We start from the raw sequence: 144,179 nt of genomic DNA, 5'->3' as shown, positions 1-144,179 counted from the left end.
GGGACTGTTGCCTGATGTGCTGAAATTATCTCTGAGCCCATTTTCCCTTCCAGCTTGGGACCCTGGAATCCTGCCTTGTTGAGCCAGACATGCTAGCCTGCTGCAACACAGACCCAGGGTCTGAACCACATGCCCCAAAGCTGCAGACTTAATTGAAAACAGCTTAAGAAGTTCTCCTATGTCTAGCACCCAGACATCCAGCTCCCCATGGGATCCAAACCCCAAATAAATCTGTTTTACTCTGTATAAAGCTTATACAGGGTAAATTCATAAATTGTTCACCCTCTATATCAGTGGTTCTCAAAGCCGGTCTGCCGCTTGTTCAGGGAAAGCCCCTGGCACGCCGGACTGGTTTGTTTACCTGCCACATCTGCAGGTTCAGCCAATCGCGGCTCCCACTGGCCACGGTTTGCTGCTCCAGGCCAATGGGGGCTGTGGGAAGCGGCGCGGGCCACGGCATATGCTGGCCGCCTTTCCCGCAGCCCACATTGGCCTGAGCGGCGAACCGCGGCCAGTGGGAGCCGCAATCGGCCGAACCTGCGGACGCACCTGGTAAACAAACCGGTCAGGCGCACCCAGGGCTTTCCCTGACCAAGCGGCGGACCGGCTTTGAGAACCACTGCTCTATATCACTTATAGAAAGAGATGCAAAGCTGTTTGCTCTCCCAATATTAATCACTTACTCTGGGTTCATTAATAAACAAAAGTGATTTTATTAAGTATAAAAAGTAGGATTTAAGTGGTTTCAAGTAACAATAGACAGAACAAAGTAAGTCATAAAGCAAAATAAAAAAAACATGCAAGTCTAAGTCTAATACATTAAGATACTGATTGCAGGTAATATCTCACCCTCAAAGATTTCCAATAAGCTTCTTTCACAGACGAGACTCCTTCCTAGTCTGGGCCCAATCCTTTTCCCTGGTACAGTCGTTGTTAGATCCAGCAGACATCTCAGGTGGTAAGCAGTTGTGTTCTCATGACTGGCAGCCCCTTTTGTCCTGCTCCACCCCCTTTTATAGATTTGGCAAAAGGCGGGGATCTTTTGTCTGTGCTTGGCCCCACCCCCACCTCATCAATGGAAAAGTACAAGGATTAAGATGGATTCCAGTATCATGTGACATGGTCACATGTCACTGTAAGACCCCTAGTCTCCATTCTTTCTGGGTTGGCCGACATGTACACAGGAAGGCTTGCAGGTAAATAGACCATTTACAACCAATTGTCCTAGTCAATGGGAGACATCAAGATTCTAAACCACCATTAATGGCCCACACTTTGCATAATTATAATAGGACCTCAGAGTTATACTTCATATTTCTAGCTTCAGGTACAAGAATGATACATGCATACAAATAGGAGGAATATATTCAGTAGTTTATAACCTTTGTTATGATACCATACAAGAGACCTTTTGCATAAAGCATATTCCAGTTACATCATATTCACACGTATAAGCATATTTCCATAAATCATATGGAGTGCAACGTCACAGGCTCCATACACAACTTAGGCAGAAGAGTGCTTATCTTCCCCTGGTTTGTGAATTCCCCTTTCAACTCCAACTTCTTTTTCTTCTGCATTTCTGTCCAAACATAGCCGTTCCTTCTGCAAACCCAACAACAAAATATGTAAGTAAAAAATGGTGCCAACTTATTACTGTATTACTGTATTCATTTGCTTATGTCAGATTCTCTATCCTAACCCTTCATCTATGTGAGGTGATATTGGTTTTGTGGATAGCTCAGATCAAAAATAAATTGCTACAAAACTTCCCAACCATACTTTTACTCTTTTCCTCAAATTTCTCCAAGATTTTTTGCATGGTTGGGAAGTTCTATAACCATTTATTATTTTTATCTGAGCTATCCACAAACCCAATATTGCTCTTGATTGAGTTTATTAGGTGGGAGATGAGGCTCCTTGCATCCTATCCTATGCATGTGTAGCAGCCAGCCCCAGTCTGGCCTGTTACTCACATGTGTAGCCCATAGAGCTAGCTTAAGGTATTTTATGTAGCAGCAACACTAGAAACTTAGAGGCCTACATCCTGTAAGATATTTAGCTTAAGGAGCTGGCATAAGGCTGTGAGGCCTATGAGCCTTAGAATAAGTGAGTTACCCAACAGTGACTCTGAGTTATTGGGGAACTGGGAATATTATGTTTAGGGGTGTGACGAGGCGCCTCCCCTGCACTGGCCCTGAGAGGGTTAAAACCATCCTAGGGAGGCTGAGCAGCAGGCAGGCAGCCAAAGGAGTGGCTGCAAGTGAAACAGCCAATTAGGGCAGCAGCTAGATCAGCCAATCAGAGCCCCACCGGCCCATATAAAAAGAAGCTGCAGACCAGCATGAGGAAGTCTGCTGCAGGGAGCCATAGGGAGAAGATTGGTTTCCTAGAGGGCTCCTGGCGGGCTGCCAGGATTTGCAGATTCAAGGGCCTGGGAAGAGGGCAAAGGAGCTGGAGCCAGAGGCAGGAGTAGAAGGAACTGAGGCTGCGGGGAAGTGGCCCAGGGAATAGAGACAAGTCAGCTGGAACGAAGAGGCAGCAGGGAGCTATTTGCAGGGTCCCTGGGCCGGGACCTGGAATAGTGGGGAGGGTCTGGACCCGCCCCACTAGCCACTGAAGGAGAAGCCCGGCTGTGGACAGCCTTGAGATCTTTGTTAGGATATAGATATTCAGGCCTGTCTGTAAAGGCCTATACTCTAAGAATTTAGGTGTATTCTTATCACTTGGCTAGTTATAGAGCTATAAAAGAAAGAATCAAAATCACTGTCTGCCGGTGTAAGATCCTTCTCTTACTGTGACAGTCTGAGGCCCTGTTCTTAGGCTAAGGCCTTTGGCTAAGCAACAGAGGCAGCCATAAGCTGGGAAGCGACCGGTCACATCCTCACATTCCAAACTAGTCACATTGAAAGAAGGTGCTATTGGGCTGTTAGGAATACAGTCCTGTCCTGATAATGCCTATCGCCTCCAGAGAAAGGGAAGTGCCTAGAAAATTTAAAAGGAAACTTAGTTTGATAGCATCCTGTCTGGCAAGAACTCACTTATCAATAGCTGGGATGTGAAATCCTCACTTCTGTATTGTTTTCTCATTATAGTTCCCACTTTGCTATTGTTTGTCTGTATAATCTCTGTTTGGTTCTGTGATTGTTCCTGTCTGCTGTATAATTAATTTTGCTGGGTGTAAACTAATTAAGGTGGTGGGATATAATTGGTTACATAATCATGTTACAATATGTTAGGATTGGTTCGTTAAATTTCAGGAAAATGATTGGTTAAGGTATAGCTAAGCAGAACTCAAGTTTTACTATATAGTCTGCAGTCAATCAGGAAGTGAGTGGATGGGTGAAATGGGAACAGGGCATGGGGGTGGGGAAATAGGAATCATGTTTGGCTAAGGGCAGGAATGGGAACAGGGACGCAGGTGTAAGGCTCTGTGGTGTCAGAGCTGGGAAGGGGGAACACTAAGGAAGGAAACTGGAATCATGCTTGCTGGAAATTCACCTCAATAAACATCGAATTGTTTGCACCTTTGGACTTCGGGTATTATTGCTCTCTGTTCATGCGAGAAGGACCAGGGAAGTAAGTGAGTGAAGAAATAAGCTCCCTAACAATCTTGACCATCAGACTCGCTTGGCATGCTGCAAGCAGGGTAGGACCCTTGTGGAACACCGCCAGTCTCTCACCAGTAGGTCTCCATGAGAAGGCTGTGAGTGTGTGTGTGGGGTGGTGCTGCCCAGTAGCTATATCTTCATCTGGAATCGAACATTTTGTGGTTTTACTAATAATGCTAAGAAAAATACTTAAAGCTTTGTTTTGGCCTCAGTGTCATTGTCTCTTTGCATGCTGGGGCTCCCCAACCAGATATTGAACTTGATTCTGTTGTGCCTGATTCTGAGACTAGAACCTTTTAAAACCCTCACATTTTAATCAGTCATTGGTTAAACTGATTTTGAGAATTTTCAATTAATCACCGCTCAGCGATATCAGGCAACACACGTGCCTTCTTTTTCTTCTAAGCTAATTAGTCTCTGCTTGCCTTCTACATTTCTGAGGAACTCTCTACAGCCTTGTGCATTTATTTATTTAATCAAGTCAATTTGGCACCATCTCAGTGGCAACTGCTGAGCCTCTGGGTACTACTATGATTTTGTGAATAGCAAAACTACTTTTAGCACCTGATTTTTCCATTGCCCTGCACCTTGTGTGGTCATTTAGGCTTACCTTGCTCTGATGTAAAGTAGGTACAAATGCTACCATTGTGACTCGGTAACACTTTACACTCACCTGGCACTCATTTTGTGCTAATGTAAATGACCACAGATAGTTCAGGACAATGCAGAATTGGGGCCTTTGTATCAAATGTCCTATTAGCCTTCCATGCGACCACAGTTTCTGGTGCTGGTTTCCAATTAAGCATGCCTCCAGCCTCCTGTGCCTCAAGTTGTATATGTGTACCAGTAGGGAGACCAATCTCATCGACACTGCACTGGAAACTGTGGTGTGTTGAAAACTGTGTTAAAATTCCAAGTTATCAACTTAAATTTGTAAAGATGTTTCCTGGTCCTGCATCTGAAGAAGTGTTTTTTTACCCGCGAAAACGTATGCCCAAATAAATCTGTTAGTCTTTAAGGTGCTACCGGACTCCTCATTGTTTTTGTGGATACAGACTAACACGGCTACACCTCTGATACTCTTCCTGGTCCTGCTCGCAAGTTAGCGGGCTCTATTGGGAAGTGTGAAATCCAGTCCTTGAGCAGTCAGTCTGAAGAAAGCCAGGTAAAGTAAGGTGGGCTGAGTTGTGCCTCTCTGTTTTAAGGAGCAGTCTGCTTTGTCTTTCTCTGTCTTGTGATTCTGAATTCTAAGAAATAAAGCAGTGTTACTTGCAACCTTCTAGCAAAAGTGTTAGATAAGAACAAATGTCTCTGTGCATATGCTGGGAGAGAAATTTGCTCTGCTAGGGAAATTAGTATCTTGAGGCCAGAATCAAATCTGTTATACCACTGAAAATCTAGAGACACTCCACTGAATCAATGGGGTTACTCTGGATTTACATGAGAGTAAGTGAGATCAGAATCTGTCTCTTAACCAGAGCATGTTTTTTATCCTCTTTGTCTCTCGTTTTTAGTGGGTTTTTTTTTTCTTTTTAAAGCTTTTTTTACTGAATGCAATGCAAGACATAACTCTTCTGCTCCATTTTATACTTTAATCAACATCTTTTCCATGCTCCAGGCCATTGTTCTGATTTTCATGGCAACAACACTTTTTCCTTCCAACCGGGGTTGCCAACCACCCATCTGTTCAGTCAAATAAACACTAGGTGAAGGAACAGCATGTGTTACTGGACTTTCCTCATCAACCATTATGGAAAAACTGTCCTCATATACAAAGAAACACAATTGAAGATGCACACGCAGATCTAAATGAGAATTAAAAATATGATGTCCTATATCATTATCTTAAATCATAGTTTCTCTCTCGCTCACAGTAGCATTGTGTCACAGAATATGCCTTCCTAAAAGAACTTCAGTAACTAGTCCCTTTTATATTGATGAGTGAACAACTGCAGTGTTTTAGTGCCTTCTTGTGTTGATGCCTGGAAGTGCAGATAATACACTAAAGATGTATAGTTCACTCTGTTCCATACATAATAAACAAAATATTCCTGCAGTTCTTCTCCCTTGTTATTTTGAAAATAATTTCAGATGTGAATCTGAAATTGCACACACAATAAAAAAGGGAGAATTGCTTTTGCAGTACCAGAAAAGCAGTTGAACTTAATCAGTGGGCTCTTAAATGTCTGTAGTTTTGAGTAATTCTTATCTTATTTCAGAACCTCCATGGTTGAGGGGAGGCCAAGGCTGGGTTGGGTTCGAGTGTGGGATGCATACTGATCACCCCCTCTAGCCCCACAGAGATTCTCCCAGACAAAGTTATGCATTCTGGGGCTGGTTGACCTGGCCTCGTGTGTATCTGCCAGAATCTTTATGTATCCCTGCTGAGCTGCCAGGTATGGAGGTAGGTTCTGGCAACCTATTTCATTGAAGGGGAGGGCAGGGATATGCAAATTGTCATCCCCAACACACACACACCCAAAAGAATGTTACAGGTTTTACTGCAGGATGAGATGATCCAGGTGTGGGCAGGAAATAACATGAGAATCTATCTGGAAAAGAAATCTATGCAGTATTAGTTGTGGGAGGGAGGGAAATTCTCTGAAATCCAGACATTTGGAGGGGAGCTATTTGAAAAGGACTAGCAAGAGATAAAGTAAGGGGGAACAGGGTTCTCAATCCTCTGCTAAAAGCAGAAGGAAGCTCCCTCTTCTCTCCCTGGCATAGTGATCAGTACTTTGCCCCAGCTCCCCCTCTTCCTGGAGTGGAGCCATGACAGCTCCCCGTCCTGTTCTAATTATTCTAACCATGAATACTAATGGTGAAAAAGGACCAAAAGGGGATTTTGTTATAATATACAGCATTTTATCAACAAAGAAGAAGGTCCCAACCCCAGTATGCTTACAATCTAATTCAGACACATCATCATTTTAACATATGTCAGCTGGGATGTTAAGGAGAGTTTAAACCAGGGGAAAGGGGTGTCTAACACTCAGGAATTTATCACAAGTCTTTCTGTGTTTTTCTTAAAGCTCCAGCTTCTAGGGGCAGGTGACGAGGTAAGAATGTCAGCTGTCATTTTTTGGGGGGGAGGAGTAAGTTTCCAGCCCTCCTGGTTGCAGAGAGAAGCTTGAAAATATGACTCAGCCGCACGCAACAAGCTCAGAAACCAAAAAGCATATAAAAAGATCCCCACATTTATTTATTTTTTAATCTCATGATTTGTGAACACTTGGGGTTGGCAAGGCTGAAGTTAAAACTGCTATTAATGGAGGATCATTTAAAATTACAGGAGTGCAAATTTACTTTTCTCTTTTCTGTTGTAGGTTTATCTATTTTCTGTGTTTTCTTAAAATATGTTCTGGGAAGACTAGATAGCGCTGGTGCTGAGCTTATGGAACACTAATGGGATATGATCTTAAAATGAAATTATATAAAAGAAAACTTAGGTTGGATATCTGGAAACATTTATGAACAGTACAGTCTACGGGGCTATCAAACAGAGTCACAAGGGAAGTCTTGGTCATCCCATTACATGAGTCATTTAGAGTGTGATTGTACTCTGAAAAGTGAGTCTCTATAAGTGGCATGATAAGGCTCTATGTTCATGTGGCAATTATTTCCTTACTGAATGGTCTAAGATTACAAGTAAAAAGTTGTTTCTAACTGCCAGTCCTGAAAACTAAAAGCTGAGAGTCATGCTAGATTCTTTTTATTATTCACATTGTGATAATGGTTCCCCAGTCCAAATTATACTCCCAGTGACACCCATTCCCTCCATTGTGCCTTCAGTGGGTTTGCACGGGTGTAACTGGTTGGAGCTTAATAAATAATTGTGTTGATTCACAAGACTAAATGGACTCTGCATTTCAATCTTCTGAAAGTTTGGCTCTGCAGGACTGACAGGAGTAAAGGGCAGTCAACATGTATTTTGTCACTAATGTTAGCAGAGATGATTGATTACAGACAGGAAGCAGATCTGTTGGGTCAGACTGTGCCATTTTTATGCAGTCATATTAACATTACTTTGAATGAAATGCTCTAGAATATATAGTAGGAAACAAACCTCTAATGGCAAGAAGATAGAAAAGATGACCTAACAGGTAGTTCTGTTTCGAATTTCTGTTACCATATGATGATCTAGATCAGTTCAGTATGTATTTCCTATGGTGTTGCTGAAGAAACTATTTCTAAAGACAGCTGATATTTTATTAAGGGTATCACTTGTCACCAATCTTCCATTGAGCCTCCAGCAAAGTAATCAATCCAGCTCTGCTGTGCAAAAAACTAATCTCAGAGGGGCAGTATCTGAAATAAGAATATCATTACTGTAAGAATGCCTTTGTCAAAAATCATAAATACGCTTCAGCCTGGAACTGACTTTCTGTAGGTCAGAAAATCAGTTGGCTTTAATTTGGATCAAGGTTCTTTTTCTTTTTCAGTAGCTACGATCAGATGAAAAATCCTTTCTCTTAATGTAGTACATCAGCCTGTCTCAACAAGTACAGACTTATTGGTGGCACACTGCATAACAATAAATAGCAAGAGCCTGATAACAATTTCTGCATTATTGATCCATGTAATATCTCACCTAGATTCCTGATTTGTACCAGGAAGAAACTTGACAAATGGGGTGAAATCCTGGCCCCGTTGAAGTGAATGGGAGATTTGTCATTGACTTCACTGGTGAAGAGAGAGAGATCGGAGGTGAAATAACTTTTCCCCTCAGTGTTTTCAAACTGGGTAAGCCGCTAGCAGTTTAACAGCAGCCAGAGAAATTAAACCTTTATGGTTTCAGATATAATCTCTGAACAAAAACATAGCTTAATTCAAAAGAGAAATAAACTCTGTCAGGCAGGCAGTTGTTCAGGACTCTCTCTGTTGCACTCCCTGAAAGGGTAGTGGGGCAGCTCCTTGCTCTTTATGCTACCCAGGTTTCCTTGAGGCAATACCTGCCTCAGGCACAATGCTTCCCAGAATGCCCAGAGAAGCCATGCTCCTCCTCATCACCCTGCAACTTTACAAAGAGAATCTCAAATAAGGCTTCAGCTCTTCTCAACTCCATTGTGTAAAAAGACCTTTCAGAGAGCCTCTTCCTGCAGGATTGGGAGAGGGATACTGCTCCTTAGACATGTGAGACAAGGTGGGGGAGGTAATATCTTTTATTGGACCAACTTCTCTTGGTGAGAGAGACAAGTGTATGTGTGTAACATTCAGCACCTCTCTCCAGAGAGGTGAAGTATGGCACCTTCCCATACATTACATAGAGCAGTAAAGGTTTGATTGGCTGCAGGCCCATTGTGGGCTCAAATTCTTCAGCAAGACTTGTGCTCATCTGCTTGTGGCAGCCCAGTGATATGTTTTAGTGGAAAGGTGCTGAACTATTTGGCTACAACTACATTTGAGCTGGGAAGTGTAATTCCCAGTTCACATAGATGTACCTCAGCTTGTGCTAGTGCCTAAAAATAGCAGTGTGGCCATGGTAGCATGAGTCGCAGCTTGAGCTAGGCACCCAAGTATATACCAACCCGGCCCCCTTGTCTGTACACTTGGCAGCTAGCACAAACTTCCACTCATGCTACCAACATGGCTATTTTTAGTATGCCAACTCAAACAGCACTAGTGCAGGTACCCACTTATGCCATCTGGGAAGCATTGGCCCAGCTCAAATGTAGATACAGTGTAACAAGCTCCTTTCTTTGGATGAGGTATTACAATGAATTCCTTTTAGCCTCTTTCTTGGGCCCAATCCTTTCTTGGACATAAGATGGTGTTTTCCTCTGGTTGGTAGAGTTTAAAAAGAGGAGGGAGAAAAACTCTTTCAAATTTCTTCTATCAGTAAACCTGTTTTGAGTGTAGTATCCAAAGCTATGTGTGGGCTATTGTTGATCTCTTAAAGGCTGCTGGGTTGTCTTATATAATCCTTGTGCTGTCAAAGCTTAGAATAAGTCTTTATTTTGTAGAGCACTTCGAAGTATGTTACATATGAAAATGATATTCACTTTCCAATATACAGAAGTATGATTTTTTCTTCCTAGTGTCCCAAATTCTTTCAGATCTGTTTTTTGCAAAAATATTTGGTGAGAAATGAGGAACTTAAAGGTAAAGAATTAGACCTTTCACTGTGTCCCTGATAGCAATATTAGCCAGAAGATATGCCTCACATAACTACTTGAAATTACATAATATTTAGAAGCTTAGTAATCTTAGTCCTCAAACACCGAAGGCTGAGACCCAGTAAAATGTTACAGTAATCTGAGGAGACAAACTGTGCATGTCAGACCTTTGTTGTAATGTGAGTCTATTCAGATATAATAAAACAGAATAACTAGGAATAGAAAACCATATTTGACAGTAAATTCTATTTCTTTGTAAGCTGCACTGAATCTATTTTTTTGCTAATAGAGTGTTCACAATGATAGCACTCACATACAAACACAGCTGCAAAGAGGAGGAGAATTGGGGATGGGAGAGAGAGAAAGGTGGTAGAACACAAGGGAAGGAAGGCTAGGAAGGGAGAGAGAAGGAGGGTCTAGCAGGGTGGCTGGGTTCTTCTGCAGACACACTATGTTATGAGATGTTTGAACCCTGTAGATGGATGCCAAATGGGCCTGCTAACCCACTGTGGCAGGTTCCACATATTCATCCACCAGTGAAGAGAAAGTAGAATCATATAATATCAGAGTTGGAAGAGACTTCAGGAGATCAGCTAGTCCAACCCCCTGCACAAAGCAGGAACAACACCAGCTAAATCATCCCAGCCAGGGCTTTGTCAAGCCAGGCCTTAAAAACCACTAAGGATGGAAATTCCACTACCTCCCTAGATAACCCATTCCAGTGCTTCACTACCCGCCTAGTGAAATAATGTTTCCTAATACCCAACCTAGACCTCCCACACTGCAACTTGAGACCATTGCTACTTTTTCTGTCATATTCCACCACTGAGAACAGCTGAGCTCCATCCTCTTTGGAACCCCCCTTCAGGTAGTTGAAGGCTGCTATCAAATCCCCCCTCACTCTTCTCTTCTGCAGACTAAATAACCCCAGTTCCCTCAGCCTCTCCTTGTAAGTCATGTTCCCCAGTCCCCTAATCATTTTCATTGCCCTCCGCTGAAGAGAGAGGAGAAAAGGAAAGTATTTTTTAAAAATTATGAAAACATCTCTAAGTTTAACATTGTAAAGGACTGGGGCATAGGGTGGTCTGGCCTAGCAGTCACATGTCTGCCCACCAGGGACAGTAGCCATCCAGAAGGGGTTGGAGGAATTGCAAGAGCCAGGTCCTGTAAGCAAGAACCAGGGTCAGGCTGGGGTTGGAAATGGGAGATCAGAGATATTACAAGGCTTGAATCAGGAGGCAGAAATCAGGGTCAGAGTCAGGCTGGAGTCAGAGATCAGGAGATCAAACAAAGTCTGGCATTGCAGCAGACCAAAGTCTGTGTGGTTACCCAGACAACTTCCTGGGGCAACCCCTGAGATTAAACAGGTGCTGGCCAATAAGAGAGGGCTGCAAGGTACCATCACTCTGGGTCTTCTGTGGTGCCAACTCTCCACAGTGCTCCCTGGCTGTACCTCTGCATGGCCTCCCAGTGGCACTGTGGGAACATCATCTGTCCCAGGCTCTGCAGACCCCTTGGTCTAGTCCCTGGATTCTTACATCTATTATAGCAAATAGCTTACTTTTTAAAGTGGGATCAGGCATTCATGAATAAGAACAGCCTTTGTAGTTTGGTCTTGTGAAAATAGCATGACAAAGGCTATTTGTATCTATCTTCACGCTTCAGGATATAAGATAATCATTAACTGGGTTCTGAAAGAAGTTTTCCTCCATTATATAGCGTTACACAATTAGATCCAGTATGGCTGCGTAACACGTTCCTGTGAAGCATCCAGTACTGGCCACCACTGGGAGACGAAACTGAACAAGAGGGGTCTTTTTCTTAGATTTTTTTTTGTGGGGGGGCGGGAGTTCTGTGTATTCAGGGCTTGATCCTGAACTGTCCTGCACCCTCTGGACCAACACAGGAAAGCACTTACAGCCAGCTTTTCTTTTTACTTTGTTAACAGAGTCATTCTTTTATAACAGAAGTCTTATAAAACTTGTTTTACAACTGGAATAGAGCCACTCTTAGTACCTACACAATTACAAATTGACCTCTGGAAGTCCCTGCCACTGTATTGATGAGACTTGCTACCAGTCAATTTCTTCAACTTTGTAGTATTGTTCACATATTGTGGTTGATGCCTTTTTACTCTGTCTTCCTCTTTGGTCTTGTCAATTGGTATCATTGGTTTAAAGTCTTTCATTATCTCTGTTTAGGTCCAAACTTCTGTTTTCCTTACCTTGAGATGTATAACCTGTTTATTTGTTGTCCTATCAAATGCTACACACTATTAAGCTTTTTTCCTTTTTTCCTCCTATCTTCCTTATTTTAATATCTTAATTTTTATTTTTATTTTGACTAGAGTTGAAGAGGTTTCTAAATTGTCCTGGAAATTCTGCGTCTTATAAAAGCCATGAAGAACTGATCTCTCATGTCCTAGTCACTGTTAGCATGACCATTGCATGATGGTGGGAAAGGAATGATTCCCTTAAAATAATTGATTGGTATCAAAAAGTGTAGGAAATTCTAGTACAAAAAAAAATAACTCATCCAGTCAGAGTTCTACAGATTAGAATGGAAAAAAAACCAACTACTTAGAAATTTAGTAGAACTTTTTGAAGTTTGCTGGAAGAGGGTAATCTCCCACCACTGATAATTTTAGGGCTAGATTTTCAAAGATATTTAAGTGCCTAAAAAAGGAAGTAGATATCTAGTGGGATTTTCTAGAAAGGAATATGGATGATGTACATAATTCCTCAGTCACCATATGGAAAATTTATCTTTCCCTCAGAAATCTGCTGAATTATTTGTAATTTAGTTAATGTGGGAATATTGGGATCATATGATTATTTACATTACAGTAGTGCAATGGGGTCCCAGCTGAGATTAGGACCCATTATACGAGGACCCATTGTTTAAGAAACAGTCCTCACTGTGATGTTGCACACTATATGATTTTAGGAAAATATGCTAATGAGTGTGAATATAATGTAACTGGAATATGCTTTATTCAAAAGGTCTCTATAAGCTTTGTAATGATACTTTACAAATCTACTGAGTGTGGTCATCCTATTTGTATAAATGTATCACTCTTGTATCTGAAACTAGAAATATGAAATACAACTCTGAGGTCCTATTGTAATTATGCAAAGTGAGGGCCATTAATGGTGGTTTAGAATCTTGATGGCTCCCATCAACTAAGACAATTGGTTCTAAATGTCTCTGTTTACTTGCAAGCCTTCCTGTGAGTCAGGCCAGGAAGAATGAAGGCTTGGGGTGTCTCAGGACATGTGACCCTGTCACTTGGTACTGGGATCCATCTTAAACCTGGTGCTTTTTCATTTAGAAGGAGCGGTGGGGACCCAGAGAGACAAAAGATTCCCACCTTGTGCCAAAACTATATAAGGGGGTGGAACAGAACAAAGGAGGTTCCAGTCATGAGAAATCCCCAAGTTACCACCTGAGCTGGAACTAACAAGGACTGTACCAGGGGAAAGGATTGGGCCCAGACTAGGAAGGAATCCAGTCTGTGAAATAAATTTATTGGAACATCTCTGAGGGTGAGATTTCATCTGTAATCAGTTTCTTAATGTATTAGGCTTAGACTTGTGTGTTTTTGTTTTCTTTTGCTTGGTAACTTACTTTGTTCTCTCATTACTTGGAACCACTTAAATCCTACTTTTTATACTTAATAAAATCACTTTTGCTTATTAATTGACCCAGAGTAAGTAAGTAATACTTGGGGGAGCAAACAACTGTGCATATCTCTCTCTCAGTTTTATAGAGAGTGGACAATTCATGAGTTTACCCTGTATAAGCTTTATACAGAGTAAAACAGATTTATTTGGGGTTTGGATACCATTGGGAGCTGGGTGTCTGGCTGCTAGAGACAGGGGCACTTCTTAAGCTGTTTTCAGTTAAGTCTGCAACTTTGGGACGTGTGGTTGAGACCCTGGGTCTGTGTTGGAGCAGACTGGCATGTCTGGCTTGACAAGACAGGGTTCTGGAGGCCCAAACTGGCAGAGAAAACAGGCTCAGAGGTAGTCTCAGCACATTAGGTGACAGTCCCAAGGGGGTCTCTGATTGAACCCAACACACTCACCCCAGAGAGTTTAGAATCAAAATAGACAAGGCAGACAAAGGGTGAGGTGGGAAACAGAGAGGTACTCAAGATCATCTGGCAGCAGAGCCAGGAATAGCACCCAGGTCTTCTGAGGCACGGCACAATTCTTTATGGACTAGGCCAGGGGTCTCAAACACGCAGGCTGCATGCGGCCCACGGAGTTATTTCCTGCAGCCCGCCATAGGCACCAACTCCACCGGCAGCCAAGCTTCAAACATTACTGAGGTGGTTATATTTTATTAAAATCCCTCTTCACATTACAGTTTAAAAAAAGTTAATACATTGACTTTTAATAGCATACTATATTACTCTTCATTTTTTACAATACTTTTGTATCATTGTATGAAAAGGTTTCAGTGATGCGGCCCTCGGGCCAATGTACTAGTCCCCATGTGACACTCATGGTGATTTGAGTTTGAGATCCCTGCGCTAGGCCATGCCATCTCTAAGGCATAGTTGGTTGTTATTTCAGTTACTTAATCCTATTCTGTTTGTTTTTAATGTTGTTGAATACTGTTTCTTTAAGAGATTAGAAATATAAAAACAGGAAGAAATATTTTACTCCTGGGGGAATTCTGCACCTCTGCACATGTGCATAATTCATGTCCCCCACAGGTTATTTTTTCTCCGCGTAATATAGATTCTGCTGGAGAGGCACTGCAGTTATAGCTTTCACCCAGCAGGGGCTGCTGTGGCACCAGAAGAGAGGGTAGCCAGTCGGAGAGGCTGCCACAGTGGGGCCAGGTGAGGAGGCACTGGACAGACAGAGAGAGGGGCATAAGGGGCTTCGGGGGAAGGGGGGGTTACAGACTGTGGTTCAGAAGGGCTAGTAGGGGGACAGATTTGGAGTGGGCTCAGGAGCTAGTGGGGTGATAGCATTGAGCCAGGGACTGAATGGGAGGTGGGCTGCAGGGCTATGTGGGGACTGGGGGTAAGGAGGTACAGGTACACACTGGGACGAGAGTAGGCGGTGCAGGGACACTGGGATTGGGGGGTGCAGAGACATATGGAGACAGGGGCAGATGTGCCTGACTGGGAGAGGCTAGGGATCAGCCAAGGTCTGCTCAACTTCCTAACAATCCCTTCCTCCCAACCCGCAAAAAACCAGTTCCATACTTCTCCCACCCACACCCTGTAATCCTCCAGGTTTATTCACAAGCTCCTTCCCTCTCCCTCAACTCCTCTGTTAGCCCTGACTCCCCCAAGCATTTGCGCTGCTTCTGAGGGGTTCAGGGGAAATGATTCTGTATTGTAGTTTAAATGAATTATTCCAATGCTGTAATCTAGCCTTTCAAGCAAGAAATTTCTTTTTAAAATATCCTCAAATATCTCACACAACTTTACCTAACATCATACGTATTTTAATTTTGCCCTTCACTTTACAAAAGGATTAAACAGAATAGGACCTGAACAGAGCCTGACTAACAACTTTGGGTGAATTCCTGGCTCCATTAAAGACAATGGCAAAACTTCCATTGTGTTCCGTGGGGCCAGGATTTCATCACTTATTGTATTTATTGCATCAAAATGCATCATCTGGAAGATTAGAGGAAAAACAATATCTACAACGCTGGAGTTTAGTGTGTTTTGGAGGAAGGGGTGGAATAAGTAGAGGAAGGAATTTCACTATGGATGTTTAATTTTGAAAGAAACTAAAAAACTGATCTATCTACAATGACTGTGGGTTGAGTTTACTTCCAGAAATATTGCAATCAATGAACTAGTTGAGTTTTCATTTATCTCACGTTATGCAATAGTAATTAAAAAGTACAGTTGGAAGGTGGAAGTCAAAAAAAAATCCACTTCGAAAACTGAATCCCAGATTAAAAAATAAAATCTTAAAACTCCACTTTGGTCCCCGGTTATTACTTCCACATGATATAGAACTAATTACTGCTACAAAGTACCCTTGACCCTGATTGTCTGCACTGCTTCCAGCACAGAGAAAAAAAAGTTATTGAAATTATAGACCTTAGCTGAAGTTACATTATTCAAAAGATGTAATATAGCTTTATATCATCAGTTAACATTGTTTTATTTTGGACTGTACTTTAATTGGGTTACCCTGCTGGAGGTAAAGAGTGAGCATTTTTAATATATTTTCACCATACCATCATGAGCTCTATGTACAAAATGTTATACTTCAGATCTGTTTCCCATTTTCTCATCTCAAAAGCTCATTTGTAACATATACTCTATATTGACTAAACCTGTGTCTATGAGATGGAGTGCTAGCAGTTTAGCTCAAGTGAATACAGTTTACTTGGGCACATCTCACCAGTTATCTGACTCTGTAGGTACTTAAAATTGTGCATCATCCCTGCAAATCTCTCCAGTGATTAAAGGTCAGATTTTGAAATAGTAAAGCTTGTCTGCTATGCTCTGAACCTTTAGTTTGAATCAACAATCTGCTACAGCCAGATCTTCAAAGGTCAAGACTCTGAGAAAAGTACAGAGTATAGTGACAGGTTTCAGCGTAGCAGCCGTGTTAGTCTGTATCCGCAAAAAGAAAAGGAGTACTTGTGGCACCTTAGAGACTAACAAATTTATTTGAGCATAAACTTTCGTGAGCTACAGCTCACTTCATCGGATGCATTCTGATGAAGTGAGCTGTAGCTCACGAAAGCTTATGCTCAAATAAATTTGTTAGTCTCTAAGGTGCCACAAGTCCTTTTTTAAAGTATAGTGAGTTTTTCAGGTAATATTGTTCCAAATTATTATTGAGTAATGAAAAACAAAGGGATAGCTTGTCAGTGCTCCCTATCAATGTGTAAACTGGGCATTCAATAAATTGGGTACTTTGAGAAGCTGGTCCTCCATTTCTCTCTAATCCAATGTGCTTGAATGGTGCCGGAGTACTAATGTGCTATTTCAGTTGACACTGAATTCCAAGGATAAAGTTAGAATTAAGGAGACCAAATCCAAGATGTCGCACCAATGAAGTCCAATTTTTTCAGAACACTGATGCTTTGGGAGCACATACAGTTCTTCAGAGGAAGTTAGCTATTTTCCCTTTTCCATACAAAATGGGTTGCATTTTTGCAAATGAAAAAAAATATATATAAAATTAATAGGCCACACATACAATGTGGGAAGTAGAAATATCTAAGTAACAGAGCTGGTCAGAAAATTTCTAAAATTAAAAAACAAAACTGGGTAAAAAGTTACAATTCACTTCTCCCCTATTTTTTGACTAGCCTTGCTGGGGAGTAGAGCCATTTTAACTGTTTGTCCTTCCTACCTAATTATGTATGTCTCACATGGCTTGGGTGAAACTTCAGGTTTTTTACATTTTAACAAAGTCAAGAGTGTGGTTTTGATCAAGATATTTCAATTCATCCACAGCATGCTTGGACAAGAGTCTCTGCTTTGTTGCTATGTAGCCAGGGCAATGGAGATAATTAAGGCCTAGGACTTTGACAAATGTATTTAGAAAGTTTTTATATGGATTTCTGGATTTCTGGATTTTATATGGATTTCTATGAAAGACAACAAAACCAGGTGGGCCTAATAGGATCTGAATAAATCCTAAAATGGTATCTGCATACACTGAGATGAGACCCCTACAATATAATTGCATTAGTTTCTTTTTGCAAATATTGTAGCTATGAGTCAGACCGTGACAAGAAAAATATGGGTGCATAAATCCCTTGGAGCCAGTGAGCTGGGAAGGGGTTAATGCATGCACAGAAAAAGGCATGCAACCAGCTGGATTTAATTTGAATTCCCTTGTAAAGAGACCTGGCTTTCAGAGCTCTCTGGAAAGGATTTAGGTCCAGATTTTTAAAGATATTTAAAGGTGCTACTTTGCTCAGTATTGTGAGGCCTAAGAGAAAGTCAGTGGGACTTAGGCTCCTAAGTATCCAAGTCACTTTTGAAAATGCGATTTAGCCAAGTCACATTCTTCCAGATTTCTGAAGAGATGTAGGTGCCTAAAGATGCAGAATGGAAATTAGGCACTTTTGAAAATCTCACTATCTGCATCTTTACGCACCTAAATACCTTTAAAAATCTGGGCCTTAAGACTATTAAGCTGAAGGTTCTTGCTAGTGTTTGCATCAGGATCAGCAGGTGCTTAGCATGAATAGCCTAAGTTACAGCTCATTTGTTTGGACGGAGTGTTTTATCCCTTTTTCTTTTTGTATTGGACCATTGTAGTGAGGTGGAGTGGATTCTCTGAATTGGAGAGCGAGGGACCACGACAGTCTCCCTTGTGGGCGGAGCCGAATCCACCCCACTCCTGGCACAAGAAGTCCCAGGACGGGACAGAAAGTATAAAAGAAGAGGCCTGGAGCTCAGTTGGTAGTGGACTGCCACGGAGAGCAGACGTCTCTTCCAGGGAGCCAAGATCACCTTACCTGATCACTCTTGTTACAGTGTGCATGGTAACACCCATTGTTTCATGTTCTCTGTGTATATAAATATCCCCACTGTATTTTCCACTGAATGCATCCGATGAAGTGAGCTGTAGCTCACGAAAGCTTACGCTCAAATAAATTTGTTAGTCTCTAAGGTGCCACAAGTACTCCTTTTCTTTTTGAAGATCTCTACAGGATCCTGGACTAGCCCCTGAGTGGAGCTGTGCCCTGCGGTCAGAGGACAGACTAGTAGCCCAAGGAGCTGCCATGACCACCATCAGACGAATGCCCCGAGGAGCTGTGGGGACTGCCAGCAGCCAAGTACCCTGAGGAGACCAAGGACCTTTGAACTATGGAGCCCTACACCCAGACTGTGGTAGGAAGTAGCCCCGGGGAACCAGACTTTAGTTTGGTTTTGGAGCCAGAGACTGAGACCGCATGTTTCGAGTGGATCCCTGCTGACCCACTATTAGGGCCCTGGGCTGGCACCTGCTGGAGTAGGGTGGGCCCCCCGACCCCTGCAGCCAATCCCACCCCTGTGGTGACAGCCAACTCCCCCATAGACGGTTTATTGCTGTGTGCCTCAGATAGGCGGCTGCTGCCTAAAGACTGTTTGTGGCTCTGTCCCCCCCCGCCCACCGCCCGGAGAGGGCCAGAGTTTCCTCTATAGACTGTTACTTGCTGTCTGCCTGTAGTGAAGTGAAGTTGTCTGCCTCCCCACCTGAAAGCAAGGGACCATTACAGATGTAAAAAATCCCCAATGGAGTTTTGCTCATCTGTACAAAAGAGGGACAATGCACCACTTGCAAACAGTAAGGGGAGACGATAAAGATTCAACTTTGAGCTCCAAGTAGAGAATCATTCTTAAATGTGCATGTTAATTATGTAGATATAAGTAAGCACTCCTTATGATTTCCTCTCTTCAGGTAGAAAGGATCCATGCAGCATCAGTTACCTATAAGTGCTGATGTAGGAGCTATGTAAGTGGCTTGTATTTATTGGATGAAGCTTTTTTACAGGCAATTCTGCTCCTTTCTTCTGAAAGGTACTTTGCTTGACCAAGAAAAAGGCTTCCTAGCATCTAAGGGTCACAAAATCAGGCCTAATTAGAGAACATTAACCAATCTCCACGCTTTATCAGCACTAGAGCAACCCAATATTAAGTTAGTTCCATTTAATGAGTTTCTGTATAACATTTTTATTTCTGTGGCTAAATGGTTTTCTCAGCTCTTCAGAGCATTCAAAGCATTAGGCAGTCTAATCAATAAGCTTAATTAGTGCTGTCCACTGGTGGCCTAGACTTCCTCAGGCAGGAGGTGATGTGAGCATGATGTATGGTTTCTTCAGTTTCCCTGGTTCTGCTGAATATTTTTGTCATATAAAGATTCTTACTTGCCAGTGATCTTATAAAAGAGATCACAGAGCACATCAGATTCTGTAGTTTCCTATTTACCCAGAAATATGTTAGCTCCTTCAGTGTTGTATGTTGTAATTTCAGCTTTCAATATTTTGGATGCAGCTAGTGCCAAATTGGAACATCGGCTAAGATTATCATCAATTTCTGGTATTTGTGTTGTGCTATTCAGCTTCAGATAAGTGCAAGAACTCCAGTCAGATATGAATTCATGTCCTAGTTTTTATTTTAATTTGAATCATATCCTAGTTATAATTTCCAAGTAAAGCCTTGCATTCCATGCTTTTGTAGCTATCACTCAGGAAGCTTCTCCAATATTATTGCTGATCATAGCTAAATGTCTACAATCAAGGAAGTGTTTGTTCATTCATAGGCATTTCAGAGGTATTAATTTCACTTCTTGTAAGAATAATTTCATGAAGCAACTTCTATTTTTACTGGTTTCCTAGTAAGACTGTTTCATTTCTACGGTTCTCTTTTTTTTTATCTGACTTTTTTTTTTTTTAAATTTTTCCACCAGGAGGCGAAAAGTTTATTCTTAATAACGATTTTAGTGACATCCCACAGTAGGCCCACCTCTGTTGCAGGAGTATCATTTTGAGGAAGGTACTTGTCTATCAAGTGAGACGCATGTGCTAACTCCAGAGCATCCTGCAATCACAGTCTGTTGGCAAAGCAACTGTTGAAACATGATTCACATGGGGAAAAAATTACTGACTGTGTCACATGCCTGGTAAAGACCCCTCTGCTGGCTTGACATTCACCAGACTTGTGTTTGGGGCTCACTTCACTAGGTCTTGTGTGCTTTAAGCCTCCTTTAAGTCTGAACAGAGTCCGGTACTGCCATGACTGGGGTCTCTAAGCACTGTCTCTGAGGGCAGATCATCTGTTTAGCACCCCCTTCTAAGACCTGGGACCCAACAGTCTAACTGCCTAGACCCTGGGACTAATGCTAACCCCTCAGACCCTCCTGTAGTTCAAGTACACCCCATCCCTCGCCCAGAACTCCAGCCAATTTGGTGCTCTGTGTTTACAGTTCATTTCTTCAGGGTCACATGATAACGAAGCAAACAGACAAACTTTGCACAGGATTCTAAACATAATTTCTATTTACTTAGCATGAGACATGCACAGATCTAGATAAAATAATAAATACAGTCATATGTATTCTCTCTCTGGTTTGGTTTCCTCATCACTCTCAAGAGTTCTTTGGGCATGGGCCAGAGTTGTCTAGGGAGTCCAGAATCCTTCCTCTTCTCCCTGCCCTCCTGCACATGGCTTCTCATCCAGACCATGGAATCTCTTGTCTCTTCTCCCTCTCTTTAAGTGGCTGCTGAGAGAGCCTTTCTTTTACAGCCTCCAGCCCATGGATCAGACTCATCATGTGATGAAAGTCCCTCACCGGGTGATCCGTTGCTTAATTACCTCTTTCCCCAGAATTTGCACTCAGAAAACTAGTGCGCCCTGAGCAGCAGCTATTTCTCTGTCCAAGGTGCTCTATATAAATGGGCAATCATTTAGGTTAATAACTTCCCATTGTCAGCCCTATGTCACTACCCCCTTTGAATTTCAGTCCAACATGAAAGTAAAAATACAAGAGAAGGAAAACAAGCTGCATGTTCAAAATCCAGTTTGCAGCTCGACAAAGGCGCAAACAGACAGTTCACAATCTCACACAGAATTCCTAAATTGTACATAGACAGATACCCCAAACTGTCACATTAATCTAACAGAGTCATGGTCTGAAATTGTGATAATATCTTTTTCTCAGTCAGCACCAAGATTTTGCAGCATATCTAACCCAAAATAGAATGGTGTCCCTTTGGAAAAAATACTGTTCCACAGCATGAATGATGGACCTAAATAACCACAGGTTGTTCGTCATTTATAAACTTTTGCAGTGCCTAGAATCCAATTTGTGAGGCCTAGCACTTGAACAGCACTTCACAGTCAAAGCAATATAATTCTCATTTACGAATGCTCGTCTACCCTGTGTATTTGCCACTAAAAGGGAAACATAGTTTTTAACAAACATGTCTGTCCATGCTCCAGAGGTACAGGTTCAGTCAGTGGGACCAGCCTTACCTGCAACGTCAGAAGGGACCACTGAGATCATCTAGCCTGACCTCCTGTATAATACAGACCACAGAACTTCCACCAAATAATTCTTAGATTATATCTTTTTTTAATAAAACATCCAACCTTGATTTTAAAAATTCAGTGATGGAGAATCCACCGTGACCCTTGGTAAATTGTTCCAATGGTTACTTATTCTCACCATTAAGAAGTACCCCTTATTTCCAGTCTGAATTTGTCTAGCTTCAACGTCCAGCCGTTGGATGACGTTATACCTGTCTCTGCTAGACTGAAGAGTCCATTATTAAATAATATGTGTTCTCCATGTAGATACTTAATCAAGTCACCACTTAATCTTCTCTTTGTTAAAATAAACAGATTGAGCTCCTTAAGACTGTCACTGTAAGGCATGTTTTCTAATCCTTTAGCCTCTGAACCCTTTCCAATTTATCAACATCCCTCTTTAATTGTGAGCACCAGAACTGGACACAGTATTCCAACAGTGGTCGCACCAGTACCAAATAGAGAGGTAAAATAACCTCTCTACTCATACTCGAGATTCCCCTGTTTATGCGTTCAAGGTTTGCATGATCCCTTTTGGCCACAGTGTCACACTGAAAGCTCATGTTCAGTTGATTATCCACCACAACCCCTAAATCTTTTTCAGAGTCACTGTTTCCTAGGGTAGAGTCCCCCATTGTATAAGTATGACCTACATTATTTATTCCTAGGTGGATACATTTACATTTAGCCATATTAAAATGCATATTTTTGCTTGCACACAGTTTACCAAGCAATCCACATCACTCTGAATCTGTGACCTGTCCTCTTAATTATTTACCAGTCCCCAACTTTAGTCTAACTTTAGTTGCTTCTGTTTAACATCCTCCAGAGATACTAGTGGAACGGAAAGATTATCTTCACCATATGATGAGACTATATCATCTATTTTTCCCCTCCAAACATTACAAATATTATTGTTGAGAGTCAGTGGGCTAAATTCTGCACTGATTTATACCCCATCTAACCCCATTAGCCATTCATATGAGACTAATGTAAACTGCTGTGCTTCTAGAAGGCATCTATTGAATGCCCCATTTAGCATAATAGATTGATGTAAACAGCACTGATAAACCATCCATTTGCTTGATAGTCACCATTACTCTGTAGTACTACAAACCAACTGGGTGAGTAAGCCCAGAGTTTTAAAGTTATTGAGGAGTTGCTACACCCAACATTCAAATGCCTTAGTGACTTAGAAGTCTAAGTCCCATTTTTAGAAGTGATGTAAGCACTTAGAGACAAATTTTAGAGATATTTAGATGCCTAAAGAAACAGATAGGCATGTAGTAGGATTTTCAAAAGTACTAGGCATCTAATTTCCATTGATTTCATTAGAACCTGAGATTCTATTCTGCTGCAATTTATACTCCTGTGAGATTGTGCAAACTGTAAGTCAATACAGAATTTGATTGTGATTTCATCTGTCATTACAGTTAGATTGATGTTTCTTCTGTTGGGCAACACCTCTTCTTTCCAGTCTGCTAGGAAAATGGTGACATTCCCTGATCCATTTCTTCTTTATCTTCTCATGTGCACTTGCAATTAAGTAAATCTCATGTTGGATGGTTAATTTTACCCACTATATATGTACAAAAGTGATTATGCAAGTTCTTTTGGCCTGGAAACTAATTATTTTGGGTAATCTCTTAGAGCCCCTTGTAACATGGTGTGCTAAGTCAGGAGCTAATTCAGCACACTGTCACTCTGCAGCCCACCAGTATATATTAATTGGGACCTAACTGGAAAACAGATCGCTCATCAGCTGTAGCTCTACTCAGTTAAAGCTAATTGAAGTGGAAGCAACTCCAGTAGGTGAGATTATATAAATTGACAGGAAGGAAGTGCTCAGGGGAAGGAAACCTGGAGTAGGCAGCACTATGCCACAAATACTATACCCTTCCCTAGAAGCAAGTGGGGAAGCTGGCCATGAACTGTAAATATGTGTAAATGACACTACAGGCTGTGGCCTGCTGGAATGCAATAAAACATGGTGGTGAAGGAGACCAGGAGTGGTTGTGGTCTGTGGTTAATGCCCAAAAGGACTCTGAGGGGATCACCCTGTGACATCCCTACTGAGACTAACTTAAATTGGAATTTAATGAGAGATTTGCCCAGGCATGGAATTCAAGATTGGGTTATCTAGCATTAATAATTAATATTTTAGGTCTGATCAAAATACACACTGTACATTGCTGCAAGTATTTGTTGCGCTTAGAAGAGGATAAATGTTTTATCTACCCACCATCCCACTGTAATATCTATCAAAACCATCTAAAGGAACTGTGTTCCCAAAGCACAAAATCATGTGAAAGTACACTAACATCCTATTCGCGAGATTTAATTAATCCCCAAAATATAAAACACCAAATAAAGGACAATTATTTCTTTCATAATTAACAGGGGAAAATGTCTAATCTTGCAGTATTAGCTCTGCTGCCATTCCTGCCCATTCATGCAAAGAGTGATCTATGATGATATATAATGGAAAAAGAAAAAACACAACTTACTAATAATTCTGAACAAGAAGATTAATAAAATGGAATCCAATTTTAGATAATAAAATGCGGAATTTTGGTGGATTTTATCTAAATCAGAATTTGCAACCTAATAAACATATAAAAGACCTCATCTCAAAAAAGATATACTGGCTTAACAACCATGTAAAAGAAGCAGTGAGAGATAAAAAGGCATCTTTTAAAAAGTGGAAGTCAAATCCTAGTAGGGTAAATAGAAAGGAGCATAAACACTGGCAAATTAAGTGTAAAAATGTAATAAGAAAAGCCAAAAAGGATTTTGAAGAACAGATACCTTTTGAGTTTTTGGCTAATAACAAAATGTTTTTTAAGTACGTCAGAAGCAGGAAGCCTGCTAAACAACCAGTGTGGCCCCTGTTCGATAGAGATAAAAGGAGCACTTAAAGACGATAAAGTCATCGCAGAGAAAGTAATGAATTGTTTTCTTCAGTCTTCACGGCTGAGGATGTTAGGGAGATTCCCAAACCTGAAGCATCTTTTGTAGGTGACAGATCTGAGGAATTGTCACAGATTGAAGTGTCACTAGAGGAGGTTTTGGAATTAATTGATAAACTCAACAGTAACAAGTCACCGGGACCAGATGGCATTCACCCAAGAGTTCTGAAAGAACTCAGTTGTAAAATTGGGGAACTATTAACTATGGTTTGTAACCTGTCCTTTAAATCAGCTTCTGTGCCCAATGATTGGAAAATAGCTAATGTAACGCTAATATTTAAATTGGGCTCTAGAGGTGATCCCGGCAATTACAGACCAGTAAGTCTAACGTTAGTACTGGGCAAATTAGTTGAAACAATAGTAAAGAATAAAATTGTCAGACACATAGAAGAACATAAATTGTTGGGCAAAAGTCAACATGGTTTCTGTAAAGGGAAATCATGTCTTACTAACCTATTAGAGTTCTTTAAAGGGGTCAACAAACATGTGGACAAGAGGGATCTAGTGGACATAGTGTACTTAGATTTCCAGAAAGCCTTTGACAAAGTCCCTCACCAAAGGCTTTTAGGTAAATTAAGTTGTCATGGGATAAGCAGGAAGATTCTTTCATGAGAACTGAGACAGGGAACAAAGCATAGGAATAAATGGTAGATTTTCAGAATGGAGAAGGGTAACTAGTGGTGTTCCCCAAGGGTCAGTCCTAGGACCAATTCTATTCAATTTATTCATAAATGATCTGGAGAAAGGGGTAAACAGTGAGGTGGCAAAGTTTGCAGACGATACTAAACTGCTCAAGATAGTTAAGACCAAAGCAGACTGTGAAGAACTTCAAAAAGATCTCACCAAACTAAGTGATTGGGCAACAAAATGACAAATGAAATTTAATGTGGATAAATGTAAAGTAATTCACATTGGAAAAAATAACCCCAACTATACATACAATATGATGGGGGCTAATTTAGCTACAACTAATCAGGAGAAAGATCTTGGCGTCATCGTGGATATTTCTCTAAAGATGTCCACGCAGTGTGCAATGGGAGTCAAAAAAACAAACGGGATGTTAGGAATCATTAAAAATAGAGGATAGAGAATAAGACGGAGAATATCTTATTGCCCTTATATAAATCCATGCTACGCCCACATCTTGAATACTGCATACAGATGTAGTCTCCTCATCTCAAAAAAGATATACTGGCATCAGAAAAGACAACTAAAATGATTAGGGGTTTGGAACGGGTCCCATATGAGGAGAGATTAAAGAGGCTAGGACTTTTCAGCTTGGAAAAGAGGAGACTAAGGGGAGATATGATAGAGGTCTATAAAATCATGAATGGTGTGGAGAAAGTGAATAAGGAAAAGTTATTTACTTGTTCCCATAATATAAGAACTAGGGGCCACCAAATGAAATTAATGGGCAGCAGGTTTAAAACAAATAAAAGGAAGTGCTTCACACAGTGCACAGTCAACCTGTGGAACTCCTTGCCTGAGGAGGTTGTGAAGGCTAGGACTATAACAGGGTTTAAAAGAGAACTGGATAAATTCATGGAGGTTAAGTCCATTTATGGCTATTAGCCAGGATAGGTAAGGAATGGTGTCCCTAGCCTCTGTTTGTCAGAGGGTGGAGGTGGATGGCAGGAGAGAGATCACTTGATCATTGCCTGTTAGGTTCACTCCCTCTGGGGCACCTGGCATTGGCCACTGTTGGAAGACAGGATACTGGGCTGGATGGACCTTTGGTTTGACCCAATATGGCCATTCTTATGTTCTTATGTTCTAATTTGAGTCTGTGTCCCCTTTCCTTGAGGAGTTCCAAGTCAATAGAATTGATTGAGACAAGTCTTTTTTTTTAAATGAGCTCTAGTTCACAAACTACTGTTTAAAGAAAATAGTTGCTTGACTAAGAGAATAAAAGTGAGTTTCTCCAGAATCCTTACCATAGTCCAGAGGTTCCCAAACTTTTCTTATCATGTACCCCCTTCCAGCTCTACCAGCTGCCTGCATACCCCCTTCCAGATCTGCGAGCTGCCCATGTACCCCATCCTTATCGTCACTGATACCTTATATGTTCGTCTTAATGCTACCTGTCTTTAGTCATCTGTCTGTATTTCACTGTTGCATACAGATATAGTTATAGTGTGACTATAAAAAACAACTGTTTTTTGTTGTTAACAAAACAACTGGTTTTTGTTTTTAACAGTTGTTAAAAAACAACTGAACCCCCTAAGTTCTGAACTCAATTTGGCTAGAAAGTTGCTGGACAACTGAGCCCATGCTGTACGGTGATTGGAGGTGAGGGCTCTGTACATCAGCGTCTCTGGGTATCTGTGTTTTTAATTCATACATCTTGAAGTAAATTAACTACCATATTTTATATAGCGAATTCCCACAGAGTTTTAAAGCTTTGTCTGTGTAGCCTATTATGAAAATGCAACAAATAAAATAATAAATAAAATCCACCATTATACAATTTCAGCTGTATACACCCCAGTGGTATGTGTACCACGGTTTGGGAATCCCTGCCATAGTCTATTGTATACCTTGTTTTTTAATATATGTGAGTAGGAGCTCTAATGCTAACCAGCAGTTCTTCGCACTCTCTCTCTCTCACTCACATATATGCAGATATCAGAGATAGGGGTGCTGGAACAATTTGTATAGTGGAGGTGCTGAGAGCCATTGAACCAAACTGTAAACCCTTTAAATGATGGAAACCACTTCACCACCCTAACCCTAAGGGCACCAGCACCCCTAGTTCCAGCACCTCTGAGATCCATGTCGAGTTTTGTAACCAGAATATGGCCTCTGTATCAAGGGAGGGCAGGCATTGTAGACCACTCTCCACATATTGGGTTGGGCACTCTTCTACCACACGAGTTATTGTCTGAGATGCTGCCCCATAATCACGTCATGGAGAGGAAAACAGGCCAAGCCAGTACATGGTTGTGGCAACTCTGGTCGAGCCAGGGAGTAGCCGCTGAGCCTGGTCCAGGATCTATGATCAAGTGGACAAGGAAGAAGTGCTGCAATGCCGCCCTGAATTTACTTAGTGTGTTAGATTCTCTTTCCCACAAATGCTTCAACACTTGTAAAGACATAATTTTCAGCTCTCTGGCAGCACTAATCATCCATGCCTGGTAAATGGCCATTGTGTTCTTGTCCCAGAGAGTGTGAGCTGCTGTAGCAAAGTGGTGGCAAGAGATCAGCCATAGTGTCAAATCATGAACCAAAGAAGCGGGATTGTGCACTGAAATCCAGTTAGATGAAAATCTACTGAGTGTCTTGTTTCTAATGGCTCCCCCATCTCAGTGACTTACATTTTCTGACTGTGATTCTGATTTTTTAATCCTCTTTAAATTTTTCATCATAAATTCAGCAGCAAAGAGATTTTTTCTAAGAATAACGGGGTGGTGTTTTTACATATGTATTAGATATTTCTTCAGCAGCAGCATCTTGCTAATCTTTTTGGCAAATCAAAGTGAAGCTCAAATTTCTTTGAAGCTTGTAAACTTTAAATTCCAGTGTTCTAGTTCAAGCCAACTCAACTTGAGAAAATTGATTCTCTGGTATGATACTGTAATTCATTTGCACACTTATCTGTAAGAAACCAACATTCACAGTTTTAAGTGGAGTCCTATCTTCTGATGGATAAAAATATTATGCCATGCTCCCATTTCTTAGATCCAGAAACTAAAGAAAATCCAGCAATCATTTCCTGTTTAGGAGCTGACAGTCATAGAATCATAGAATATCAGGGTTGGAAGGGACCTAAGGAGGTCATCTAATCTAGTCCAATCCCCTGCTCAAAGCAGGACCAATCCCCAACTAAATCATCCCAGCCAGGGCGTTGTCAAGCTTGACCTTAAAAACCTCTAAGGAACGAGATTCCACCTCCTCCCTAGGTAACCCATTCCAGTGCTTCACCACCCTCCTAGTGAAATTTTTTTCTCTAATATCCAACATAAACCTCCCCCTAAACTTGAAACCATTACTCCTCGTTCTGTCATCTGGTACCACTGAGAACAGTCTAGATCCATCCTCTTTGGAACCCCCTTTCAGATAGTTGAAAGCACCTATCAAATCCCCCCTCATTCTTCTCTTCCGCAGACTAAACAATCCCAGTTCCCTCAGCCTCTCCTCATAAGTCATGTGCTCCAGCCCCCTAATCATGTTTGTTGCCCTCCTCTGGACTCTTTCCAGTTTTTCCACATCCTTCTTGTAGTGTGGGGCCCAAAACTGGACACAGTACTCCAGATGAGGCCTCACCAATGCTGAATAGAGGAGAAGGATCACATCCCTCGATCTGCTGGCAAGGCTCCTACTTATACAGCCCAAAATGCCGTTAGCCTTCTTGGCAACAAGGGCACACTGTTGACTCATATCCAGCTTCTCGTCCACTGTAACCCCTACATCCTTCTCTGCAGAACTGCTGCCTAGCCGCTCGGTCCCTAGTCTGTAGTAGTGCATGGGATTCTTCTGTCCTCAGTGCAGGACTCTGCACTTGTCCTTGTTGAACCTCATCAGATTTCTTTTGGCCCAATCCTCTAATTTGTCTAGGTCCCTCTTTATCCTATCCCTACCTTCCAGCGTATCTACCACTCCTCCCAGTTTAGTGTCATCTGCAAACTTGCTGAGAGTGCAATCCACGCCATCTTCCAGATCATTAATGAAGATATTGAACAAAACCAGCCCCAGGACTGACCCTTGGGGCACTCCGCTTAATACCGGCTGCCAACTAGACATGGAGCCATTGATCACTATCCGTTGAGCCCGATGATCTATCCAGCTTTCTATCCACCTTATCGTCCATTCATCCAGCCCATACTTCTTTAACTTGCTGGCAAGAATACTGTGGGAGACCGTATCAAAAGCTTTGCTAAAGTCCAGGAATAGCACGTCCACTGCTTTCCCCTCATCCACAGAGCCAGTTATCTTGTCATAGAAGGCAATTAGGTTAGTCAGGCATGACTTCCCTTGGTGAATCGATGCTGATGGTTCCTGATCACTTTCCTCTCCTTTTAAGTGCTTCAGAATTGATTCCTTGAGGATCTGCTCCACGATTTTTCCAGGGACTGAGGTGAGGCTGACTGGCCTGTAGTTCCCTGGATCCTCCTCCTTCCCTTTTTTAAAGATGGGCACGACAGTAGCCTTTTTCCAGTCATCCGGGACCTCCCCCGATCGCCATGAGTTTTCAAGGATAATGGCCAATGGCTCTACAATCACATCAGCCAACTCCTTTAGCACCCTTGGATGCAGTGCATCCGGCCCCAGGGGCTTGTGCTCGTCCAGCTATTCTAAATAGTCCCGAACCACTTCTTTCTCCACAGAGGGCTGGTCACCTCCTCCCCATACTGTGCTGCTCAGTACAGTTGTCTGGGAGCTGACATTAGCTTTTTCCACATCCTCTGTCACTAGGTTGGCTCCCTCATTCAGTAAGGGGCCCACACTTTCCTTGACCACCTTCTTGTTGCTAACATGCCTGAAGAAGCCCTTCTTGTTACTTTTAACATCCCTTGCTAGCTGCAACTCCAAGTCCTTCAGTGTTTATGGAGAAAACAGTCAGCCCTGGTTCCAAAAAGGGTTCAGTTGTGGCAAACCAGTAGAGAACATCCCTGTAGCCTGGGTGCTCTGGCTTCCACAAGTCAAGCACCTACGACGTGCTGCAGAGTAGCCTTGGGCTGTATGGCATTGCCTTAATTGACTGTGCACTGGAGTTGGCCAGTCTAGAGATGCAATGATCAAGTTGTGCTACATTACTGGCCCCAACACCTGTGACTGTGGCAGAGAGCCTCAAAATATGAAGCATCTTCTGCGATGCCAGCTACTTCAGTGAAAATACTCTTCCAGTGACCTGGCGGAGTGCAATGATCGGGCAATGGCATGTGGACAGTGTCATATGCTGTCTGGAGTGGCTCACAACTGTGAGTGCCTACATCACAGCAGACTGTCAAAAAACAGGGCAGACACCCCACGCTGTTGGTGTGTTCTAGAAATTAGATTCCACCAAGACAGTGACAAACGTGAACTCCTGGATCACTATAACAGTCTTACCATAGAGTCACAGACAGTCCCCTTAGACTCTCCAGTCTCTCCTACCACCCAGACAAACTGGATTTTATGATAAAAGGTCACTAAAACCAAAAATCACACCACATCAGGCTGCTCCCAGTCCCAAGAGACCAGTCACTTACCCAGATCAATTGGTACTCCAGATCTTATACCAAAGAAAGACAATGCTGGTAGTCAATTCTATAGTAAACTAACTAAAGGTTTATTGGCTAAGAAAAGGAAGTGAGAGTTATTGAGAGGTTAAAGCAGGTAAAATATATTAACAGATAAAACACAGCTTGTAATTCCAAATGGTGGCAGTGATGTAATAAACTGCCAGTTTCCCAAAAATCTTTTCAGAGTACTCAGATTGTCTCTGGGGATCTCCACTTTGCACCTGGTACACTTCCCTGTAAGAGTCCAAACAATCCAGAGATGAAGGATCTTTCCTTGAATCTGTATGTATAACTTCTTCTGACATAAAGCATGCTGACAGTATATCTATCCACGTGGGCTTTTTTTTTTTATGACAGTGAGTAAGGAATGCGTTTTGAATTTTTGACCTCGGTTCATCACACACAATGGCCACTTGCTTTGAAATTAGCTCTTTTCTGTTGAAGTCCTTCATCAGCATTCCACAAGGCTTCTTTGGTGGGTTATTTAGGTACAGGGGTATAAACAATGTAAATGTTTGCTGCTGCATGAAAACATGATACAGACAAGTGAAAACAATGCAAGTAACGTCCGATTAGTTTTATGAAATGCACTCTTCTACCTTTAACAATCACTTTGATCTAAACTAATAGACAAGTGAATTGGCCTGAATACACTCTGGCGTGACCTGGTCTGCCAGCATCACACACAGTTGTGCCGGGAAGCAGAATGAGAACACGACAAGACGATTTAAGAAAGTGTAGCTAATTAATCTCTTGAGCCTCATCTCTGCGAAACAAAACATTGAAGACCAAGCCATGAAGGTCTAACTTAGTCTTAACTTTGCAGCTTGACCCTGTCTATCTCTATCTAACAGATCTGTAAAAAATAAAAACAAAAAAATATCTGGAGAAACAGTAGATATAGCATGGCCCTTGCCTCTGAGTGGCACTTGCTCTTTATGTTGTCAGTGATACATTATAGATTCAGCGTTAATGGAAGTCTTTAGCAGGGAAAAAGAGAAGAGGGATGAGTAGCAAACTGGTCTTTGATAGCAAAAAATGAGGCATAATATTTTAATACTGTCAGCTAATAGATATTTATTGTGGTATGGACACACACTACAAGGTTTTAAAGTCTTGAGTTGACACTTTGCGTTGAGCTCCCAAGAGTCTGCAGAAATACTAAGTGGGAGATTGGTGAGTAATATCCACATTTAAAGAGCATAAATTTCACTAATTATCAAATTTTGTTGGTTTATGTTTAGACATTTTGTCTTGCCACTCGAAGGCTGGCATTTTGGTCTTAATTCACCAAGTAATTAAAGTGCTTTTGTAAAGCCAATCTATTAATATGCAAAAAGAAAAGGAGTACTTGTGGCACCTTAAAAAGAAAAGGAGTACTTGTGACACCTTAGAGACTAACAAATTTATTTGAGCATAAGCTTTCGTGAGCTACAGCTCACAAATTTATTTGAGCATAAGCTTGGTAACTGTTCAGACCCTAGGCAAAGTAAGGAAATAATTACTCAGATGTAACCTTTCATATAGCTCCTTCCCTTCCATCTACAGATTTGCTACGCTTGAATAACCTGACAACTATTCTGTCCTTGACTCTGTCATCTTCCCTACAGGTTTTCAGAATCAGACTGTGAAGGTAGATTCTCTGGTTTCAATGAAATGATTTGGGAATCTACTACATGACTCATAAATAGAGTCTGCCAGAGGCTGACCATTCCATTTCCCAAAGACTTTTGAGGTTCCTAAATTTGTTTTTTTTCTACATCAGCACATAACCCCAAACTCTTTGAAAGCTTTTGTGAGATGGAATTTTAACAACATGTCCATTTTCAGAGTGAAAAGGTCAGGTTTGGATTCAGGTCTCTACCTCTTTGGAATTGATCAGAGTCTATGCTGGATCTCAGGAACATTTTCATCAAAATTGATACATCTCCATAACATATTTTAGTTTTGATGAAACAGCATTTTCCAACACAAACAAGTTGCATAAAAAATGTTCAGCTTTATTAATGGATTAATTAATGTCTGTACCGTGCTTTAAAGAAGTAAAACTCTATGTGGCATTATTATAGTTAATTATTAGAGACAAGTAAACTTTTTTTAATGTTGAAACTGGAAAGCAACTTTTTAAAATAAGATTTTTATTAGGCATGTAATACTAAATTAATGCTTCAAACAACACCATACTAAATATATACCCAAGAAAAACTCTCTCTCAAAATTTCACACACTCTCATAACTACATATCCCTCATGCTGGACCAAAGGACCTGTTCCGATGGTCTGTTCATGAAGGACAAATACTTCTTATGCTGACTATACAGTTTCTCCTAACCAGAATAACATTGGTCCTTTTGATTAAAGGTTGGTGTCTATCATTTGTGATTTAAACTTTCAGTCGGGGGACCAGCCTCAACCTCCCACTGCTATTAGAAGAACAGGTATCTGCTACAACCAGGTCAGCATTTTTTCATCTCTTAATGGTCAGGAGATTATGCCCATTTCTTTTGGATGTGGCCCTTGCAACCATTATCCTTTGTGACCTCCAAATCAGGCTTTTCTAAATCACCCTCCATGGGGCTACACCTTAAATTAATCTGGGATTGAAGCTGATGCAGAATTTAGCTTCCCACTTAAGCAGTGTGCCATTTTGTGAGCCCATTAAATCAGTGCTCTACGATTTGCACTTGCTGCCTGTTGGTTTCTGGGCAGATTTTTAAAAAAAAAATTTCCCACTAGTAAAGCCTAAGATCTACCTCTCTTTTCATAAGATGCAGCCACAGTAATGGTCAGTGGAGGCACCTGAGCTACCATTCCACTGGAAAAAAAGGAAGGGGCTACTGGCAGGGCATTCTCTAGGCTGGTCTCTACTACGGGAAGATGGACGTATCACTTATGCAGGTCTAGTGAAAACCCACTAAATCAATGGCAGAGCGCTCTCCGGTCAACCCTGATACTCCAGCTCTCCAAGAAGAATAAGGCAAGTTGACTGTAGAGGGTCTCCTGTTGACTCAGTGCAGTGAATTGTTGAATTTATTATGTCTTAACTGTACTTTTAAGAGTTTGTCATGGATGGCCAGATCCTGGGATGGACATGCTTTTATGTCACTAGTACAAACCTCAGATAAGTAAATAAATAAATACATTGTATAGCTAGATTTCATTTAGCAGGTTTTATATATTTGGGTGGTTACATATATCATCTCAAAGACCAAACCAAAACATCTGGAGTCAAATCCAGAAATATTAGTCAGCGTTTTTGTTCAGTCGGCTTTTTATTTTAGTCAGGCAAACTTCTATTGACTTCAGTAGGAGTTTGCATGAATAAAGCTGAATGAACATTGAATAGAACCTGAATAAAGACCTTAGGACTTGACCTTAGCAGCAGCAGCGGCGGCGGCGGTGGTGGCGGCAGCACGGGCTGGCCATGCTGAATACAAACCTGTCTGAACCCCCTGAGGACATACTTGGCATGTCTAGCCTGTGCTTCCACTGCCACTGTCCGGGCTACCTCAGATACGCTATCGCTTTTAACACACTAGCTTAGATGAGAGCTAGCACAAGTATATCTATGCAGGCTAGATGTAGAATGAGTTCTGGTGTTTTTAGAATGAGAAAATATTACATAAATTAAAGTCTTAACAGTTGTAAAAATTACAGTCAGGCCTGGATAATCTGCGCTAGGTTTATCCATGTGTCTAAGCATCTAAAAAAGACTTAGGTGGTAACCAATCCCACAGCATTTGTATATATTTGAAAATAATTTGGTAAGCTGGTACTTTTCAATTTGAATGCAAGACATTTGCAAATTGATTGAGATTGATTATTCCTGAGGCATACAGTCTCTACGGAGTTGCAACAAATGAAAAGAAGATCTCAGGCGTGAAATCACACAAGATTTTACGTGCTTTTATAGAAATTATTTTTACAATTTATGCTTGTCAAATCACATTTCTGAAATTATATGTAACCATCAAGTTAGTATAATCTATATGTTCCTTGCCTGGCCTGAATGTTATCTGTGTGTCATGTTATCTGCACAATATTTTCTGTTGTATTATCACAGTTGTAACAATAAAATGATTCTTTTATCCATGCTATTTTTAACAACTGTGAAAGATTGTGTGATCAACCTTTGTTTTTAATTGGTCAGAGATTCATAATGTAAGTAATTGGATTTTTAATTGGTTCCTTCGACTTTCTATTTTTGGAGTTCCTTGCAAATAACCAGTAGCTATACTGACATTGTGATGGAATCCAATTGTAATTAACATTAAAATTTCTGGCCCCATGCACTGGAACTATGGTTCATGTCCTGGCATTTATGGTGACCCTTGGAAATAATGTGATAAAGCGCTCAGGAGTGTTCAGCCAATTAGAGTGCATGGATGACTGAACATTCCATGCCATCTAATTTTAGAAAGCGGGTACCTCATGCTGTGGAATGTTGTCTCTCCAATGTCTCCTAGAAGACCCTTGCTCCACTAGATTTTGGGACCAAGGCAGAAAATTGCAATACAAATATACTCTACTGAAATGAAAGTGTGTTCGTCAGTTCAAGAAAAAGGATGTTATAGATGAAGAAGCATGAGTGTATTGTCTGTTCCAGTAGTATTCTGATTGTGGGTGTCTGATTTGCATAATTCTGACACTCTTATAGTATATGTGCACTCTGATTAACTGACCAATCAGAGTATAAAGGTTTGCGCAATCACTCTATGGTTATTTCTCAGTTATTGCACTGGGGACGTTCACCTCTGTGCAGAGGGACCAGCACAAAGTTTACTCACCATTTACCTTGTCTAGCCTGAGCTTTAGAGCTGGTCAAAATTTTCTGAATTTCACGTTTTTAAAAATTGTACTTTTTATGGAAAAATTTTTCAGCAAAAACTTTTGCAGAAATTCTGATGAGCTATAAACCTAGTTGGAAATCGTGGGTGATTTGGGAAGAAAAGTCAACATTTTTCCAAAGTTCAAGAAACAGTGAAAATGTTTGACAAAAATCAGTGAAATTTGTTTACTGATTTTTCCACCCAGCTCTACTATTTTGAGGACTTAAACAGGACATAACATAGGCCTTGTGCTGGGCCTCTGTTCAGCGGTGAATTTCACCCACTGTAAATATGTAAGTATCACTACTGGATTCTATATCAATTAAGTACTGACCATGTATTAGTAGAGGATACCGGTATTAAGGCACTTCACTGCCCCGAAGAGTTTTAAAATCTAGAAGTCTCATGCAAAAGGCAAGACTCACTGGGAGATCCAGGAGAAGATACTTTAGATAATCTTTTTTTAATTAATAAAAAACCACATCCTGGGCTTCATCAGAGTTACACCAGGGATGAATTTGGACCAATAATACACATTAGAGCTGGTTGAAATGCTGTGATCAAAATGATGAAAAAAGTTCCTTTTTTGTTTTTTTTATGAAAAACATTTTAGTTGTTCTAAGTTTTCAGCAACTGAAATATTTCTTGATATTTTTTTAGCATAAAAAAACCTGTAAAACATTTTTTGGGGGGGAAATAGTTTATTTTGAGTATTTTAAAGAAAATACCATTTGCTGACCAGCTGTAATAACTTACTGATCTTGCAGAAGTTTTCTGAACTTAATTCATTAATGTTTTTAAATGGTGTTGAGATCCTGGGATAGAAAGTGCTAGAGATGTTCAAAATACTGTTATGCTTACATATGCATACTGTGTCACCCTGTTTGTATTTTAGGTAACAAAATTGCTCAACTCTGCTTTCTATAGTGGACATATGCATTGGTCCTGCTCTGCTCAGGTATATCCCAGCTACAAAGTGATTGATTGGAGTCACTGAATTTCTAGATCTCTGTTTGTCCATGCATGGAGAGGACAGGTATCATTTTCATGTGCTAAGAAGAAAAATAACACTGGAGAAGAGGAATGAAATGAATTGTCTCAGCATGTGCTGAGTGGAAGGAACTTTTCATTGGCTCCATAATAATAGTGTGGTTGGAAAGTCCCAGTCTGCTCAATTTCCAATCATATAACTTTCTTACTTTCCAACTACAACATATATGTTAACTTTTCTGAACCAGCTGAACTCTTTAGCCTCTCTATTTCTTATAGTGTCTGAAATATAGACACGCTCTGTAGGTTGCACAAAGCAGTGTCTATTAATGTCTGTTTGCTCACATCTGAAGGGAATAAGACACAAGATCGGGCATGATTCCTTGAAGTGTCAAGATTAAAGTTAATAAGTCATAAAGTAGGAGGTGCAACCAGAATTTTCATGTTAAAGAGATATAAATGTTAAACTTGTAGAGTGCATTTACAAAAGGCTGACAAACTTTTGTTTTGTTCCCCCAAGAGAATAAATTGTGGGTACAAATCTGAGTACTGGTGCCTCTTATTAACTCACTTGCACCCACAATTAAATTGAAGGTGTAAACTGAAGAGAGACATTTTTCAGGGGTAAATGGTGCTTGTCAGGAAAAAAAGAAGAGGCTACTCTTTTGAAAGCCAGACCCACAGTGTTCATTGTTTAATGTGCCTTTAACTTAAGCATGCATTCACATTCTCCTTTAAAAAGAAAGCCAGGGGAAAAGGTCAACTCATAAGAAATAATTGTGTGGGCCTGTGATGTGATTTACCAACATGTTCCACAGCACAATGGATTTTTTTAAATAGTTCTTTGTCCCTTAGCTTGGGTAACAGTATCCCTAGCAGGGGGCAAATTCAGTGATCATCTTCTTCTTCAACAGTTAGCTGAACGCTCGGCCATAGTGATCTTTCACCATTTGATCCATTCCTGTGTGGCCGCAAGGGCTTGACAGGCCGAAAAAGCAACATCAGAACAGACTTCATGCACACAGGTAATAGGGGGTGTGCCTTTGGGCTGCCTCCACCCCTCAGTTGGTGGAATTTTATCCCAGATGTTACAAGCCATCTGGAGAACTTGCGGCATTCTGGCAACATGTCCAAAAAGCATAAGACGCCAGCTGCGGATAATGGCCCCTGTAGTCTGTAGATCGGAGCAACCGTAAATGTCTACATTACAAATGAAGTCATTCCACTTTATGCCCAATATCCGATGTTGGCATTTTGTGTGGAAAGCCTCCAGCTTTGCCCAGTCTGAGCAGCATAGTGTCTGTTTCGCAACCATACAGGAGTATGGAGAATATTGAGCTCAAATAGATCCTGAACTTGGTTACCGTGCCAAGATGATATTGATTCCATATTTTTGGCAAATGACCCATGGCAGATGCCAATCCAGTGAAGAACCTCCAAATGAGAGTTGGAGGAACTGGTGAGTATTGAGCCCAAATAGCAAAAGCTGGAGACTGCTTCAACTGTTTCATTATTCAAAGAGACTGGAGTCATGAGTAGACTTTATCCTAGGTTTTCCAACTTTGTCTTTGACCACAAGCTCCTCCTCCATTTGCTGGAGTACCTCGCAAAACCTGTCAGGGCTTTGTACTAGAAGAACAACAACATCCGCATAGTCATGGTCTGATGGAATACTACATTATGAAATCCATTGCCTGACAAAAGAGTGCAAGGGCCAAGACACAGCCCTGCCTGATACCACATACTTCTTTAAAAGGTCCCGACATCGGATTCCCGAGACACACCCTGGCAGTTGTTCCATTATGCAACTTGCTAATCAAGTCTGGCAGAGTGGTTGGGACACCTACATACTTGAAGGCTTTCCATAGTGCTACTCTGTCAACTGAATCAAACCCAGCCTTAAGATTGACATATGCTATGTACAGAAGCTTCTTGAACTCACTGTGTATCTCGGACAGCAAACGGGGCCAAAATGGTATCTGATGTGGACCTGTTCCTCATAGAGCCTGACTGTTGGGGACAATGCTTCTGATGTAGCATGGGCTCCAAATGCACCAGCAGAACATATGCAAACACCTTCCCTGACACGGACAACAAGGTGATAGACCTGTAGCTCTTACATTTGCTGTGCGGTCCCTTGCCCTTATAAAGTGACATCACAATATTGTCCTTCCAACTCTCCACACCAGGCAAAAGATGACCAAAAGTGATTCTGCACACATTAGCAGTTCTAGGGGGATGGCATCAGCATCAGCTGCATGTCCGTTTTCCAGTTTGCAAGTGGCGCGTTTCGCTTCATCCAGCATTGGTGCATCAGTACAAGTGTCTGGGTCCGAAACCACCATGGCTGCCAAATCTTCAAGCTCAGAGCAAAGTGGTTCAATGATGGGGAAAGTCATTTCCAATTCTAATTTTGCTTTCTATAGTCTCCCCTCACTGCTGCAATTTTCAGTTGGGCATAAACTACGAAGGAAGCTGGGGTGAGGCAATGCAGAGGGCCAAGGCAATTGTGCAGCATCTTTCTTCTTCCATGTAATCACCCCTCTGCAAAAGATATTGTACGGGAAAAGGGGGCCTGGCCATGGGAAGAGACAGACTTAAAAGTATTTTCTCCTCCACAATAAGAGGGACATAATGCTAATGTTGCTTCAAACAATGTTACCTGCCTTGTGCACTCTGTCACCCCCATTAGTGGAGTCTTAGATTGCCATCATGGGTCAACAGCCAATGGCAGAATGCTACTGGCCCAGTTTTGTTGACACAGTTGGGGGACAGGTGGCAAGGAGAATGCAGTCGTAGATTCAGTGTAAATGGCTAACTAGAGATCCACAGCTTTGGGGCCACTGATATCCAGAGGGTTCCAGCCTTTGGTTCCTTTGCTGATCCTGACGCTACTCATTCCACACTCCCTGCCAGCCCTGCAGACCAAACTCAATAAATGTGCAGAATGTTTGTATTAATATGTATTTGTGCAAAGGAGGAACATATGGGTGTGTAATCCTGCTTTAATCCTCCTTATCAATTCTGGGAAGGTCTCCTCTTTGATCAACACTGAAGTTGTCTATTGCATATGCTACACTGAGTAAGTGCGGAATATGCCACTGATACATACCCATATTGCAAAGAAAAGATCTGGAGCACAGATCAAAGAGGAGAATTTTGCTTTTGGCTGATCAATGTTTATGTTCTATTTGTTCTATTTCTTCAAAAAAGTCTTTGGCTAACTAGAGCCTTAGAAACAGTCTGGCATAGCAAGCTCCCTCTGGAAAGTTCACTTTTTTCCACTCATGCAGCTTTAGTTTCACAATACTAGACATTCAGAAACTCAGCTTGCAGCCTTTTTAACTTTCTACCTTTCCTAATCCAGTCACAATACAATACTAAAAGAGCAGCATAAAAAACCTTATCCACACAGGGAACATCTCATAGCATTATGTTCAACTTGCTTTGAGCCATGGGATTCTCATTCCTAAGTACCTACCTTAGGTATTTACATGGCCCCCATAAACTTATTGTCAGATCACCTCATAGTCTTTACTGTATTTATCCTCACAGTACCCCTATAAGGGAGGGGAAGTACAATTATGGGGAATCAAGGTTAGTAAAGGAATTTCATATGCCCCCTTATTGCGCTCTACGGCCGCACAGCGATCATAGCTGAGTCCTTTCTTATTTAATATTGTGCACAATGTAGGTATCTAAGCCCTTGACCCTGCAAATTGTTATGCACATGCTTAATGTTACATGCATGTTGTTTCACATGCATAACTTTAAGCAGATGGGTGGTCCCACTGAAGTCAAGCATGTGTGTAAGTTAAGCACAGGCAGAACTGCAGGATCATGGGCTAAGATGGTGCATGAATTTTATGATAAAAGAGACCCAGGAATCTGGGGAAGAAAAGCAAAGGAGCACCAAAAATCCATTGGAAAAGAATGTAAAAAGGAGGTCAAAACATCAGGAAGGAATTGAGCTGAGTAGAAGGGTCTTGCACTGAATTTTCAAAGTAGCGATGGAAGGACTGACTGACACAGTTGGGGACAGAGTACCAGAAATGAGGCCCCTGAAATGCAAGAAAGGATTGGCCAGTGGTTAGGGTACTAACCTAGCACTCCAGAGACATGAGCTTCCCACATCCTGGGGAGAACAGGAACCAGCAGGCTGCTACTCTCTGACAGGGTTGTTGGACGGGAGTTGGCCCAGAGGAGGAAGTAATCTACACTTGAAAAATAGCTGGTACAGATTGCTTTCCCCTTACTTCAGGGTTAAAGTATAAATTAAACTCTGACTCAGAATTATGCACTACCCCATACTTGGTCTGACTTGTAGGGTTAGCTCAGCCCACAATAAATAGCCCAATAGGAAACGTACCTTTGTTGATGTTTGTGTGGTCAGAAATGACTATTCTTAGATATGTTTTTTCTGCAATTAAGGGGAATTAAACTGAGACAAAGGGGCATAGAACAAAATATGTATCTTTTCAATTCTATTATGCAATTCTGAAATAGGATCTTATAGCATGCCTATCACCATGTCTGAACACCTTTGGCTGTTTAAAATTATTTCTGCAAAGCACCCTGTTGAAATAGCTTCTTGCTTAGATCACCAGTGGTAAGTGGCAAGAGGCTAACTGGATTCCAGTGGTTTTTTACTTCTATTGGGAATAACTGGTCAGCATTTGTAAGGAGGGGCTCTATGCATAATCACCACCTTTGGCTAAGCATATTTCATTTTTCTCCAAGCACTTTGTAACTGTTTGATACAGAAACAATTCAGTATATTGGAGGTACTGCTTCCCCAAGCTTCTGGGTCTTTGCCCAGTTGCAATCTCAGCAATGTTATTGCAGTTCCTTCCTGTCCCTTTGATGTAGCATTTGCTTTTTAAATTCCTTTTGGTTTCACTCATTTTTCTCACTCTGCTTTTTGGCTTGATTTCTGAAGGTAGTGGGGCTCTTTCAGGGAGCAGGCTTTATCAGAGAGGGTATGCCTCTCCCCTCTGTTTCATGAACTCATAGTGTTACAGTCGGATAGATTTATTAAGCATTAACTGTCCCCAGGAATACTGGGAAGGACTACATCAAACAGACCATACATCGCATTGTGCTTGGAAAAATCCGCTGCAATAACAAATGAGAAAGTGAACACTGTTTATTTCCAAATTGATCTCCTTTCTGCTCACAGGGCCCCAAACTTCCCTGTGAGTAGGAGTCCAGCACCTCCAAGGATGTATTCAGTGCCTTGCTGGATAAGTCTTCTAAGTGCCTAGCTCCCAGCAGCACTGAGAGTCTGGAAATGTAAGACTATATAAACTATACTAAGGGGGACTTCATTTCTTCTTTCTCATGGTGGCAGCAGAAAGAGACCCAAAAAGCAAACAGAAAATAAATACTGGAACGTAAATTGGATATTTAAAATTCTTTCAGTTTTAATCACCCAAGGTGCTATTAGTTACATAGGTAAGAACATTTGTTTCTTACAATATTTGTTTTTAAGTTCACAGTGTGCTTTCAACTCAGCACAGTTACTAAGGACATTAATATATCAGGGGGGAATAGACATTTTGTGCTCTGTACAGGTGGGGAAAAAAGAGGTAAAAATCTTGTCATTTCCAAAAAGAACATGCCAACTATACTATTTTCCCACTAAAATTAAGTGTCTAAAATATAGTTAATTATCCCTCTGGGCAAACTAAGAGGTGCCCCGGTCTATATTCAGCATTTTTAATGCCTACAGAATTTACCATACTTGTGGTTCATTTAAAAAAGATGGACCTACCATTTTGTCATATATAAAATGCAGGTTTGAGTAGCTCAGGATTTTATCATCAGTTAGAAATCCAATTGATAATGGGCTCCAGGGAAATATTTCTCACTCAAATAGGCATTGTGGTTTAATGGACTGAGCAAAGAACTAGCAGTGAGGAACTCCTGAGTTCTATTACCTGTCTAGCCTTTGGGCAAGTCACTTAACTTCTACATGTCTCAGAATCTATCTGCAAAATGGGGATGATAAATATTTGCTTTCCTGCTTCACATTCTTCTTCACATAAGGGCTTGATCCAGCTCCACTGAAGTCAATGGGAGTTTCACCATTTCCCTTCAGTGGGAGCAGGATCAGGCCTTAATTATACACTACTTTTGAAGTGTTGAGCCAAATTCTACCCTCAGTTACAGCTTATTGACTTTAATGGGATTGTTCGGGTGCCACTGCAGGCAGAATTATTCTATCACCATAGCATCTCAGTGCCTACCAGGATTAAGAATAAACAAGATTAGTGTCTGTCATGAAGTTTTCTCTCCATTCCTCCCCGAGAGGGAAAAGTTAAGTGGATGTAGTGTGGGAGGATGTTGTTTTTAAAAATGTTATATGTGTGTATAGTGAAAGAGAGAGACAGAGAGATTCATATATGCTATGTGCTGCTTATTGGGAAAGTAAATTGAAGGTGATAACTTCGCATTTGGACTGGAAAGTAATGAGGCTTGTTACCATTCTAAGATCCTGTTCTATGAGCTAGATTTTCAAACACCAGTCTGTTTTTGCTCACATAATCTTGCAAGAACAAAAATTGAAGTCTGGTTAAGGCAGGACTGAAAATGTGGCCTCTAAACTGTATACATTTAGAAAGGAGAAGAAATGAACACTCAAAGCCTTGAAATATGAAAACATTTTAAGCATCCACATTTTTTCTGAAGAGTTACAGCCAACCTTTTTTTTTTTTTTTTTTGATAAAAGGAAAAATGATAACCTTGAAGACATTTTCATGTTCTCCAGCACGGGCCATCATCTCATTCTTTGCACCCACAGCTGAACTGCAGGTACAAATCTAAGTATGAGCATTTCTAACCATACATCTAGGTAGGTAGAATTGCAAGTACTCAGGGCAAATCCTTAGCTGGTGTTAGCTGTCATGACTTCATTGAAGTCAACAGCAGTTCACACCAGCTGAGGGCTCTGCCCCTCAGCTTTTTGTATGCAGTTAATTCTGCAGGCCAGGGAAGATTCTGTGGGTAAGCAAAAGCAGCCTAATGTCACAGAAGGAGAAGGAGATCTTCGCACTGAGATAGTCCTGGTGGGACACTGTGAACATTCCCACCCCCGGGCACACCAGCACAGATAATGTCGTATCTCGGAGTTATGCTCTCCAAACAGGTCTTCTTGTGTAAGAGAAATGCAGTAATTTTTTAACAGGGCACACGACATCACCTACTTATGTTGAGATGTCATTTTCTCAGTCAGTCAGAGGGCAGGGATGCTGAACAGTTACTGAAGCAAAATCATACAGTTTTATTGCAAGTTATGCAACCTGAACTAGGGTTGGTTTGGAATTTCAATAACCATACCAAATGCCAAACTTTTGAGTGTGTTGATGCCCACTTTTAGCCAGTCATAGGAAGAGACTGGCACAGTTATTGCTCAATAACCATCCTGTAAATATGTAGAGCTATCTATTTGGATGGCCTCTTTTAACCACTCTGCTTTGGCTGGTTCCTGCACTCGGACTTTTCAAGCTTTCTGTCTGCAATGATGATGACACCTCTGCTTCAAAATCCCTTGGGCTAGAGAACAAAACCCTCCAAAATGAACTAGAACAAGAGTTTAAAACAAAAAAATGGATTGTGGAACCGCTGCAATGGGAATAGTTTTAGACGGGGTTACAAACCTTTTCACTCATTTACCTCCTGTGCCTCCCTTCCCTCCTCACACGGCAGCCAGGCTGTCATTCCCACAAGCACTGTTAGATAATTGTGGTGTTGTCATTGCCTGTGAACACTAGACGACCCCCAGCCCTTCCCTCCTAATTTTGAAACAAAATTCTGCTGCCAGTTAGAGCCATGTAAATCCAGAGCAATCCTATTGGAGTCAGGGGGAGTTTTGCTTGAGTAAGGAATGCCAGGAGTGCTGGAACAATTTTTCTAGTGGGGATGCTGAAAGGCATTAAACAAAACGGTAAGCCCTGTTTCGGATGGAGGCCATGCATTCAGTTATTATTGTTATTGCACCCCGCAGTACACCTAGTGCCAGTGGCCCTAAGGAATGCTGAATAAGACCTGGAGTGAAATCTTTGGATCCATCTGAAGTCAATGGCAAAATTCCCATTGAGTTCACTGGAGGCAGGATTTTACCCTTTGTATTTTATGCTAGAAAAATGGATCCAACATCACTTTATGCTTTTTTCACTATTATTTTCCACCTTGCCCCCATTAGAGGAATTTGTCCTGCATTTGGCCCTCAACATATTGAAAGGTCTGGCCATGGCTAAGGGGCTGTGGTAGGTAAAACTTTCCTGTCAGCTCCTGCACACACATGCAGAGTATCCAGTGCTGCACAAACTCTTACAAACAACATTCTAACAGCCTTTGTCACCAGAAAACTCAGACATATTACCCCATATTGCGTTCCACAATAGCACACAGTCTAACAAACAACCTCTAAAAGATTCCATCCCAGATGCCTGTTGATGACAAGGTCAAGCTTGGTTATAAGGAAGCTGAGGATACTGAGCCTGTCCATATATGAAAAAGGTTTGAAATGCAGGATGACTTCTAAATGACTAGATCTCATTCTAGTTACTTTCAGGTGTAAAAAGTCATTGATAAAGGAGCTAGTCCACCCTCAAGGGACCAAATCCTGTTCTCAGTTGCCCTTGTTTAAAACTGAAATGTCTCCACTGAAGTCAACAGGGTTACTTTAAAATGACACTGGTGAAATTGAAAGTTCAGTTGGTTCAATACACAGCAATCCATTAAAGCAATGGCTTGGCCACTTGCTTTAGTTATTTTATGAGCATATTTTCTCCTGAAGCTTGCAGCAGTGAAGGTACTGCTGCATATGTATCTGGATCAGTGTGTGCATGCACAATATGATTTGGTTTATTTTTTCCTGTAGCCAGTGACTACATATACCTTGTAGATGCTGTTTCTTTCTGTAGCACTGTATGACAGTGTGGCAAAGAGAGCAGAAGTTATTTTAAAAATGCAGGTGATGCTTATGTTTGCCTTTTCTTCCTATCAGCGATGTTACCAAGCTGGTGCCAAGGGAGAAAGGATTTTATTGTTTTGTTTTAAAAACATGTTGCCCTTCTGAGCACCCCTCCTTCGGCAATATCCCTCCACGCTGGGGCTTTGTGAGAAAATTAACTGGTTGTACACTTCTGCCCACAAGCTCTAAAACTGGTTCTGTGAACCATGTCTGGAACTGAGTTACCATGGTGTAATCCTGTGTTAACTCTGTGAAACTCGAGGGAGTTTCTTTAGATTTACACCAGAAATCAAACTGGGGCCAAGATTTTCTAAGGTAGCAAGTGATTTTGGGTGCCTCCGCTTCAGGGCAATCAACTTGAGATGCCTTAAAGGAACTTGATTGTCAGAAAGTACAAAGCAGACCCCCTCTCTAAAAATCAGGCCCTTTATGGTATCTCAAGCTGGGCAGCCAGAAACCTAAGGCACTCTAAATCACTGGTCACTTTGGAAAATTTTAGCTTATATCTCAGCACGTCGACTTTGCCTTCCTCTGACAACACATGAGTCATGAGTAACTGCCTAGACCTTTAAATAACAGTTGGTCAATGGAATAGATGCATTGCAATCTAAGATGCTCTGTTATTATTTTATCGTGCACTTTGATTTAATTCATAAAATAGTACATACAAATTCCTTGTAGTGCTCTTTAGCAGCTATGGGGCTTTTTTGGCTAGAGGGTGACATTTTAAAATAGTCAATTTTCAGAGTAAATTTGCTCTTTAAGTTCTGGTCTCTTGTCTTCTGGATGTGGCAGGTACTGAAATGCTCCTAACAGATAAACAACAATAATAATTCTTTTCTAAAGGAACATCCCATTATTTCTTTATTTTCTCTGCAGTCTTTTGCAGGACAACTTGGGCTACATCTCATTTACTGAAACATTAATCTTCAGACAGGGCTGGCAAACAAGCCATTGATCTGAAGAGCCAGGATTTTATGCTATGCAAAAACTGGATTCACTACCTCCTCCATATATAAGGTTATATTGCTATCTTCATTTGCTTCTAGACTAATTAAAGTTGTTAACCCGTTGTGTTTCATTGATGAAAAAAAAACTTTAGACCAGATTTTGCTCTCATATAGTCATGAAACTCCCTCTGAAGTTAGTAGTTGTGTATTAATATCTAAAACACAGTTTGGCCTTTGTGTAGTATGTCATTCTGTGTAATATTATTGTTAGCACTTCTGTGAATTATAGATAAGTCCATCAGATGGCATAATGTTAAATAACTGAGCTCACTGTGAACTTTTATAGCTATAATTTACACAGTGCAGTAGATGAGCATGGTCCTTTACAAAACAAAGAAGGAGTCTCTGCCCCAAGGAGCTGACCATTTTAAAAAAATGCCAGAAGGAGAGAACAAATACAGGGAAAGTTTGTGAGAAGAGGAGGAAGGTGAAAACAGTAAGTGTATATGGCTGCTTAGATGCGTGTGGCATGCATCGTTGGGGTTCTTGTTTTGTTTAAATTACTATGTAAGGACTGTAGTTTACAAACCTCTTTGGAGAAATGGGTTTTGAGAAGGATGGAAGGAGGAAGTGGAGGCGTGGTGAGCTGAGCCCTCATGTCCAGGCACAGAAGGCTTATTAAAAGGAGATATACAGGTGAATGTGGAAGGACAACATGAAGGACACAATCAAACCATATGTTGATGTTTAGTCTGATACCAGTGTCGTTGTCATCTGGAAAGTGATATTTTCTTCCCTGACAAGAAATAATATGTGTAGAGTGAACAGGTTGACATGTCTAAAGAACCCTAAACATGCCACCAACTAACCCCATGACACCCTATTGCCTTTGCAGGGAACAAGGAATGATACCCCCCTGCCTCTGCCTCTCTCCCACTTTGTTGTATCTGTTCAGTGTGGGGAAAGCACTGGGTTTTTCACTATCTGCATCACGCTAATAAAAACAAGAAAGAATGAGCACATGCTAAATCTGCCCAAAAGAGACAATTCCAACTAATGGGATAAGCAGCTCATTAACCCACAAATTAGGTACCCTACCAGCTTCTTGAACATATGTGTCTTTACTGCCAGGGGGTCTGTTCAGAATGCTTCAGATACAGCCCACTGTAAACTGTACGTTTCCCAGATTTTTGGAGTTTAGTTCTCCTTAATATGAGCTGTTCTTTGAGAGTCTGGTAGTGATTCAAAGTATTTCTTGTCCTCAGAGATCAAGCACGTTGCCTCCACGCTGGTCCTCTCCTAGAAAGCAAGACAAGTTTGGGAGTAAAATTCAGAAGTCTTGTCCAGTAGCCAAGTGTGAAGCTGCAAAACTACTCATTTAAATTGTCACTGGTTGGCAGTGTTAAGTGTACATGGCTGCAGTCTCCGTGCTGGGTTCTGGGTTTAGTTCATTTTGCTGAAGCGGAAGGCCGCTCTTACTCTGTTTGTTAAATAGTGAAGAGGGAAGTACCAGCATTTCACAAGGACTTGCTGGGATAGTGGCCAATATGATGAAGATTCAGAAGGGTTGGCCAAAAGATAGCAGCACAAAGAAAAGGTATCAAATAAATTAGAAAATAAGCAAGGGCCACAACAAACTTGTTGAAAACATAATGAGAATACGAGGAGTCGCAGAGACTCCATAATGAACAGGAAAGGGTGCACTTTCAAAGCAACTTGTTACTGAATTATGCCTATTTCCCTATCCTCTGCTCTGCCACTCTGCGAGAAGCACAGGTAGCACTCCTGGACTGAACTCAGCACAGCCAAACCACAGTGGCTAGCTACTCCTTGGACTGAGGAGAGGTAGCGTAGTATATGTGATACTATTCAGGCATTGCTAGCCACATACACCACATACAGATAAGCCTCCATCTGCCCCATTCCACTCTCCAATGGGAGTGATGGGATCCTCATCCAGAAGTGGCCCGGGGTGGATTTAGGAGGCAGTCTAGCTCCTTGCAGCAGACAGATTGAGCGGCATGTTTGCAAGCTCCCAGGGGCTGCACTGAGCTCAGAGGTAGAGCTGGCTGGGAAACTGACGTATTTGCCTTTAGAAATTTCAAATAGAAAACTGAGGGGGGGGGGGGGGTCAAAAAATTCAGTTTTCCAGCAGGAAATTTCAAACCAAAACAAAAATTTTCTGTTTTGAATAGACATTTTGAAACAAAATGATAACTTTTATTTAGTTTACATAAAAGGTTGATTTGTTTTGGTTTCTTTACACCAAAAAGGCAAAACAAAACTTTTCACAAAAACATCTGTTTTGACAGTTCCCTTGGGAAAATAGACATTTTTAATCAGTATTGATTTCCATTTAAACAAATTTTTGGTTACATACAACACAGGCAAATTGTTCAGTGGAAAAACTTCTTACATGAAAAATTTCAAGCAGCTCTACTCAGAAGCCCCTGGGAAATGTTTACAGTCTGTCCCGGGGGAGCAACCTACTGCTTTAGAGTCATTGTCCTGTCATAATGTATATAAACAAGAAGAAAGAGTTAGTCACTGCAGGAAAACTAACTTTGTGTGTCCTGATCTTTTGCAATACAAGTTTGAACCTTAATATACATCGAATGCCATTTGTAGAAGATAGAGCATGACAATTTTTGCATAGTAACTTCCTGGGTTCAGAACAATGATTACGATAAACGTACTTGAAGGTACATTGTCAAAAATGATAATCGTCAACACTTCAACTTTAAAAATGACATGTTTTGTTTTAAAATGTGTCTCTGGTAGGTTTAAATAGCAGCATTTTCCCAAAAAAGGGCATAATGAAAAATCCCATCTCCTATGCTGAGTTGGTTGGGATGGTGGCACTGTGCTTGAATATCATGCAACCATGTATGTCATGACATATCTGTCCCCTTTTCCTCTCAGCTCTATTTCTATGAGATGCCATGGGACTGAAATTGACAAGAATCCTGTCTCAAGTGCGCAGAGAATGAAAATTACTTCCATTTGTAAGCCTCTCACAAGCGTAAATCTGGCACAGACAGCAGCAGGAGAGCACCGCATTCACATCTGCAAAATTTGTTGTCTATTGCCCACTTTAGGAGCTCTGTTTTAAGTCTGCTGAGTTCTTGCTTTGGAAGGACTGATGGGTTTCATTGTAATGTCTTTTATTAGAATAATATTTTAAAATAGAAAATACCATGTTTTGGAAATGCAAATGTTGAGCTTGTCAACCTGAACAGTGTCCATAATCAATTGTTCTTACATCATAAAAACATAATCTATTGATCTGACATCAGGACAACTGATTGTCTTTTTCCAGACAGACAAGTCATCATAAAAAGCTGATAATTGCCAACTAAATAACTGACTCCAATAGTGGTTGAAAACCCCTCAACATTTTTTAAAGTTCCAGCTGTTATTATCACACTTGTATTGACAAACATTTAAAATATCATAATTTCTTTAAAAATATTGTATTTCTAGTAAAGGTAGACAGGTTATTGGTGTCAGATAAAATAGCCAAAGAATGTACCTTCTTTTCCCGTTTGTTAATTATTTGGCCAGGCACCCTGCAGATGTATTGGTTACTCACAAATATCTGATGAATTGTTTAAGAGGACAAATGTTAGCCTAGTGGGGTGTCCATTCACACAGAGTTCTCTTTTTATTTGGGCTCAGTGATTAGTTAGCAAAGTCATGTGATTTTGTTTCTACTCTGATTAGATAAACTTTTTTAAGAAGAGGCATTCACTAGTAACAAACAGCAAATATTGAATAGTGAGTATCAAACAGAGAATACGCTTGTTTGCTATGAATAACCTTGCTCACATGCAAATAGAATTTTTTGCAGACAGAACAACTGTTCTCCAAACACTTGCGCAGAGAAAACCCATTGGCACAAATGTTCTTGGATAGTGAATGATGAACATGGGCAGACCAAACAGTTAAGCTATTTTTCTTCTATTGTCCGGTTCTAATTCATATAGGTAAGCCCTGTGGCCTGAAGCTCTAGAGAAGGTAGGGAGCTCTCTGCTCCCATCTATTGGTGAACAGGGAGAAGTATAGCTACAGTCAGAGCTTCAAAGTATAAGCTTTCAACCCAGCATCCTTCCACTGGCTCATTTGGGAGTCACCATAAGAGTATGCAGATTCAGAATTGGTCAGGTAATGGAACTGAAAAAGAGAAAGGGGAAGAAGACTTCTACTTTACAGCAAGGGGATTCATCTTCAGTGTCAAGGAGTCTGCTCAAGTGTTCTATGTGACTCTGGTTCCCATCCATTAAGGATCCTGTGCTATGGGAATACACAGGCAACGATACAGAAGCAGCTCCTCAAAAAGGTATAGTTGAAGAGGACTCTTTACTGAAACCCAGCAGAAAGAGGTGACTCTGGTGAGTAAGCCCCACCCCCTACACACACGTTCTCTAACCTCTACATAAAGCTGAAATCACTGAATCTGAGTTGGGTAGTGGAGCCTCAAGACAGGACAAGGCAGCACTTACCAAGGGACTGGAGACAGGCCTGCTGCCCATGTACACCTCGGGACTCTGGGACCACACTACCACTGACCCCAAACTGTGAGTAGGGTTTAGCAGATGGGGAGGTGACATGGTAAAGGGACACTTGCCAATTGAATGATCATGCCAATAGGTGAGTAACAGAGTTAATGAACAATTGCCAAAGGTACTCTGGGGGAGTATTTATTTATCATTCATACAGATACTGTTGCTACTTTTTCCTCAAAGTAATGCTATGTTGCCTTTTCCCCTAGTAAAGTTCTCCTTGTTCCATACGCAGACTCAGTGATTATAGACAGGGAAATATTGTCCTTTGGGGATATTCAGGGAAGATATTTAATGATCCCAGAAATTCAAGGTGAGGGCTCAAGCCAGTAGCACTTATTTAAGAACCTGGCTCTTGTTGCTGTTGACAACACCTGGCAAAACGGTAACATATATTGTGGGAAATAATTGGGTGGTGGGTTGGGGCGGAGGAATGGGCTGAAGTTAGTTACTGGATATGAAGTTAGATTTGTCTCATCATCGTAGGCTTTTCATTTCCATTCAAGTTCTGTTCTCATGGTTGATATATCACCCTTAGGTGAAATAAAATAACTTGCTTTACTCCACCTACAAGACTTCAAATGAAATTTATGCTTGTTTTTAGAGATGGTCCAATCACTTTTTTTCTTTTGTATTCTCTATCTTCAAATATTTGGGTTTCTTTTAAGTTTAATCTTTGAATTTTCTGAGTTTCCTCAGGTTGTCTTGTTTTGTTTTGTTTGTCACTGCCATGTTCTTCTGAGGTTCCTCCCCAGTGAATTACCAGTTTGTACTCTCAACTATAACTCCAGTTTAATAAAGTCCATTGGGAGCATGAACACATAATATTAAGTAGAAATAAAACTGTGTATAAAGCAGGAGTGGCCAAACTTACTGACCCTCTGAGCTGCACGCAATAATCTTCAGAAGTTTGAGAGTTGCAAGACACTCACAACTTGCCCCTTGGGGTAGTGCCTGCCAGGATTCAGGGCTTCTGCCCTGATGCCCCCTCCCACTGGACTAAAGCCCTTAGACCCCACCCCCTGCAGGGCAGAAGCCGGTAGTCCCACCACCCCCACAGGGCAGAAGCCCTGAGCTGCCCCCTGCCCAGTCTTGTAGGCGGAGAATGGGAGGATCTCTGGGGGGCTCCGGGAGCCGCACTTGAACTGTAAAAGAGCTGCATGCAGCTCACGAGCCACAGTTTGGCCTCACCTGGTGTAAAGGTTTACTGCAAGTACATCCCTCCCTCAGTTTCCCCTAGTGGACTTTCAATAAGTCTAATGAGGCTTACTTATACTGAACAGTGCCCCTTCAGGGGTATAGTTTATTAAACCCAAAGGTGGAATGTTACACAAACAGGTTTCCACTCCAGTGCCCTAGCTGCAGGGGAATGGGGCTGAGTTAACCGCAGTCCATCAACCTGACTTATGTCCAGGTCCCTTATCAGTGAGGCCCTCTTGAGCCAATATCCTCTTCTGGAGCCAGGGCTTCTTATCACCTGGGAAAGGGTCTCTCCTCTTGGAACCAGGTCCCCCACAGAGGTCAAACTGCAACAACCCTTCCTATGATCTGGGGCTTCTGCTGCTACCTGGTGAAGCCCTTCCATGGGGCTTGGCATTCATAGCTCCTTCCTTTCAGAGCCTCTCCCACCTCGGAACTTTCTTCCTTCGTTTCCTTTTCTGGTGAACCCCCTTCACCAGGCTCCCCCTGAGAAGCCCTTCCCTTGGGAACTTCCTCTTTCTAGGGACAGTTCCTCTCCCCAGGAGCCTCAGTTCTCTAGGGAGACCCCACTGGGAGCAGCTTCCTAGCCAGCTCCCCTGAGGAGTTATTTCCTCAGGCTCTTCTTCTCTTGTGTTTTCTCTTGCCTGAGCCCACATAACCCTTTATAAGGCCCAGGTGTTCCTTAACTAATTAAGTAGTTAGGCCCAGATCCTTAGATAATCATTTATCCTCAGAAGGATCTGGGCTGACTCATTCCCTTTGGCAGAGCCTGTCATAGGAAGGCTGAGAGTCTGACCATCCTCAGGGGCCAGCTCTCCTGTGACAGACCCGCATTAATAAAAAATTCAAAGCATGTGCTTAGGTCTACCCCATTCAGAAAAAATCCTTTAAGCATGTGCTTAAATCCCATTGACTTCAACAGGAGTTAAGCACACTCATATATTATAAGGTCAGAAGGCCATTGTGAACATCTTAGTCTGATATTCTATATAACACAAGCCATAGAACGTTCCTCAATTAATTCCTGTTTGAACTAGTGTGCATCTTGTAGAAAAACATCTAATCTTGATATTAAAATTGCCAGTGATGGAGAATTCACCACAAACCTTGATAAACTTGTTCCAATGGATAATTACCCTAACTGTGAAAAAACTTGTGCCTTATTTCCATTCTGAATTTGTCTAGTATCAACTTCCAGCCATTGGATTTTTTTATACTTTTGCCTGCTAGACTGAAGAGCTCATCATCAAATATTTGTTCCCCATGTAGTTAATGCACTTATAAACTGTGATCAAATGACACCCCTCCCCCGTCCCCCAGACTTCTCTTTGTTAATCTATATAGATTGAGCTCCTTCCTCTATCACAGTAAGGCATGTTTTCTAATCCTTTAATCATTCTCATGGGTCTGCTCTGAACCCTCTCCAATGTATTAACATCCATCTTGTATTCTGGACACCAGAACCGGACACAGTATTCCCACAGAGGTCGCACATGCCCCAAATACAGAGGCAATATAACCTTTCTACCCCTACTCGGTATTCTCCTGTTTATACATCCAAGATCTCATGACACCATTTGGCCACAGCATCACACTGGAAGCTCATGTTCAGCTGATTATCCACCATGACCCCCAACTCTCCATGACCCCCAACTCTTTTTCAGAGTCACTGCTTCCCAGGATAAAAAGAAAAGGAGTACTTGTGGCACCTTAGAGACTAACCAGTTTATTTGAGCATGAGCTTTCGTGAGCTACAGCTCACTTCATCGGATGCATAGCATATCGTGGAAACTGCAGAAGACATTATATACACACAGAGACCATGAAACAAAACTTCCTCCCACCTCACTCCCCCGCTGGCAACAGCTTATCTAAAGTGATCCTCAAGTAGAGCCATTTCCAGCACAAATCCAGGTTTTCTCACCCTTCCCCCCCACACACACACATACAAACTCACTCTCCTGCTGGCAACAGTCCATCCCCCTTTGAAACCCCTCTTTATAATGAGGGGTTTGAAACCCCTCATTATAAAGAGGGGTTTCAAAGGGGGATGGGCTGTTGCCAGCAGGAGAGTGAGTTTGTATGTGTCCCCTCATTATAAAGAGGGGTTTCAAAGGGGGATGGGCTGTTGCCAGCAGGAGAGTGAGTTTGTATGTGTGTGGGGGGGGGGTGGGTGGGGGGGAAGGGTGAGAAAACCTGGATTTGTGCTGGAAATGGCTCTACTTGAGGATCACTTTAGATAAGCTGTTGCCAGCGGGGGAGTGAGGTGGGAGGAAGTTTTGTTTCATGGTCTCTGTGTGTATATAATGTCTTCTGCAGTTTCTACGATATGCTATGCATCCGATGAAGTGAGCTGTAGCTCACGAAAGCTCATGCTCAAATAAACTGGTTAGTCTCTAAGGTGCCACAAGTACTCCTTTTCTTTTTACGAATACAGACTAACACGGCTGTTACTCTGAAACCTTCCCAGGATAGAGTCCCCAGTCCTGCATTCTTTGTTGTTTACATTTGGCCATATTGAAATGCATATTATTTTCTTATGTCCAGTTTACCAAGCGATCCAGATCGCTCTGTATCAGTGACCTGTCCTCTTTTTATTATTTGCCACTTCCCTGATCTTTGTGTCATATGCATACTTTATCAGTGATGATTTTGTTTTCTTCCAGGCACTGATAAAAATGTTAAACAGAGTAGGCCCAAGAACTGATCCCTGCAGGACCCCACTAGAAACACACCCACTCAGTGATGATTCCCTGTTACAGTTATATTTTGAGACCTGTCAGTTAGCCACTTTTAATGTAAGCCATGTTAGCTGTATATTGCTCTAGTTTTTTAATCAACATGTCATGCGTACCAAGTCAAATGCCTTGCAGAAGTCTAAGTACATTCCATCAGCACTATTACCTTAAAGGTAGGCATGTGCTTTAGGTATTTCTTGAGTATACTTGGGCCAAATTCTGAAATCCTTATTCATTTTTTTACTCGGTTCTTACTCAGACAAAACCTTAATGAGTTTTGAATCATGACATTAGTATTTGTCCAGTTATCTTTAAAAGTAATTAGGGATGAAACAATAATGGATTCTCACACTGGTGACAGAGCATGTAAATTATTTAGACCTCAGTGGGGAAAGCCATATGACCCAGAAACAATCTGCCCAGACTTCCAGAGGAAATTAAGTGAATCCAGAGTGTGACGTTCTTTAGAAAATGGCCAAGAATGATGTTCACCCCACTGACAGCGCTTTCTATCCTAAAAATTCCACCCAACAAAGAAAAAAGCCTGAAACAAACCAGCAGATTAATACATATTTTTAAAAAATCTAATTCCTATCCCAAGCAGAGTTTTTATGCCATAAAGGGAGAATTGCCAGAAACCCCATGAAGTCCGCTAGAAACACCACGATTGCTACTGATTTTACAAGAAAGGTGCTCACATATTCTGGTTATGGGAAGCAGTATAAAATTGACAGACAGAAAAAATACCCATAATCCTTGAAAACAGTGTCAGGATGTAAACAGGTCACGGGCAACATCCTGAGATGCCAGCTACCAATGTTTTACATGAAGTTTACAATAAGGCTATACTGGTACTTTTGGAATTATCACAGCTCTTTTTTAATCCTTTGGCTAGTAGATGGTATCTACAACATTAGCATCTTTCAGCTGTTGCGATGCTGTGTCTTACTCCCAAACATTAAAGAGAAGTAAGGTTATATAATTGGTCCATGCTTCAATTATTTCTTTCAGTTATTGATTTTATACTACACTGAAAGCAGTGTTGTGGGCATTAACAAAAGTCACAGCTTTCTGATCCAGGTCAAGATTTTATCTTTTCAGGTGTCTTTCTAGCATAATCATCATTGATCTTTGCCATTTTTGGGGTACTGAAGATGGTTATATTTATTTTGCTTCCTAAGAGGGCTAGTAGACAAAACAATAACTTGGGTGTTCTCATCATTTGCCATCATTCACTGACTAAAATGTTTCTAATTCTAAAATGTAAAAGAAAATCAAATACACTGTATGAATACTTCAGAGTGCCACAGAAGTTCAAAAACCAAAACCCCTGATTATGGGGGGGGGGGGTTAGAGAAAATAATCCCATAGATGTTTCATAAACATGGAAAGGGAGTCATGGAAGGGGCTTTAGGGTACTGAGGTATGTGGGACTGGATAGGATATGAAAGGAGGAAGGAAGAGGGGACATAGAAATGAGGACAGGTGAGATGAGGGCCTGAAAGAGAAGTCATGGAATGGAGTGCAGGGGACTGCAAGAGTCATGAAAATAAGTAGTCAGTGATCTAAAGTAAGATAAAGAGAGTGAATGGACAAGACTGGGATGTATGGAGGGAAGATCAGGAGACCACAGGAGGTGAGGGTATGTGTACATGGAACCAGGGTAGATACAGATGGATGGGTTTGCTAGAGACTGGGAGGCATAAAAGGAGACATAGAAAGGTGAAGTATTTCAGTCACACCAAAACTGTCAACACTTCAGATTTTCCAGATATAAAACTTGAAGCCATGGAAGTTTTCTCTGCAGATATGTGGATAAAAGCTCCCCCTCCATTTCCCTCCACTGTCCATTACCCCAGAGACAACCTGTGCAAATTGGGGTGGGCGGGCGGGAAATGACCCCACAACCCCCGCCCTCCATGTGTTGCCTCTGCATGACCACCACCTCCACCAAGGCATAACTTCTGTCATCACACATACCTACTATGAGCCTGCCAAGTCTGCAGCTGGGGAACCTTGCTTTGATAGCTTCAAAATACCTGTCAGAGCAGGGATCCCCTCCTGAGAAACTTATAAGCAAACCTGATTTAGGCTCCAGTTCAGGAAATCACATGCATTTAAGTCTCGTTGATTTCTGTGGACGTAAGAATGAACTCGTAGCTTCCCAGGCCAGAAGGGATTACTTAATCTGACCTCTTGTAATACAAATCATAGAACTTCCCCAAAATAATTCCTAGATCATATATTGTAGACAAGCATCCAATCTTAAGTTAAAAATAGTCTGTGATTGTGGTCAGTCTTGGCAAAGATCGACAGTAGTTAAAGCATAAACCTTTTTAGGCAGTGGTCCTGCGTTATTGATGAGCGGACAATCTGCTGTGCGGACTCCCTTTAGCCCTTACAAAGTACAGCTATCCTATCTCTGTCATCTTAATCAATTTAAATACAGCCATGTGAGGACAGGCAGGAATGTAGAGGATTGCAGAGCTATGTGCATGGTCTAATTGCACTGAATCCCAGGGCCTGCTCCTGGCAGGTGCTGAGCACTCTTTTCCCACTGAAAGTGGAGTTAAGGGTGCTCAGCACCTAACAGGAGCAGCTTTGAGTAGGGGAAATGTGGACGAGTGTAGAGCCACCACTCTGGCCTCTGCACTGGCTATTACTTCTGTTCCTGCCCTGACGTTGGAGAAGGATGTCGCTTTTCCTTGGCCATGTGCAGCAAGCTGATGATTCTGGGCCATTGGAAGAGGCCCTGGGAGTGACTGGGATTGGGTGGCAGCCCTTGCTAAATTATTCCAATGGTTAATTACTTTCACTGTTAAAAATTTACACCTTAGTTCCAGTCTGAATTTGTCTAGCTTCAACTTCCTGCCATTGGATCATGTTATATCTTTCTCTGCTCAACTGCAGAACCCGTTATTAAGTATTTGTTCCCTATGTAAGTACTTCTAGACTGTAATCAAGCCATCCCTTAACCTTCTCTTTTTGTTAAGCTAAATAGATCGAGCTCATTGAGACTATCACTATAAGGTAAATTTTCTGATCTGTTAATTATTCTTGTGCCTCTTTCTGAACCCTCTCCAATTTATCAACATGCATCTCGATATGCTTAACTTCAAAGTTAGGCATATGCTTAAGAGTTTCTCCTAAACAGGATGCTTTCCTCAAATGAAGCCTTAAAATTGTGTTGCTCATTAAAAAATATAGGACGATCTTAAAAAAAAAAAAAGCTTTTATTTAAAAATAACATTACAGTTGAACATATGCTTCAATGGAATCCAGCGAACACCCCCAAAACAATATTACTTTCTTTATGAAAATTATTCAGATTCACATACTCTCACATTAAGAATCCTGAATATGAACAAATATGGAATGCAGACAGTTCCCACTGTCCCATCATTCTTTGCCGCTCACTAGTACTATCAATCCTATTGACTCCCAAAACGTAATGAAACCTACATTTCCCTCCCAAAACAGCAAATAAGAAAATCCCCATTCTCTATTCAAGGGACTTCATGGTGGAGGAGAAAGAATCCACAATTGGCAAATCCTGTTGGTACTGGTGTTCTGAAGAATATACTCAGCTAAAGTTCCCTAAACATGGGATTAGTGAGAAATGAGTAGGTGTTGTCATAGGAAAATACATATTCTAATCAACCTCCTCTTCACTCTCCCATCACTTGCACACGTGTGTCCGTGCACACAAACACACACTTATTTTGAGTAGTAAAGCTATCTTCTCCTTCCTGAGTTTTCCATATGGATCCCTACTCTTAAGAATAAGCAAATCCCAATGCACAAACTCATCATCTTCGCAAAAGCAGTGACTCTTGTTCCATCCCCTCAGTCATGGATCTTAAGGTATAAAAAGGGTGTAGCTTCACCTGCCCCTTTCTTCCTTCTGACCATTGCAGTTCAACCTGGAGCACATGCAGTACCCAGGACACTTCAAATATCAGCTTTTCTGCTTGTTTGGGTACTTTGTTTGTTTGTTTTGTTTTAATGTAGGCCAAAATTGTCAAACTTAAATACATAAAGTTAGGTGCCTGCATCCTTATTTAGGCATCTAAGTGGCCTGATTTTAGAGGTGCTGAGCATTGACTCTGATTAACTTCAGCCCTCATCATTAGGAGCTTGAAGTGCCTCTTCCCAGAATTCAGGAACAGAGGCATATGATTACTATAGTTGTAGATTTAATCTGTAATTTGACTATAGTTAGTCAGTTTTTTATTGTAAAAGGAAACAAAGTGTTTGATGCTTATGCTGTTGTGAGGCTAGTCCTCCTGGGCTGCTTACCTTTCCTTTATTTCAGCTGTGTTAAGACCTCGCCAGTATTTTTAACACTGTTCCACCACAAGACTTTGGGATCTAGATTATCTGGTGGACTCAGAAAAGCTGCATAGACATTAAAACTGGGAAGCGGGGGGAGGGGTGTGTGTGAGAGAGATATGCAACCAAAAATTATCTGGATCCAGCAGGGTAGAGGTGCCAAATTAAAGGTTTTACACTTCCTTACACCATGATGTGTTGGGGAACAGTTTGTTTTGGTTGGCTAGTAGAAAGAACACTTGTTTTCAATTTTGATGTTAGAATTTCTGGATTTGTGACAAGATTCAGTAGGATCTAGTTGTCAGATCTGAGCTATTGTGGGGCTATTGCACTGGAACACATCAGGGGCCGGATTTTGTAAGGTGCAGCAAAAATGACTAAATGTGTCCTCTGTTTAGGCAGTGGAATTTGAAAGTTTGGCAAAAAGTTGGCAGGATCCAGATTTTTGTATCACTGTTCCACAGGGTGAATCATGGTCTTGGTTTTGTCTTTGCACACTGGTTGTCTATTGAGGCATTAGCACTTGGGTGCATGGAATTCAAAAGTTATCCAGATGTTTTTTGTGTCACTTGTATTGGGCTGCATCAGGGTCTGGGTGGTCTTTTCTGTGTGTGCAGTCGGAGCAGCTCAACCTTTTGTCGCTGTGGCTAGTCCAGTTTGGAAGTTAAGGTACAAAAACAAGCAGGATCCAGATGGAGCTAGCTGTTACCTTTCTCCCCTCTGGCTGTATTTATCCATGGGACACAAGGTGGCTGAGGTAATATTTTTTTATAGTGGGACTATTAACTTCGGTATTTATCCATGACATTTATTTCCATTTCAGAACCAGAAAAGGAGGCGCCTGTCCCAAGCTGCCCCTGCTCTCCACACAAAGCACAGCTGGAATGAGTGAGGTGGCCAGCGCCCCACTGGCGCACAGCCCCAGCTCACTCCTCCCCAGAGCCAGGTGATTTAAAAACCCATCGCCAGAGATCGAGTCTCCCTCCCCAAAGCAGCCATGTTTGGCTGGAGACTCATTCCTAGAGCCCTAGGACCACGAGCACCGCTTCTCCCAGTGCATGCCCTGGGGACCACTCCCTCCTCGGGGCTCTTTGCCTGGCCCCTTGCTCTCCGCCAGCCCGCTGCGGCCAAGCTCCCCGGGGAGGAAGCGGAGGCAGGGGACTGGGAGTGAGTCACGCCGGGGAGAAGCGGGGAAACTCCAGCTGCTCGGCCGGGTCCAGCGCGAGTGGCAGGGCGCATGTGCGCTCGCTCCCTGCCTCCCTTCTCCTCCCTCCCCGCTCTCTCTCCCTGCAGGCTGGGTGCTGAAGTTGGGCGGATGGCAGCAAACCAGCTCCGCTAGGGACCAGCCGCACGAGCCCTTCCCCGGGATCGCTCAGTGCCAAGCACACGCAGCCAGGCGGGGGTGGGTAAGCCAGACCGCTGTGGTGTTTTTTATCATTATTTTGAACCTGAACCTTGTTAAATGGCACCAACATGTCTGCTGTATCCTGGTGCCTGGCTTAGAGAGACGGGGTGGGGTGGGGGTGGGGGGCGGCGGGGGGGAGAGGGAGTACAACTGCAAATGCATTCACACGGGGGGTGGGGGAGGAAGGTGTGTGTGTGTGTGTGTGTGTAGCGGGGCGGGGGGGGGGGGGGACAGGCGCGGTGACCCGGGGGCTAAGCTGCAAGGTGGGGTCCGAGCGAGTGTCGCTCCTCTCCAGTGATGCACAAAGGGGTGGGGAAAGGGAGCGCGGTGGCTCCACTGGGCTCCCCAGATATTGGCTCCTGGGCTGTGGCTCTGTGGAGCGATGCTGCTGCTGCTGGGCATCGGCTGCATCAAGGAATCCTGATCCGTCCGGGCCGGGGGTTCCTACCATGTTGGGGGAAAGGAGGGGGAATATCGTTTGCAGATATGTTTGGGGGGTTGTTGGGGAAGGCGGGGGGGGGGGGGTCGTACCTTTCCTCCTGACCTTCTCCTCTGGCTCCCTTAAGGCAGCTTCTCTTCTGGGCAGGGGAGTGGGGACGATGCACCCTTGCGTTTTGCACTGATTTGAAACCATCGGAGACCGTGGCCTTGTAGAAACCACACGCACCGTTTGTCTGGGTTCCTTGGAAATGGAAGTGATTCCCTGTAAGAGCTGAACAGAGGCATGTAATACAGTGCAGACTGCTGGCTGAGGGAAAGGGGGGAGGACGATAATAAAATAATAATAAATAATAAAAGGACGAGGCCCCCACTAAGTCTGTAGAAGCTGTTTCGGTGCAGGGCAAACGGAGAGGTGGCTCACAGGCACCATCCTTGCTGTTCATTATTCTGATGAGTTATGGATTTTCTTTCCACTCTCTCCATAGTCTTTCATGTCACCCACCCATCCTCCCCCCTCATTATTCTGCGGCATCAGCAGGGAGCTGGGGTTTGGCCGGGTTCTGCTCCCCCTGCCTTTCTCTCTGTGTGTGTGTGTGTGTTTGTGTGTGTGTGTGTGTGTGTGTGTGAAAATGTCGGAGGCTGGAGGAAGGACGGAGCCTATGGGGAAAAGCAGGCGGCTACAGATGGTTTAGAATGAGGCTCAGGAAGCAGGAGGCTGGTTAGTGGCGGCTAGCAATAGCGGATCCTTCCCGGCTGGCACCAAGTTATGAACAGCGCAGCGCGCTCAGCAGAGGGGCGCTCACAAGCCAACTCTCTGGCAAAGGAGATCAAGCCCACCGCCCTGAGCCCCTGGCGAGGACTTTCTCTGACACAGGACAGACACTGTACAGGTGCCCAGCTTCCTAAGGAAGAGAGCGCAAGAAAGACCCTGTCTGGAATGGTTCCTTTCCATTCGACATTGTTTTTGAGGGATTTGATTGTATTTAGCTCCTAAAATCCGGGATTAAAAACCATGAGGTCTTAACTTTATCACCAATAAAATCGCTAGAATATGAAGAAAACCAACAAGCTCTAGTTTATCTAGTTTATTTCCAGAGCGCTCATCACCATACTATCTGAGTACTGCATTATAATGAGCTTAGAACTGGCATCCCTATGTGTTAGGGTTTCCAGTATTGAGAGGGGATCCTTATCTTCCGCATTGCTAAGGATTTGGGCTAACCTGTCATCAGCTTTGCAGCTGGGATGCATATTATTATATTTACCAATACATACATACATAAACCTTGTTTTTTGTTTAGTTTATCAAGTGTTGGGCAAATGGATGAAATCCCAAATGCAATAATAGATTGCATTATTTTTAAAAAGCTGGAAAATATAAGTAGGTAAATTTATTAGCTGTTGATAGGTTTTATAGAGAAATAATAAATAACTCTGCAAAATGAATGCATACTACTGTCTATTTTTACAAGTTTTTAAAAGGAAGTTAATTCCTTATTCACATCAATGGAAGCTAGTGTCATCAGCCACATTATAAGATACATAATTAGTGTCATCATGAAAAATTGGCATCTATGTAAGTAAATGAATGGGAATAATCCATTGTTTGAGGTTTGTAAGAAACATTGTTACCTAAGATATTATTATTGCTAATAATTATTTATTTGAATTTCATCAGCACCCAAATGCGCAAGGCACCATCTATATATACAGGAAGACACAGTCCCAGCCCTGAGAAGTAAGATGCTTCTGAGCAGCAGAAATGGAAAATGTGTACTTAAAATATACATTAAGTGATTGTTGTGTTTATAAAAGGTGCTGGGTTGACAGCACTAGAGCCTAGCAGTGTCCTCTCCTTATAGATGCAAAGGCAATTCAGTCTCCCACTCTGCCAGTCCTTGGTCTTGCTGCTGAGACTACAAATAAGAATTGCAGTGATGAGGGCTTGATTGTGTGTGTGTGTGTGAGAGAGAGAGAGAGAGAGAGAGAGATGGACACAGAGAACTCACCTGAAATCATCAACTCCGTTCATAAAGTCTACTGAGCAGTCATTCAGTGGTAATAACTTTCCTTCTCTAATGATTAGACCAAATTTAGACCTGGCATCCTGGTAAAAAATCCCTATCCTATTCCTGTTATCTGAACCACCTGGTTCCTGGGAGCCTTGGGGAGGAGGGGGAGCGCATTGTTCTCCAACTATTGTTTTTGGTTTGGTTTGGTTTGGTTTTTCTCAAAAACTAATTTAAATGCAACATACAAGCTATATGGACATGGCTTTGTTGCTGATTGCCTTAAGTTATGGTTCATTGTGTGTAATGTGCATTGTTTGAAAAGTACGATAGAACTCTCTTACCAAAAGCAAGACAGCAGTGAAAGCCCTCTGACCTAATTGCTTCTACCAGAGAGTAGGACTTGAGTGAGGATCATGCATAAAGAGCAGTAGAATTGATCAGGCTTGCTTAGGAAAATGCTTGCCAATCTTGCGATAGGATCACAAGTAGGGGTGCTTCAATTTATCTCTCAGGAACTGTAGAGGAACAGGGACATCATGACCTACTGCCACATTATTGGAAAAGCGCTGTCAGCAGCAGTGTCCACATGACACTGGAACATGACTGTCGGCAGAAACAACATGGATGAGGCGCAAGGTAGTATAGCAGAAACTCATCTGAATGGAGGGTCCCTCCATAACAAATAAAACATTGATGCAGGATGCTGGAATACTCCTCTCCCAAGAGCTGAAGAGGAGATTAAAGCAAACTGCACACTAAGACATAGGAGAGAAGATACCACCTGATCTGAAAGTAAAGCCAGCTAGACACCAGTGTGGCCTGCCACTTCAGCAATAGCATCTGCATGTAAACTTTTCTTCAAGGTAAATATGGTGGCTTGAAAAAAATTCAGTGCTCCCTCTACAATCATCTAACATTAGCCTCTCCCCACTTCTATAACAAGCAAATAGGGCCTTGTCATTTATCTACTTTGCAGAGATCTTTGAATGTGAAAAATGTGGAAATACTTGTGTTATAAAAGTGTACCCAGTGAAACAATGTTAGTTAGTATGGAAGTGCAGTTATTACACCGTAGTTAAGGCAGAGGTATATTTAGTACTTAAAGCAAGGACTCAACTTCTTTTTCATATGAACAATACAACATATCCTCCCCATATTTACAGTGTTTTCTCTTTGAGTGTAGAATGAATTTTCTGAGAATTTACAAATCAATCTGTTAATTAGGTTGAGTTAAAATTCATTAAAAACTAGGTCCTTTAAGAAATTTCACATCTCATGTCGATCTTTTCTTTCTGCTGAATTATCTTAATAATGAAATAACACAGGCACTTCAAACTTTCCATATTGTTAGAATTAATCGGAAGCTTTTGCATAGGCTATATCTGAGGAAATTAAATTGCAATTAAGATAACAATTAGATGCAACTGTTAATAACTTATGAATATATAGGCTGCAGACAGGTGCAGGTCAACAGCTCAGGTAACTCTTAAGGGGGGCCATCGTGACTCTAGAGGTAACTCAACCAATCATCACCCTCCCTCTGCTGCAAATTTGCATGGAACAATTCTATTGGTTGTAGTGAGTCATCAGTATGAGGGAGACTGGATGCATGTGTCAGGAGTCCTCACTGGTAGCTTACTTGATTCAGCTGTCACTGTTCTTTAAAGATTTAATGTCTGCATGCTAGTTTGGGCATCAGAACTTGAACAGCTTCCTATCTGCAGTACTGCAATCTCAGCTCCTCTGTGCACAGAGGCAGCACTGATGGGGTGGTAACTGGGGCAGGAGTCCAGGGTAAGATGATAAACTGCACCAACATTGAGTCTCAGGGCATGGGTTCTCTTTGAGCATTCTTTTTGGGTTTCCTGTTTAGTTTTCATATATGAAATTTTTAATAATTTCTTAAAAATAAGAAAATGACCATACAAAAAAAATCAGTGTTAAGATAGAGTTAAAGTTGAGAGTATGTATCAGAAACCAACAGGTAAAAAACATTACGGGCCTATTGTAATCATCCCCAGATCAAGCATTACAAATCCAGGAACATACATAATTAAGGTTACACTTAAAAGAAATCTAAACATGTTAAGGTAAGAAATGCACAGTTATAGTACTTAAACAACCTTAACTATGCCTTGTTGTGATAACAGGAAGGGGAAAACATATGAAAACCTCTAATATGTCTAAAAATCAGTTGGAACTAATATGAGACCACAAATACTACAATAGCTTAATCATAACTGTATGGTTATTGCATGACATCAGTACAGGGCAGAGTTAAGTTTGTTTGGGTACCTTAATTGTGCATTTCTCACCTTACTATGTCTGGATTTCTTTTAAGTGTAACCTTAATTATGCAGTTCTTGGGTTTGTAATGCTTGGCTTCGGGGTGATGACAACATCCCTGTAATGTTTTTTTTTTACCCTTAAGTTACCAAGACATGCTCTCAACTGTAACTCTATAGAAATGCATATTTTTTGGTCTGGGAATTAGTAGTAGTTGGCAGTCACTAAGAGGGGAATCAGGAGAGAAATGTCTTCATGCTACCTCGTTTATTATAACAATTATATATTGGACAGTCCAGGGACCTCTAATGCCCATACACCTGGGCATTTTTTCTCAATTTCTGTAAAACGTTGAAAAATGAAGGTGAAACGTTCACTGGGCCTGATTCTTTGCTGTGCTGTTTCTGGTGATCGCAGCAGAGTGGGGGGACAATATCTCAGCCCTAATGCTGGCACAGATGAGAGCAGCCTGGGGGCCATTCTAACTTGTGCTGGCTGGAATTGGTCCCCAAAGGATTATCCACAAGCTGGGGTTAGCAGAAACACTGTGTGCTCTGGCCACTCCTCATCACTGATACACCTCTTCCCACCCTGGACTTCCCCCCTATGCTAGGGCGCAACTGTGGGGAGGGAAGGACAAGTGTCAACTATACCAGCTCTGTTCCCACTGAGCCTCCATCATGCCGGGGTATGTCCAGCTGGGGATTTATGTGCAGTCTCACTCCTTTGGCATCACCTGGTCAGAGCAAAAAGTGTGGAGCGGACCAGAAAAACCGGCCCACTCTGTTTAAAGAAAAACTATGGATCCGTTACGAAACAGTTGATACTGCTGTGAAACTTACTGAATATTCCCCCTCCTTCCGGATCGTTATTTGAATATGATTCTATGCAGGCCTTCACTTTCATTTGACTTTAGGAAAATAGAATATGGCTGGATCTCTGATAGAGACAGATTTGTTATTTTGTGTGAGACTCATTTTTAATTTTAAAAAAAGAAAACATGATAAAACTGGCATAGTCAGTGCCACACTGTATAAATAGGTCTAGCCTAGGGTATAGCAAAAGCTGTTTATCACTGAATAGTGTCAGTAAAATAACATTAAAGAGTCTGAGACAGAGTAGCTAAACTACATAAATTATGGCTGAAGGCTGCACGGTATCCTTAACTCAGCACCTACATGCCTAGGTATTGCAGTTCAGAGGGCTCCTATCAGGGGATCTCAAAGCACAGGACGTTCTGATATATAACCTGTTCTGCCATTCTGTGACAGAGTGCTGGGCAAAGACAGCTGTACCAGCACTCTGATCACTGGATCATCAATTAAATCGCCCTGGACTAAATCTGGGGGGCCAAACTGTGCCTAACTTATAGATTGGTATAGGCTGAGGAGAGCCCCAAAGGCTAATTAGCCCAGAAAGTAGAAAAGACACAGGAAGGAAGTGGTCAAAGGAAAGAGAGAGAGACAGGCAAGCTTTTGAGAGTCAGAGCCAGGAGAGAGCTCTCAGGGGGAATCCTAGGATCACAGGGTTAGAAAAGACTGCAAGGGTCATCTAGTATAATGTCCCTGCCATGATGCAGGATTTGTTGTGTCTAAACCATCCAAGCCAGATGGCGATCCAGCCTCCTTTTGAGAACCTCCAGCGAAGCAGCTTCCACCACCTCCTGAGGCATCTGTTCCATTGTCCTACTGTTCTTACAGTTAGGAAGTTTTTCCTGAAGATCACTGTCTCCCCCACTCCTTGGCTGAATGAGTTAAGGTTTGCATGTTTATAAATACAGAGCTGCACAAGTTTGTAAAGGTGGTGGGGAGAGCACTGTGAATACATTGCACAAGGCATTTGACCAGAAGGTCTCCGAGCAGTTTGTGTCTAGAAAAGAGACAGGAGTAGGATGATGCCTTGTCACACATTCCTTGGCACACAGCAGGCTTGAGGCAAGAAGGCTTACCAAGAAGTCCCTGTATTTCTTGCTTTGTTTCTGACCAATAAAAACGTTACCTAAATATTGATCTGAGCACTTCCATGAGAGAAAAGGTATAATGAATGACAAATTTCATGGTCATTGCCTAGTGGTTGTATTACTCTGTTGACATCACTTTCTGAAATGATGAACTCCTCATCCAGTGTAAAGTTCACATTATTGCAAAATCATTATAGGCTAGATTCTGCCATCTTTACTCACATTGGGCCAGATATTCAGCTACTGTAAATGGTTGTCAAATCAATGTTCTATGCCAACTGTCTCAGCTGGGGATCTAGCCCACTGCATAATATCTTACACCATGAGTAGCCCCATTAAATTGAACATAAGTAAGGTGGTAAATGTAGTCCTACTTACTCAGCACCTGCTAGTTACTTTTGTAAGTCTGTTGTTTTAGTTTATTCAGAAATGGCAAAACATTAATAACAATCAGCAACTTGCAAAAGTTATCATTGCGTGGGAACAGACATGTAAGGTATTTTTTGCCACTCAGTCACACACTGGTTTAAAAATGGGTACAAAAATATTTGTGCACCTAGATTCAAACCAATAGGATTTAATGTGTCTGTAATATAGCAGCCTGAACATCTGGTAATAATACTTCGTATTTATGTAGTGTGTTAAATGTGTTCAGAACATTTTACAAATCTAACTAATCTTCCTAATATAAGAAACTGGGGCTAAGAAATTCTGACAGATCTTTAACTGTAAAAGTAAGCAGCATACAAGAACAGAGCAGAGGATAATGACTATCAAACATTAGATTGGATTATTTTACACTTAAGGCCAAATCCTGGAATTTTCCACCACATCCAAATAAATGTGTTTTATGGAGGTTAACCCTCCACACACTGGCTAGAGCAATGGTGCAGCCATTTCACAAATGTGAATGCTGTCGTAGTGGCAACTGTGCTCAGTAACTTCATGCAGGAGTGGGAGTTGGGTTGGTCCGTGGATTAATGTATTTGAAAACTCATTGGCCGTGCCCACTGATGAGCTGCCAAAATCTTAACAACCGGTTCCCTATAAAAAGTTCTGATTTAAGGGATGTGCCCCAGTATGTATTTTTTGTACCAACAGGGTTACCATACCGCTGTATTTTCCCGGGAGGAATTTTTAAAATTCAAAAATTCCTCCCAGACAGCAATTTAAGAACCAAAACGCCTGACCTGTCCGGGAAAATACGGATGTATGTTAACCCTGCCTAAAGTTCTTTTTTTAAAAAGATGGGCCTGAACTAGAAATGAGCTCCGTTTCACATGTGTGGGTCCCCGCCACTCCCTGGGGGTGTGCTAGGGTGACCAGATGTCCCGATTTTATAGGGACAGTCCCGATTTTGGGGTCTTTTTCTTATATAGGCTCCTATTACCCCCCACCACCTCTCCTGATTTTTCACACTTGCTGTCTGGTCACCCTAGGGTGTGCACGTGTGGGTCCTAGCTGCTCCCTGCCCCCCTCATTGAAGCAGGTGTGCAGGGTTACTGCCTTGGGAACTGCAGGGCACCAGTGGATGTGGGGCCAGCTGCAGACAGGGGCATGGGGCAGGGCTAGCTGGAGGCAGGGGGTGCGGGGCTGGCTGCGGGCAGGGCAGGGGATGCGGAGCTGGCTGGAGACAGGAGGGTGCGGTGTTGGCTGCGGGCAGGGCAGGGGGTGCGGCAGAGGCTGGCTGCAGGCAGGGAGTGCGGGGGTGGCTGGAGGCAGGGCAGGGGGTGCAGGGGCTGGCTGCAGGCAGGGGGTGCAGGGGTGGCTGGAGGCAGGGCAGGGGGTGCAGGGGCTGGCTGCGGGCAAGGCTTGCAGGGGCTGGCTGCAGGCAGGGGCTGGCTGCAGGCAGGGGGTTCGGGGGTGGCTGGAGGCAGGGGCTGGCTGCGGGCAGGGTGGTGGGTGCTCACGGGGAGAGCAGCAGGACGCAGCCCAGGCCCAGCAGAGCAGCCGGGGACCCACCAGGCAGCAGTGGGAGCCCCAGGGCCAGGGGAGCAGCAGCAGCAACAGGGCTGGTGCCCAGGGCCAGGCGGCAGCCCACATGGCTTCCGCAGTGCAGCGCCCCAGGCGGCTGGAGGAGGAATTACATCACTTCCCGGCCAGAGCCCATCAAAGCCTCAGCGCCCCCTGCAGGGAAGCAGGTTAACAACCGGTTCTAAAACTGCTTCAAAATTTAACAACCGGTTCGCGCGAACTGGTGTGAACCGCCTCCAGCTCACCACTGGCCATGCCCATATCACTCCCTTGCTCCAAGCCCCATCTGCATAGTTGTAGAGAGAACCACTGAGATGCTCATATGCCATGATGAGGAGCACAGAGTAGATCTGCTCTGTTGCAACACGGGTAGAGCAAGTCCCTCTACTCAGCCTCTCCCCAGTTTACCCTCTGTGGAGTGGAAACACAGCAGTTCTTCTTCCTTTAGATCATCTACATGCCCATTAAAAGTGGGCAGTATTTGTCCCTTTTTGTCCTTTTGTATTTTAGGTCTTAATATTCTTGACTTCCAAATGACAACAGATTTGGTTTCTCAGCTGATTATGACAGATGTTTGTAATGCTAATCCCTTTTTGTAGCCACAACAATTTTTAAGAAATGGTTATGCTTTTATGTTCTGTCTTCTCCGTCCTTCATATAATACAGCAGAGAGAATTGTTTAAGCATATTCACCAGGACAGCATTATAGTTTAGGATTAGGGAGTGACATATTATATGTGTGTGATGCAATGTGAAAATCAAGCTAGTATACTTTATGTGCCCTTACTTCCACTGGTGGTTTTCTGGGTCAGGCATTTCATTCCACGACAAAACACAGTGACCTGTTTTCAGTCTGATTAACAAACAAAAGGAATCCTAATGATATTGTATGAGATATATTATATATAAAACTTAGTAGTATTTCATGAGGGCTTGAGAAAAGCTACAGAGAACCCAAAAAAATGGAGACCAAAACAGCAATAGGAAAATATCAGTGACAGAACAAAAGGAAAAAATATTTATCCCCAGAGGAAAGGAGCTTTGTTCTAGAGAGTGCAGTAATCTTGAACATATAGACAATTTAGTAAATACTGAGAACAATTACAAAATAAATAATCCAATTGGCCATTATTATTAGTAGTAGTAGTAGCAGTAGTATTTATTATTTATTATCTTTATAGGTATTGGTTTGTTGTTTCAGAATTAACATAATGTATTAGTATAATAATACCAGAAGACTTTGCCCATAAGTATCACCTTTTCATCAAAGAATCCCAAAGCACTTTTCAAACATTAATTACTCCTCACAGCACTCTGGGACACAGTAAACAGCTTTGTGTTTATTTGACAGATGGGTAAAATCAGTCCCAGAACAGTTAAGCGATTGTCCAGGATCACAGAGCAAAGCAATGGCAGAGTGAGGAATAAAATCCTGGGGTGAAATCCTGGCCCCAGTGAAGTCAGTGACAAAGCTCTCATTGATTTAGCTGGAGACAGGATTTCACCTCAAGAGTCTTGACTGCCAGTCTCACTAGACAGCACTCCCTGTGGAGAAATACCACCAAACACTCCCTGTATAAAAACACTGTCGATAGCTGAAGATACGTAAAAGGTCCAGTTAAAAACAAAGCAAGACGATTTCCAGCGAAGTAAACACGGTTGGTCTCTCCATTCACTCCATTGTTTCAATAATTTTGAAAATAACTAGAACAAAACACCAACCATTTTCATTCAGTATATTTATTCCTTTTTTCATCTGATCATGTAACCTGAATATCAACTTGAAAAAATGATTATAAATTTGCAATTGAAAAACTATATTAACATCAAAATCCATAGTGAGTAGGTGACTTACAAAATTTGGAGGCTCGGGATCACTTATAACAATGTCTCTCTAAATTTTGTTATGTAGGAATTAAGCTATAAATACTGAAAATTTTACAGTAGACAGCCTGATACTTGCTGTGTTTGTGTCAAAATATTCAGCTTCTCTTTGATCACTTCTTTAACACAATCTGCCTCTTTGGGGATTCATTAAAACTTAGCCTGTTGATCTCCCTCTTTTTTATGCAGACAACACCAAGACAGTTAAAGTTAGTTAAATAAGATCTGTCCTAGCTTTGGCAAATTTATGTATAAAATAATATGCTGCAAATTTCCTTTGTCTTCATTGTTAGCTTTTGTGATAGAATATCCCATAATATTGCAGTCACTATATATATATATGGCACAGCTAGAAATGTGTGCAATTGATTACAATAGACAGGAGTAACAGATTGATCTATGGCTAAGTTCTAGCAATTAATATATAAAACAACTGCTGTAAGAAGGCTAGATGTATTTTATCTGGATGTGTGACCCATTGAAGACACAACTGTAGCTTGTGTGTAATTATTTTAAAAACTGCACCCATAAGGCTAGCTGGTGTTTTGAAAGTCCATATGGGGCCTGATCCAACTCCCATTAAAGTCTACAGGAGTCTTTCCATTGACATCAGTGGAGTGGGACTAGACCACGATGAAAAAAGTCTCCCTCTACACAGTATAAGTCACCAATTATGTTATACATTTAGCTTTATAATTACAAAAGTATATCTGATCTCCCTGTAGGCAGCAGCCACATTGCTGAAAAGTAACATCATTTGTGACAACAAATGAGTGGGAGCCCAGATGTTACTTAATGCAAACTGTTTTTCTTCCTCTTATAGGGTCCAGTGCTGTAAGGTGCTGAGCACCAGCAACCCCCAGCACAGTTAGTGAAGCTGAGGGTGCACAGCACTTTGCTGGCCAGGGGACTTAATGTGGGTCTAACAAGCAGAAGGCAGAACTTTTATGGTTTTCGTTTAACCAAGACACATAATGTTTAAACAGCTAAAGTTTGGTTTTTCTGTGTTAAACCCAAAGGCAAGCAGGTTAGTGACTGATTTAGAGCATGCTACAGTGTGCCTGTTAGGGTAGGTCTACACAGGGATAAAAGACCTATAGCCTGGACACAGATTGCAGCTTGAGGGGCTCGGGCTGTGGGGCTAAAAATCAGTGTAGACTTTTGGGCTGGGACTGGAGCCCAAGCTCTGGAACCCTGCGACAGTGGAGGGCCCCAGAGCTCGGACTCCAGCCCCAGCCCAAACATCTACACAGCGATTTTTTGGAATGCCGGAGCCCAAGCCCCTCAAGCCTGAGTCAGCTGACCCAGGCCAACTTTGGGATTTTTTGTAGAGGTAGCCATAGACTATGTTAGGACCAAGTCCTGCAAGGTACTGAGTGTATCCAGTGAGGTGCTGAATGATTCAGCTCTTATTGAATTCAGCCTCACAAGGCTGACAGCATCTCAATGGATTAGATCACTTCTGATGTACATGCCCACCTCCAACGGATGGCCTAGAAAGGCACTTTAGATAACATTTGGCCCAGTTGTACTTCTGAGATCCACGGATGGAATGAAACCTCTGTGGTGCAGCCCTCCCCTTCTTACACAGACAGTTGGCTCAGACCCCTCGATAGCAGCATCCCTTCTCCCCACCTAACCATGAAAAAGGCCCTCAGTGGATGAAGTTCCTCAGGTGATTGTGGGGAGAGGGGTTGGGGAAGGGATGTGATGCAAGAGAGAGGCTATATCATTCCCTCACCTGGGCCCAGTGGCACTCACAATGAAAGTTTAATAGGCTGTGTTACATTTCCACAGGTCTCTCCCCACCCCCTTTTACATAGTGAGGATCCATTTTTAAGACGCTTTCTAGGGCAGCTGTCATGTGAGGAAATCTCCCTGGCTAGAACTGTGCTGACACGGGTTGGGGGGTTGGGACGCAGAACTATCATAGGGGTACAGGCTTCCTGCTGATCCCCCAGGGTCACAGAAGCATAGAAGATTAGTGTTGGAAGAGACTACAGGAAGTCATCTAGTCCAACCCCCTGCTCAAAGCAGGACCAATCCGAACTAAATCATCCCAGCCAGGGCTTTGGGGATCCCAGAGGATCCATGAGGTTTGTAGTTGAGCCTGTTGTACCTACCTGCAAAGAAACAATTATGGGGGAAAGTCTCTGCAAGAAGAGATTTCTTCCATGTTAGCTGCCTCCCACAGGTTTTTCCACAGGAGTAGTAATTGGGCCCTTTCTGTTCACTTAAAGCTAGGCTGTGGAACCCTTCCTCAAATTGTGCATTTACTCACATGAATAGTGACACTGAATTAAATGAGACTACTCAGGTAAGAGAGTGCACACCAATGTGAGTGAGGACTGCAGTCTAGCCCTAAATTAGAGCCATATTCTGCCACTCTTACTTGGAGTAGTAACTTATTCCGTGAATAATCCAATTGACTACTATTTATGTGAATGTCATTACTTAACATGAGTAAAGGTGGCAGAATCTGGCACATAATCAATGTAATTACTAATTACATCATATAAAATACAAAGAAACACAACAATAGGACACTTACCATTGCCTGGTAGAAAAGAAATAAATGACAGTATCTTCTGTTTTGTATATGGTTTCCCAGCTATGCAACAATAAAGTTCCAAATAAACAAAAAGAGAAATAAAAAAGAAATGGAACTTTAAACAAACTGGGAGGATATTTCGATATAACACAGACAAACAGGATTTAATCAATCTATGAAATTTACTTATGCAAGCAAACTACTGCTGGCTTCATGAAAGTTGGATAGATCAAATTTCTTAAACAGCCATCAGAGTTGTTTTAAAGATATTGCAAAGCTAATAAAGAGAGCAACAAAACAGGGTCTTACTAAGTTAACAGCTAAAAATCTGTTGTGATGAAATTCTGGATAAGGTTGCCCAAAGAATCCAGAGTTTCTTCTTGATGGCAAGTGGATTTATTACAGTCTAAAGATTCTTTCCCTTGTCACCCCAAAAACAATAGTTAATGCTTTCCAAGATGACACACTTAAGGCAAAAATTAATGATGCTTCAACATCAATATGAAAAATTTATTTTTCAATAAATCTAGTCTTCTTCATAAGCTACTCATAAGAGACTTTTGTCTCTCCTGTGCTCAGCACCACACTATCTATGTGAGAACCTTACAGCACTAGATAAATCAGATAAGTAGACATAACCTAGGTAGAAATTAGGACCATATGCTCTTTGCCAACGGGATCATGATCCCAGCAATAATGACTGTGTGAGACAACTGTGTTGGCTTCACCTACATCAACTGAAGACAAACAAGGATAGACAAGGTGTCACTCTCTTTGATCTGAGGCTATTCAGATCCCCTTCTTAGTAAAAAATCAAATCACATAGATGGTGGACAAATTCAGGCTCCTTGGATGAATCACCAAATCATTCACCTGGGAGCGAGGCCTTCTTTAGAGCTGGGCAGCAAACAATTATTCCATCCCACAAGAGTTGAGCTTTACAAAAAAAAATTGCATCCTGAATCAGGGTGAAAAGTCAAACTTTCTTAATTTTTCTTGAACTGATAATCCAAAAAAAAAAAAAATAGTATCAGGTCAATTGAAACATTTCATTTTGATAATTTCAAAATATTTGGTTTCAATTTCAACTAAAACAAAGTTGTTCTGAATCGAAAACAAAACTCTTTTGTTTTGAAAATGTCAAAATGGACATTTCAACAATTTTTTAAAAATTAAAAAATTGAACTGGGAGATGAGTCAACACAACCTTTCCCACAATCAGTTTAGGTTGTGACAAATAAGCATTTTCTGATTGAAAATGATCATCTGGGAGTCTAACTTGTTAACGAGAACTCTAAATTGCTAACTCAGTTGACAAACAGAGACACAGACCCTTAATCAAAGTGACCTTTCACATATCTTATGGTTGATTCCACTGTCCTACTAACATCAGCTCAGTCTTTTCTGGGATGACTCTCAACCAGGTTGTGGTCATCCATGCCCCAACCACAACTATACAATGAGACAAACTTAACCACACCTCTGAGAAGGATGAAATGGAGAGATAAAGCTTAGCACCATCAGCATATGGAAAGCACTTCACCTTATGCCTCCTTGATACCCCTTCCTATGGCCAACATACAGGGAGGTTGACAAGATGGAACTCTGCATGTGAGAGAGCCCTTGGGACCGAAAAGTAGTTACCCTCTGGGGGTCTCTTGGAGAGACAAGAAGGAAGTGTCCACAAAGCAGCCCTTTGTTAGGTCTTCACACAACTCAGCAACACTTCAGGATCAACAGTTTCTAAAGGTAGCTTATAGATCTAATAATGTCAGCAAGGACATCTGATCTTTATCAGTCACTCTGAAGAGATCATCAGCCAGAGTTACCATGACAGGCTTAATGCCATAATCAGGTGTGAAGTCAGACCAACAAGGCGCTAGGAGATCTGAGGCAACTAGATAGGATGAGACATGTCTCACAACAACTGTCTCCATAGTTTTGCCTGGAAGTGGAAGGTTAGAGATAGGCATGTAGTTGGCTAGATTGTCAGTGTCAAGAGAGAGTTTCTTAAGTGACAGGTTTCAGAGTAACAGCCATGTTAGTCTGTATTTGCAAAAAGAAAAGGAGTACTTGTTGCACCTTAGAGACTAACCAATTTATTTGAGCATAAGCTTTCGTGAGCTACAGCTCCGTTGAAGTGAGCTGTAGCTCATGAAAGCTTATGCTCAAATAAATTGGTTAGTCTCTAGGGTGCCACAAGTACTCCTTTTCTTTTTTCTTAAGTGAAGGGCACATACTTCCTTAAGAATGCTTATCACACTCTGTTCTCCTTAAATGAAGCATTGAGAATCTCCACTGAAAAATGATCCCAAGCCTTCAACAGGGAGGAAGTATATGGGCCCAAAGCAAAAATTACAGAACAAACTTCTTCCAGCATTTCCAGAACCTCCATAAGCAACACAAACCTAAACTGAAGCAGAGGAGCCTCTGTCCCCTCAAGATCCTCCGCTGCTACCATAGTTGAAAACAGTTGATCTGAGCCTGAAATTGACCAATGTTCTCCGAAAAATAACAAGAAATTTCCTGACAGCGGGAAATACTTGAATCAGCTCCCAGGAGAATGCAGCTTGAATTAAGCAGGCTGTTCATTAAATGGGATAAATCTTTTATTCGAGATTTTGCAGATGCTTCCTTCTTTGTCTCCTGCATAGCCATACCATATGAGCTTGGAAAATGTTTATGTCACAATTGGTCACACTCAGACAGGGCCTTCTGCCTCTGTCTCTCCAGCAGTCTTCCAGCTCACATCCTGAGGCAAGAGTTGCTGAACTGGAGGAGCAGAGAGTCTGAATTATTTATAGAGACAACCTACAGGGAGATTGTCTAGTGGGCCCACCTCAGAACTGGCTGCCCCAGTTCTCCAGTTGAGCAAGCAATTCCACGCTTAAGGGGCAGTGTGTAAAAGGGCATATATTTAGGAAAGGTGGACGGAAATGGAAGGAGTATTAAGGCAAGTGGATGTGGCAGAGCATGGGATGTGTGAAGGAAAAGAGTAGAGTCCAGGGTGGAAAGTTGGGCAGGATAATTTGAAGGGTCTAAAAAGTGATCTTTTCTTTGCTATTTTACAATGAATTTCACTGAACCAAAGTATAACCTTTACACAGGTGTGTAGAAATGTCTATGTCTGCTACAGCCCTGGCTGGTTTTGTCCCAGCCCTCCTCCTTATACTTGCCATTACTGAACATGCGGCACTAAGTTATATCTGCAGAAGCCTCACCAGAGCAATAACTCTTCTCTAAGCCATGGGCAGAGCTGGCTGAATAGCAAGTGTGGCTCAGAAATAATAGCACTGGATTCAATTTGATTCATGAGGCTGGGAGAATTTTGGCAACTGCATTTGAAAACTCCTTCTAGAAGCTTGTTGGTGGTTCTCATGTTTAAACTTTCCCACTGAACTGGAGAGCCTAAACAACAAGATGCACCTTGGATTATCGCACATAATAATGCGATTAATACACACTGAGTAGCTGCAGCAAACAATCTGCAGAGACCCAGGGCCTGCAAATGGCTTGTCCAAACTATTAGGCCAATAATAACTAATGAATATCTTTCAAGAAAATCAGGACTGAGTCTCTAGCTAGAATAAAAGCTAAATTCATGATGAATATTATTGGACACAAATAGTTGATGAGCTCTCTCTGTGGGGACTGAAGTTGTTATCTAAGTGGGCTCTCACCCTGGCCAGACAGCCAAAAAGGTATCCTTCCTTACTTGGAAGTTCTGTAGCTATTTGGTCATCTCAGGCTCCCAATAAATAGTAATTCCCCCCTTTTTTTGAATGTGTGTGATCCTCATCAAATACTGGTGCTTCAGTTGGATGTTGTCCATGGCTACAAAATAGGTAAATTGGCCAATGAGGGCAGGCCTCACATCCTGAGAATTTCCCAGGACACAGAGCATGGGGGGATGGCTTCTTTCTGGGCTTGTCATAGATTTGTATCCCATAACAGCAATTCTGAGATTCTTGCTTTCCTCTGAATCTGTCTGCCACTTCTAACCCTCAGCTGTCCTGTGACTCTTCCCATGCCAGAAAAACTGACTTGTTTTCCAATGTTAAGAACCATGTGTTAAGAGAGGTCCATGCTGGCAACTGTAAAGTACCTGGAGGTTTTAGGATCCTTACAGGGAATTCTACAAAATATTTGAAAATTCTCCATCAGCCCCTGCTCCAGAGAGCTATGGTGGTGACGACAGGTGTTTGCTTCAGTTGTCCCAGAACACACTAGAATAACACATGCTGTATTTGGATGCTCCAAACCATTTTTTTTAAGTTCCTATTTGGACAGGCTACAGTGTTGCAGCCAATGACTGACTACAGTCTATATCTCTGCAATGTGCATGCTTAGTGTAGACGTGGCAGCTAGTGTGGTACACAGCAGCTGTAGAGGGGATGTTTTCTGAACTGAGAACAACTTCCTTGTCCCTGTAGCTCAAATCTCCAGCCCAGTAGCCAAGGATGCTGACTTGGCCTTGTTCATTAAATAAAATAGGTAGTCCTCTATGGTTTGCAGAGCACTTAAAGTCATTATTTTTTGTGAAATTTAAACTTTTCATTTAAAAAGTGTGTCTTATCTGACAAACTGGTAAATGTGAATCATAGCAGTATTGCCTTCTGGAGCATGTAGACAAAGTGAAAGAATAGCTCTAAGGGATATGAAGTGCCCTCATTCATATCAATGGGGATATTTCGCAAAGCCTAGTTATTTTAAATGTAAACACTAATTCTTGTGCAGCCCGATTCTCCAGAAAGAAATAGCCACCAAATGAGCTTATACACTGTTGGATTTAAGGGAGTGGAAGGGGAGAGAAGAGGAAATGGGCACTGGAAGACAAACTGGAAAAAGATGCACCATGATCTATAGTAGGAAAGAGAAGGTGGAGTGAATTCAGAAAGGGAACAACAGTAAAACAAAGAAAGAGACTTAATGAGCTACAGCTCTTAAGTAAAATTTTAATTGCCAGTGTCACAATTGGAGCACAGAACTCTTATTCCTTTACATAAAAGGCATGATATGATGGCAGAGGTCTTTCACCCTGGCTAATGGGCTTTGGTAAATTTTTCAAGCTTCCTGTGCAAGTGACACAAACGCACAAAACCAGGAATAAACTAATCAAGTGGGGAAGGAATATCCCCTTCCCATTGCACGCAATATGTTTGGTGAAAAATAGCATGGAAAAGAAAATGGCAATAAATAAATATCTATTTATTTAGTACTATGTTCGTCTTGTGCTTGAAGCTATAAAAGCTAGAAATTCCCGGGATAGGTGTTCTGTGTCCTTTTGAGTGGAGGAGCTTTCAGAAGACAAATTCCTACATTTTGCTATGTGTGTCAAGTGAATAAAATGCTTCTAATGGATTTTAGGGGCTGGTTCTTGAAAGAAGCAGCATAAAGTTGATTATGGTAAAACTAGAAAAACAGAGCATCTGTCTTGAATAGAGCCATGTCAACCCTGTTATACCAGAGATACCATTAGGGGTGAACTTACTTTCACTAAAATGAGGCCTGTTTCACTTTCCAAACTGACCAGGAAAAGTTGCCAGACCTGCCTAAAAATGACTAACTGTCAGAGTGTTTCAGCATATGGTCCTGCATCCGTTGCTGGTCTGACTTCCTGTGATAGTTTTAAATTTTTTGTATCATTTGGAGGCTAATACATAACCCATTAGATTTGACAAAAACAGATTTTTATCTTAGGTATCTTAGAAAGTAGTGCATCTTGTGAGTCAGTATAATTATTTATTGAAGGAAAGTCTTGGATTAGCTAACCTAGACTTCAGGGACTCTGCCTTCCAAGAAGCTGTACTTTATTTTTATTTTTTTTAAAAAAGTCTTTCACTAGTTATCTTTCCTCAGACTGGCATAAAGAAATAACTAGTGTAATTATAAAATCATTAATATTTGTCTGGACAGAATTAACTGCAGAAAACACCTAAAAGAACACTATTGTACAAGCAGAAATGGACTGGAAGACCTTAGATCTCTTCCATCTCAGTTCTATGATAGACTTTATCTGGGTAGTAAGGACCATGGTGTTCTCCATCTAAGTGCAGAGTAGGCTCCATAAATTCACTTGAGCTAATGAACTTGGCAAGAACTCAGCTACTAGAAGGATAAAATGCTGCTGCAGGGAACCACATTGAGGAATAATTTCTTAGATAGCTAACTTAAAAATGACTCAAAACCTGTAGGCTGGACTGTCAAAGAAACTACATTGCTTTAGAATTTCAATTACTCAGTGATTTCTTGACTAGCAGGGTAAACACAGCTCCACTTTCCCTTTACTGACTGGCTGTGAATTATTCACTAGAACCTCAGTGGGTGTGTCTGTGAGTGGAACATGAGCACTGACTGAGATGATGTGGTGGGATTAGATGGAGGTTGTGGGATGGGGGAAGGAAGAAGAAGACAATGTCTTTGAAAATGGAAAACAAATTCCACAAAGGCACACTCCCAGGCCTGGGCATGGGCTGACAGTTTGAGCAAGGGGTGGTGCACACTTCACACTGCTCTGCATCTCCCCAGGAGTGACCCTGAGGGACTTCTGAATCACAGTGCCCCCCAGGCATCTACCTTCCTCTCAGTAGGAGTAGTAGTCGTGCTGCTGGTCTATATAGCAGCATGCCCCATGCTGGTTCATCCACACTGGCAAGGCAGTGAAGAGTGCAGACCCACGGCTCTGTGCACTCCCCTTTTCCACAGGCAAGGAAGCAGGCATGGGTGGTCCATTCTACGGTATAGAGTAACAGCCGTGTTAGTCTGTATTCGCAAAAAGAAAAGGAGGACTTGTGGCACCTTACAGACTAACCAATTTATTTATTTATTTATTTATTTATTTATATTATATACAGCTCACTTCAAGCTGTAGCTCACGAAAGCTTATGCTCAAATAAATTGGTTAGTCTCTAAGGTGCCACAAGTCCTCCTTTTCTTTTTGCGAATACAGACTAACACGGCTGTTACTCTGAAACCTATGGTATAGAGGGGGTTCTTGTTGCCCCTCATTCCTTTGCATCATCAAAACCACAGTCTAGCCCTCGTTTTGTGTATGGAATTCTCTCTCTTTTCAGTAATGAACATCAACTGCGTGGAACCGTCACTTGACAAATTGCTAAAAGGCAATGTGGCCTAGTGATCAGAGAAGAGAACTGGAAGCCAGGATCTTATTCTTGGCTAAGCTATAGGCTCACTGTGTGACCTTGCCTAAAAACAAAAAAACTTTACCTCTTTTCCACAATTTACCCATCTGCATGTGAGAATTGAGGGACGTAAGATTTGCCATCCTTGCAGGGCTCTTGTGAGACTTGATTCATTAATGTTTTTGAAATGCTCTGAGGCTGATGAAAGTGGCTAGGTAAGTGCAAAGTCTTATTATTGCGTAAAAGATACTAGATGGAGTACAGTGTGTAATGCTGTTTTCTTACAGAACAAAGAGCTGTACTACAATAGCTCAAACAGATATAAACCAGGAAACCTACCGAACAGTAAAGAAAGTGAGTTTAAATGATGTATCTCTATACCAGATCACACATGGAACGCTCCTCACTGGTTAGTCGTGTCATTTTTTAAGCCCCTTGTTCTGATAGCCTGTCCAGCATAATACTTACTACAGGGAGGACAAATTGGCTGGTAAAACATTTAGTATTTGTGGTTCAAGGTTTATTTCCAACTTTAAAAAAAGCAGCAATGCTAACAATAGACATGTATCTCTTATTAAATAAAAATGAGAGTTCTTTCTTTCTTCTTTCCCTGAACTATAACTTTCAGGAGACCATCCCTGCAGATCACTCATACTTGCTGTAGAATAGTGTCCTGACAGGAATATTGTTAGACAGCTTAAACAAATTTAAATCCAGAAAAAAACAATCTCATGATATCTTCAGTAAACTGTCATAACCTCTACAGATCCGATAGAAGGAAGTAGCCATATGTCCAGTTACTCTATTTGCATGGGAGAGACATCTACACAGACATGTTAGTCAACTCTTGGTTACACTATGTAAAGTGTGTCTGTAAACTTAAACAGGCCGGTAAGCAGCAACTATCCTGGGGGATAAAAAAAAGCTCTTAATGAATTTCTAGCACTTTGTGCAGTATAGGTACTAGAGCTAGGGGTTCTGCGGGTGCAACCCCCTGGTTTGAAACGATTTCAGTCATACACAGGGTTTACAGTTTGGTTCAATGGCTCTCAGCACCCCCACTATAGAAATCGTTCCAGTGCCCCTGCTAGGCAGGTGCCAGGTTGATGGGGAAATTGAGCCTCTTCACAGTCATGCAATATAAAGCACAGGTAGTAACACTGCAAGCCTTTGTGTGCAGCCCTGTCAATGTCTGCTCTAGAGTGAGCATGTCCAGGAATAAGTGTTTAGTCTCCAGGTCCATTCAATGTCTGGCTTGTCTGCTATATAGACTACTAGAGAGCTTACCATTTGATACCAAATGCAGAGGTGGTGGCAGCCAGTAACAATATGGCTTTATAGCCTCTCTGTAGGTTGGCCACTAGAGACCACGATAATCACAAACTTCTGAGCAAGCCTTATCTCATCCAAGAGAAAGCAGTCGTCTGTTATATATTCAGGATGCATGCAAAATCAACCTGCCACCTCTTTCATTATCACATCAAGGGAAAGAACTAACAAAATTTTACTTGCCCATAACTTGCCTCTTCCAAGTGGGAGTAGAACTCTGCAGGGCTCTACTTGCTAGTACGTTAGAAAGTTGACAATCTTCTCACATTTTAGAAGATTCTTAGAATCTTCTCACATTCTCACTTCTCACCATACTAGTGACCCTTCGGGGTAAAGGAAATGGGTCCTCTTATTTCCTCCAGCTTCTCCATTGACATCTTTATAATCTGGAATGGATGTAAATTCACAGGAGGCAAACTTTGTGTTTAAGACTAAAGCATGTTGCCACATTAAATGCCTAGTTCAGACCATGGTGGATTAAGCTGTCTTGAGGGGAAAGCAAAAGGCATCTGCTAAAGGTTATATTCCATGCCATGCACTCACCTTATATGGAGTGGAGAGGATTAGAAAGACCTATTACCAGGCTCTATGGTATCCTCTTGCTGCTTCCATCCCCCAAAACGGTATCCTGGGGTATTGCTGTTAGTGTGTAGAAGACATCTGACACAAGCAGGGATGTGTATAGCCACACATCCATTTACCTTACACTGACATTCTTTTGAGAAACAAGGTGAGTGAGGTAATATCTTTTATTGGACCAACTTCTGTTAGTGAGAGAGAGACAAGCTTTTGAGTTATACAGAGCTCTTCAGGTCTCTTCTTCAGAGCTGCAGAAGAGCTCTGTGTGGCTAGAAAGGTCTTCTCTCTCACCAACAGATGTTGGTCCAATAAAAGATATTACCTCACCCACCTTGTCTCTCTAATATCCCTAGGACTGACATGGCTAAAACTACACAGCATACCTTCTTTTGAGAACACAGTAACCACCAAACTGGAACAGAGCAATAGCTGATCTACGGTAGTCTGGAATCCTGTTGCCAAGGCTGCTGCTAGATGCCTTTAGCAAAAGAGTTGAAATAATTGTAATGCCCCTAAATATGTAAGTTATGGTGCTATTAATGTACAGAAAAAACTCCTCCTACTTGGAGTTCAAGGACCAGTTTCTAGTTCACCACACTATCAGAGGCTTGTTCACCTGCACATCTACCAATGTGATATATGCCATCATGTGCCAGCAATGTCCCTCTGCCATGGACATTGGTCAAACTGGACAGTCTCTACGTAGAAGAATAAATGGACACAAATCAGACATCAAGAATTATAACATTCGAAAACCAGTCAGAGAACACTTCAATCTCTCTGGTCACTCGATTACAGACCTAAAAGTGGCAATACTTCAACAAAAAAACTTCAAAAACAGACTCCAGCGAGAGACTGCTGAATTGGATTAATTTGCAAACTGGATACAATTAACTCAGGCTTGAATAGAGACTTGGAGTGGATGGGTCATTACACAAAATAAAACTATTTCCCCATGTTTATTTCCCCCCCCACCCCCCCCCACTGTTCCTCAGACGTTCTTGTCAACTGCTGGAAATGGCCCACCTTGATTATCACTACAAAAGGTTCCCCCCGCCCCCCCGCTCTCCTGCTGGTAATAGCTCACTCTGGTTACAGTGTGTATGGTAACACCCATTGTTTCATGTTCTCTATGTATATAAATCTCCCCACTGTATTTTCCACTGAATGCATCCGATGAAGTAAGCTGTAGCTCATGCAAGCTTATGCTCAAATAAATTTGTTAGTCTCTAAGGTGCCACAAGTACTCCTTTTCTTTTTGGTTCACCATTGTAAATCTGAAGTAACTAATTTGCTTCACTAGCTACTACAGATTTGCCTGCAACTGAGAAAAGAGTACAACTTTGTGTGTAGTTCATCATTCAGTAGTAATGATTTTATTAGCTGGAGAAACTTTGATAACATGAGAAGCTGTTATTTGTATTTGACTTAAAATAAATAACTGGCTATTAGGCAATGCTTTGTACCTGGTTATCTATAAATAGCATTTCAAAACAGTAGCAGTCACTTAATTACAACCAGGTTGGCAGTGTTTGTTCATTTCTCAAGAAACCCAGGATATTGACACACTAGGAAGGCACTCAGTTAATAATAATAAATGTATGTATTTGCCTTTTCGCAGCCAAATATTTATGGATACTGCTGCTCAGGATCTGATTTTCCTTTCAGTTGTCTTCTCCTGTTTAATCATGCCACAGCAGTCCTCCTCCCCACTTCCACGTGAACCTTCAAGGTATTTTTATCACAGCTGCATGAAAAAAAGGTAAATTGGGCTGGGAGAAGGGGGAGGAATATGGCTGGAACTAGAGAGTTATAGGCAGATGAGAAACAAATCTTATCTTAAGAGTATTTTATCCTAGTTCTAATCTACCATAGACCCTGACAACTGGTTCATACGCAGTCTGGCTCCATGTCCAGACTGATATAGGATATGGTTGGCAGCTGGACCCTGTGCTAAGGAAACATGATATTTGGGCAGCTGGGAGTTGAAAAGGAAGCTGGAGGCTGAGGGCATAACCGTTAAGGTGATGTAACATAAAGGAGCTTCTTTTCCCACTAAGATTTCATAGGGAACTCAGACCATTACTGATTTCTCTTATATGTGGTGACAGCAAGGGGACCAAATGGGTGGAGTTTGCCTCAGCCCAATAGGTCTGTATTGGGGGCAGAGGGAAAATTGTGCTTCTTAGTATGCTCTATTCTCCCCCATTTTGCCTGAGAGTCAGTCACAATCCAGTATTCATTGTGCTTCATAAAATATCCCCCGTGAATGAGGCAAGGCCCGCTAAACACCTTACATGCTGCATGTTACAACGTTGCAGGAAGGCTGCAGGGGACCATGTAGTCAGACTGCATTGTACAGCTTAATTGTCACAACATAATATTTAATGGAATTACCTAGGCCTTTTTAAAGGGGGGAGAATTCTATACTCTGGAACTCTTGACTAGAAACTACAAAACACCTTGCCCCCCGTGAGTGCACAATGCATGAAGGAAGATACTGCTTATGTAGGGACTTCAGTCTTCAAATCCTTCAGACTGTCCAATCAAAACAAATTTTTTGTCACCAGAATGTAGCAAGGTAACACTGACAACTATTTCCTTCTGAATCCCCAGCCATTTTGGGTAGTAGATAATTAATGTTAATGAGACCACTGTACTTGAGAGTACATGAGAGATACACATTCTCTGAGGAAGAGAGCTTGAGTGAGAGAGCCTAAAGCTCTCTTCCTCAGAAGATATCTGTGAGGGATTTATTCAGCACTACAAATTGCTCAGTTTGAACATGCAAATAGGTACACAGGAAAATATTGAATGAATCTTCATTAAAAAACCCCCTCTAGGAACAAGCTCTTCATGAGAGGGAGTGTACCATATCTAAATTAAGGAGAAAGATCGATAGACTGGACAGAACTCCTTTTGAGACTCAGTCTGCTAGAACAATAGGGGCTGCAGCACAAGATTTGTATGGTGTAAATGAGACAGAAACCAAATCTCTGGTTCTTTAACAAGGTGGCATGAGAACCCCTTCCTTCACCAATGAAACTAGAAATACAGCACTCTCGTTGGCATAGCTCTTCGTGTTGTTATTGAGAGCTATGTGCCCTCATCCAGGGGAGGCTAGATCACATTGTATATGTGTATCACACTTAACTTGCAGAGAGTAAACAAGGGTATACAAACTGCTTTTATTGAGGCCAGAAAGACGTGGAGACTACAGGGTCCACTGGGGCCTCAAGTCAGCCCTGGCTTTATTTACGTTGGATACACTAATGCCTAGAAGATGGACAATCAAAGAAAAGTATACTGTGGTCTTCTCACTACTGAATGAAAGTCTGGAGGGTACATAGTTAAAGGGTCTTCTGCAACTGTACTGCTGTAATAACGTTATAGTGGTCAAATCTGTTGGTCGATACATTACATGGGAGGAAATCCATGCTCGCTTACACCAGTACTAGAGCTGCTCCCAATTTGCAAAGTTAATGAAGTCACTCCAAATTTACCCCAGTGTAAGTGAGATTAGAATCTGGCCCAGTGTCCTTACTACTACAATTCATGAAAGTAAAGTATTCACTTCAATAAAGGCAACTAAAATGATGGAGAGCTATACTGTTCCTATTGTGAGGGTGGAGAACCTACAAAAGCAATAGTTTGCAGACGAGAGTGACTGGGGAAAGACTGCAGAAGTGGAATAGGTGTCAACAGAAACTTTCATCCTCTCCTCTGGATCTGACATAATCAGAAGTGGAGCTAAGCAGAAATCAGAATTTCCATCCCATCCCATGGGAAATTCTGATATATTTCAACATTTGTTTGTTTTGAATTGGGATGAAAACCTGGAAGAGCAATTTTTGCAGAACAAAAAGCGTTTGAACTTTAAGTGTCAATGCTTCTTTTTGACATCCCCAAATTGAAATGTTTCAAATTAGTTCATTGTTAAATGGAATCTTCACTTGGTGCCTCATTCTCCCCTCTGGGACAGGTTCTCTGCCTGGACTACATTTCTCATGATGTACCATGTGGCCTGGTCACAGGGGAGATCACAGTGCATCATGGAAGATATAGTGAAGGAGCCCAGCCCATAGGGGAGAATGAGGTAACAGGCACCATAAGCAGATGCTGCTTAATATTGAAGGTTTATCTACTGTCACATCAATAGTTAAACTTCTCTAGTGATTGTCTAACCTAGATTTATTATGATGGGGAAGACTTTTGTGGAGGCATTTGCGCATATTAATAGACAATCACAACTTCTTCAGAAGTGTGAAAAGTGGACTGGGAATCTGCAAGCACAGGAGAATAGGATAAATATAGAATTCATAAGAGACTGAATAATTAATACAGTCTGAGTAAGTAAAACAGCCACCTACAGTGTCTACATAACTTATCAGAGGCCTTTAATGTTCATTTGTGGTATCTCTTCAGTGATGCAGTATACTATCCTATAAAGACACTACAAGTACTGGCTTGTGTGCGGTAACACTTTGCCTAATTATAGTCAGATTAGGGGTAGAATTAATCAACTTGACTAAATTGTCTGAAAACATGCATTTAATTACTTCCTGTTTGGTGCCTCATTGTAAACATTCCTTTCTTCATATGAAAGAAGGATGGTAGATGTATTTACAGACAAATATCTCCCTTATTTTGTCACTTTCTCTGATTATAAGACCAGTTTGTTCAATTGATATTCCTGTTCTCACAGTCCTGTACTCATGTGAGTCATGCTTACTCAGACAGTCCCACTGACTGTGTGTGAGTAACTTACCCTGAAAAATGGGGTAGTCTCACTGAAGACATGAGTATAGAAGACTCGTGTGAGTAAGGGATTGCAGAATCTGGCCTTCTCTATGGTGTCTGAAAAGGGTAAGATAAATCAAAGGAAATATTAGCGGAGTCCACTGCAGGAAGGATGTGAGGAACAGTTATATAGTGCAACTGCATGAAAGTCAGTGGCCAAGGGGATCCTGGATGAGACCACTAATAAGTAGGAAAGTACCATCATAAGTATTTCAGTATATTTCCCACTGGGGTTTTCCCTCAGCAACACACTGTCCACCTATCTTGACAGACTTCCAGTAAATCACTGTGATATTGCAGTGTAAACTGCTTGCTTCTGCAGATACTGTCCCCTAAGAGCACTCGTAGATTGGCACTTTCTGTAGAATGTTTGTACAATAGGCATCCTTTAACAGCACTTGGAGGCAAACAAAACATGGGTATAGTGTAAAGAAGCAAAAGAATATTTGTCTTCATCAATCGTCTCAGTCTTCTCAGACATACAATCTGTTGTTGTTATCTTAAATGTGCTCTTTCCAAGACTTGTCCTCTTCTTCAGTCCTGTGGGGAGGGAGTGGAGAGGGGAAGAATGGAGATGCTAGAGAGCTTGACAACACAGATTTGGCTAGATAGTGAAAGTGGTGGGTGAAATTCCCTGGCCTGTGTTATGCAGGAAGTCAGACTTGGTTATCATAATGGTCCCTTCTGCCCTCAGTCTGTCCCATGATCATAATACTTGGGATCTTAAATAGTAAATGGACAGCTGTTTATAATAGTGCCTGAGAGATACGGTTTAACCCAACCCCCCACCCACCCACCCCCCCAAAAAAACCCCTCCAAAAACTAAAGTGGAGATAGAGCACAACAGTTATTCCAGTGGGCATGGTTGGTGGGCATTCTCCAAACTCAGATCTACTGCAGTCTGGAAATGTGTTCTTGCCTACAACACCAGGCCTAAAAGGGTTTGAATTACATCAGCTAGATTCTGATCTTGGGTACAGTTGTCATTCCAGACTAAATTCAGAATCTGGTTCCATATTGCAGTTGAATATTGTATTTATAGTTAAACCAAAATTCTTCTTTGCATTGCACTGGCCCTCTTATGTTCAAACCATTCACCTGAATATTATCCTCATCGGGTTAGGCTGTGACGCTAACTATAAACAAACAGTGCAGAATGGATAGCTCATTTGTAAATAACTGCTATAACCAATCTAAAATGATTAGAAGAGTTAAAAAAATGTATGGCATTTTGACAGGCTAATAGCAATTTTCCAATATTAGCAAATAAAAAACAGCTGAGTTATTTTTAACATGCCTATTTCTGGAATTCCTCAGCAATACTAACTTATTCTGCTCCCATGAAATGACCTTCATTCTCATTCACGCACATGTGCAATAGCGGACCATCGTTGAAAATATTCTGACTTAGTCTATTTTCAATTACTTTTGAATGTCTGGTCTTTTTCTGTGCTTGTTAGTAGGTCTGGCTCCACTACCTGGCTCTTGGCTCCTGTGATGTTGCCTAGGCAACTGGGCTCAGAACCTCTACTCCGCCTGTGTGCCTGGGAAGTGGGGAACTTGGAGATGGCCTCAGTTGCTGTGTTGTTCGTCAGGCTGGCCAGTCTATGCTTCTACGTGCCCTAATCTCTGGCTGCATGTTGGGCTCCAGCTCAGGCTCCCAGATTCCCTGCTGCCTAGCTCCATGAAACAGGGCAGTGGTCACGCACTGTAATACAATTAACTTCCCTTTCTGGGGAAATCGAGATCTAGCTGCAAGCAGGTCCTAGCAGGGCAGGGAGATGGGGAAACCATGTCAATACCTGGCTAGAGCCAAATGAAGTTCTGTAGCAAAAAAAAAAAAAAAGCCATGGCATGTTGGAAGAATGCCAGGATGCAGAATTGGAGTCCATAGGGGCCTGTCCATAATACTAATAACTTGATTTAAAGATTTAAATCTACACTTTCTAGTTTACTTTGTTCGGGAGATATTGCTTCTCAAGGGACTATAAACACAAAGGTCCATTCCAGCGCAAAGCAAGTCTGTTCTCCACACCACAGGAAATTCCTCCATCAAGAATTAAAGTTGTTTCTCATAACTTACGCTCCCTCTAGTGGACTCTCCCCTAAGGTACAGGTGGCTTCAAATTAAGATGCAGCATACAACTCTCTGCCACCAGTCTCAGTACATCAGCGAGTAGCTTACATTTTCAGTATTTACCATGTATGTGAGCACTGCTGTGCATCAAGTGGCAGTTGCTTTCAGCAAGTCATCTCATAGCACGTAAGCCACAAACTCTAGTGGTTTCAGAGTGGTAGCCGTGTTAGTCTGTATCAGCAAAAGGAACGAGGAGTACTTGTGGCACCTTAGAGACTAACAAATTTATTTGGGCATAAGCTTTCATGGGCTAAAACCCACTTCATCAGATGCATGCAGTGGAAAATACAGTAGGAAGATATATAGAGAGAGAGAGAGAACATGAAAAAATGGGGGTTGCCATACCAACTCTAATGAGACTAATCGATTAAAGTGGGCTATTATCAGCAGGAGAAAGAAAAACTTTTGTAGTGATAATCAGGATGGCCTATTTCAAACAGTTGACAAGAAGGTATGAGTAACAGTAGGGGAAAAAATTAGCATGGGGAAATAGTTTTACTTTGTGTAATGACCCATCCACTCCCAGTCTTTATTCAAGCCTAATTTAATGGCGTCCAGTTTGCAAATTAATTCCAATTCTGCAGTTTCTCATTGGAGTCTGTTTTTGAAGTTTTTCTGTTGAAGAATTGCGAATTTTAGGTCTGTAATTGAGTGTCCAGGGAGATTGAAGTGTTCTCCCACTGGTTTTTGAATGTTATAATTCTTGACATCTGATTTGTGTCCATTTATTCTTTTGCATAGAGACACAAAGTAAAAACTATTTCCCCATGCTATTTTTTCCCCTACTGTTACTCACACCTTCTTGTCAACTGTTGGAAATGGGCCATCCTGATTATCACTACAACATTTTTTTTTTCTCCTGCCGATAATAGCCCACCTTAATTGATTAGTCTTGTTAGAGTTGGTATGGCAACCCCCATTTTTTCATGTTCTCTCTCTCTCTATGTATATCTTCCTACTGTATTTTCCACTGCATGCATCCGATGAAGTGGGTTTTAGCCCACGAAAGCTTATGCCCAAATAAATTTGTTAGTCTCTAAACTCTAGAGGAACTTCTTTATTAGTACTGTCTTTTCAAATGGCTTCCTTCCACACAGGAGAGCTTTAGTGGAACTCTATTAGCAAAGAATGGCAGATTGGAGTTAGGCAGACTGATTTGTGTCAAACATGTTAGGAAAAAGCACAGAGTTTGGCTTTTCAGTTGTGCATTTACTGAATATGCCAGAACTCTGTAAGAGGAATGAGTCAAATACAGTGGTGCAAGTGGAATCAATTTCTTACTGGTACGGGGGGGAGGGGAGCAGCTAACAAGGGACACGTGACCTCCTCACGTGAGCCTCCATGTGACTCCACCCCACCCTCAGCCTGGGGCCCCCTCGCTCTCCTTGTCCCCTCTCCGTGATCCACCCCCTTTACCTGGTGGGGAGCTCTGTCCTCCTCCTGCTGCACAAAAGACTCAGGAACGGCAGCGGTGAAAGAAACAGAACGTGGAGCCACCAGGTGGCTCCATGCTGCAGCTCCTCTGGCGGGGCTGCTGTACAGACGGAGGAGACCCTGCGTGGAAGGGCAGGGAGCGGTACAGCTGCACTGGAGGAGCTCCCGTTCTGCTCCTCCTGTGTCTTTCCGGTACACCATACCAACTATAAATATCTTGCTGGTATGGCGGACCGGACCGGACAGCCCTACTTGTACTGCTGGTCAAATATAAAACATAATACTAAGTCATCACTTGGCTCAAGTGTTTTGAAGCAAAACAGTGGCCTCTTTTATTGATAAACACAATGTTTATGTCCTTTTATAAAAACCTTTGCCCATATTTAAAGTCTGCACTCTAACAGGGCATAGCCATGGAAAGAGAATTACAGTAGATCCCTGATGCAGCACATGGCTGTGCCATACTTCTGAGTTTCTGCCACATAGGAAAAGGCAAAAGTAATTTCCATTAGCTGTATGAAGGCATAGTGTTATCTATTGCTCAGTGAGTGGTTGTCCAAAATAGCCTTTTACTTTAAATTAGAGCACTAAAGGAGTCATTGATCAGCATTATAGTACTTAAAGGCATATGTTATAATCAGTCATCCCCATAAGTGGGTTTAGTATTGTGTTTTAACACATGTAGGTCTCCAGCTGGTGAAGTGAATCCTATGCAGTTCACTGTGTTTAGATCTCTTATTTTAAAGCTCTCATCCAAAAGTCCCCTTTGTCCTGCACAAACATTAAAGGTGGGATTTTAAAAAGCACTTAACATTGCTCCTATTGGATTTAATGGAAGTAGTTTTTTATCATTTCACTCAGCATAGGCAGAGGTGGCTGAATGGTTCTTAAATACATACATAACTTGTAAAGTGCTTTGGGATGAAAGGTACTAAAGCAGGCCTTTTAGTTTAAAACTGCAGAGTCACTGTTGGTCTCTTGTAAAATATATATGACTACAGAAAATGAGAATCCAGAGATAAATGCAAGTCTACCAACTCTCCCTGTCACTAAATAGACAAATCATCTTTTATAGCCTGATCAAGCTCTCATAGACTTAAATTAAAGTTGTATGGGGCACTAAGCAGAGAGCTTTAGATATGACTTTGGCTAGTAATGGGGGCAAGACCATATCTAAAAGGGCTCTATTTCAAGCCGTCTGTGTTTGTGTCAAAAATGGACTAAAGTAGTACTAAGCCTACTCCTTAGCCCACATAACTGGGCTAGATACTGGGAACCCCACCCCTACCCAATACCACTACACCTAAAGCAACAGAACAGCTGTGTACTCAATAGCTGGACTAAAAACTTGCACAGATCCCACCCTTGTAGGGAATATAACCATGCAGCTGCAGGGTTGATCGGAGCCACATGGGGCTGTGCGTATTCAGCTGGCTTGTGATCTTTCACCGGTGTAAATCAAGAGTGTCACAACTGACTATGGAGTTACTTGGTTATAACTGAGCAGAACTTCGTCCTTATACATGCATCTTCTCCACCAGACTCATTAGCTACATTGCCAGCAGAGACTCCTCCACCAGGGAGGTGTCTGCATCTGGTCCAAATTGTATATCCATTCTGTCATTAAACTTTTCAATGGCAGGGGTTCTTTTGTTTGGGGAGTGGGGGCAGGGCAGGGGAGGGGTTGGTAAGGCACTGCTTGGTGGCTGGCTCACCAAACTGAGTTGTGTTCCTATTTTCGTATTTTTGTAATGCTAATGTTAAAACATTAAATTGTCAGGGTACCTAAAGCTCTTGTATAGGTGTCTCAGTTATGTATATTATATGGTCCTCTTCTTATTCTTTAACTTAATCTTCTAAAATTCAGCACGTAAACATCCATGTTTCATTGGCTCAAGGAAATAGTTCTGTATGCCAGGGGTTCTCAACATTTTTCTTTCTGAGGCCCCCACAACATGCTATAAAAACTCCACGGCCCACCTGTGCCACCACAACTGGTTTTCTGCATATCAAAGCCAGGGCTGGCATTAGGGGGTAGCAAATAGGACAATTGCCTGGGACCCCACGCCACAGCGGACCCCGCACAGGTAAGTTGCTCAGGCTTCAACTTCAGCCCCAGGTGGCAGGGCTTAGGGCCCCAGGCTTCAGCTCTGAACAGTGGGGCTTCAGCTTTCTCCAGTGAGTGTAACTCTGGCCCTGCTTGGTGGACTGCCAAAAACCTGCTCGCGGCCCCCACAGGGGGCCCCAGACCCCTGGTTGAGAACTGCTGCTGTATGCAACTCTTCTTCTACTTTAAAGCAGTTTAGGTAAAGTAGTTTAGATGACAGGGCGCTGATGAACTTCCCTCAGGAAGCTCATAGTCTATGCAGCAGTAAATAAGGATATCAAACAAGCAGCAATTGCCCAGGAACACAATTTATAGGAAGATCTGTGGCAGATATGCATGTCAAGCTTTGTTCAGTAATCTATAAAGACCACGTTCTAAGAGGTTTCATCTGCTGATCACTGGGGACCTGTTTATCAAAATTAAATGTGTTCACAGTATTCCATTGCATAGTTGAATGGAAGAACTACTTAATGGTTTGCTGCATGTTAATACAGCTAAGGGATTAGCACAATTTACAATGCTTAGGATAAGATTAGAGAACTGGGAAACATACAGATCTGACTAAGCAAACATTGTCACACTCAAATTTAAATGTACCCAAAGGATTTTGAAAGACTATGTTTCAAGTTTGAGAGCATGTTCTTCCTTCTTTGCCTCTGAACATTAAACTATTTAATACTGGTACAATATATAGAAATGGATTCTGATATATCAAAACTGGTATCACTGAAAAGTAGCTTCAAGTTCTCTCTGTTAAACTTCATCGAAAGTGAGATGTTACATAAAAATGTCTGTTTATAATTCTCTTATAAATGGTCTTCAAAATATTCCTGCCTTAGATATTTTCACTGTCTAGATATCAAATTTCTCACCTTTTTCAAAAACATCACTACCAAATCCTGCCCTCAATTCTACCTGTGCAACAAACTGTGTGTTGAATATGGTGCCTTAAAAGGAAGTAGGGACAAACGTGGCTCCATGAATATCATTCTCTCATATGGATAATTGTGCTTATTCTGTATTTTTTTAAAAAATGTGTTCCCTAAAAGAAGAGATTTGATTTTCTACCTGAATATGTCTTTTAAAATGCAAACAAAATGCTGTATGAGTAACCCTAAATACTTGGGAAGTTATCAAATATGACCATTTTCAAAGCTTTCCATAGTAAGACATCTATTGCTTTCTCTGGGAAGATATGTTTTGGTCTTAGTTATTGGTGAGAAGCAAAGAAATGAGTAAATACTTGATCTGCCAGCTAAGAATTTTTCATTTAGTTCTGGTTGGAAATCTCAAATTTTTTGCAAAAATGTGATGAAAAATGGTGTGGGGCAGGGTATAATGACAGCTACTATGGGTTTTTTTCTTCTTCTTCTTCTTTCATTTTATGACTAGTTTTAGGCCCTTTTGAAAATTGCTATTCCTAGTCTCCATGTCCCTCTGATTTTTTCCAGTGCCAAAATCTCTCACTAAATCTCAATCTGGCCATGTTAATTTATGAAATCTAGTTTGATTATGCCTGTATCCTTGCATCATCCTTCATGTTAAGGGCAGAGGGAGTGGCACATGGGTGTCTGCCCCTAAACAGGACAGTTAAGGACCATCAACAATTAAATAATCTTGCATTAGCAGGACAATGCCTAGGAATTTACCAGCTCACCAGGAAGAAAGGGATCCAAGCAACAGATTACCTGGCCAGGGACTTGAATTCACCAAGGTGATCTGACAAAGGGAATTGCAACTTCATAAAAAGAACTTACTCAAGCCAGGGGAGCAGGCCAGGACCAGAAGCAAACAAGGCTGAGAAGAAGAGGAATCCAGGACTCCCTGAACAGACACTGACCAAACCCCAAAGGGCATTTGGAGTGGTGAGGAAAGAGGGGCAGGGATTTGCATGCAAGTTTTGTTTTTCCCATAGATCTGTAGATCTCTTGTGCTGCTACATCGCTTTGTGTTTAGAAATTCCTTGTCGAGCCTGTGTTACTTGTTTTCACTGTCATAATCCCTGAAGAGGGAAACAATAAATCCACAGATTTGGTGGAACTCTGGGAATGTGTAGTAGTGACCAGGGAGGCTTGGGAAATCCAGCTCTGGTTTCAGGGCCTACAAAAGTGGACCACAGGGTCCCCAGAACCAAGAGCAGTGTCAGACACAGAATCTGCACCTGGAGTGAGAGTCTAGGTGCCCAGGGCCAAAGAAATAGTACCTAAACTCTGCCTGGCCCCAACAAGCCAATAGTATGTGGGACATGAAGGTTGGATCCAGTAGTGCAACCTGGTAAGTGTTTACCAGGGACCTCACCCAGGGTTTGTAACACTTAAACTCCTAGATTTTCAAAAGTCATCTAAGCACTTTTGAAAAAACTTTACCCTAAGTCTCCAGCAAATTCCTGTAGGAGTAAGCCAAATATTTGCAACCCCTTCCCCAATATTTGACTAATAAATGAAGAGTGTTCTTAAAGCAGCGCCCATATTGAAAGAATTGAAGAGAAATCAGGAGAAGGAGGCAAACTGACTTCTTCCTAATTTATACCCATGTGAAAATTTACCTCTCCAATTCTGCCAGTGTTGGCTTTCCCCTGTATTCATACTTTCTGCTCTTCCTTTTTCTCACCCAGCTGAGCATTTCTGAAGAAGGTCTGGGTATGCTTTAAATACTTAGTGACTTTCCATGGTTTTCAACTCTACCTTTCTAAACAGTATTTATTCATCATCCTTTGCCTCCATAGGCCAGGAGCATGAGGTTTACTTGCTGTGCTTTGACTTGTCATGAAAGCTGGTTGTTTTCTCCAGCCACACTTTTGACCAAAACAAACCTTTTTTTTTTTTTTTTTTTTTTTTTTTTTTTAGAAAGTGTTTATTTGGGAAGGTGGGGCTGGGATTGTAGCATAACAAACCCAGAAACTTCCAAATTATCAACCAGCCCCACTTGCTGTCTGTGCCTTGTCCATTGTTAATTCCCTGACAAAGGTGAGTCATTACCTTCTCTAGCTAGATCTAAGGATATCTTCTTTATCCTCATCCTTTGATGTCTGCTGCCCTTTCATTTTCTTGATGATGTCACTATTTGATTTCTATGCCTTTGCTTTCTTTGAGGCTTGGTGTTTGCTCCTTAACAGGGAAAGTGAGGGGAGAAGAGAACTCACCTCAAGCCTGTGCTGCTGTCATGGTTCTGACTAACTCCGATGTCTGACCTTTCATCAATGTCTCTGATTGTATAACCCTTGTCTGTGCCCATAGTCTGTAGCAACCTGCATGGAGTTTAGGAGGTGTACAGGTTGCAGGAGCGAAGAGTATGAGGGAGGCATTAGTTAGTCGGTCTGCATGCACATGGTTTGAATGCTAGCTACAGTTGCAATGCCACTTTAAATAATTCTCTTAATAAAGAGCCAATTTAGTTTTAGAAGGATGGAGTCCTTCCATGTTATCCATCATGCAGCACATGAAACATGGTGGCAGCGATCAGTGTAGCAAGACCCATGGCCAGGAAGCATAATTAACAGGTAAACAAAGCAGCGACTAGAAGCAGAGCATGGAAGAACTCAGACCACAACGAATACTGGGTTTCCAGACAAATCCCTTCAATAATTATAGAAGCAAGAACTGAGTCTGCATACAAAGCTGACCATTAGGGATAAAGATGAAAAATAAGAGTAAAGCTTGTTTACTACCTCATTTGAGGGGATGAGAAGTGAGTGAGATGCTGTTGCCAGAAATAATGCCGGAAACACTGGAACAGCTGATAAGTGTTTCAATACTGTGACTCCAGATAGAATGAGACCATAGATACTGTTTTTGTTTTGTTTTTTGTTTTGTTTTTTGCCTGAAACCAAGAAACAGAAGAGGAAATAAATACTTACATTAGAGCTGAGAACTCTGATAACTACGATCCATAACTAGAGACAAAATCTTTTTTTTTCATAGATTCATAGATATTAAGGTCAGAAGGGACCATTATGATCATCTAGTCTGACCCCCTGCACAACGCAGGCCACAGAATCTCACCCACCCACTCCTTTGATAAACCTCTCACCTATGTCTGAGCTATTGAAGTCCTCAGATCATGGTTTAAAGACTTCAAGGTGCAGAGAATCCTCCAGCAAGTGACCCGTGCCCTATGCTACAGAGGAAGGCGAAAAGCCCCCAGGGCCTCTTCCAATCTGCCCTGGAGGAAAATTTGTGGGACGCTGTTCATTGAACCGTCTCTAGAAGTGCTTATATTGTGGATTGACATCTTCTAATGTTACTCTGAACAAATCAAATGCCTAGCACCTGAGACTTTAACTCTCATTGTATAAAAAGTATGGCCCCCTCAATTGGTTTGAGAGTTTGTTGTCCCATTGATATTCCTTCCCAAAGCATGCTTTGATTTTGCAGTCTGTTTACTGTTGTATAGTGTACTTAAATCTCTCTAAATGAAAGATGTGTGTAGTTATCTGATTAAAATTCTATATCTACACAAATTTGCTGTTACTTCTGGTAGCTTACCAAAATGGCTCTCTATGCTGCAGAGATTGTGCATCAGTGTTTTTAAAAAAAATTATCTTGAACAAATATCTTGCTTTCCTTACTCTAGTCAAAATTCTTTGACTGACCTACTTATTCTAATTGTAAAATTTCTGATTAAATTGTACAGGATCTATGCAGGTCACAAAGCAGTAAAATAAGTAGAACTGTGAAATGAGATCTGGCTTTTTTAGTGCACTGAGAATCTAATGCTTATGCAGGAGCTACAACAGTGGTGGCTTCAGTAAAGCTACTTGCTTTCTGTGTCATTCAAGGCTCCCATGAGTAAACTCTCAGTGGAGTACATTATACACTTGACCAAAGATGTTTATGTCAGGATCTGCAAGCCCTCTCTGGAGGGAGAATAACTTTTTCACCAGTTGCAACCAACGGCTTCACTTGGCAAAGTCAGCTGCACTCATACTAGCCAGAGAAACAGGATAGATAAGTGAAGCACCAAATGGGAATCTCCGATGCTGTGCCACACATACAAATATAAAATATGCTTCGGAAATATGGAAGGCTTCCAGGTGAGTTTTACATCCTGCACTTATAAAATGCTCCTGAAGGCTGCAGAGTGCTTCTCATAATTTTAGCACGGCTTGTTTAATGTTTTAAGCTTCCTTTTAAACACTGAAGCAAAAAACTGTGCATGTACCCATCTCAAACTTTTAAATAAGTCATTACTGTCAGGCTTAATCTTTAGTAGCTGGGTAATATTGTCTGATTTAGAAGCATTAATCCATAGCTGCACTGTAATGTAGAGACTTAAGTGGGGCGTCGTAAGGATACTCAGTTCACTATAAAATGATAACAAGACATGTCAGTCAGCCTTCTCAACCATGAAGGCTGTCTGGCAGATTCATAAAAAGAGATTGTTGTACACGGAGCAAGGTCTCTGCAGTGTCCAAACAAATTACACAAGCTGGTTTTGGTAGGGCTGAGTTAGCATTCCCAGATAGTCCAATAAAATATTAAATATTTGAACAGCTTCTATGTAATTTCTTAATATCCTAGGAGGCTTTGTCTTCGCTCCTGGACACAAGGGGTCCTGTTCTGAAAAGAGGCTGCATATGCCTACTTCATGTGGCTAGCATTTAGGGAAACAGCTTTGTTTTTGTTTTTTCAAAAGATTGACTTGTTTAGGATGTGACCAAATGATAACTCTCTGAGAGCAATTCTTCCTCTCCCTACAATTCCACTTATTATATTCAGTGATTCACAGATTGAAAAATGCTTGCTCCTATAACAGAGGAAACAGACAAAAATGTATGAAGAGTAGACTTTTAAATGCAAGAGTTTGCAGGGCTTGTGTACCAGAGCAGGCTAGGACCAATTTAAAGTAGGGGCCAAAGATCAGGCATTCTAGACTGATGTAGGAGCCGGCTCTAGAAACGGTATGGCTGCCAGTGAAAACTGATGCAATGTGATGCATGAAAGCAAAACTACTCTGCTTTTGAGAATATCTAACGCTGAAATGAATTACTGCCAGGGAGTTTCTGTGTGACCTCAGATTGTTGTATGACCATGTTCCAACCAGTTTTTAAAAAGCCAGGATGAAGGGCCAAACATATCCAGAATAGAAGGGTCTGACATAAGAAAGATGTTCTATGTGTGGAAAACTCATATGTCTTGGAGTTCATTTGGGCAAGGGTTAGGTGCAGCAAGAGCAGCTGCAGTCAAAACTTATCATCATGGGGAGGCAATAAGACTTATTATGAAGCTACTTGAGAGCTCCACCTTCAGAAGAAAAGTTAGTCGGCGGAGCAGTAGTCTGCTCTCAGAGACAAGCAAGTATTTTACAACATAGAACTGTAAAAGGGATGGACCCAGAGGAGGCTTAGACCTGTCATTCATAATGGAGAAGAGGTAATTTGGGGGAGTACAAGTATTTGAGGCAGGATGAGGTATTTACATGACCCCGCTGAAAACTAAAGAAAAGCATGGCTTCATAATATGATGGCTGTCATCTTTGCAAACACTGAGAGGCCTTCAAAGTATAAAACATTAGTCTCCAGGACTTAGCTAGAAAGCCTGTCTCTCTAGCTCAAGAGCTATCACATACACATCCTCTGGACTGACCTCTCCTGTTCTATGTTAACACGCTGACAGGTACGTTACATTAACACTGTATATTATGTAGTTGCCGCTTGTAACTCCATAGCTCAAGCAGTTAATTTTGCACTTAAAGCAGGGATTCAACCTCTTGGTTTGTGAGTGAGGGGGTTAGTACAAAATAGTGTATCCTCAAATGTACAGAACTTATGGAGTGTGGAATGAATTTCTGGAGAACTTACAAGTAAATGTGTTAATCAGTTTGAGTTGCAATTTAAAGAGGTCCTTTAAGAAACTTGGCATCTGTCAGTCTCTTCTTCCCAAATGATCTTAACTAGGGCATAATGTAAACACTTTCTATATAATTACAATGCATTTAAATCTTATGCATAATTGATATTTTAAGAAACTAAGTGGCAGTTAAGCTAAGTTAATTGCTTCTAACTTCTAGGCTGAGATAACTCAAGTGGGGCCATTGTGACATAGAAGGTAATTCAACCAACAACGCTTCCTCTACAACTAACTTGCAAAGTCTATTGGTTGTAATGAGTTGGTGTGAGGGAGACTGGACACAAGTCTAGAGTTCTCGATGGTAGATTACTTGAGCCAACTGTCACTGCTCTTTAAAAATTCTGTAGCTGCATGCTAGCTTGGGCATCAGTGCTTGAAAGGTTCCCCATGGCATGCGGCCTTGGCTCCACTGTGCATTGAGGCAGCACTGCTAGTGGAAAGGAGGCAGGAGTGCAGGGACAGACACTAGGACTGTATTCTTCCTGCCTGCCTTCACTTAGCACTGGTCTCACTAACACAGCCCCCTAAAAACATGACTACATTGTAAAGGAAGGGCCAGATCTGTTCTGCTTTGCATCACAAGAGCAGCGCAAGCTGCTGTAAACCAGCTTAACAGGCTGGTGCACTCTGGCAGGTTTGCACTGCTCTGATACACCAGTGGGTCCACCTTTAAATAAAACACTATTTTAAGACTGATGCTAGATAGCAAATAAATAGAAATATTGCATGCTGGCGTTCTCTGTTGGGTGTTTTGAGTAGTTAGTCATCATTTGTATGTCTCTTTAAAAAAAAATCCCAGGCAAACCGTTGTAATAGAGTTAAAGTTGAATACATATCAGTAACAAAATACTATTGGAATTTTGTAATTATCTCCAAATGAAGCATTATAAAATAATTCTGCCCTGTGGTGATGTCATGAAGAGGGAAGTGGACATGTGGAAAATATAAATGTTTTTTCTTTAAGGCTTGACTTTATTCTGAGACCACAAACCCTAAAATGCCTCATTCATTGAATGGGTATTGCATGCCGTCACTATAGGGTAGGGCATTAATGTTGGCTGGGTGTCGTAACTATGCACACTTTTTATCTTTATATGCATCTTAATGCTTGGTTTTTGGGAGAACTACAATATCCCTCATGTTATGAAATACACACAGATTAGCAAGAGTGGTATCTAGAGAATATGAAATAGGCCAGAATAATAATCTGAAGTGTGGCTATAAGAAATGTATAGAACCACATCCTTGGCTGGTACTAACTGGCATTGCTCTGAAGTCAGTGGAGCTGTGTTAACTTAATCAGCTGAGGATTTGATCCTTTATTGGTAAAGTTAAAGGAAGCAGAGCAGTGGAGAAGAGCTGGTGTGCCAGGTCATTCAAAGAAAATATTTTTAAGGGCTAAGGATGTGACTCTGCAAAGATCTGAGCACCCTCAACATCCTTTGAACATCCCTAATTTGCTACCTGTCTCATTCTTTTTTTCCCCCTCAGCATCTTGAAAAAGGCATGTTACTTAGACTGACTCTGTGGCAATCCTATCCTGAAAGCTGCAATGTTTTGCTCATAATTTACCACAAAAGAAGGATCATTCACTGCCTATTCCACAGAAAAGTGACTTGGTTGTCAGCTCCTCCACATGTCGTAAGGGCCTCTCCAAAATAGACATTGGAGGGGAGAGTGTCTGCTGCACTTCTGAGAGCTACAGCACAGAATTCTCAGCCCAGGGCAGAATGGGGATAGGTGACTTTAAAATATCTTTGTGCCCTCCTTATCCTGGGCTGCTCCAAGGGCTGAAGAGGCCCCCAATATAGTGTAGATACCCCATGACCACCAGAAATATCTAAGTTATGGCAAACTCCCTGGGACTGCCCAAGGGGCCCACTGCACAGCCCAGAATCTCTGCAGTGTAGTTTGCTGGTGCCCTGCTCCAGAATGACCCTCCTGCCCACTACATGCCTCATGTTCCAGAGTTGTAAGGTGGTCCTTGGGAGGCAGCTGTACAGCTGTTTTCTGCAGTACCTGAGTTAGGGGAAATCCTTCCCAAGCTGGCTCCAGGGCTCTCAGGGCCCCTTTATACTTCTCTAGACCTTTTATGAGGCGTAAAGGGGCTGGAGCAGGGGTTCCATCCGTGATCTATGCCCTTAGGAACTCTGGTAAATTAGACAATAATGAGAGAGAATCAAGACACAATGGGGTAGGGAAGGTTGGGGTAACATCACTAAAATTATAGAATCATAGGACTGGAAGGGACTTCGAGAGGTCATCTAGTCCAGTCCCCTACACTCATGGCAGGACTAAGTATTATCTAGACCATTCCTGACAGGTGTTTGTCCAACCTGCTCTTAAAAACCTCCAATGATAGAGATTCCACAGCATCCCTAGGCAATTTTTTCCAGTGCTTAACCACCATGACAGTTAGGAAGTTTTTCCTCTGTCCAACCTAAACCTCCCTCAAACACTGCCTCAAACAAGGACTATTTCACTGCATGATGGAATAAAGAGGGTGGATTTTATTTGACTAAATGGATGTCTTGGTTAACTTCTTGTAAATGTTGCAGCAGTGGGGTGATGGGGGACAGACTTAAATGAGGTGTGAGGGTTGGGGAAGGGGGGGAAGTTTGCAAATCAGGAAGGACTTTCCAATGTAAGGGGAAGTGTGGAAGAAAGTGCAGGGACACTTATAGGAGTTGCAGGTAAATGGGGTATCAAAACAGTTGATGGGGGACGAGACAATATAAAAAAAAACAGCTCAGATACGAGGAGGGGCTGTTCTGTGTGGCTTTGAAGCACGGACAAGAAGCTTGATCTTGATGTGTCGGAGGAGAGGAGCCAAGAGAGCAACTGAGTTGATGTGGCCTGGGTCTGGTGCAATGTCCAAAAGGCAGGAGAGTGAAGAATGCTGTATCTTGGGGATTTCTGGGGAAGAGATTTAAGAACTTAAGTGAAAGCCCCATGTGAGATGGTGGGGGACAGGAATGTGAAAGGGGTTGTGAAGGATCTTCTCTTCATCCTCTAGGATGAACCATTTGGGGTTTGAACTCCTCAGTCAATATCCATTATGCTTTCTCAGTTGTAAGGTGTGTAATGAAGCAAATGTTATTTAATATATTCCCTTCATTTTGAGGTCTCTTCCCAAGATATTGCTCTGTGTGCTAGAGGATTTCTGTGCTAATTACAGTGAAGTTTTTGGTAATTATGTCTTAAATATGTCCGTAGGAGACTTGGAGTCAGGCTCATTGTCAGTTGTATGGAGTTGACTGCACTAAGTTTTACAGGGTTTGTTCATTTCATCTTAAACGAATATGGGTCTCACTGCACACAAAGGATACATACATTTCTCTTGCTTTGCTGCTTTAAAAATTTATGTACATGTTACTCAGTTACTTAATCTACCCTGTACCACACTTTTGCATCTGTAAGATGGGGATAGTTCTTTCCTGCCTAACAGGGGCACTGTGAGGATAAAATCCATTGATTATTATGAGATGCTCAGATGCTATGGTGATGAGGGCCAGAGTACCTAGATAACCCCTAGAAAGTGAACTGAACCTCTTGTGTAAAATGGAGCCAGATTCTGATCTCACAAATTGGAAGTCATAAAATTGAAGCAAATGGAAATATCCAGATGTAAAACAGTGAGAAGGGAATTGGGCCCACGGTGTGCTGCCTGGTACAGGAGAGTCTATCTAATGTCCTTTGTAGTGCTCAGAAGAGATGCTGCTTCTATTGGGGAGATGGACTTTTGCCCCTTATTTCCACAGTGTTCATGCCCAGCACAGAGCTAATTTCACTCTGGGATCTCAGGAAGAGTGAGACCTTTCAAAAGCTAAAATGCAAACTCAAAATTTGTAATTCCAGCTTTGCATCACTATCACAGAATCTCTGTTCAAAATCAGGTCGCATAATTTTGGATCTCCATTGTCATTCCCTTACATTTGGTTCCAGTCAAACCATCATATCACTAGATTGATCTGAGTTTAGAATTCTAAACTTCATTTTCATAACCTGGATCAGACAAAAGGCATCCCCATCATATGACTAAGTCACTGTTTACATTCCATAGCTCAATCACTGAATATATCCAAAGAATGAGTTTGATAATCCCTCTCCTACAGCCTAAACACTTAATGAATCAATGGGAGTTTTGTCAGAGAAGACAATAGGATCAGGTCTGATATTTGCAAATACAGTAGTTAACAGCCAAAGCAAGCAAAGACGAAAAGCTTGACTCCTGCTCACCCCCGCACCACTGTGCTCAGTAAATGAATGTCTGGCTTGCACCACCACCCTTGGGATTTGCTGACTGCTTGTAGACTTTCCCTTATAGGAACTGAATGTCATGCTCACAGAAGTGTAGGACTGATAGCATTGACTTGAGCCAGGTGCTGTGTAAGCTCTGTAAATGCACCTCAGTCAGTGGGAACAACACCCTCTGCTATTCTAGTCTTGAGCGTCGATAGAGCAGACAGCCAATCACTTCAAATTAAAGCAATGTTTTGTATTTTCAGATAAACATACTGTAAAATGAGGTTGAGGCTCCAAACTTGTATCAACTGTGACCAAAAATGAACTTGATGGGGTTGCAGAGGGCAAATAGTGCCCTAACCCTCTGTGCCACCAAGATCCCTGCACATTATATTGGACTATAAAGACACAAGTGTGGTCAATCTACCATGCTCTCGGCCCCCTGCAAAACACAAGCCTTGTATTAGTCCAAATCACTTGTATTAAATAATAGTGTAGGCCAGGGGTTCTCAACCTTTTTCTTTCTGAGCCCCCCAAACATGCAAGAAAAACTCCACAGCCCACCTGTGCCTCAATAACTGTTTTTCTGCGTATAAAAGCCAGGGCCGGAGTTAGGGGGTAGGAAGCAGGGCAATTGCCTGTGACCCCATGCCATGGGGGCCCCCCGTGAAGCTAAGCGAAACTGCTCAGGCTTCGGCTTCAGCTGCAGTTGGTGGACTTAGAGTCCTGGACTTAAGCCCTGCGCGGAAGGGCTTCGGCTTTCTGCCCTGGGTCCCAGTGAGTCTACTGCCAGTCCTGCTTGGCAGACCCCCTGACATCTGCTTGTAGCCCCCTCAGGGAGCCCCAGACCTCTGGTTTAAACAGCTGGTGTAGACAATTGTGGGGTTGGGGGGGGGGGATTGGGAGAGGGGATGGAGCTTGTGAGTAACTCACTTAAGAAAGGTACAAGAGTCTGTAAGCACATCGATTCTGGCAAAAAACTGAAATGGTTCCAAGTCCCAGTCTCTCAACCTGACTCGATGTAATTAATACCCCTGTCACATGACAGGTGGGAATGTGTGGCTGTATAACTACAGACTCCCTTAGCTACTGTTATGAAATGTAGTGCTGAAAATACTTCAGTGATTTTAGAAAGAAGCCATTTAAGATTTAACTTTCACTGCTGCTGTTTTGGTGTATGCAAACTGAGTCATATTGTGTGCACCAGTGGAAAAAAATCCCTTAATAAAATCTAAAATCCCTTTACTCTTATTCTCCTCATTTGAAAAGTTCAGCTAATACATGGAATATTAATTCCATCTGGAATAAGTACAAACCACTGGAAGGAAAAAATAGCTTGGTTTAAGAAAATCTGGGAAGTACTGGTGATGAGGGAAGGAAAAACTTGCCTAGCCAAAAAGCCTAACACTGGGAAAGATTTTGAAATGTTTACTTTTCCTTGGATGCACAGATAATTCCAGTAGCCAAACCCACGGTAATGCTAATCTGGACTAATTAATGGTAAATAATAGGTATTGGCCCTGACTGACGCAGCGCATTAGTTGTAATGTTCCAGTTCAGACTTCAGGGCAGTTTAATTCTAGCTTACACTGGAATAACAAAGATCAAAGCCAGGCTCATGTTTTAAGTGAATTACCATCTTGCAATAATTTTAGAGAGATGGAAAAAACAAAAAAAAGTTGAATAGTCATATCGTTGTTGATATTTTAAGGGCTAACAAAGTGCTATACAATTGGTGAGGTGTGTGCTAGTGATTGTAAGGCTAACAAGCAGCCTCTTATTTTACTCAAAGTGACAAGAACAGGCGCAACCCTAAAGTACTGTAGCATAAGCATGTCACTGGAATATAGTGTTTTAGCAAAATGTTTGTATTGTAAAATTACTACTTAGGCAGCACAGATGATGGGTTTTTGTCTTCATTGCCAAAAGTTTTTGAGAGACTTAATACAATTAATGTAGAAAATGTGATTGTACTTTATGTTTGTCTGTAGTAATTCTATAAATCTCTTATGTCTGTGTTCTTGTAGCCGCTTGGGTACTGAAGTAGCTGAAATGAGAAAAAGGCAGCAGTCACAAAATGAAGGAACATCTGCCGTGTCTCAAGCACCTGGAAACCAAAGGCCCAACAACACATGTTGCTTTTGTTGGTGCTGTTGTTGCAGCTGCTCATGGTATGTCCCGTAGTGTACTTGGTATCATATCCAACACAGGTAAACAAAGAGAGTGAAAACTGCCAGTTGCTGGGAATGTATGGAATTCTCTGAGAGTCGCACTGCTGAAAGTCAGACTTTATTTTTCGACACAAGAATTTTATTAAATAGTTCTCTGCTCTTTCTGGACCGCTTGTGTTACAGATGAGGGAGTGGGCATTGAAAATACGACTTTAATTTTGCCCCCTCTCCAAAGTTACTATCATAAAATGAGGAAGTAGCAGGTGTAAAACTCAGATGGGCAGATGATCTTGAAAATGTCTTAATTTTACATTTAAGACACTCTTGTTTCAGTTTGCATTTTTTAGTATTTAAATTGTTCCCTCTAAACTATAACAAATGTTTCAGAACACTTTGTCTTTGCATTCATTGGGCGGTAAATGGGCAGAAATGAGAACTATATAGAGCTGCAGCAATTTAGTTGTTCAATTAATAAATTGTTAACTAAATTCTCTAGTCTGAGAACATTAAAAAAATGGATTTCCACTGTGATCTTTCAACTAGCAAAAAGCACTGTTTTAGCAGGGAAAGTCATTGCTACTCAGCTATTCTTAAAGGAAGAGTTGGATTGCGGAGTTTGAAGCTTAAGTCTATGAAGTAACTTCAGTTAATCATTTCGCTGCGCTGTATGTCTAAGGTGTCTGTTGCCGTAATATAGAAGGCTCCAATTTATATACATGCTTAACTTTACGCACATGGCTAGTCCTAATGTAGCATAAAGCTACTCTCAGAATTGTTCAGGGCCTATGCAAAGATATAATCATCTGAGTCTTTTTGGAGTGGCCATTCTGTGTACATCTCTCCTATTTTACACTTAAGTCAGCCATTTGCTCCTTTTCCTGCATCTAAAAATGCACATCAGAGGGTACCAAATATCACAATGGCACAGCCTCTTCTGAACCTCTTCCCTGCCACGTCCTCCTCTTTGCCACAGGAGCAGGAACAGAACGGCACAAACTTCCAGTTCTCACAGAACCAGAGGATCCATGGGAACAAGAAAGAGTGAGTGAGGACATGCTATTAGGAAGCTATCCTGCTTCTTGCTATATGCTCACTCCATACAACACAGAGAGGCTTGAAGGGTCTTAAATGTGAAGACAAGCACTGAGCTGCCTCTGCTCTCCTCTGGCCTGTGTAAAGGGTATGCGGGGCTATAAGTATCAACTTTGCTTATGGATCTTTATAGGCTGCACTGGGATAGATATTTGAATAATCAGTTCTCCTCACACATCCTTAGAGCTTTGTTTCCCTTGGAGAGCCTTCAGGGTAGTATGCAGTTCCCATACATTTGAACAGCTTGTGCATAGTCAATCTAGATATGATCCATCGTTGCATTACAATGTTGGGTGTACTCTCAACTGCTTTTGTAGAAGTGTTTATTGCTGATCATATCCTGACGTTTTTTCTGAATGTGGACTTGATTGTGCATGAAGAGCCCTGTCTGGGTAAGCCTAGTTTCCATCTTAAAAGTAAAGTCTAACAGGCTAGCTTGAGGGATGTAGTGGAAATGCCATTGCTTGTGATTCTTAAAACTAACCTGGACAATATAATGGTGAAAATAAATCCTGCACGGGCAGAATGATGACCTAATGGGTCTCCCATCTCTAACTTCTGAATCTGTGATTGAAGCCCAAAGAAGGTGTGGGAGGGGTTGAGGGGGAGTCATTTCTGAAAGGCAGTTTTGGCCCTTTTAGAACTTGAGTCAAAATGAAATATTTGTTTTGGTGTGGAATTTGTCTTGTGAGCTTGTTTATGGCTACAAGGAGCCAGCATGCTACTTCCTTTCTCTCACTCACTGTCTCTAATAGCTTTTATATATATAAAAGAAACCATGAGAAACCTGACTTGCTGATTATCGTTGCAGGCAAGAAATTCTCTGGAGCCATATTATGCAGGAAGTCATATTAGATTATCATAACAGACTATACTGGCCTTAAACCTACCCAGACTCTCCCCAGTTCCATCAGTTCTTATATCTGGAGTATTATGAATCTCACCAGATGGCTTTATGGAGACATTGTTGGGTTCATTACTGGTGACAATGCTCTAATTGAATCTGCCATACTGATGCTGTTGGCTATTTCCAGCTCTGCCAGCAACACGTGTGACGTTAGACAATTCAGATCGCTTACCCTCTCTGTGCCTCAATCTCCTTGCTGTTAAAAAATAAGTACAATACTTGCCCACCTCGGAGCATGGCTTGCGCAGCTTATAATGAATGCTTTCACTTTTGTCAATAACAAGGCTGTATCTGTTCAAGGTGCTAGTTCATTAGCTGGCAGCTCTGGACAAGTCATTACAGTTCTAAAAATATCCTAGCGAGTCATGTGATATTTCAGTTTTCTTTCATTCCACCCAGTGGTAAAGTCAAATGAGGATTAAGACTCTGTTTACATAGCAACTTAGTCAAATACCCACACCTTTGTTTGTGGAAATAATATCTTTCCTAATAGAGAACTTGTTAGCAGCATTAGGTCTTTATTCAGAAAGCTATTCCGTGTACCTTATGAGAATGATTAGTTATGTTGTGGGTTATATTTTTTAAACTATGTATTTTTTAAATAAGTGGCTCCTGTTAATTTTGGAAGCTATTTCCAATAGCACTGGAAGTCTAGTGGTAGTAAGCATTAGCAATTTAAAAGGTGCTGGTCATAGGGGCAGGAATTAGAGGTGCGGGGAGTGCTGAAGCACCCCCAGGGGCTCTGCTCCTGGCCCTGCCCGGGGCTCCACGCCCAGCTGCTGGCCCCCTGCCCGGGGCTCCACTTCCGGCCGCTGGCCCCATGCTGCCCCCAGCTGTGGCCCCAGCCTCAGCCCCCTTGCCCCTATCTGCATCCTCCCCTCATGGAGCCATGGCCCACTCCTGGCCCCAGCTCTGGGGGACTGGGGCGCAGACAGGGTAAAGGGGGGCATGAGTAAAAAGTTTGGGGACCATTGCTTTACAGTTAGCTGACTCTCTGCACCCCCACTATAAAAAGTTTTCCAGCGCCATTGGTGTGGGTTGTCAATGCTGGCTGTTACAGGGAGAGGTGGGAGAGAAACTGTCCCTTTCCATTAACCATTTCACTCCAAGTAAAAACACATTCCTAGAGTGCAAGGCTGGAATGGACCACTGTGATCATCTCGTTTCGCTTCCTGTGTAATACGGGCCATAGAACTTCCCCAAAATAATTCCTCTTGAACTTGAGCATCTCTTAAAAAAAAAAATCCAATGTTGATTTGAAAATTGCCAGTGATGGAGAATCCAGCACAACCCTTGGTAAATAGTTCCAGTGGTTAATTATTCTCACCGTTAAAAATGTGTGCTTTATTTCCATTCTGAATTTGTCTAGCTTCAGCTTCCAGGCATTGGATCGTATTATACCTGTCTCTGCTAGATTAAAGAGCCTATCATTAAACATCTATACCCCATGTAGGTACTTGTAGACTGTAACCAAGTCACCCCTTACCTCCTTGAATCTACCACTGGAAGGTATCTTTTCTAATCATTTAAGACCCCTGCATTCTCAGGGCTCTTCTCAGAACCTCCTCTAACCTACCAACGTCCTTCAATTGTGGACACCAGAAATGGACACAGTATTCCAGCAGCAGTAGCACCAATGCCCAACAGAGGTAAGGTAACCTCTCTGCTTCTACTTGGAGTTCCCCTGTTTATGCATCCAAGGATTGCATTAGCCCTTTTGGCCACAGTGTCTCACTGGGAGCTCATGTACAGCTGATTTATCCAGCGTGACCCCCAAGTCTCTTTCAGTCACTCTTTCACCTCCATCATGTAAGTACGGTCTATGTTCTTTCACTCTAGATGGATGCATTTACAGTTAGCCATATTCAAATGTGTAGTTTGCTTACATAGAGCTTACCAGGCAATCCAGATCGCTCTGTATCAGTGACCTGTCCTCTGAAATATTTACCACTCTCAATTTTTGTGTCATCTGCAACCTTTAGCAGTGGTGATTTTATGTTTTCTTCCGGGTCACTGATAAAAATTTTAAATAGTGCAGGGCCAAGAACTGATCCCTGGGGGATCCCACTAGAAGTAAACCCACTCGATGATGATTCCCCATTTACAATTGCATTTTGAGAGCTATCAGCTAGCCAATTTTTAAACTATTTAACATGCACCACGTTAATTTGGTGTTTGTTGTAATTTTTTAATAAAAATGTTGCACAGTACCCAGTCAAACGCCTTGCAGAAGTCTGAGTATATTACATCACCACGGTTACTTTTATCAACTGAACTTGTAATATCATTAAAAAAATACCAAGTTCGTTGGACAAGACCCACTTCATATAAAACAATGTTGATTGGCACCAGCTCTATTACCCTCCTTTACTCTATTAATCGAGTCCCGTATCAGCCACTCCATTATCTTGCCCCGGATCGATGTCAGACTGACGAGCCTATAATTACCAGGTATCCCATTTACCCTTCACAATATAGGTGCAACATTCATTTTTTTCCTGTCTTTTGGAATTTCCCCAGTGTTCCAAGACTTAGTGAAAATCAACATTAGTGGTCCAATGAGATCCTCAGCCAACTCTTTTTAAAATTCTTGAATGCAAGTTACCTAGGTGCAATTATTTTAAAATGTCTAACATTAGTAGCTGCTGTTTAATGTCCTCCAGAGTTACTATTGGAATGGAAAGAATCTTATCCTATGATATGACTACATCTTCTGTTTTTTCCCCAAATACACAACATAAATATTTATTGAACAGTTCTGCCTTTTCAGTATTATTATTGATAATTCTACCATTTCCATCTAATAATGGACCAATACAATTGTTAGGATTCTTTCAGTTCACAATATACTTAAAATCTCCTTCTTATTGTCATTAATTCTGCTGACAATCAAATTCTCCTTGTATCTCTTTGATTCCCATATGAATTTTCTACAATTCCTGGCGTCTGATTTACATTCATTACTACCAACTTCCCCTTTCATCCATTTGTTATATACATATATATGTTATTGAGTTGTTTGGTTGGTTGGTTGATCACTGCATTTGCGTCTCCTCTAAACCAGTAAGGTGTTTTTAACCAGTATGACCTTCTTCCTTGATTGTGGAATTATAGCTTTTGGGGCATCTAGTAAAGTGTTCTTGAATAATTCACAATTATCACACACACTTTTTCTGGTTTAAATTCTTCCTCTAAGTTGATTTCTCTCATAATTAATTTCAGCTTTGTGAAATTGGCCATTTTAAAGTCCCAAATGTATATAATTAGTTTGGACTTTATTCTTTTTGCACTTTAGAAATGTGATCAAATTATGATCATTTGTACCTAAACTACCATTAATGTTTGGTTCTGTAATCAATTTCTCTTTCTCTGTCAAGACAAGGTCTAATATAGAAATCACAGATGTTGGCTACAAAGCTTTTTGAGTTAGGAAATAGTCATCTATAACACTCAGAAATTCCAAGGATGTTTTAATACTGGCAGCATGAGATCCCCATATGTCACTCAAATTGAAATCCCACCTCCCCAATCACTCAGCTTTTTTCCCCTACGCTTGATAGTTAGGTGGGCAAGCAGGCGGTCATCCTGTTCCCTAGCGTGATTTGATGGTCTGTAACAGACACCAATTACTACCCTATCTTGTGCTTTATCTGTTAGGATATTGATCCATAAGCATTCAAGAACATTTTCTTCTGAGTTAGCAATGACTTGGAAACAGATGATGCCACTTTTGACATAGTGTCGTTCCTCCTCTTGATCCTTTTACCCACTTGATCCTTCCTAAAGCGGTTAAAATCAATGGCTATAACATTCCAGTCATGTGACTCATCCCTCTAGGTTTTGGTGAAACTACCTAGATCAAACTTATATTCATAAATGAGCAATTCCTCTCGTTTGCTATCCAGGCTCTTCATACTGGTGTGAACATAATTAAAGAATTTATTCTCTTCATATCCTTTGGTTCCTTGATTAATTTTGTTCTCAAATCTCATTTTTGTGCTAATTGAGCGCTCATACCTTTCTGCCTTTTACCGTCCCCTTTTACTGTTAATTTAACACCCTCCTGACTATCTAGCCAGCCTGTCCCCAAGGAGATTGGTCCACCTTCTATGGGGAGATGGGACTGTATAGTTTGGATGGCCTGCACCTCAGCAGGAGGGGAAACCAATGTTCCACAAAACCAAAACTCTCCACCCTACACCACTTACCTAACCAGTGGTTCACTTCCAGAATCTTCTGCCTTCTGTCTTCATTCACTCACAGGACAGGAAGGATCTCCCTGAAGATTGTTTGAATATGATTTTTTTTCAGCACCCTTCCCTGAAGTCATCTGTTGCCTGAAGTCATCCAAGATGTACTGTCATTAGTGCTGATAAGAACCATCACAAATGGATCCTTTCCCATCAACTTCAAAAGCTCATCCAATCTTAGAGTGATATCTCGTGTCTTGGCTCCAGGAAAAGAGCACATCATCCTAGTGCATGCCTGTCTCTTGCAGAATGTTCATTTGATTCTTCTTAGTATAGAATCCCCAGCAAGGATAGTCTGTCTTCTTGGATAGTTAAAGATTCTTTGTGGGCAAACTTGCTGTATTGTCAAATGTACAGTAGCTAGAATGTCTTAATGCTCTATGGAATGGTGGTAGCACAGCAAGAAACCTGGAGAACCAGAAATGAAAGGCTTAGCCAACATAAACCACTTCATTTGTTTGACTGGCCCTAGAGATGCAAAACTTACAACAAGTAAAGACTGAGGATGATTAACTTACCCTGTCAGGAGATTAACTTTTTTGGTGTTGCCTCCACGCTGTGGGAACTGCATGCCTAGCTCTTATACTAACTAATCATTTTTAGCTATAGTTGGCAGTTAGGGTATTGGATCCTTATATGCCAATAAATACACATACTCGTTACATACCTACTTTCTTTAACAGTCCCTTGTTTCCACTTAACACCTAGCAGAGCAGTCACAGAGCCAACTCCTTTCTGTCATGTTAGTATAAATATTTGTAAATTGCATAGTTCAAAACATTATAAATCTGAACACATATACAGAAGTTAGCTGTCTTTCTACTTTTAGTTGGTTTCTGCTGAGGTTTTACCCAAGTTGGCAGGTGCATCTAAAGGATTTTAAAAGGTGTTCCTCGTGAATTTAGCAGGACAACTTGCACCTTTGAAAGATACTCTGCCAAAGTATGATGTCTGCAAATCCCTCTTCCTTCAACACCAAAACCAAAAGATTTGGTCCAAGATCTGCTCCTGCAAGAGAACCTGCTAACATGAGTTTGGGAGACCTTCTAAGATGGCTTCCCCAGGAAAGAGTAAGCTAGCCACAAAGCCTTCCTTGGTCCTGAAGCCTGATACAAATTCCCAGGCTGAAAGGCCTTATCTGTTTTTTAAAGCCTTCATTCAAACAGCTTCTGAAGGTATCTCCCGAGCCCTCCTCTTCTGGAAAATGGAAAGGCACCACTCATGTCAACGTTTCTGACTTTGGAGATTTAGAATGGAAAAGAAATTTGGACACTACTCCATTTTATTACACTATGGGGGTGGGAGGGGAACGGGGAGAAGTCGATTTTTAAAAAAAAATGTTGAATAGAAATTGTTCCATTTCAGACCCTGCTAAACAAACTCAGAATAGTTCACAGTTCTTTTTTTCCATTTTTTGATCAGGTCTAATACCTTGATGGAAACATCACCTCTCTTCCATGGGAATTAATTCATTCTAGGTCACAATGGGCTTAGCTGGTTCAGTTCATGCCTCTTACCTCCATGGGCCAGTCTTGTTAGATCTGTGTCAGAGTAACTATAAGGGAGTGCACCTGAGCTTCCCTTCTCAAGCAAAATTCCCAATGAAACCAGTAAAATCTGAATAAAACTCACAATCTGGGCCTAATTCTCACACTATGCAGAAAATGTTCTTGTGCAGACAATCTTCTAAATTATCTTCTCTTTGGATCCATTAACTCAAAGTTTCTAGGTCGCGAGACAGAGCTGTCTAGCAAACATTCTCTTTTTGCATCACAAGACTTGGGGGACAGGGCAGAGATTTAACTACTTGAAACACCTGAAAACTGGCCCCACTCAAGGTTCTCCAAACTACTTAAAATGGGAAAACTTAACTTTCAGCTTTTGGACAACCAAAAAGAAGACATTCTGACTGTTAGAGTACTCTTTTCATGCCTTAATTGGTTAAATTAATGGTACTTAAACAATACTCCAAACACTTGTCCTAAGAAAGAAAGAAAGAAAGAAAGAAAGAAAGAAAGAAAGCTGGTACCACAACAGGGTACAGGGTACCACAAAGGGAAACAGCAGAGGGGGGAAAAACATGTATAATCCTAGAGTGTAACATTAAAAATAAACATGCTCACTCTTCAATCATCATTCAGCAGGGGCAAGGATTTTTCCTTCTGATTTTACTGGAGCCTTATGAATATTTAGTGCTTGTAACAAGGCTAGAAACAGGTGGCTCTGTGCACACTGTTTACACAACTCTCCCAGGGCATCGCAATCTGCCTTGCAAACCTTTGGACCTGGGCCCTGCCTGATATACTGTGCCAGAATGTGTTCTGGTTTAATGAGAAGGGCAAACTTCCAGCAATTAGTAGCCTGAGATTAACAAACACTTCTCATGTGTGATTTAAGCAAGAGAGAGATCTGGGCTGAAGAACTTCAAAGATAACACCCAAGAAACTGACAGATCATTGCCCAGCACCTTATTGTCACTTACACCAGTGCAATGTGGGTGTAAAATGGTACTATTCTGACTGGTAGTACTTCATACCCACTCTGTGCTTGTGTAAATGATTACACAAGGTAGGGATGGGTGTTCAGTTGGGTACCAAGTGCATTACTTAACTACTTAAGTAACTATTCCACCATAACTTCAGAACAAGAGTGAGTTATTTGATTTCGGGTTTTTGGAGACGGGGGGGTGGGAGGCATTTAAAGCCATTCCAGTTGTGAATTTGAGTTTTGATTCAGATGAATTGGAGAATCCAGAATAGGAATCTAATATATAGGAATATAGAAGAGACACTATAATGCAGTACTCTAGGAAATTGTTGCACTGTTATTGGCCAGTTGTTAGGGTAGTGGGGGGAAGGGGTGTGTTTCTGAAACTGTAACCTAATTTTTTTGACCTCAAAAGTTCACGTTAGTTCTGAGATGCATTGAGGTTTGTGTCTGTATTTACTGTGACTTGTCCATCTGTGGTAACCCAAGAAGGATGGGCTGAGGGGAAAAACCTAAATGTATGGAATTAGCAGGTAGTCCATAACTTAAACTGAAGTGTCATAAAACAAAATGGAAAAACCTTTACGTACACAATAGTGCTAAATTCAGAACCCCCATCATTCTGATAGCAAAGTCCCAGAAAATAAGAGGGAGAGTTGAAATCCCCCACAATGAAAATCTGATGGGCCCCATTTGAAACCAACAATTGGAAATTGCTGGGAAAATTGGGGTGCAAAAAATCAGACCCCCTGATTTGAAGAGTAAATACGTGGGGTCACATGACCCTTAATCTTATTCAGCGACACCTAAGCTGCTGGCAGTAGTTTCTTAGAAGGAGAGCTAAGACTAAACCGAGTTAATTTTAGAAAATGATCTTGATTCCAGCCTGTTGCAGCATCACTTATGCATGTAGGGGTAACTGACCTTGAGGAGAAATGCAACCCTGAGAGGAAGGCAAGGAGTGGAGGTACCCTCTCCATCAGAAGAGGGTAGCTTGAAGACCCTCAGGGAGAGTGCTGATTCAGCACATCTTGCTGGCCTCCTAGCCCTCCCTCTTCACATCCAACCTCACCTACCTTCTGGGCAATGCCATTCAGCTCTAGGACTGGGCAGTACGGGCTGTGGGAGGCTTGAAGTGTTATAGTCCTGCCACGGGTGGACTTTCTGCCACCAGGACAGATGAGCAAAGCTGTGTTGCTGGAAAAGAAACTGGAGAGCTAGGGCACCTGAGTCCTGCTCACATTGCAGTTCGTGTGAATTTCAGGGGGTAGGAGTGTTGGCCCCATGTCAGTCCAGAACATATTGTGAAGAAGCTTTGTCTTCTCCTTTCACATCTGACTTTTATATAGCTACACAAAGGTGCATTGACTTTAGACCCTGGAAAAAACACAAAACTGCTGCAAGGGGAGAGGCTTAACATAGGCCTAAGTTGAAAATAAAATGGGAACTAGGATACTCTGTATGGTACCTTAAAGGAGCAAGGGGAATTTTTGTAAGTTTTCCATTTTATTCAACAGTGGCATATAACAGGACATTAAATATTTAAGTTTTATCAGGAGCAATTCTTATCCAAATAAGACACTGGTTCCTAACTGAAAGGGAAAAGGTACTGGCTCCAGTCAATTCGTTAGCAGCATAGCTTCCAACTGGTAAAGGTTTATCATGTAACTATGTATTATTCCAAATCGGTTTAAAATGTCAGTTGAAACAGGAATAAATGTCTAGGGCTTTTAAATAAAAAATGAGGATAGATCATGGAAATGAATCTTTGCAGGCTAACTCCTAGTAGATAAAACCCAGAAGATGAAGAATCTTCTGTTAAAAGTAGGCCAGTTACTCATCAAGGCAGAAAAAAGGAGATGACAGTCTTATCTAATCATCTTAATATGATTCAAAAATACAAACGCATGGCCAGATGGCAGCATTCGTGGTTATAAACTAGGTACTGGTACTACCACCCTCCATTGGGTGCCCTCAACTCCCTTTGATGTCTCTGTGTTGGGAGCACATGCTGGCTCAAAGATTGGGCCCTTCGCTCTATGGAAAATTTGAAAAATAGCAATTAAAGTTCATTGTGAAACAGTGCAAACTTCTGTCTATATCCATACAGACTTCTGTGATGATCACAACCTAGCAGTGTGTTTAAAAATAAATAAAAAATGAACGGTTGAATGAAAATGAAGGGGTAACATCCCTAATTTGCCTTGAAAAGAGTATAGGCAGGTGTATAAACACTCATACTTAACTCTGCCAATGCACCTCAGTCCTAAATAGCAACACCTCTGCTTTTATCCGGTCTTGAACCTCTCTCTCTTGCTAGAGACTATCTGTACTAAATTGTGTGGTGGCTATTTTATATGCTCCTCTCTGTAGGTGACCTACGGGAGGTTTCAATATGTATCTCTGGAAGTGGAAGACTGAAAGTCTATCTTAACCATTTAATCTGTTATTTCAAAATCATAACAAAATAGAATGCAATGCTGTGCAAAATCAGTTTAATCCTATTTAATTTATTAAGGAAGTATGTTCTTCAATATCATAATAGGAATCTTTATAAAAACGTAGACTCCCTAAGCTAAAAACTTAATAATGCTTTTGAATAAAACTATGAGAGCTTAGCAGGAACATTCCTGTCATATCTCCCCATTGTGAAAGAAGCAACAAGAGTGTAACAAGCTGGTGGCCTTAGCAAAGCTAACTCTCGTCATGCGCTTGGCAACTTGCTAATGGGCTCCAATTCTCCACTGCCTTATACCTTGGATAGTCACTCACCCTGTGCAAAGCAAATGTAAGTGGCTATACAAAGTGTAAGGCAGCAGAGACCTGAGACCCAGTGTGCACTTGTTGGAATAGCGTTGGAATCACTAAAGTCACCTGCCAAAAGACTACTCCAAACCACTCTGATGGTGAAGCTTCTGTTCACCTCGTGTCCCTTTAAATTAGTATCCTTTCTAGTTCTCTGGGACCTAGACGACAGGTGCCTTTATGCCTTTCAAATACACTAATCACTTGTAGAATAGCTGCAGTCAGTACTAAGATCTCTGGGGCATGTCTAGAAACTACACATACCCACTGTATGCAACAGAATATAAAAAGCAACAATATTTTGAAGGAAGAAATGAAACTGACAGGGAGACGAGTGGACTGATTTGGTGAGTTGGTGGGACGGAGATCAGAGTATGGTAAGGGCACCCCAAGTCCAATATTTGCCTAAGGCATGAACCAGAGGCCAGCCCTGCTGTAGTGAAATAGAACCAGAATAATTCCATTAAAAATCAGTGATAAGAGGATTTAGCACACCAGATTGCGGTAGTGGATTTCTTAAAGTGCACTCGACATTTGAGACTAAAATAGGACGCTTTTTCTGAGAGAAGACTAAAAGTTTCCAAAATATTGATTTAATAGCTTCTGCTGTAAATACCATATGAAAGCAGTGCGATTTCTTTATGATGGAGGTCTGTTGAAAATTTTTTCCTTCCATCAGTGTTCACTATGAAATTCTGGGAGGAGAAAGACAACTAGGAAATAAGCAGGGTTTAGTAAAGCCCCCTTGTGGACAGTGTTGTATCACTAGACCTTTTAAAATGCTTGTGTGCTTTTGTATGTCCTCAAGTTCACACTTGTCATCAATGACCTCAAAATGTATCTCCCACCATTACCCAGGAGAAACAGGTATTTCTTAATTTAAATTTTGTTAAAATGGCTCCCAAACTGTACCATTTAACTCAAATCTTTCTCTATAAACATGATCATAGTGACTGTAAATTACCTGAAAAAGACTAAACTCTCAATCTGAATTTTTATTAAAGCTAATGTTAAAATTATATAATGCACAGGTTGAGGGAATTGCATTGGTACATCTGGGTATAGGGCTTAAATTATTCAAAAGTGCAAAGTGTGCTTTAAAAATCATAAAATACATATAGTACATAATCAACAATAACCCAAATGTAGATTGATAAATTTAATTATACAGTTTAGGTGTCAGCATCCAAATATTAGGATACATCAGTCATGAAAAGTTTTACAGAGAGTTGGTTGTAGAAAGCAAATATAGCAATGAGTGGAGATTGTCCCTCAGTCATTGAACATTTAGGACTGGTTGTCCCTCAGTAAATACAGTACATCAGAGAAGTATTTATCTACGTATTGCCCTTAGCCAGAAGTCCAAGAAGTAATAATATACTGGCACATATGGAAAAACAACGTCAAAACCTGAAAATAAGTGCATATTTCTAAGTAGAACAAACTATTAGGATGCTGTACCACATCGGCACTTAGGCTCATACCTGACAGCATGGTACCAAGTTGAGTGTAGAGGTGCCATACTACAGAGAAAGGGGTCCCTTCTCCACATCTTTAGCTATCTTGGCAGCAGAGAGATTCCAGAGCACATTCAGAGCTGAGGTGGGAAGAGATAGAATTTCAGAGTTTTGATCAAAGTTCCTTAGTAAAATACAGTCTAATACTACGGCTGCTGACTGTAGCTTCGTGCATAATGTTTGCTGTGTCTGCCTCCATGGCAGCAGCACCACCAGCATCTAATGACATCTTAATGGATTTGAGATGCTGAGAGTATGAAAGGCTCCACTTAAAACCAGATTTTCTCATAATATAAATTTCTGTTATCTAATTAGGAAAATGCATATGAATGTACAGAGCAATATATTCTTCCCTACACTCTTATTAAACTCATATTCTATAGAAGTACATAGATTGTATACTGCAATAACAAATATATGGTACCAACACGACTTCATATTAAAACTAAAACACTGTCTAAATCAAGGAAATTCACAATAAAGGCTAAAACTCTCTCCTCTATTAATTCCATTGTAACTAGTTTATTGAAAGACTTGCAGAATCTCATGCAAGGCCACATTACCCCTCCCTACCCCCAGGTTTAGGAAGACAATTCAACAAAACTTCTTGCTTTTGTGGGTTCTGTTAGGGTGAGGAGGTATCCAATAGAGACTATACTTCAGTTTGACATGTAGAAATAAAAGGCATGATCCTACTCTCCTTGAAGCCAATTGCCAATCTCTCACTATCCTCAATGGGAAGAGAAGAGTAAGTCAAATTATATTTGAGAGCTTGCTCAGGGAACATGAGCCAAAACTAATTGCATGCTAATACAATGAAACCTGCCTCAAGCTACCTGCTAGGTTTTGCCTAGTAGGAGGTGACCTTTAAAGTTTATAAAACTTTTCTAAAAATCATGGAGACTCTTAACTGCATGCTGAAGACTGACTTGCCTGTTCATGGTGATGTGCATATTCATGCATATTTCACTGTCTGAATTGCTGTCTTCTAGCAGGTGGCCAACAAGCCTTTTTGAATAATACACTAGTGATTGTGGAAGACAAAACATATATGTACAAAACTACAACAAGCCACAGACCCAAGTGATCATGGACATCAGTGTTTGGCCCTTGAATGTACATTAAGGGGTAGTATCCTGACTGGTAACCTCATGTTAAGAGGGAAGAAGCTGAACAGCTTAAATATATAACCTGTAAAGAGACCTTCCTGAGAAGAATTAAGCAAAAATAACTGATCAGGAGTGAAATACATGACACTTTGTTTTAAAAAATGCTTTGCTCAGCTATCCTCCTAGTGAGTGAGTGAAGTTTCATAGAATCATAGAATCATAGAATATCAGGGTTGGAAGGGACCCCAGAAGGTCATCTAGTCCAACCCCCTGCTCAAAGCAGGACCAAGTCCCAGTTAAATCATCCCAGCCAGGGCTTTGTCAAGCCTGACCTTAAAAACCTGTAAGGAAGGAGATTCTACCACCTCCCTAGGTAATGCATTCCAGTGTTTCACCACCCTCTTAGTGAAAAAGTTTTTCCTAATATCCAATCTAAACCTCCCCCATTGCAACTTGAGACCATTACTCCTCGTTCTGTCATCTGCTACCATTGAGAACAGTCTAGAGCCATCCTCTTTGGAACCCCCTTTCAGGTAGTTGAAAGCAGCTATCAAATCCCCCCTCATTCTTCTCTTCTGCAGACTAAACAATCCCAGCTCCCTCAGCCTCTCCTCATAAGTCATGTGCTCTAGACCCCTAATCATTTTTGTTGCCCTTCGCTGGACTCTTTCCAATTTATCCACATCCTTCTTGTAGTGTGGGGCCCAAAACTGGACACAGTACTCCAGATGAGGCCTCACCAGTGTCGAATAGAGGGGAACGATCACGTCCCTCGATCTGCTCGCTATGCCCCTACTTATACATCCCAAAATGCCATTGGCCTTCTTGGCAACAAGGGCACACTGCTGACTCATATCCAGCTTCTCGTCCACTGTCACCCCTAGGTCCTTTTCCGCAGAACTGCTGCCTAGCCATTCGGTCCCTAGTCTGTAGCGGTGCATTGGGTTCTTCCGTCCTAAGTGCAGGACCCTGCACTTATCCTTATTGAACCTCATCAGATTTCTTTTGGCCCAATCCTCCAATTTGTCTAGGTCCTTCTGTATCCTATCCCTCCCCTCCAGCGTATCTACCACTCCTCCCAGTTTAGTATCATCCGCAAATTTGCTGAGAGTGCAATCCACACCATCCTCCAGATCATTTATGAAGATATTGAACAAAACCGGCCCCAGGACCGACCCCTGGGGCACTCCACTTGACACCGGCTGCCAACTAGACATAGAGCCATTGATCACTACCCGTTGAGCCCGACAATCTAGCCAGCTTTCTACCCACCTTGTAGTGCATTCATCCAGCCCATACTTCCTTAACTTGCTGACAAGAATGCTGTGGGAGACCGTGTCAAAAGCTTTGCTAAAGTCAAGAAACAATACATCCACTGCTTTCCCTTCATCCACAGAACCAGTAATCTCATCATAAAAGGCGATTAGATTAGTCAGGCATGACCTTCCCTTGGTGAATCCATGCTGACTGTTCCTGATCACTTTCCTCTCCTCTAAGTGCTTCAGGATTGATTCTTTGAGGACCTGCTCCATGATTTTTCCAGGGACTGAGGTGAGGCTGACTGGCCTGTAGTTCCCAGGATCCTCCTTCTTCCCTTTTTTAAAGATGGGCACTACATTAGCCTTTTTCCAGTCATCCGGGACTTCCCCCGTTCGCCACGAGTTTTCAAAGATAATGGCCAAGGGCTCTGCAATCACAGCCGCCAATTCCTTCAGCACTCTCGGATGCAATTCGTCCGGCCCCATGGACTTGTGCACGTCCAGCTTTTCTAAGTAGTCCCTAACCACCTCTATCTCTACAGAGGGCTGGCCATCTCTTCCCCATTTTGTGATGCCCAGCGCAGCAGTCTGGGAGCTGACCTTGTTAGTGAAAACAGAGGCAAAAAAAGCATTGAGCACATTAGCTTTTTCCACATCCTCTGTCACTAGCTTGCCTCCCTCATTCAGTAAGGGGCCCACACTTTCCTTGGCTTTCTTCTTGTTGCCAACATACCTGAAGAAACCCTTCTTGTTACTCTTGACATCTCTTGCTAGCTGCAGCTCCAGGTGCGATTTGGCCCTCCTGATATCTTTCCTACATGCCCGAGCAATATTTTTATACTCTTCCCTGGTCATATGTCCAACCTTCCACTTCTTGTAAGCTTCTTTTTTATGTTTAAGATCCGCTAGGATTTCACCATTAAGCCAAGCTGGTCGCCTGCCATATTTACTATTCTTTCGACTCATCGGGATGGTTTGTCCCTGTAACCTCAACAGGGATTCCTTGAAATACAGCCAGCTCTCCTGGACTCCCTTCCCCTTCATGTTAGTCCCCCAGGGGATCCTGGCCATCTGTTCCCTGAGGGAGTCGAAGTCTGCTTTCCTGAAGTCCAGGGTCCGTATCCTGCTGCTTACCTTCCTTCCCTGCGTCAGGATCCTGAACTCAACCAACTCATGGTCACTGCCTCCCAGATTCCCATCCACTTTTGCTTCCCCCACTAATTCTACCTGGTTTGTGAGCAGCAGGTCAAGAAAAGCGCCCCCCCTAGTTGGCTCCCCTAGCACTTGCACCAGGAAATTGTCCCCTACGCTTTCCAAAAACTTCCTGGATTGTCTATGCACCGCTGTATTGCTCTCCCAGCAGATATCAGGAAAATTAAAGTCACCCATGAGAATCAGGGCATGCGATCTAGTAGCTTCCGTGAGTTGCCGGAAGAAAGCCTCATCCACCTCATCCCCCTGGTCCGGTGGTCTATAGCAGACTCCCACCACTACATCAGTTTCCTAGTTTAGTTTAGTTTCCTAGTTTAGTTTTCAGACTATTAAAATCCAGCAGATTTGTTTGCAGTCTCCAGAGCAGCAACTACAGGAGAAGACCCGCTCAGCCCAGGATGGTGCATGCACAGTCTGGTCAGCAAGTGGGATCTGTCAGGAGCTGGATCATGCTCAGTGCAGATAGGCCCTCCAGAAAATTAAGCTGCTGAACTCTTAACAAGTCTTTACTGAGCATGTCTGAACTTAAATTTTCAGAGGCTCACAATTTGCCCAAAAGGGGGCATATTTTCAGAATGCAAAAGGCACATCCCTGGCACCAGAGGAATTTCCGACCATCAACACCCCACTAAACTTCTAGTTCCTGTTTCAACGTACCGAGGTGCCAGAGCTTCTCAGTGAAACGATTGTAGGATTTTTTTTTAACATGGGCAAATATATATTTTCCCCTGTAATTGTTTGGAGAAACTGTTTTTTGCTGAAACTTTCCAGGAAAAGTCAGTGTGAGGCAGACACTCAGAATGGAAAACTTCAGCTCGAATGGTTAAAGTTTACAGAGTTATAAGCAACTGAAAACAGGGGCAGGTTCTGAGAAGTATCTCTACATGCATCACCTAGATTAGAAGAGAATGTGAACTGCTCTAACATGAGCTTTCTGAAGCTGGCACCAGAGTAGCTGCACCATGCAGAGTTCTAAAAAACCACGTGGTGCACAATACAGAGAGTTGGCATTCAGCTGCTGCAGGCTTCATCAGTCCCATAAAAGCCAGCATGAGGATTTAACACTGCAGAGCCCAAAGTGCATGCATGAACTAACTTTAATTTCTAAATCTTGCTTAGAAACCTCTCTATACCCATAACCCCTCTATACCCAAAAAAACTAGAACTGGGTACCAATTCTTGTGAAGTTCAAATAAACATGGAGTCTCTAGGTCTGGGGAACTGAGACAAGCCAAAAAAGTTCAGAAAATATTAAATGAATTAAACCTAATACTGGTATTCTTATGGCCTCTCACTTTCAAAAGCAAAATATCCATCGCTGTATAAGATTGAGTGTGTGAAATTTCAAGCAGATAAGTTTATTTCTGGCAAAGATCAATAGGGAGGTAGGAGAGAGGTTTATTGACAAGCTAGGTTCTGTATAACATAGCTTGGAGGTTGCTTGGCTGTATCATTCATAGTTGTACAACTTTGTCAATGGATTTTACTGGTATTTCAGTGATCTTTTCATATAATAGAGCAACATTGTCATGCTTCTCTGCTCCTAAATAAACATTGTCCTGCCCAGTTTTCACTAGCCTATGGCTCAAAACTTCCAGCTGACTTACAAGTAAGGTGACAGACAACTTATTAATTCTCTTTTCTACTGTATAAAAAAAAAGTCAATAGTCATCTGCTCATATGCACTGCAATATCACGGCACTACATTAATCTCTAGCTCCAGTGGCTTCAGAATCTGGCCCCTAGTCACTTGTGAGATGTATTCAGTTTTGTCTCGATTTGGGGATGACCATTCCATCGCTACTGCTTGCTACAGGGCATAGTTCTTAGTCTCCCTGCCAATGCAGGAACTAGTAGCTAACTGGAGGACAAAGGTATAAGAAGATCCTCCGTCGGGAAGCTGAGACTAGAAAAAATCAAACTAGAAATAAGGTGCAATATTTTAAACAGTGAGGGTAACTAACCATTGGAGAAACATAGCAAGGGTTGTGGTGTATTCTCTATTACTGTGATTTTTGTAATTAAAAGTGGATGTTTTTTCCAACAGATATGCTCTAGTTCAACCACAGCTATTGGACTTGAAGTGGAAATTAATTCAGGGCCTGTGTTTTACAGGAGGTCAGACTAGATGATCACAATGGTCCCGTCTGTCTTTAAAATATATATATCTATGACCTTACCGTCTTTTTTTCCCAGTCTCTTAATTCTGTGATAATTAGACTTCCCAGCAGCAGGAAGTGTCTGTGAATACTATGAATTTTAACCCCAGTGAAACAGACACTACCTGAGAACAAACAGGTTACAGAGAAACATGTCAGAATGTCTGTCTGCCCCCAGTAAGTTTAGCCGAGAATATACATTATTCTTGATACTAAATGTATACAACACTGATTTCTAGTTTTAGGGTTAAATTCTGTCCTTGGATGCATGTAAGTTCCATCAGCTTCATCTGGTCCTTAGGCCGCAGTGAGGATAAATTTCTTGTTTATGTTACAGCAGTGTCCAGAGGTCCCACCAAGATCAGGGTCTCATTTTGCTACTCATACAGATGCATAGTAAGAGACAGCCCCTGCCATGAAAAGCCTACACTCTAAACATACAACACAAAGGATGAGATGGAAACAGGTGCAGAGAGATGATAGGATTTTGCGCCAGGTTGCAGAACTGGGAATAAAATACGAATTTCTTGACACTCCAGTGCTTTTCCCACTAGACCAGTGGTGGACAACCTGCGTCCCATCACGGTAATCTGATGGAGGGCCATGACACATTTTGCTGACATTGACAATCCACAGGCACGGCCCCCCGCAGCTCCCAGTGGCCACGGATCACCGTTCCCGGCCAATGGGAGCTGTGGGAAGCAGCGGCCAGCACGTCCCTGAGGCCCGCCGCTTCACACAGCTCCCATTGGCCAGGAACAGCGAACCACAGCCACTGGGAGCTGCGGGGGGCCGTGCCTATGGATGGTCAACATCGGCAAAATGTCTTGTGATCCACAATCAGATTGCCCTGGTGGGCTGCATGCGGCCCATGGGCCGCAGGTTGCCCACCATGACACTAGACTATGCTCTCTTAGTTTGACTTCTACTTTCCATATACTCTGCAGCATACTGAATGACACCAGGGAAAGGGTTTTAATAACTTCCTTATTTTATGTTGATAGAGGTATAGAATGTGCATTGATGGGTATGTAGTGATTTCAAAAATACCTTAACTGTTTGGAGGTGATAACTGAGATCATGCATGTATAAATACTAATTGATGACAGCCATGAATGGGCAGGACATCAGCCTAATCACCTGGTTACAATAACATAGTAACAGTGCTCTTAGTTACACCTGTGTAAATCTGAAAAATATAGAGCTCCTGTCCCAGTTACTGCTCTGATAAATCACAGCTTTGGTGTCTAGGTTCCTATTTCTTTTTTGTACTCACTACCCTATTCATTTTTTTCCAACTTCAGTAGCCAGTCCTGATTCTCATGCTTCAGCAGAAGCTTTGCATGAGCAAAGCAAGCAGCATTTGACCCCAAATAACTACTTAAACTAAGTACAATCTTACACCTCTCGGCTAAGAAACCTAGAGCCCCATTTAAAATCTGGGATGTGGGTGGTTTGGAGTGGCTCAGCCCTGAGGCAGGCTGAAGAGCTCAGTGCAGTTTAACAGCTGCTCACATCGCAGAAGAAAAAAGACGGGTCATTTCCTTCTCTTTGGCCTGAATTTTCCTCGTCTTACCCATCACGAGAGCGCTCCCATTAAAACTGCATGAATAAGATGAGTAGGATGTGGTGAATCATAATGCTTTAACTATTTTTAAAAAACTGTTTGCAATCATAAATTAATAAGGGCTTGATGTACCTAGCAAGCAGGATTATGTCTGTGATGCAAAGCTATATTGTCCCCGGGGCAGCTTTGGGAAGGATTGTGCCTTGGGTACAATCCCTCACAGAAGCACAAAACAGAGCACATCTGTTATACGATCCTTTTGTGCTCCCACCCTACGCCAATCAGTGGAGTTCTCTGGGAGCTGCCAGTTGCCTTTCTGTATCTCCTCCATGGAGTGACTTGTGACCACAGGGGCACTGAAGTCCCTGGGATCTAGAGGAGTGTAGGGGCCATGACAGAGGGAGGGAAGCTTTTTGTGACATCTTCTCCCACCCCCAATAAACCTTTGTGCTCTAACCAGGTACAAACTGACCCCAAGCAGTTACACGTGTGGACTTAAAGATTACAAGATGTAAAAAGTGGATGGTCCATATTCTGTTCTTGTTCTATACATGGAACTCCCATTGGCTTCGGTGGGTGCTCCCTTTATAGAATGACAGGAAATGGGTCAAAAGGAGATGGAAAAGGCTTTTTACCTGCCAACCCCAGAGTTCAGGATGTGTTGTTTCTCCTGCAGCAGTTGATGACATCCTAACACCTTAAGCAGCACAGGAGCTGCATTCCTACGCTGTAACAGGGGAAGCAGAACCAAGGGCCTGAACTCAGGTCTTGGCAGGTAAGTGAAGAAGCAACTGATTTCAAGCAGCTTTGTTTGAAAGTGTATATCTTTGTAATGTTTAAGTCTTAATATGTAATCTGCAATATTTGGAATTTTGGATTTTGGATTTTTAAAGGAGCCCTTGAGTTCACCTATAAGCGCTGCCAAACTGATGATAAAAGTGTTGATCACGCACCTGAGTGAAGAAGGGGTGGAGGGAAACCTTATTTACAGTTAGAGTGACTCAGAGTTGGATTTCTCTTTCAGTGTGAGTGGAAGGTACTCAATTCAGTCGAAGAGGGAGAAACTTTTTTGTTTAAACTTTTTATACTTGCAGCTATATAAGATGATCAGGGGCATTGTGGATAGTTGATATTCAAAATCTGAGCTACATTGGTTGGGGTTTTTTTTCCATTGGACAAACTGTTCATGTGGTATGTTCCAGTTCCCAAGCCTAACTCTTACAATCAGAGTTCCCATGCAAATATTGATGCCATTCAAAATTTGCTTCCTGTAAGCATCTTCCAGTATTCAATTCATTGTTTCTATAAATGTTCCTGCTCATAATTTCACCTGCTAGTATGTTCATAGAAAGTAAAGAAAAATGAAGCAAATGGGATTCAAAACAGGAACAAATATTTGAAGATTTTTTTTTACATTTTCATCTAGCTTTGAAGATGTATTTATTTATTTATTTTAGAAAAGGAAAGTCATTCTTCTCTCAGCTCCTAGTTACAGAAGGCTAACGGAAGTCTTTCTGCTGAAAAACCAATACATTTTATCGGTTTGAAAAACTAATAGTACTTGGCATATGGACAAAAGGGCTTACCACTTAATGAAGTGTGATCCATTTAGCACACTATTTGCTAAGTTGGCAGTACATTAAAAATAAAAGTCAGTTTTCAAAGTAATGTGTCCAGGAGTCCTCACAAATTTGGTTAAAGAGGAAAGGATTCCTATGGGACAGCTACATGCTAAATCTTGTAATTGAAATCACACAACATAATCTTAATGTAGGGGAAATCTTGTTCTTCAAAGAATGAATGAATCCCCAGCATTGCTGGGGCATTTTTGTAAGTGCCCAATAAAGTCTCTCTCCCTTTTCTTTTTTTTCTTCCTTTCCTCTTACTTGTTACCAGTATTATTCTGACTCCACTTGGGGCAATCTTTCCAAAAGTGACCTCTAAATTTATGCCAGTCTTTGGGAGCACAACTATGAACTTATAGTAAATTGCATATGGAAATAGCATCTTCACCTCCTAATCTGAGTTCTGGGGCATGCAAAAATTTGTGACCAAAAAACTCTCCCAAAACTGGGTTCATATTTAGAAGCTGGAGTGAAATCACTTTGGAAAACGTAGTCCTAAATATATACATACCCCATTCATTGGAGCATTGCTACAGTCATTATTTTAAATTAACTTTCTCTAGACAAAATAAAGTGTTGTACTACATTGCAGCCTCACTGTTAGGAATGAAGATAGAGGGGACAATGCAGGACGGCCAACACATACAACCAAAATGGAGAGTATCCAAGTCATAGAGGAATGGTAAGTTTGTCACGTTAAGTCTTCCAGTGCTCACAATAGCTATCCAGTAAATCAAATGTCTGTATTTCTAACTTGGCTGTAAGTAATATCAGAACCTCACTTGATCTGAGGCTTCTAGGAACTTATCTGATGTTCCCTTCTTAAATCTTTGGATAAAAGGCAGTAAAATCGGACATGATGATGAAATGCGAGTAAAGGCATTCCAAGTCCTATCTTACCTACAAAAATAACTGTTTAAATAACGGTTGTGAAACGTTGTTGCCCAAACATGTGGAGAGGAGAGAAGATGGGAGTGGAGGAACTGTCACTACATAGTTTCTGGCCCTCCTTCCATATACACAAATTCAAGGGTCATGCAGTTGCTGCTCCAACTTGGAGTGCAACTGCTGCTGTTCCAAGACCTTGGGGAGCGGGAATTTTTCTCCTTCCCTCTGCAAAATTCCCTAGCATCCAGCTGAGTTATTTGGAATAGATGCTGAAGAAAGGATTTTAGCTTTAACTTACTGAACTTGAGATTCTGCTTATTATTCTCTTCTTAAATTAATGTAACTCTGGGGCATAGTGCCATCTTGCTCAAATATCTTCACCAGACTGTAATATTCACAAAGCAAGGAGTGTCCAATTTTAGAGCAATGAGTTAATGGTTACAAAAAAGGAACGTAATGGATGAAACCAGATTCAATGCTCTACTCAATCCCTAAAGTCTGAATAAATTCCAGACTCTCTATCCTACTTCTACCTGTTTCTGTACTTCCTGGAAGTGCTGTCTTGTGGACACTGCATGTATCCATGCCACAAACTCCTTTAGCTTTAGTGGAGTTGCTTCTTATTTTCACCATTCTGAGAAGAGAATCCTGGCCTCTGAGTCCAAGAAATTATCACTGACTGACAGAACAGAAAATATGGAGTCTGTATTACTTAACTAAAAAGTTATACCCATTTTGCTCAGGATAGCTTTCTGGAAGTATAAATATTATATAACTTGTGTATCCTGTATTGCTTGTAAAATAAAGGTTGAGTAAATGGATTTGAGCATGAGACATATGGTTGAATACTGCTTATTGTGTGACACGTATACTCAAAAGTTCTTAAACACTGGAACTTTCAGAGGCTTCCATCGTGCAGGAAGGACAGGATGAGTACCCAGTATTAAATTTAACTAAATTTAATAGTAGTTAAATAACTTGAACGACTTAACCCTCAAGTTTATAATTTATATATTAAACAATGTAGTCTTCTGATCTCCTGTCCAGTGCTTAAAGTGTAACAAACTGGGAATAGCTTTCTTCTAAAGGTGGGAATGGTTTGGGTTTTTTTCCCCTTCTTCTGTATCCAATTTTGCCAGTAGCATCTGGTGTTACCCATCAAATCGTGTACTAATAGATTATCGTTCAGATCAGTAGCACCAAGCAAAGGGAAGCTTACCAACTCTTAGGTACTAGAGACATATGCTAATTTAAAATATCTCTCAATTGGTATTTTGTTGGGCCTCATTAGTATGACCTTGGCTGTCAAGGGCCTCTTTGTTCTTCTCAGCCCTGCTGAACCAAATAATGCAGCTGCACCTGATTGTCCTAGCATCTTCAGAAGCAAGCAGTGACATCAGATGTCATCTAAACCAGCCTTGAAAGAGAATCCATTATCAACCATTCAGAATCCAATCTCCTTGAAGTACAGAGGCAGTAATTAAATTCTGCTGTGTCTTTGCAGTATGTCACTTTATTCTTGAGTTTTATGGATAACAAATAACATTAGCAAAAAATCAATAGAAAACCAGGGTACCCTGCCTCTTAAAATAAGACAAATTTAATTGCTATTGGGATTATGAATACAGAAGTGAACACAGTGCAAAACTTTATAGTTATGAATGAAGCCCCATTGCTTTCATAGTTCTTGACTACAGTGTAACTGAGGAGAATTTGGCCCAATGTATGTAAACACTGTTACAACAACAGAAGCATATTCTAATGATACTTTCTTTTTGCAGCCAAAACCCTACTGCAGATGAAATTATGTCTTGGGCTCAGAATTTTGACAAGATGATGAAAACACCAGCTGGTAGGAACCTTTTCAGAGAGTTTCTTCGAACAGAGTACAGCGAAGAGAACCTGCTTTTCTGGCTTGCGTGTGAAGACCTAAAGAAGGAACAGAACAAGAAAGTTATTGAAGAAAAGGCGAGGCTTATATATGAAGATTATATTTCTATACTTTCACCAAAAGAGGTAAAGCTGGAAATACTGAACTTTCATTTGCTGTAATCAAGGATGGCAGGGCTACAGGTTCATGTGGTGGGGTCAGAAAACATACCTGACGTGCTAGATCAGACAGATTCTTCACACTGAGGCTCTCCAGCCAATGAAAAGGGGCCAGGGTTGGGGTTGGGGACATTTGGCACCATTCACTCCAGCTTCTCAAATCTCTGGGTAAAGAAGCAAGGCTCAGTGATCACAAGGCCAGCAGTGGTATGTTGTTCTCTGCTTTTGTAGTGGAAAATTCCTTTTAGAGATAGGGAGTAAGCCAGGGAAGAAGGCTTGAGGAGATGGTGCCAATTAACAACTGTGACATCCCAGACCTGGTGTTTAATTGGAAATGGAGCCATGGGACATGTTCATGAATAATCTCTAATAATACTTAAAAAGTTGTGTGTGGAGTGATGTCCTGCAATCACTGTTGGGGTTTGTTTGTTTTTTCTCAATATTTTAGATAAATGCTTGGATCGTGTCAAGTACAATTAGTTCCTTTACTTTCCCTACACTTTGAACAAGATCCTCAGCTTTTGTAAACCATTCTAGCTCTAAGCCAATGGAGCTATATTGATTTATACCAGCTGAGGACTCGGCCCTATACATTTATCCTCCAAGATGGTTTCTAGAGGTAATTGCTTCCATTGTCATTATCTTGCCTTTCTTCTGTCTTGTAGTATGTTATGTTGTTTTTGAGTGATACGACTGTCAGTATAGTAAGCTAATAACGTTTTTCTCTTTCACTTATTAATACTCAGATGGCTTTCTAAGCCATCATGTAGCACACAGCTCTCTCCAGCTTTTAGGTTTGCTGTAGCATTTGAGTTTCATCATGCTTAATAGCTCAAAAGTGGTGACAAATTTCATGCTCTGTGTACATAAAGTTTTCCATGCAGATCCCCTTCAGTTTCAATGGCTATCCCAAATCATCTCCTGTCATTACTGTAGATCTTAAGAGGCAAGCAGGGGACCTCTTGAAATCACTTAGACAGGGGCATGTGGGCTGGGAACCTTTGCCCCAGCTACTATGCACCCTTTTCCCTATGCTGATATGGGTTTGTCTGAACTATAGCTGTTTACAAACCACTTTAGTGCAAAAGTTGTGTAGACCAGTGTGATGTTCCCCTGGTGTTATCTGGACCGGTGATTTGCTGGGTCACTCCAATCCTCAACTCTGGGAGCCAGACTTACCCTACTCTGCTGTGAGAACCCCCACTCCTGGGCTGTTCACGCACAGCCTCTGGCATGTAAGCTGCTTGGACTGTGCAACTGAATAACACTAACCAATATCTCTGGTCCCAGACACAACCCTAGGAACCTCCATCTTGCAGTGTCCAGTTATGCCCACTTGCTGATGCAAACTTATATGAGTTCGTCAATTTAACAAAGAAATTGATATGTACCAGGCTTGTTATCCCAACAGGAGTCTCTGACACACTTCAAACCAAACGCATTGTTTCAGGTAGAATAAACAAACAAATTTGTTAACTACAAAAGATAGATTTTAAGTGATTATAAGTCAAAACACAACAAAATGGATTTGGTCAAATGAAATAAAAGCAAAACGCATTCTAAGCTGATCTTAACTTTTTCAGTGCCCTTACATACTTAGATGCATCTCACCACAGGCTGGCTGTTTGCTCTTCAGCCAGGCTCTCCCCTTTGATCAGCACTTCAGTTGCTTGGTGGTGATGTCTGTAGATGGAGGTGGAAGAGAGAGGAAGAGCATGGCAAACATCTCTCCCTTTTATCATGTTCTTTCTTCCCTCTTGGCTTTGTCCCTTCCCCCCCCCCCCCACTTCGGGACCAGGTGAGCATTACCTCATCATAGTCCCTGACTGACCAAGGGAAGGGGGGTGACTCCCTCGAGAGTCCAACAGATCCTTTGTTGCTGCGTAGGCCAGTGTCCTTTGTTCCTGTGAGGCTGGGCTGAGTTTGTCCCATACATGCCCTGATGAGGTGTGAACTGCCCCTCTGTTCCTGGAGAGTTTTGCCTGGGCTTGTTTTAAGCCAGGAGGACACATTTTCAGCCTCATAACTGTATACATGAAATTACAACCTATAATATTACTATAACAACAATGCTCAGTGCATCATGAGCCTTCTGAAGACACCCAACATGACAAACTTTGCATTGGATACCACACAATCATATGAATGTGGAGGTGCAGGGTTTTCCCCCAAGATACAGAGTGTCACAGCCAGCAATCAGTTATCCATACAAACTGCAGTCATCTTTGCCTGCACACTTTACAGGGTGATTGAGAAAATTCTAGACAAACTAGACTACAGGTATGAAAGGTGGCTCTTTTTTAAAATTCTATAAACTCAACCAATTTTCACCAGAACACTCACCATCAAATATCTTCAATAAGGACTACTTGATGCCACTTTCTCTAACAAAGAGGATTAATCTGCTATCGGCATAAAATGAGACCCTAACGCTGTTAACTTCATGCACTCAAAGGCAAATCACCCAAAGGAAAATCACTTAAAGCTAAGAATTTCAAGTCTAGGATAGAGAAGTACAGTTGGTCAGGAGTTGAAATCTGCCCCAAGCAAATTCCAAGGCTGCAATATTGCCCTTTGCAGCTGCTTCTTCAGTACTATAATTCAATACACTATCTTGTCTACAGCTTTAGCTATGCATGTTGCATCACAAAGTGCTGTGTGCATGATAGGAGAGAGTTCACAACAGCCATTTATATGAAAGTACATAGTAAACAAGACAAAATATTCTCCAGAGTAAATAAATTAAGTAATAGGAAAAACTTGCTGGCATACATAGGAATCTGATATTTGCAGTTAAGCTGGCATCATAATAGTGCCTTGTGATTAACAAATGATTAGACTACAGAATGCATTTTGGAGAAGAGGACTTACTCTATACAAAGATTAAGCCAATCAAGATGTATTAGACTATTATGACAATAGTACAAGCACACAAAAAAATGGAAAAAATACAAGGTGCTACATGTAGCTCGTAAGGCTGTAAAGAAAACTTGCTTACTGTCTTAACTATTCCAGTATTGTATTTGGTAATATATTTAAAGACTTTATTGCAGTGCATATGCAATATTCATTCCTGATTTTTTTTTAATGCTTAACCATACACCTTTAACGGTCTTCTAACATCAGGGTGTCGCTGCTGCTTTTGGGTTTATATGGACTAAATATATTTGGACAATATAATTTTTTTTAATATGGGTAAAGTGCAGATATATAGAGCCAGATCCTCAGCTGATCTAAATAGCATAGGTCCGTTGAAGTTCATTGCGTGGCTCAAATAGAAGGATCAAAGCAACGAATTGTTCTTGGCTCTTCCATATCCATGGTCTATCTTTTTTCTCCACAACTAATATTTTCCTAACTGGACCCGTTTAGTTTTCCCTATTGTAGCCATATTTTATTTAATCTGATATAAATCTTGTGTTTTACTAGAATATCAGGGGCAATGTGCTTCTGTCCTTCCTAGTTGTCAGAGTTCATTACAAAAGGAATATGTCAGAAATTCAAGTGGAAATTGCAAAATTGCTACCAAGTTAAATATGACTATAAAATTGCCTAAAAGAGGAAATTACCAGAATCTAAAAGGCCTTGAATGGAAGAAAAAAAATGAGACTTAAGACTAATAGCAACATTACAACAACAAACAATAAAAAAACCAAAACATTTTTGGCAATTTGTGACTAGTAAGTATAGTGTCAAAAATAAAACAAAAAACCCCAACAACCATGGTACAGTAAGCAGAAAATTTCAGAAGACTGAACAAAAGCAACTAGGAGAAAGCATTTCAGCCACTTAATGAGTCATCCAGTATTTCCCAGGATGAATATCTTTAAGTTTGGAAAAACTAAGTAAAATGATCAATGTAAAATGAAATATATATGGAGAGATCCGTGTTAATGTATAGCTTTAACTGCCCTGCATTTTTGCTGTGAGATATGGCACCTTTGTCTCATAATGCCTCATGTGAACACAAACAGCAGGGCAAATCAAAATGTGTTTGGTAGGCTCAGACTGTAGTTTTACTCAGACTTGTATAAAATTGACTTTTGAAGAAGCCGAGTACACAAAAAATATAACTGACAAAAGGAAACTAAGCTCTTGGTGTGCTGTAGATTTTTTTTTGAAGATCTATGAAATATAGATATTTATATGGCCCTTTCCAAATCTGTTGTTTAACAGACATCTCTTTCTATTCTCTTCAGGTTAGTCTTGATTCTCGGGTGCGAGAAGTGATCAACAGAAACTTGTTGGATCCCAGTCCACACATGTATGAAGATGCCCAACTTCAGATATACACCTTAATGCACAGAGACTCTTTCCCAAGGTTTTTGAACTCTCAGATGTACAAGTCTCTCATCGAAAGTACTGTAGGCTCTACTTCTGAAGCTTAGTTCTAATTTTTGGATGAAATAATTTGGGTTTTTTTGTGGTGGGTGGGAGGGAATAAAAGTAGTTTAATAACATCTGGCGCTGAGTTCCTGGAGAACTACAGTTTAGCACTACTCAGGCTACTGTGAAGAAAACAAATACATATTATGGTCTCTGTCTACATTTTTACCAAGGTCCTCCTTGCTTGAGTTTGCGGGGGAGGGGAACGATGGATTTGCCAAAAATACGTTTGTTTCACACTCCTTTCACTTAACTGCAGTCAAGATTGCAATGATGTATTTGTAGTTTTATGAACAGTCTCCTTGTGTATCCTCACACTGCATGTGCAAGATAAAATTGCTTCACATACCAATTATTTGTTGCAATATTTAATTCAATAACATAAATTATATCTGTATTTAAGAACTTTTTTGTGCAATACAGTCTTATGGTACATAGAAATAATTGCAGCAAACCAGGAAGGGGCTTGCATTTTTTTTTTAACATCACTAACACAGAAAAAAGCCAATTTTTCACATGTAGCATTATTCAACATGCTCTACTGAGTACAATACACTGACTTTTTGAAGCCAACATTTCTGTATAGGAAAAAGAGCTATTTATCACTGTTTATTTAAAATAAATCAAAGTGGGGATTCCTCTGGTTATTCACTGCCAAAACTGGCATTTTCATTAGCGTCTGCAATGTCAAAAAAAAGAAAAAAAAGAAAGCACAAACCACTTAAAGGGATCCATGTCTGGGTGACACGATTTATGCGCTGATATTAATTGTTATAAGAACAAAGTTTTTCAATGTACACTTCAGATGTCAGATACTGTAATTGATTTATTAAAGACTGGCGATCCAGTTCTAACACTGTTGTCTAATGTTATGTACTTCAGCAAAAAAAAAAAAAGTTTATAATTTAGTTTTTGAATAAAGAAGTTTAATAAAAGATTGCCTACATGTAGCATTTTAGAGCATTTTAGAACATTTTGAGGAATTGCATCTGTCCTGTAAGATATTTTTCTTTTAAAGAGAAATCCAGTGAAAAGATGTTGTTTTTTTTAAAAGTAGTATTTTACAAAGGGGGAGAGGGGCTAAGGAAGACTTATCTCCGCTTGTAGTCTCTTTGATTTTAAAAAACTCCTTGAAAACAAGGGGTTGTGGAGATTAATGTTCAAGGGCTTGTGATCTTACACTCCTTACCCAGGCAAAACTGTTGAAGTTAACAGGTGTCTTTCCTGGGTAAAGAATTCTGAATATTAAGGGCCCAGTACAATCAGAACTAAGAAGGCAGCACAGTGCTCAAATCACCTTGCTGCCAGGCTATTTTTTGCAGATGTCTGGCTTGGCCTTTTTTAAAAAAAATTGTCCTATTTTGATATGCACTTTGATGTTTAAAGATACCATAACTTGTAACTTACAAAACATCATCTTCATACTTACAGCACACTAAACTATATTCTGAGTGCTAGCATCCCCTGCAAACTATCCTGAAAGATAAATGATAGAATGGCTTTGAATAGAAGTTTAAAATGCCCTTATTACTGGGAACATCGTCCTTATACTAAGGCTTAGAGAGAGGCAAGAGTCTTCTCCCTTACGTGCATATAAATATGGAGTAACTCCATTAACTTTGGAGTTGACAGATTATACCGTTTTGTAATGGAGCAGAATCTGGCCCTGAAATGTTGAGCCCTCCCTCCCAGTCTGTAAATTACTTCTGATGGGCCGACCTCTGTAAAGAGCCCTATTGAAGTCAATGGGACTCATACAGGCACAGGGATCTGCTTGCATGGAATAACTTGCAGGATTTGGAGATGTTTATTTTCTGGGGGTTACTTTTTTCCCTTTTTTTACTACCTCTCTCTCACACTTATTAATTATTATTATTATTTTATTTATAGAATATGTTTCAAATAGCCGGTTTGGGGAATTTTTTAAATTATTATTTTTACTTGAAATCTGTGTGTTTTTTTCTGGATGAATATGAACAATTTGAAGAATTGTTTCTTAAACTCATTTGGTTTTGTACCTTATATAGAATTCAGGATATTATTAAAAGGGCTATTCTTTATTCCCTATGCAAATATTTTAAATGTTGTAGTGTATGACAAAATGGGATTTTAAACAAATTCTGCAAGGCAGAAAACAAAATTCTGTTTACAGTGGCGTTGCTGACTATCCTACTATATTCAGCACTTTTAAATGTTGTTTATGAAAATGTAGTTTAAAATGCAAGACATAATATTTATAAACATTTCTTTTAATAAATACCTGTTTTGTCTGAAAGTGTTGTTGTGTTATGACATACTTTATTCATGTTGGTTAGCTATTTACCATTATGAATAAAATATTCAATTATATTGATATAGTAATAGCTATGATGTTTACAAAAAAACTTTTCTTCCTGAAGGGGAGGATGGAATTCAACAAGGAAGAATTGCCTCCTTCTACTGTGAAATACAATTTTAAAAATGAATTTAAGATGCTTTTTCTTAATTAGAATGAAATTTGGTCCTACATATCTATTGTGCCATTTAGTTAGAATGATATTTACTATGGTACTATACATATATAGCATCATATATATATTTATATGGTATGATTTTAGGTTTGCTAGTGTTTGAGGCACAATGCATTTTGGTGCAAACAACTAGACAATGTGTAACAAGACAATACTGCATGTATAAGCCTTTAAAAATGTAGACTTGAATATTCTTGATGTTACCATTTCATGGTGACCTGCTAGCCATAAGCTATCTTTATAAGATACTTTAGACAAGTAGATGTTCTTGTCAAAACAGACAGTTCATCCTTTAGGACACTTCTCACTAAAGATAAAGGCCCTAAAATACATGTTGATTTCTAGCATAGGCATTCCAGAAATCTATATCTGGAAACTGTTACATCATTTGAAGAAATATTACATGGGTCTTCAGTGTAATATTGCAATGAGATTATGTTCTAAATCCCCTATTTTCAGGGATTTATAAACTGACCATCATTTATGACATAGAAACTTTCTTCCAAGGAGTAAATATTAATATAATTACTGTTAATATAAACTTCAATAATTGGGGTTTTCAAAATTATATGAATAGTCAGCTACAGTCCATGTCAACTTATTGGATATCTCAAACTGTTTAAATTTCTGAAATTGATATTGACAACAAATTAGGTCATAACACAATCTCATTGCTTTTGGTACAGTATTTTGAAAAAAATGTAAACAGACGCTATTAAACTTGAAAACTGATTTACTTGCACATATAATGTACAATACAATTTTTAAACTGCCCAATCTGCTTACTCTATAGACTGGAATAACAAATATGTATATACCTTGCCACTTCTGGTCTCATGAAAAACTGAAATGCAAGTACAAAATATAAACATGAGCTTTAAAAAAGAAAAAAAGAAGCTTAAATGCAGATACATCATAGCGCCTAATCCTGCAGACACCTTTGCATGGCCCTGAATAAGCAAAGCATTTAGGCATATGCCTAAATCCCATTGGCTTCAAAGAAACTAAACATGGGCTTTGCTGAATTGGGGAACACGTGAATAACTTAGGGTTGCCCAAATAGTCTTATTGAAGCCAATAAATGGTTCTGTTTAAATTACTCACATGCGTAAGTGGTTTGTACTCTAAGTCAACAGTATGCAGGAAGCTACCCCCATTTTTCAGGTTAAATAAATATGGTCCAAATTCTGACTTGGAGCCATCTTTGCTCCCCCTGGCACAGGATGTCTACACAGATAGCACCTACCTGTGAAGGTAGGTGCAATGGAGGGGATGCTCTCCCTGGGAGAGCAAGTGGATAGAACTGCTGCCATACATCAGGCTGTGGGGCCATAGAGGGGAAAGCAGCTTCAAATTACAGTAAGAGCTTCCTATAAGGCTTGTTTTGCAGAGGCTGACTAGGACATGTGTTCAATGAGCCTGATTCAAAGCCCGCTGAAATTGTTAGACTATTTTCTTCAATGGCCTTTGAATCAGAATCCATGTCCCACAAGGAGTAAGGCCTGCAGTTATCAATGGCTGTAGTAACCCTTCTCCTTGCAGAATTAACACAGCCAAGGACTCACAGCGGGCATCCTGCTGATGGAACCTGGTGACTGAATGGATTTAGACTTTACATACTTGAATAACCAAAATGTCAGTTTCAACTTGCTTGTTCCTCTCTGGCTACCAACCCCAAAATAAGGCTCCCTTCAAATGCAAGTTGCTACTGTTCTGCAGATTCTCTGCAGACAAAACATTTGATGTGGGGCTTATGAGACCCGTGTTTTTAATATATATGCCCACTGACATATATATTAAATATAACATATATGCCCAAGTACGCTAGCTTGGAGATGCCTGGAGTCAGAAATTGACCCTACTTATCCCATAAACTAAGATATCAACACAAAAACTTTCCCTGCAATTTAAAATTGTGATACAAGCCAGATAATTCAACTGCTGACAGTAAGTCATTAATTCATGCTGGCTTTTTTCCCTCACAAGCTTTAATTTACACTATATCATCATATATTCTAAATTTCCTGGCTTTTGACTATTTGTCACAAAGCGTGTTTAATTATACATAGTAGTTATGAATTTCATAAATTCTAACATTCATAGGAACTCAACTATTTGGTCCTGTGAAATCCATAAAACTTCATCATTTTTCATTTCTCCCTTTGACAGAGATGCTTACTGTATTAAATTATCCATCATACTTAAGTGAACTCCACTGACAGATACCAGTGGATCACAAAGAAGCTTTGCATGCATGAATAAGGTTTCAGAGGCAGTGCTTTAGGCTATTTCTTAATGCCAGACTAACTTCAAAGACAGTACATTCGCTACATATCCTCTAAGTCTAATTTTCTTCTTTTAAAAATATTGCTGTTACAATGTATTTTGTCAATCCAATTGTACACAGCGACAGACTTGCTGAAAATGGTTTTCTAAACATTGCAGAATTACCATTTTTAATCAGCCTTTCATTTTAATATCCAAAACCATCTTCTCATGTTGAATGTATTTCCTGTGGATTTCCAAAATGGATCTGGATTACAAGTTTTCTTTCTGACTGTTTTGGCAACTTTACATGCATATGCATTACATTAACTTTTTTTTAAAAAATAAATCTTTTGAAATGACAACTCACTAATGTAAGCTTGGGAGAAGTTACTGTTACTCTACTGGTGTATGTTAATTTAGTTGTAAAGTATGCTTATTTACTTCTGTTAATTTAAGATGTGAACATGAAAGGAAGAACAGAATACTTCAATTTGATTCCTTCCAATGGCTGTACTATAAGTTTATTGCTTAATACAATTTTACGGATAATTTCACCTTTTTACAACATAATAAAGTATATTCTTTAAACTACTTATGTTTTGAGTTTAGCTGAGAGTCTTACTTCTGATGTCATCCAAAACAAAGTGACTTTATTGCAAACTGTTTGCACACAAGGAGATATCAGAAGGGATGAACTGATAATACCAGACAGCAAAAATAAAGTTATCCCACAATCTTTTATCACACCACAGCCTACTAAATGACTTCTTTGTATATCTTTTACATTTCCAATGCAATTGAGCATTAAAATGCGTTTAGCAGAGCTGTGTTTTAGAAACTGGTATCCACTGAGCTTTTACTTCAGTAATTCTTGAAAACTACCCTTATCTCTTTCTTACAAAACATTTTAGTTCTGCTTTTACTCTGAATGTTCAATTTTTGCATGTGCTGTAACTACAGGATACATATGCAAAGATGCCTAAACTATTTTAAGGAAGTTCTTTCACCACTATATTTTTGAGGACTCCTTATAGCAGGAGGAGTGGCCAAGAACTCTGAAATTATACTTAACAGGAGCCCAATCCTAGTACAGCTTTTACATAGTATTACAAACACTTCATACCTGTGCTTACCAGCGCCTCAATAAACTGATTTGGGCCTTATTTATCCTTTTTAAAAATAACTTAAGGTATGAATCTAAACAAATATAGTTATACTAGTCTAAACATAGTTGTTGACTCTTATTCCAGTATGTCTTTTTCATGTTAGCTTATGTTGCTCAGGAAGGGGTTTAAGCTAAATAAAACACACAAAAATTCTTATACCTGAAAATGTGTAAACATAGGATTATACTGGAATAACTGTTAAAACTCTTCAATATTGAGAAGCCCCTATTTTGAGGCTAGTTGCTCTGATGTGAGTATGGGGCTGAAGTGACCCAGGTGGGATCCACAGTGTTTTTTGGGGGTCTTAGGCTCAGATCCTTGAAGGTACGTAGGTACCTAACCACCCTGGAGGATCCGGGCCTTTGTGCTTGGGCTCATCTACAGTATCCATCACCATATATCGAAGTCATTTCGAAGTCTGAGGAAATAAGATCCTTGTCCCTCAGATGTTTCACATTGTTTCTATGCTGGAATAATGGAGGTTCCTACTGTTACCCATATGGAACAGCAACAAAATGGAAGAAAGGGAGTGGGTTGGATCCCTGAGCTTGCCCCCAAAGGAGAAAAGAATGCCTTTACAAGGAAGAAATAGCTAGTGCTGATTGGGGAGATGGGGAGAATAGGATGACCTGTCTTCTTCCCTAGCTTCAGTCAAGGTGTGTTCTTGTGCAGTTCATCCTGGGAAGAAATCCTCCCTGCTACTTCCAGAGTCAACCTCAGTACATGCACAAAAGCTTCTCGTCGTTATTCACAGAAGGGTAGAGTAAGCCGGTGGTCCTTCCATCACTATGCAAGTGGTGTGGCAGCGTTTGAGGGAAATTCCACACCCTGTGCCATGCAGGTCAGGCTAGATGATCACTATGGTTCCTTCCAGTCTTAAAATCTTCCAACAGAGTAAGCCTGGCTGTGGAGTTCCAGCAGCCTTCCCACTGCCACTGAGTGCACGAGTGAAGCATTAGAGACAATGAGATGATACTTACCTTAGTGAAACAACATTTGACAGCTCGTGTATGTATGTGAAGATGTACTTACTAGTAAAGAAATGGTTCAATCTATCTCCCAGTGGACAAAAGTCATGTGTCAAAATCACTGCCACAATTCATACTCTTGTTGTTAGTCTCCGCATTAAAGACAAAAAATTCGGAAGGAATGGAGAATGAACTGTCATTATCCCATAGATATAGGGCTTCAAGGTCAGGACTGTGGACATATTGCTGGAAGCTTGCACTACTACTGCCACCGAACATGGTTTGTGGAGAACCGGAAAAGGTTACATCATCAGTGCTGACTAACTGTGGCATCTCTAGTGGGCTTCTGATAAAGCCAGGGTAAGCTTTCTAGTGCAGGTAAGGTTAAGCAAAGAGGTGAGTTTTCTATTTGCTTTTAACCTGGGTTTATAAACTTTTGGGGCTTGCTCCTGAAAAGGCCAAAGCAAACTAGCACAGGGCTGAGACTGCTCAGTACTGTGAATAACCTAGTCATTGGACTGAAACATGAAAAATAAAGTGTTCAAAGCCTCAACACTATGCAGGGACGGAAGTGATGTAGACAGGGGCAGAAGTGATGTACAGGAGGGAGATGTATTAGGCAGAAGCAATGTAGATAGGGGACTGAAGCAGTGCATGGATGGGAGGTGTAGAGGAGCTGAAGCCATGTACAGAAGGGAGGGTATAGAGCTGAAGCAATATATGTAGGTGACTGAAGTGCTATATGGATGGGAAGCATATGGGAGGTGCACAAGGGCTGTAGCAATGTAGTGTATGGGGCTGTAATGATGTATAGAGGGGCCGAGTACAGGGGCTATAGCAAGGTAGGGGAGAGAGGTGTACAGGAGCTGCAGAGATGTAGGAGAGGGAGGTGAAGAGCAGCTGCAGGGATGTAGATGAGGGAGGTGTACAGGGGCTTTAGCAATGTTTGGATGGGAGGGCTATACCAATCTATAGAGAGGTGGGGAATAGGGGCTGTGACAATGTATAGGAGGGAGGGTATAGGGGCTGTAGGGATGTATAGGGGCTATAGACGTATATAACTACAAGAGGTACAGGGGCTGAAGGCATGTATAGGGTCTGTAGGGATGTATAGCTACGAGGGGTACAGGGGCCGTA

General features: G+C 41.3%; 1 protein-coding gene across 3 annotated transcripts; it reads left to right on the top strand.

Moving 5' to 3' along the window:
• Positions 1–60,783: 60,783 nt before the first annotated feature.
• On the top strand, positions 60,784–141,498 carry RGS17 (regulator of G protein signaling 17). 3 transcript variants are annotated; one of them, XM_043543174.1, is made up of 5 exons: positions 60,784–60,915; positions 106,675–106,818; positions 129,412–129,489; positions 131,477–131,711; positions 135,944–141,498. In XM_043543174.1, the coding sequence occupies exons 2-5, from the start codon at positions 106,700–106,702 to the stop codon at positions 136,130–136,132; spliced, it is 621 nt and encodes a 206-aa protein (XP_043399109.1). In that variant the 5' UTR covers positions 60,784–60,915; positions 106,675–106,699; the 3' UTR covers positions 136,133–141,498. The 3 variants fall into 3 exon arrangements, with proteins under 3 accessions (XP_043399109.1, XP_043399108.1, XP_037750942.2); XM_043543173.1 differs by having other exon boundaries at positions 60,784–60,919; positions 129,400–129,489; positions 135,944–136,188; XM_037895014.2 differs by having other exon boundaries at positions 129,400–129,489; positions 135,944–136,185.
• The last annotated feature ends 2,681 nt before the right edge of the window (positions 141,499–144,179 follow it).

This window comes from Chelonia mydas, chromosome 3 (assembly GCF_015237465.2).
Source record: "Chelonia mydas isolate rCheMyd1 chromosome 3, rCheMyd1.pri.v2, whole genome shotgun sequence".
NCBI lineage: Eukaryota > Metazoa > Chordata > Testudines > Cheloniidae > Chelonia > Chelonia mydas.
The sequence above is the reverse complement of the archived record's forward strand: the minus strand, read 5'-3'. Positions and strand labels throughout refer to the sequence as shown.

Excerpts from the sequence above, each read along its gene's own strand:
- RGS17 (XM_043543173.1), top strand. The coding sequence starts at position 106,700 with ATGAGAAAAAGGCAGCAGTCACAAAATGAAGGAACATCTGCCGTGTCT. Across the intron at positions 106,819-129,399 it reads TGTTGTTGCAGCTGCTCATG|CCTCACTGTTAGGAATGAAG; the intron begins GTATGTCCCGTA and ends ACTACATTGCAG. Across the intron at positions 129,490-131,476 it reads ATCCAAGTCATAGAGGAATG|CCAAAACCCTACTGCAGATG; the intron begins GTAAGTTTGTCA and ends TTCTTTTTGCAG.